Genomic DNA, 129,931 nt, shown 5'->3' with positions numbered 1-129,931 from the left:
CATTCAGGAAGAATTGGAGGCCTACTAAGTGTCAAGTATGGTGCCACAGGCTTCACTGACTTACCTCCTTTGACCTTTGCACTCACCCTAAGATGGGTATTGCTCAGCCTATTTTATGGAAGAGGAGTGATGTTCCAAGAGCTCTATCTCCCAAGTTGCATAACCCTTAGTGACAGTGCAGGATTCAAACCCAAGTCTGTCTAACCTCTTTCCACGGCCAAGGTCAACTTGAGTATGGATTGGAGGGGTGGACAGAGCGCAGTTGTGTACCCGGGAAAGCAGAGGCTGAAAGTGAAACTGAGTTCAAGCTGAGGGGCTCAGACACTGTGGGTGTCCTGCCTCCTTTCTGAGGCTCTGACACTGACTCCCCCATCCCTAACTCAGCGCATCGCCTCTCTGACCCAAAGTTCCCCAGCAAAACAGGGCCAGTACGGAGCAGAGTAATATGATGGTAGCAACGGGGCCTGAGATCTGCACGGTAATTTATCTTCTGAGTCTCAAAGCATCTTATGACCATTGCCTGTCCCAGGAAGTCTTAAAAGATAGGCCGAATGTAGGGCAACTGTCAATAATACTAGCTTGAGTTTCTGGAGGGCTCACTCCTCCTGGTACAGTGCTCAGAACCTCATGTGCACTTAAAACCTCAAAACAAAACAAATTTTCATGACAGAAGACTGAGGCTTAGAGAAAGTAACCTCCAAATGTCACACAACAAGAAAATATTTGAACTCAAGCCATTTATCTCAAAGCACTCAAACTTTTACTATCATGTCAGAGAAATAAATACTGGATGTGTGCTGAAGAAAAATTTAAAGACATACCAAGAGAATTTTAAGAAAAGAATTTGTCTCATTAAGGGGAGGGTGAGGCCAAGGAGGCATTTTCCCCTGGAGGGGAAACCAGCTGAACCAAAGGCAGCTCTGGGTGTGACGGAGCCACAAAACACACCTTCCACCACCACCACCTGTCCAGTGGGTCGAGGTTTTCCTTACATCAAGTTCTCAGCTGCAGTGGCTGCTCCACCTGGCTTGCCTGTGTGGGAATGCCTGGGGTACGTGAACCCCTGGGGGACACACCAAACCTTTCTAAGGGTTATCTGGGTACTAAATTCCATTTTAAGAGACCCACCTGCCATCCAAGATCCTGGTCTTAATCAACGTGGGCTACTATAACAGAGTATAATAGACTGAATGTCTTGTAAACAACCAACGTTTATTTCTCACAGTTCTGGAGGCTGAGAAGTCCACGATCAAGGTCCCAGGAGAGTCTGTGTCTGATGAGAGCCCACTTCCTGGTTCATGGATGGCCGTCTTCACACTGTGTGCTCACACAGACAAAGGGGTGGGGGAGCTCACTGGGGTCTCTTTGACAAGGGCACTGATCCTATTACCTAATTATCTCCCAAAAGCTCCACCTCCAAATACCATCTCATTGGGGGTTAGGATCTCAACATATGAATTTGGGGAGACACGAACATTCAGTCTGTAACAATCCTCCACTTCAATTTGAACTCTTTCCCAAGATAATCTGATTGTGAACTCTCCTGTTGGTCCAGGCATCTCCTTTCCAATAGCCACTTTCCCACTAAACAAAGATTCAGGATGGGTGAAAGGTTAACTTTCTTTTGTCCTGTGAGAGAGGAGCGCCTCTGAGGCACCAAACAAAGGATCACTAGAAATACTACTGTGTAGGTACTGAAAAAGCTGATGTGTCTAATAATGGCATAACAAATCCTTTCTCAGTCAAATGGTTTCCAATCTTTTGCTTTCAATTCAGTTGCAGGAGAACAGAACCAAGGTGCCAGCTAAGAGACACCTGATTAGTAAGCATCATTTTTGATCATTCATAAAGGGATTTTTTTTACATACAACTCAGAAGAAATTTTACATATTGAGTGGCATTACTTCAACAAAACTCCACCCATTCCCATTGACTTGTCTGTATAAACAGGGTTTCCCAGCACTTAAATATACAAATGTCTTTTTCTTACAATGAATACTATCCATGGTTATATGGGGAGAGTAGCCCCATTCACCTCATTAAGAGATGTATTTCCAACAAAATTACTTTTGAAATGGAAGAACTATCAAAACTTACACTATGTTTATGTTGTTTTGTTCACAAGCAATTACAAAATTTAAAATTTCTATTTATATACCTAATTTTGATGCACAGAAGTATGAAAGGGTCCTTTAAAATAATTTCAGGGATAATAACATTATATTGGGGTAAAATTCTGTGGGGAAGTTGGCTTAAGAAGAAAAGAGAAAAAAAGAAAAGAATGATACAAATTCTTGTCTCATTAGAAGAGCTGATTTCTTGTATTAAAATGGATCACGATAGGTCTCAGATTGCAATCATCACAGATCCCAATGGATTTCTTTCAAAGAGTGATATAATAGTTTTATTCTGAAATGTCAATACTGAAATTACACTTGAAATTACATCCAGTGCAGCTATTTAACTAGATGATGAAAAGTTTTAGATGTCAACTTAAAAATGTGGGGAAAGGTATGTAGTTTTCCAAGTTCGTCTGAAGGCCAGATGAACAGTAAGATCAGAAGACCATAGGCCTGAGTCACTGGACTCAACACATGAGTACCGGGGGGTAGATTTCAAAGGGTGAGTGTTGGGAGTCACCCCACCCCAGGGAGAGACTGGAGACCTGGCCTCACCCTGAATCCTCCCCTCGACTTCCCTTTGGGTGACATTCTGCGAAGCAGGTGGTTTTTCTCAAAGGCCCATTTCAGGGCCCTCTCTTGGCACCTGCACCCCTCCTTCCAGTGGGGTTGCCAAGCCTACACAAGTACCTTCTAAAGCAACAGGTCTCAAACTCACCTCCAGAGTCATGTCCACTGGAGGGTCTGTTAAACAATGCGATTTCTGGGCCCACCTTGTCAGACTCATGTCTGACTACCTCCAGAGCTAGGAAGTGAACTCAGGCCTGGTTTCCTTACTATGCAATTAAGCTACATGTGGAATTTTGCATTCCTAAACCCTTTATCTGATGCTCTGCACCTAGGCTGGAAATGACAGCTCCTGTGTGCTGTAGTGACCTACATGGCTCAGAACCTTCAGGCGAGAATGGGATGTTCCATTCTTGTGGGAAAGATTTTTCAAGCAGTGAAGTTTCTAAGTGGTCTATGGATTTTAGAGAACAGGGTTTCTTAGCCCTGAGTTGTTGGTGTTAAATAACACAGCCAGTTTTTAATGGTTCAAAGTAGTTACAGGAGTTAAGTGAGATAATAAACACAAAGTGCCTGAAGCATCATAAGGGCTCGATAAATAAATGACAGGTGCTCTTACTAGTGGTGGGAACATTGTTGGCATTAGTGTTATTCATCTAGATTTCCTGTGAAACCATCCTTTCTTTCTGCTGCATGGGCCGTAGCCAGTTAAAAGTTGAATGGTATTGATTTAAATCTCAGCCCAGGCCAGATTGCTCATGAAAGATGCACCCTCCAGGCTCCTGGTCTAGGACTCCCGGTGTCTAACGCTGCCGGGAGCACAGCTTCTTTTATCAGTGACCACGGCTCACCTTACCTAAGATTCCTGTCTTTGCTCTGTCAGGCTTCACTTCTGGACTCTGTTTTGTTTTTCACGCACAAATTGCCTAAAGGCTCCTTGAGGAAGAGAACTTTATTTTATCAAAAGTCAACCACTCATTTCAACCCTGCTGCACTGGATCGGGGCTACTTGTCCAGTGGGACACACACACAATGCCCAAAGACTCCCCAGGTTCCACTGGGTGCTTTGTTTCCTCGGTGCAACGCCCACACCTGGATCCCCCGCCTCGGCTCTTGTCCACACCCGAGGAAGCGTGGTAGCGTTCGGTGTCCTCGCTCAGCCTGTCTTGCGGGACAGGTTCCACCAGCTCCGGACTTTCTCTGAGTGTAGCACCCAGTTGGTTGATTAGTCGCATGTCTTGCTTTCAAATGCAATGACACTGAGATTAATAAAATTAAAATGTATTTATTTTGAGTGGTTTAATTGCTTTTAAATAAATTGCTTATTTTTCGATTGGCATCTCACAGGGGAAAAAAAAGAAGAATCCAGAACATCCCCACAAGAGCCCCTACATCCAGCGCTGACACGTGGGCAGCCTTTCAGGACTTCTTCCTGGACATTTGTTCTTTTGTCAAATCAAAATGAGGATCACCCTGTTGGCAGTATTGTAACTTGTTTTTTTCCACTTAGCAAGAATATACCACAAACATCTCACTCAAATGGATTTTGACACCGTGACTTTAAGTGACTGCTTGTCATTTATGAATTCAGTGTGCAGGGTTACTGAAGACCAGTGGCTCCTTGTCATTGTGATACTTTCTTCAGCACAACACAACAGTGAGTGGGTGAACAGTGGGTTGCAAAAGTGTGACAGACAGCTGTGTAGCTCCCTGGCCAGGACAGGAGGTTGCCTCATCCTGTCTCTCTAAGCAGGACGAGCTCTTTCTTGAAAGAAGCTACTAGAACAGGCCACAGATACTAAGTGCCCAGCAGCAGTCAGCTGGACAAATTTATCTTGTGGTTAATCTGCAGTTTCAAACGTTAAAAGACGCATTTTAACCCATTTGGGATCACACTACACTTGACTATGAATTCTTTTTAAACTGCCCTTACTCATAAACCAGGAACATCTTTTCCTGTCAATAAGTAAAACTTCACCCTCTCATTTTAAAAAATTATACAAAATCCATAGAATATTGATAACTGTTGAAGCACAGGAACAGGTACAGGGAGGTCTGCTGAACTGTTCTCTAATTGTGTGCCTGTTTGAAACTGCCCATAGTATTTTTTTAAAAGTAGACTACAGTGTGCTCTAACATTCCATCTTCAGTTTGCTGAGACCAAACCCCAGGGTTGGGGAGGTCGTGGTGAGCGGCCAGCTTGGAGCAGATGTCCAACTGGGAGGTTTAGGGCAGGGAAAGCTGCTGCAAGGTGGGCAAGAGCGGGCGGGGGAGGGGGAGGGGGTGTGCGGAGGGGAATGCGGTGAGGGGGAGGGGCGGTACGGAGGGGAATGCGGTGGGGGGGCGGGGGGGAAGCGGCTGTTCTGCCTCCTGCCTCTGGCTTAGGCTTTGGGTGCCTGGGCCTGTCATAGCACCTGGGCCCTATAGGAGGAGTTCCCTCTGTACCCGTTGGAGGCAGACCGTGGGTGCCCCAGGATGCTCCAGATGGGGGTGGGGTGGGGTGGAGAAGGTTTCCCCAGGGAGCATTTCCCACTTTCTCCTGCCCGAGGCACCCTTCTCCCCTCCCACACAGACACACTCCCCTGGTTGCAGAGTAACCCGGGGATGCAAGTGAGGGGTGCTTGCAAAGGAGACTGGGGCTGAGGAAGGGCCTGACAGTGAATTAAGCAAATATGCAACTGTTTTAGCCTCCAGGCCTTTCTGTGTGATTCCACTGAATTGATTTGACTCAGGACAGGCCAGCAAAGGTGAAAGGAATAAAGAGAATGGATCTTTTCCACAGAGAACCAAACCCGGCTCTACAGGCTTTTTGCATCTGTTTCTTTTCCTTCTTTTCTTTTTGTTTGTGTGGCATTTAAAAACCAAAATAATAAATTTCTAATATTTGGTCTAAAACCAAAGTTATTACTGTTAACAATTAAAAATTGGGGAATTTCACCTAAAAATGTGTATTTTGGGACTTGTTTAAGAGCATGTGGAAATCTGCCTGCAGACCCCTTGGCTGCAGTGCCTGCGAGGTCCCCCCACCCTCCTCCCCCTCCTGCCTGGCCCCAGGGGATGTGAGCACTGGGCTGTTGGTTATAGACCCACAGAGTGTAAGGTGATCATTGAGTCCAGAGGTTTCCAAATTGTGTGTCTCCCCTCATTAGTGGTTCTTGAAATCACTTTATTTTTAGTGAACTAGAGGAGAAGAGGGGAGAATTTAGGCTGTCAGAGGCAGCGAAAGTGCTGAGTAAGATGTGTGTCCTACAGGGAAATGCTGTCTTCCCCCCCTACACACACAGAAAAAGGCTTGAGAATTACTAAACTGGCCTAATCTTCTTATTTTACAGATGAAGAAACTAAGGACCAAAGAAGGCAAATGACTGGCCCAAAGTCACACAGTTAGCTAGAGAGCTAAGGAGGAGGATGCACTGTCCGTGAGCCCAGGCCACCCACCTTGCCACAGGTCAGGACCACCGAACTCAACCGTGGTCAAGTCAAGAACTGAAGCCAATACTCTTGATTTATTAGAAAGGAAGTGCCCAGTTCCCTTAGGACAATGTTTCCTCCAGGTAAGGGACCACCTGTACGTGAATCACCCTAGATGCAGTCCCAGCCTCAGCCACTTACTCACCTTAGACAAGTTATCTACCCTCTCTGAACCTGTTTCCCAGGTGTCTGACGGGGCCGGTGAGAGCACCAGCCTCCCAGAAATGCAGAGAAGTGCTCCCATATGACTTCTGACAAAACAGTAGGTACTATCACCTAGTAATTCCCAGCTATGAGCCAGTCACTGTGCTGGACCAGGGGGGACAGAGATGACCCAGCCAGTCCCCATCCTTAGGGAGCTCATAGTCTAACCACTGTCACACTGAGTCCTCCCTCTTCAGACCAAGACTGTAGCTCCTAATGAATGATTCAAATGTCCTGTGCTGTTTATATTTTTTCTCAGAACAAGAAGGTATTTGCACCAAAGGAAGGAGCCTCTGGCTGGCTGAGGGAATTCTCCCAGCCTGAAGATAATAAAATCCCCTCTGTTTCCTTACCTGTAAAATGGGCTTTCTCCATCCTCAGGGCGGAGAGGAAACAGTGCAGATATTTGGGCCGAGTGCAGAGGCCTGGAGAGCTCTCCAAGAACGTGAGACTGGCAGAGATGAGAAGTCCTGGGAGCAGCAGCTAGTGCTGGCTCCTTGGGAAAAGCCCTGGACCAACGGAGAGGGCATTGCGGTGGATGAAACCAACCAAGTGGAAACCCGGAGACCCCGCCCCGCCCCGCCCACCTGGTCAACGCCCACCCCCGACCTGTTTCTGCCTAGAAGGGAGAGGCTAACCTGAGATTTCCCTCCTCTGAAGGCTTCACCTTTCGCCTTTCTTTCCGACGTTGACTCCCAAGCTGAATGGACACGGTTCTCCTGTTGATTCCAGGCCCCAGGCAGCGGGAAAACCAGCACCTTTGCTGTAACAGCTGCAGGAAGGGCCACTGAGGGAAGCCAGGAGGTGCCTCCCAGATCTACCCTGGCACCAGCTTATAAGTCACCACTGTTCCCACTCCTGCGGGTGACTTCCACTACGAGGTGCCATGCAGGGAAAAGTCTCTGGATCATTCTTCCAAACAGGAGATGTGCCCCTCTCCTTTGGCAGGCTTTCTTAATTCATGCATTTAAGTTTGAATAAATGTAAAGTGATTATTTCAACTAATTGATGCAGATCACTTAACTCTGACACAGTCCTGTTCTAATTTCCTTTCAGCAGAGGAGACCTGGGCTGCCAACAGCGGCAGACCCAGTATCTTTGACCACTGGAGCAGATCATTTTTTAACACCATCTTCTAACATATAACAAAATTATTTTCATCAAGAATCATGGAATGAGGGGAGGGTATACCTCAGTGGTAGAGCTCATGCTTAGCATGCACGAAGTCCTGAGTTCAATCCCCAGCACCTCCATTAAATAAATAAATAAACAAACCTAATTACCTTCCACCTACCAAAAAAAAAAAAAAAAAAAAGGAGAAAAAAAAGAATCATAGAATGAAACAAATAATAAGAATGGCCAGAAAAGAAACACAGACCAGGAAGTTTTTCTCTTATTAAGCTTTGTATATCAAAGTATATATATTTGTGTACTCAATTTTTTATTCTTTATCAAATTATTACAGCAACAATGTATGATTTGCAATAGAGGGAAACACACACACACACACACACAACTCCAGTCCCCTAAGAAAACCACAGGTTTATTTCTCCATGGCTCAATTCCAACCTACATCCACATAAGCACATGTCTATATGGCTGTAATGACAGCAAATCTTCTATTTTATGTCTTCTTTTTGTTGCCTGCCATACTATAAGCATTTTCAACATAGCAATGGAATCTTTACAATTATGGGTCAAAGTGTCCACATAGAAGTGTTCTAAGTGAACAGTAACAGGGGATGGGGGTCAATAATGTAAATATAGCAACTCAGCATTTTTTTGTTTCAACAACTAAAGCAATGCATCACATTTCTCAGCAGCAGGAATATAAAATCATCCCTGTTAAATTTAAAATAAAACATAAATATTACATTACAGAAAGAAGTAATGGATTAAACACACTTTAATGACATTTATGTTTAGGCGGTTTTTTTTTTTCTTTTACAAAAGGGGGAAGAAAACATGAAGAAATGTTTCCAAATGAATGAATGAATGAACCAAAACATTTGTTTCATCCTTTGAATTGATTGTTTGGGGGGGGGGGGAGAAGAAGCAGAGAGTCTAATCTAGATCTTACATTCTGCTACTGTAAGTTCCTGTTCTGGTATACACACATATTATTTACTGTGGAGTACTGATCTTTCATTGAAAAATCCCCCATTCCTTGTATCTCTTACTGAGATCTTCTTGCGGGAATTGGCAGGTAGAAATGAGCTGTGAACTACGTGCTTAGTGCGCCACCTGGTGGACAAATTGTGTTGCACGCTCTCTCAAGAGAGAGCTGACCTGAAGTCACAGACGTCAGAAACCTCTTTAAATGTTCTGAAACAGGTTTATCCCTCACTACCAAATCCGTTTTCAGTGGTAGTGTCTGACCACCACTTTATGAACTTAAACCCATTTCTAACCTTCACCAGGGTTTTAATTTTAATTTGAAGGACCATGTGCCTGAGCAACAAGCTATCCAAATGAAGCAAGTAAGAATAGAGCTTGACATTAAAATTAAATAAATACATTGGAAAAACGATGTGGCTTGTGTCTGTGATAGTATAGGAGAGCCTTTTGGCATAGGGCAACAACCGACAAAACTTCAAGGAGAAATAGGTAAGTCGACAGTTGTACCTTGAAATATTACCCCACTCCTCTATGGCCAAGCAATATAATTGATAAGACTGGGCTATTAGCTACATTTAGCACTCCAAACCTAAAAAAAAAAAAAAAAAAGGAATACACATGCCTCTTTAGATATGCAACCTTTAAAAGGGTAAGCCATAAAGCCATAAGGAAGCCTCTACAAATTCCAAAGGATCCTTACCATTCAGACTGTATTCTCTGATGTCAAAGCAGTAGAATTAGACATGTGTAACAAAAGCAGAGGTTTTGTTTTTGTTTTTGTTTTAAATCTCAAGACAGGCAAAGTTCTGTGAAATATTTGGCGGGTGGAAATAAAAACCAGTTTTTTAAGAAAAGGTTTGGTGGTCTCTAAAGAATGAAAATATATAAAGTAGATAACAAGAGCCTACTGTAGAGCACAGGAAACTATGTTCAATAGCTTGTAATAACCTATGACGATAGAGAATATATATGTGTAACTGAATCACTATGCTGTACACCAGAAACTAACCCAACATTGTAAATCAACTAAACTTCAATAATTAAAAAAAAAAAAGAATGGAAATACAATCCTATGGCTTCCCAACTAGACAAGGGATAAATAGAAATTGTAAAAAATTGATAACATTTTTAATCCAAAAGAAGGTAAGAAAAGTTAAAGTGAAAAACAACAAAACTAATACAAAATAAGATAGTAGACATAAGTCTCAATGTATATATTAATATAAGGAAGATAAACATAATAAATTCAGATATTAAAAAGACTTATCAGATCCGATCAAAATACTACAAATCCAATAAAATGCGACACATGAGAGAGACCTACAACAAAACCAGAGAGAAAATTTGGATATAAGTCTCAAAACTTAATAAGAAAACAAACAACCTAATTTTTTAAATGGGCAATAGATTTGAACAGACACTTGGCCAGCGAAGACAAATAAGCACGTAAAAAGATGCTCAACATCACTGGTCAAAATGCACACCGCTCGTATGTCCTTTGACTGGTGAATGAATAAACAAACTGGTACATCCAAGTGATGGGACGCTTATTTGACAATAAAAAGGAAGAACTTACTGAGACACATAACAACATGAGTGAAAATCAAATGCGTTCTGCTAAGTAAAAGGAGTCAGATTCAAAAAGCTACATAATGTATGATTCTATTTACATGACATTCTGTAAAAGCAAAACTTGTATAGAGACAGAAAACAGATCAGTGGTTGCCAGGGGCTAGGGTTGGGGAGGGGTGGTTACAAAGGAATATAAAGGAATTTTGGAGGGTGATGGAACAGTCTTGACCATACTGGTGATTACATAATTGCATGAGTGTCAAAACTAAAAATGAAAAAAGGTGAATTTTACTGTATATAAAGTGTATGTTAATAAAGCTGACTAAAACAAACAAACACAACTATTGACAAGTCTCTAGTGAGATTGCTCAAGAAAAAGAGAAAGACACAAGTAAACAATTTTAGGAACTGAGAAATATAAAAGGGGGTGTGGTGACAATTTTTAAAAAATCAGAACACTGTATGCCAACAAATTTGGAAAGCATGTATTTAAATAGATAACTTTATAGAAAAAAATCACCAGTCATCTCAATAAAATGGAAAACCTAACTAAACCAAAAATCATTCAGGAAATTGCAATATGGTTTTACAGGTCAGTCGTATCCAACTGATAAGAAACCAATAAACTCTATACTCTATGGTTTCAGAAAATTAAAATGAGGGAAGCCACCTATTTCATTGTATGGGGTTAGTATAGCTCTGGTAGCAAACAAGGACAAGAAAGGAATTTTTTAGACCATTTTCACTAATGAATATACATCGACTGAAAAAAATGCTCAACGTCAGAGTTGTGGGTTAAGATTTATTGGGGGCAAATGAGGACTACAGCCCAGGAGACATCCTCTCAGATAGCTCTGAGGAACTGCCCTAAAGAGGTGGGGGAGGTCATATATATACAATTTTAGGGAAGAGGGGATACGTGCAGTTAAGCACACATTTTGGCAGAAGGTTGCTGCTAGTCACGAAGACCAGACATCTCTGTTAATAATTTTATTGCTTTTCTAGATATGAGTAGATGCAAGAAATTGGGCTCATAAAATCTTCTCCTGAAAATATCTAACCATCTGAAGACCTGTTCTGTCCGTTTTTCCAAGGGCCCAGAGTGCCTCATTCCTCATTTCCTCCCTGAATTCCTTTCAGAGTGTGTTGAGTGTCAGCGACCACAGTGGCTCGTGACTTCATTCTTGTAGAACCAGGTGGCAAGTGACAATTTTCAGTTGGCAGTTGATACATAAACAAAAAACCAGCAGTGCATTTTAAAACACGCACCCAAACACGGCTACAAGCTCTTATAATCAAGTTGGGTTTCACAAGGATATAAAGATGGCTTAATGGCAATCAATCTATCACACTTCAATACAATGCATTACAGTAACAGATCAAAGAAAAACAAGCTATCATCTTTTCCAGCAGAAAAAGCATTTGATAAAATTAAACACTCGTTCATTATTACCAACACTTCACAAGCTAGGAGTTAAAAGACACTAACTACGCTGATGCCCACAGCCACAGCCTATGAGGAAGTCACACCCACCACTTGTGTGTCCCACAAGGAAGCCAAGCCACCAGAAGCTGGAAGAGGCAAGGAAGGATTCTCCCCCTAGAGCCTTCAGAGGGAGAAATGCCTTGCTGACACCTTGGTTTTGGACTTCTAGCCCCAGGAGCTGTGAGAGAGTAAGCCATTTGGTTAGTGGTAACTTGTTACAGCAGCCCCGCTGTAGGAAACGAATACAGAGTCCCAGACTCATTGCCAGTAAACTCCTGCATACATTTCCTGCCACCCACCCCAAGCCTCCAGCCCCAAGAAGCTGCAAAACCCTGCTGCAAGCTTTCCAGTTTATCCCACCCGCCTGGCTTAAGCCTCGCCTCTCTGCCGGGCCCAGGACTCTGCCTCGTCTGACACTAGGTGGCGCCAGCAGGCTGAGCATCCTGGCTCCTTGGGCTCCAGGGGCGGCCAAGGGGACCGGGTATGGGGAGTCACCAGTGGGCTGAGCTCCCAAGGCCGAGACAAGGAACAGACATCAACTGCTTTAAGTTCCTCCCAAAGAAGTGTTTTTTGTTCTGTCAGAGAGAGGAAGTCAGAGCCTCTCCCTTGCAAACCATCCTTCCGAGCCTCAGAGTTTGAGTTGTCGTGGGGAGAAATCAGAGGAGTCAGGTTACTCCATCCGTCCCACCCCCGCCCGGCCCCCCTGGGTTCTGCCCTCCCAGGTGGGCTGTGCTCTGGTCCTTCCAGCTCCCCTACATCTTCCTGAGGGAGCCCAGCCACTTCTCTTTTCGCCCCAGAAGCAAATCCCTAGAACTGACTTTGGTTCTCCCCCTGAACAGGTGTGATGCACCCTACCCTGGGTCCCAGTCCCTGCGCCCCGCACTCCTGGACCCTCTGCCCTGCATGCTCTCTTCCCAATCAAAGCCCTTCCTGCCTTTCTCTGGCCTTCCTCTTTTTCTCCTTCTCACCATAGAGACGTTCAGTTGACCCTTGAACAACACGGGGGTTAAGGGTGCCCACGCCCAGCAGTAGAAAATCTCAGTATAAATTTACAACCTGCTCTCCACATCCCAGGTTCTGCATCTGTGGATTCAACCAACCTTAGATTGTGTAGCACTGTAATATTTACGACTGAAAAACACGTGTAAGTGGACCCATGCTGTTCAAGGGTCACTTGTACAGTCTTCTTGACCTTTCGGTTTCTCATTCCTCTCTGTACAGTTCAGTCAAGCACAGAGACCTCAGACCTCTTAACCTGAACGATCCTCCCAAACACGTGAGCAACAACTCTCTTGTTTCTTCCACACAAACTCAAGCCCACCTCTTGCTGGAATCATCCACAGGCTGCCCTTCCTGAGGGAAGGCTCTGCTCCAGGCCTCTCTACTCGGCTTGTGGGTGGCCATCTTCTCCCTGTGTCTCCACATCACCTGTTCTGGGTTCGTGTCCAAATTCCCTCTTATAAGGACACCAGTCATATAGGATTAGAACCCATCCTAATGACCCAAGTTTTAGCTTAATAACCTTTTGAAAGACATTTGCTTCAAATATGGTCACCATCTAAGGTACTAGGAGTTAGAACTTCAGCAATGCATTTTGAGGGTGTGGACACAATTCAGTTCATAACACCAAAGTTTCCAAGAAATAATTTTTATTTTCTCCAGGAAAGCCGATGGAAATAACAAGCAATGAATACTGTTTATTGTTCTTAAGCAAAGCTACTAGCTCTTCAGAGAGCACTGTGTCCCTTTCCAGAAGACAGATTACTAATTTGTAACAAGAGATCAGATACATTTGCAAAATTCTTTGTGGATGCTTTTTTCTGCACCTAGGTATTATGCATTTTGGTTTTTTAGATATAATTTAATTTATTGAACAGTTAATATATATTCACTTGCTGCAAAATTCAAAAGTACAAAAGGTATAGAAAATGACACTTCCTCCCATGTCACTCTGTCTCCCCAGAGGAACCCAATGCTGCTCGTATCTGGAATGATCTGTGCATAGAAAAGGATGCATATCGACACATTTTTAAAATCTTTTTGTGTGTACAAAATGATAGCAATCCAGCACCCTCTTCTGCACCTCACTTTTTTATACAACAGTATATTCTGCAGATTAGTCCAGAGCTATTTTATTCTTTTTTTCTATATCTATTTTATGTCCAGATGTATCATATGTATTTAACCAGCCCATGCTGATGATTATTTAGATTATTTTCAAATTTTGGGCTTCATTAGACAACTGCAATGTTTAGCTTGTAAACATTTGATATTTCATGTATTATGCAAGGGTATCTTTCAGAAAAATTCCTGAAGTAAATTTTGCAGGTCAAAGAATGCATTGTAACATTTTTAAAATTCAGAAAATGTTATTTAGAAACAATCACAAACTTACAGAGAGTTTCCTGAACCTTTGTGAGTATGCTGCCCGATCCTCTCCAAACATTTACACTTTAATGTATCTTTCCTATTAACAAGGACATGCCCCTGCATAACCTCAATACAACCAACAAAACAAGAAATTGACACGGATACACTGCCGCCACCTGATTCTCACACTCCATTCAAGTTTTGCCACTTGTCCCAGTAATGTCTTGGATGGCAAAAGGATCCAGCTCAGAATTGTGCCTTGCATCTCTCTGGAACAATTCCTCAGTCTTTCTTTGACTTGCATGGCCTTGGCATTTTGAGGACTACAGGCCAGTCATTTTGTAAAGTATCACTCAGTTTGGATTTGCCTCATATTTCATGATTAGATTTAGGTTGCATTTCAGTGGGCGTGTTACGGAAGTGATGCTGGCTCTCTCACTGCCTACTAACAGGTGGTACGTGAATTTGATTTGTCCCGCTTGATGAAATTTATGTCTCCCAGGCTTCTGTTTATCTATATGGACTCATGCTCTCCTGTTTTATTCAATGGATTATAATTCATTATCATCACCATTTATTTTGATGCTCATATTATTCCTGACTTGGGCAGTAGAAGCCCCTTCAAGCAGGAGTCCTTTGGGCATGTAGCCATCATTTTTTGAATACTTTCTTGCTTTCTGATACAACAAAATGTTCCAGACTCATCTAGTAACCTTCCGGCCTCCATTCTGAAATCAGCCATTTCTCCAAGGAGCCTTGGTTCCTTTTAGTGGAAAACAGTATTTAAAAGCCAAGCTCTGAACTCTAGGTGTGCTCACTGCTGTTGAAGTGTCACTGCTCCCAAACCCTCTGGGAAGAGCTAGGGAATATCAAGGTGTGTGTGTGTGTGTGTGTGTGTGGTACGTGCACACACGCATCACATCTCTTTTATTTTTGTATCTATTTATGTAGACCTAGACCATGAATTCCAATCTGACACTGCAGGGTTCGTTCTGTTTGTTCTGTTTTTCCCTTTCTGATTGTGTAACTCTTCCCCTACTTAATGGCATTAGAACTGAATTGTTCAGTGAGAGACGGGAAGAGAAACTGCATTGTAATTTGAAGGTTGTTGCCAAATCGCCCCCCACAGAGAATGTACCAATTTACACCCCCACTAGATATTTTTAAGCTTTTTCTTTTGCCAATCTGATAGGTGAAAAAATACTGCTTCTTATGTTTTAACATGTACAGCTCATCATAAGAGCCTGATTATTTTTGAATGTTTCTAATGAAAAGTAGAAAAACTTGACAAGAAAAGAGTCATTGTTGGATGTAAACAGTGTTCATTAATTTCTGCCTGAGGGAAACAATAAAAAAGGGCAAAAACACCTCTGAACGTTGGTGTTTTTGGCAGTCAGTCAGTTGGCTGACTGCTGCTGGCAGACACTTGGTTGCAGGCAGCGGGTGTCCCTTCTGTCGTCCATCCCGAAGAGCAAGTGAATTGGCCAGCCCTGTGCTGGAGACTCGAACGGGTCACGCACTCTCTGGAGACGCCCCCCGCAGGCTGGGGGCGGGAGCTGGCAGGTAGGGACCGGAAAGTCAGCGGTGCTTAGCGCTCTATTCTTGTAGGGAATCGACTCTGGGACAGGAAGTCCTGGACTTGTCCATGGGTGTCCTGAAATTTCCTTCTCTTGATTAGGATAATTAAAGGTCAGTCAACCCAGAGAGGAAAGGGATTTCAACTTTGGGCAGATCTCACTCCTGCTCTGATTACACAAGTATGCATTAGGCTGAAAGAGTATTTCCGACCTTTTCTATTAACCTGCAAAAATGGCAATTTCAGACAATTCATCATTTTATTTGCTGGTGCTTTTGTTCCTATAGGTCTCTATAGGCTGAAGTGTCCCTCTTCTTCACCCACCAACCACAGCTCCTTGTTGACTTACTCCCCTTCCTGCAGTATCAAAACACAGTTCAGCTTTCATGATGCAAAGCAAATGGCCCTTCCCCTGGGAATTTTTGCTCATCCCCCAGAGAAATTAACCCCTCCTCCCTCTTGGCTCCCCAGGTACCTTGCTGGTGCTCCATTAGATTCCTCTCTTTACATTCTGCCTTAAGGGTTGGTTTGTTGTTGGGTTTTTTGTTTGCTTGTTTGTTTGTTTTTGTTTTGTTTTGTTTTTTGTTTTTTTTAATTGATGTATGGTCAGTTTACAATGATGTGTCAGTTTCTGGTAGACAGCATGATGTTTCAGTCATAACCTATACACACATATATTCCTTTTCATGTTCTTTGTCATTATAGGTTATTAGATACTGAATAGAATTCCCTGTGCTATACAGTAGGTAGGTCCTTGCTGTTAATTTTATATATGGTAGTTAGTAACTATTTAATTTCTTTCTCCTCATTAGTCTGCAAAAAATTGGGTTTTATTCACTGCTTTGCCCTGGCCCCTACCCCCAACCTAGTACCAGGCTTCGTGTTAAGTAAGCCTTAAAAAAAAAATTTGTTGAATGAATTAGCAAATGAATGAATGAACAAATGATTAGACCAGGAATGAGAATGGCCATCCCATAGAAAGGCTACAGCACCAAAGTCCCTAGAAGTCTTTGGAGCCGGATATTTAACGGCTTCAAGAGACCACCCCAGAGGCCATAAAGCCCTCATGCTTTGTGTGTTTGGATGGAGCCGAAGTCCTTCCCTCACACACCCCAAGTCACCTGATGTTCAGCCCCAGTCAGCAGGCTTAACCTGCAAGCAGGCCGTCTGTGCTGGAGTCTGGACCACTTGCTCCCCTGTAAAGTTCTGCCGTGGGGAAGTCCACACTTGCCAAGCCCTCCGCGGTCTTCTGCCAAGTTGACAATCATCTGCCACCTCAGGCTCAGAAAGTTCAAGCTGCCCTAGATGGGCTGCTCAGGACATTCTTATGCCGTGAAATTTCCTTTTCTGAAGGCACTGGAGCATCATGGGAAATCTGAAATGCCAAACAGCTATTCACCTCTGGGCGTGGGATGGGATGGTCCCCATGCCCTGTGACACTCCTCCACCACCATGGAGCTTGGAGGAGCAACCCAGGCCTGCCTCAGGAATGTGTCATGGCTTGCCAGGGTTCGGATTAATCCCTTGCCTCAGAAATTTGTCTATCATATGTAATTTTATTTAGTTTAAAAGAGGAATTGCACTTTTGACTTTTCATCTCAAACGTGAACGTCTTGGACATCAAACTTCAACAGTTTTCAATATCTCTTTGTTATAAAGAGTAAATAAGCAAACTATATTTTAAAATCCAACTTCAGGAATAATGAAACAAATGTAAATCAAAATACCATTTTCTTTCAATTGGCATATTTTTCTAAATGATAATTCCCCATGCTGGTGAGGTTACCAATGAGAATATACTTTGGAATAACTTTCTTGGTGGGCAATTTGAGACACATCAAAAGCCTCTAAAAAGCCCTCAGACTTCGTTTCTGACCCAGCAATTCCATTTCTAGTAGTTTATCCGCCCCCCCTCAAAATTTAAAATGCTATCAAACCATTGGTTCTAAGAGTTTTTTTTTTTTAATTTTGACAATCTGAAAGTCCAAATTACCAATATGCTAGAAAACTATGCAACTCTTAAAAATGATGTCAATGAATTTTGAGAATGTGGCCAGTAGGAGACTGTATTATAGGTGATAATTAATATGTACTCATTTTCTTCCTGAATTTTCTGAAATGATTGTGTTACATGGCGTGTTTAAAGATATTTGTAAGTAGTCTGAGAAAGACCCACCCTGGAGATTGCTACTGCTTTTGTTGTTGTCTCGGGTTCTCAACTTTCCAAACTGGGAGGCGGGGGTTCAGCAGCAGGGCAAGAAATTCCTCTTCTCCCCTCCCATCCACCTTGGAACCCAAGGCAACCACTTCAAAGACAGCCCTTCCCCCAGCAGCTCTGCAGGTTTCTGTGGGCTGGTACCCTTGTCCCCCTCATCCATCATCAAGAGAAAGGCAGCAAGCCCGTGGTTGACCCGGTATTGACAAGACTCCTTTCCCCAGCATTCCTTACCTGATGGGACATGCTCCTGCCCCTGTTTTCCAGCGACAGAGGCGACTTACCTCTCACTGAAACAAGCAATCATTCTTTCCTTTCTATGTTTTTCTCTTGTGGAGGAACAACTACTGCTGCTTTGTGGACTTTTTTCTTATCACGTTCTGCACAGCTTAAATGCCTCCTCCCCTGACACCGTGATGGGCACCTCCCATCCTTTGAGATGAGAGTTTATTATCCCCGTGAACAGTGTGCCATTTCCCTGCCCTGGCATTAGTTCTTCCTCTACCTGAAGCTCACTGGTGAGAACAGAGACTGCAAGGCAGAAGGAAGGGGGCAAGGGCCTTGAGAGGCAAGCAGGGTCTGATGGGGTAGGAACAGGGCAGGGAGGGGATCCCTCCAGCAGGAGTATCTGGGGTTGAATTCAATCTTGGCCCCACCTTGGGCAACTGGTTCACTCTTTAGTCCTGTTTCATTCTACGTGGTCTGGAGCTCTGGGCAGGGGTGGCACCTGGCTCGGGGAGCCGCTGTGTGGGTTCCATGAGTTTACACACACCAAGCACTTAGAACCCTGCCTGGTTCACACCAGGGGTCAGCGATTATCACCATTACTTTTAAAAATTGGTAAAATACTCTTCACCTCTTGCAATTAGCAGCAGTGATGCCTGGGCAGACACTACTGAGGACTGGTGCTACTGAGGTTGAGACTAGGTGTTGGGCACAGAAACCCCTAGAATGTTTGCCCATGTGACATTATTAGAGAAACTCATCCTGACCATTCCCTCCATGGCAAATTTAAGGGTGGCCTGATTTTTTATCCCAAAGTGCTCTGTGCTCCTCTCTACTCACACCCTTCTCACCTGTTGTAACTGCTCAAGTGCAGTCAGCCTCTCCCACCTGGCAATGACCTCATCATCTCTACGTCCTCTGCCCTTACATCTTCAGATCTCCATCATTTCCCCTCCCCGAACTGTCTTCCACTTCCCCGTCTCAGGAATGGTGTTGCTGTTCACCTAGATGCTCAAACTGCCTTATTCCCCACGAGACCAACAACTTCTCACGTGGTCTTCAGGTGTGCGTTTTACCCCCAGAAATTCATTCTCCTTAAGAGACAGAGAGCTCCCCACCAACCAAAAATGCAGAGCTTACTAGGTCATACTATTACTTAAAACTGGTAAGGCACTTCCTATGGCCCTGATGAAGTCAGACCTCCCAGCTTTGCTGGCTAGGGCCTCCTACAATCTGGCCTCTGCCCACCTCCCTGGGCCCTTCCTGAGCCACTCTGCCTCAGCTCTGCCTGCAGCAGCCTTAGACTCCCTTCAGTTTCTCACACTGAATGTGCTTTTCTGCTGCCTTCCCACCCACACATACATCACATCCTGCCCCTCAGCCGCACTGTTCCAATCCTTCACATCTCAGCTCATGCGGCATGTCGTCCAAAAGGTGTTTCTGACTGCCCCCCAGTGTAACTTCCCTGATCGTAACCATCACTGCCCACTACTGTAACCGTCCACCTTCCTGGGTTATCAGAGGTTCCACGCAGGACTCAGTCTTGCTCACTGCTGAATTCCACTAAATCCCAGCTTGAGCAGTGGTTGGTACACTGAGAGAACTAAAAAAAGAAAAGTGATAAATTTCCACTTGTTTGTGGTCTCTTTTTTACACCACAGACCACCTCCGCGTCCTGTCTCCTCTCGCCAGGCCCCTCTCCCCCCAGAGCCAGTGCTCTGCCTTCATGAGCTCCTGCCCACGTGGCTCTTTTTGATCTGGGGTTTCTGCAAACACCTTCTGGAAGGATCACATCTCTCACAACCGCCTTCATAAGAACTTTTTATTATTATTATTTAGAAATGCAGTTATATACATAGAACAATTAAAATTAAATTAAACTTTGTACAAATATTAAAATACTATCTTCACACCCACCGCAATGTACAGGATACCAAAAAAATATATATATAAAATAAAATAAAGCAAACCCAAACTGAGTGACATCCTGCAGAGTCAATGATGCATATGTCATTTTCAACCATCGCAAAGGATTCCATAGTGGTGCGGTAAGAAGCCAGGGCAGGACGTGGTGCGCTACCACGCAACCCTTGTCCCTCTCTCCTCCCTGTTTGGCAATCTGAGTGCTTTGCCCCCTGCGCTCCCCCGACCCTGCCCCCCGCTGCCAAGCAGAGGGCTCAACCTTGGGGTTCAAAATTCTACTAGATTTTCAACTGCAGATTAAGAGGAGTTGCTTGCCAGGAAAGTTGAACCTGCCTTTCCCTCTCCAGGGAACCAGCTACTTTACCACTCAGTCCACACACCTGCGGAACAAAATCCTCTCTGAGCCCCTCACAGGACACCAGTAACAACAGGACCTATGCTGAGAGCCAGGAGCCCCAGCAGGCTCCAAGAGAGATGCTCCCAGGCCCTGTCCTCAGCAAGCACATCTGGAATTAAGCTGTAAAGCCTGTGTCCCTTCTCTCTTGGGCCCTTTATTCTCAAGGAAGGGGGAAAAACTGGGCAAGGACCTAGAAACGTTTGCAGCATATTCCACTCTCTATGTAAGGGTGTCCCCGGAAATGGAAGTGGCGCTGTGTGGGAAGCAGTGGTTTGGGAGCTCCGTGGAAATCAGGAGGGGAAAGGCCTAGGACAACGGCCTCCTGTGCCACCACTAACTTAGCAGGAAAAGTATACCCTTGTCTCGCCGTCCAGCTTCTCCACAGACTTTTACATCTGGGGGAGGGGAGAGGAGGACAGGATGAATGGGGATGACAACATTAGTTAAGTTCTGTCTGCAAATGGAGTGTTAGTAGGATGTACATGGAAATGCCTTATATAATCAAAAGAACTCACAAAGTGGCCAGGACTCGGCCCATTTCCCGGTTCACACCCAGTGAAGTGGGAACACAGCACATAAAATTCAGAAATGGCAAAAGATAGAGCCTACCTGCTGAACTAAGGCATTGAAAGGGATGGAAATTTTAACTAACTTTCACCTGGCCCTTGAAAGTCATTGGAATGTGACTGCAAACTGCCAGGCTATAAAACCTGCATTGAATCAGCTCATGTGTGCAAAGAAGAAAAAAAAAAAAACCCTTTTAAAAGTCCTTTGGTGCTGACTGTTCTCCTGGACAAGCTCTCTGCGGGACTCCGCTTGAGGTGAGCCCGGGAGGCCAGGCTGCGGGCGGGTTTTCCCACATGCTCCAGCCCCCCTGGCGGCCTCCTTCCCAACTGGTGCCCCAACACCACCTTGTCTCTCAGCGGGGCCCACCCCAAGGCAGCTGTGGAGTTCCTAATCCTTTCCCAGCGACAAAGCCCAGACTGCAGGAAGAGCAGCACACTGCTGATGCCTACGGACCTGCTCTGGGGAAAAGAGAACTGCGGGAACTGTCACACTGCCAGCAGCAGCGCGAGACTGCCGCTGCACCCACGGCCCAGGGCCTCCGGGAGGGTGGGCTCATCGAAGCCAGGGAACCGGGGGCGAGGGGCAAAGCGCCTCATTTCTCTCCTTTCTACCAGGCAGGCAAGTCTGGGCTTGTGATCCAGAAGGTGGGCAAGGTGGAAGGCAGCTTCAGAAGGCAGGCTTTCCATTTTTTCAAGGGCCATGCCAATCACCTCTGTGGCTAGATAAACCCAGAACAAAAAGTGCAATCTCTTGGGGGGAAAACCCAGAGTAATTATATTAAAAAGGGTAAGATCTCCCATTTAAAAAAATATTCTAGACTAGAATTCCGCTTTTGGAAGATTGGGAAGTGAAAGCTGCAGGCTCAGCAGTGAGATTTTGATGTGTCCCTCCCCCATCCCCACCCCCAACCTGTCCCTCTTTTTGGAGATAGACAAGGGCACCCTGCTAGCGGAGCAGAGCCAGTGTGAGGTGAAGCAGCTGGGGTCATGGGGACATGCCCTCCAGACGGGCCCAGTGCTGGCGGCCGTATCTCCGGAGGCCAAGGATGGCCCCTGTTCCGTCCCATCTCCCTAGGAGACTTCCGCGCCCTCGTCCTGGCACCTTGGCCAACCTTTTCTGTACTGATGCACGCGGGCCAGGGCTCCTGGGTGGGGAGGAGAGAGCCGCCTGGCAGGCTCGGCCCTTACCTGAGAGGAAGGAAGACTGGACAGGCGGCAAGAGGCCGGGGATGAGCGGGGAGTAAAGTGCGTGTGTAAGAGTGGAGGCAGGAGGCCGAGAGAAGGCCGCTCACTCCCTCGTCTCTGAGCCTGGAACTACCCTGTTAGGTCAGGAACTGAAAACATCCTGGGCTCTTAATTATTTTCACCACCCCAAACAGAGGCTCGGGAGGTGCAGAGGTGCAGAGCTTCGAAAACAAAGACAAGCACTCCTGGATGCCACATCTTTAGGGGAGGGGGCAGCTCGGCTGAGCTCTGCCGCCCCAGCCCGGTCAGCACTGGATACGTGGCTGGAGGAGCATCTGGAGCGCAGAACCCACCAGGGCCTTCGACATCAGGGCCCCGGAGCCAGGCCACTTCCAAACTGTCCCTACCAGCAAGGTGGGGGTGCGAGTGGACTGTCTCTCAGGCCAAGCAGGGGAGAGGAGGGGCAGGGGCAGGGCAGCAGAGGAGAAGCAGCAGCGCAGCGAGCAGAGCGGCGGCAGGAGCTTCCGGGGCACAGGAACTAAGGCACGTGACTGCGGTGAGGAGGACCCTCAGGACCCAGGCTGGCGCTGCCGGCAGCTGCCTGGGCACTCGGTATGTGCCTTTCAGGCTCCCTTCCAACACCACGAGCCCAGAATGGGGCAACTGGCCCCAACTGCCAGGGAGCAGGCAGGCATTCCCTGGCATCTCAGCAACTCTCTTATCCCAGAGGTGATTTGCCTCAGGCCCCTGGGCAGGAAGGAAGCTGGAGCTGCCCAGGATCAGACCCAGGAGGCAGCACACAACTTCCCCTTATGCTCCAGGGAAACAGAAAAAACCCAGGCCAGGGAGGCTGGATGCTGGAATAGGAAGTGAGAACTTGCATATTAGGAAGACAATCATTATCAGCCGCCTTCCTTCCCTCCCTCGGGATCTTCCAGTTGCTTCTCGGAAACTCAACAGGGCCAGGAGACGGCACTTCTGAGCCAGACAGTTGGGTGCTGGGACGGCTTTGGCATGATTTTCCATAGCCTCCATCCTCGGCCAAGGCAATGTACCACCGGTGTCGACAAGGGCAGGCCCAGGGAGCCACACTCTTGCCCCAGTTCGAGCCACTGCTCCTGCTAAGGACAGCGGTGTCAGCCCTCAAAGGAAACAGGCCAGACCCAGGCCCGGCCCCCTGGGTGGCAGGGGGCAGCAGTGCAGCCACAAAGGTTTTTAGGACAGCAACAAGCCTGCCTGAAGGAAGCTGGACGCGGTGGGAGGAAGGCACAAGTAAACACAGCGGCTCTCAGGCCCACGTGGGCTGGTGGGGCTGCCACCACAGAGCTGGCTGGAGGGAACCCCGAGGGCTCAGGGGAAGGAAGGGTTCAATCCAGCACATTCAGATCTGTCCCCGACACAGATGGGAAGGCTGGGCCAGGCAAAAATCCAGCTCCTCCAGCTGTCCAGCAGGCAGACGGAGAGAATCTTCCTTGAGTTTCCAGCGAGGTGGGCCTGCAGGCCCTCGGAGATATGGAGATACACAGATACACAGGTGGCAGCCCAGGTGTCCAGGGAGGGCGGCTGGAGGACACGGTGCTCAAATCCACAGGGAGAGGGAAGAAGGGCAGAGAGGAGAGAAGCCAGTGGCAGCCCTCACGCTTCTTTCAGCAGTGGGATATCTGCAGGCAGAGAAGGAAGGGAAGTGTGGGTGTCTCTGCAGTACACTGGACCCCATCGCAGGGGGCCCCAGGTTTAAGGACATAAAATGCCCCACTCAGACACTTCTAGGTTGTCTGAATCCCTCACCTCTTTTCTAGGCCTTCCTGTCTCGGGTCTCCCTCTGCTCTGTGACAAAATCTGAATATTCGGTCTGGCATTCAAACCCCTCATGTTCCTACCACCTTGAACCCTCTTCTCTGTTCTAACTCTGCTGCTTTAGTTGCTTCTCTTTCTATCCTTAATCTCACCCTATGACGCTACTGAGCACTGGTAAGTCTCACCTCCTCCTTAAAGCCATCGTCCAGCTGACACTGAGTAAATCACTCCCCTCTCTGGGTCTGTCTTCTCACATGTCAAGCGGGTTAGACTGACACCTTAAGGTCCTGATTTCCTTTGGTCCTGTCAGCCCAGACAGCTCAGGCCTGGCCTGCAATGACTGGTAACCTGTGTTTCTAGGGTTCTACACCCCTCATCCTGACATGGACCCTATCATTCAGAAGCCCCACCTTCCCAAATGACAATCCATGCAGGCAAAGAATGTGTTTCAAATTTCTTTCCATCAACCCTAAAACTTAATCCAGCCCCTGGCACAAGATGGGCTCTGGAAAATGCTTGTTCAATACATGGAACAAAGCAAGGGAGCAAGGAGGGGAAGGAAAAAGAGCTGGCACCATTCTGGCTCCTAAGGAAGGACAAGGGCTGAGGTTTGTGTCAATATGTGCAGGCACAATATACAGCTGGCTGCCCACAGGCGCAATGGCTTCTACCTTTAAACCCGGGTCAGCTATTTAACAGCCACTTCCTAGCTCTATATCCCACCAAGAAAAAAGGAGGCACGCTGCTGATAATCAGGGAAACCCTAAACCTGACCTGCATTTAAGACTTTCTAACTTCTCTGCTTTCAGATATTCTAAACCTTAAGACAGTAACTGTGTCCAGACTCCCAGGAAGCAGAAAGTTTGCTCTAAGGCTCTTTTAGGAAGGTTGGTAAGTACAGAAGTCCTTACCTTCTGAAGGGAAACATCTAGGTTTAGTCTGCATCCTGAACGACACTGGGATGTTATGTGAAGATATTTCCTAAAGTGACAGAACCAATCCTAATGTTCAACTCTCCAGGCTCTGGTTAAGGCAGAGGTGACAGGAGGTACCATTTCATTCTGTGGCTGATTTGCCACAAGGGCCTGGAGTCACCTGGGAGGCAGCAAGGCACCATGGGGTGATAATGCAGGCTTGGGAGCAGATCCATCTGGCTTCAAATCCCAGCTCAACCACTTACCCATGGGCAAGTGACTTAGCCTCTCTGAGGCTCAGCTTCCTCGTCTGTAAAATGGGGCTACTACCCACTTCTCAGGATCACTGTGAGGTATGACTGATGTAGTGCAAGAAGACCAACTAGCACAGGAGCTGGCACACTAGTGTTTAAAATGAAGTGGCTGTATGCTCTGGAAGAGACAGGCTCCAGTTTTCTCTGTAATATGACCCCACACCTCCTTGTCATTCCAGTCTTTTCAGGAACATAAAAATTACAACAAGAGGACAGCCCCCACTCCCACCTCCAACCAGCTGTCTACCCTTTGATTTAGCATAGCCCCGAGGCCATGAATAGTTTCTTGGAGACTCCAAACCCATCAAAATTCACAGACAACAGTGAAAAGTCTCCATATACAGAGCCCAAAGCCCTACCTGGAGCTCTGAGGGTAAAATCCTATTTTGTAGGATAATCCCCCGGGTATTACCTTTCTTTGCCCCTGAATATACCAATTATTAGAGAGGCTCACAGTCCTTCCTCACTCCCCGCAAGGACCCCAAGCAGATAATAAACACAGGATCAGCACAGACCACCTACCATCCGTGTAGTCCTCCGATGTGAGGGATAAAAGGCTCTGAATGTCACTGTTCTCTGAATCAGGGGCTTCTTTGTGTGCCACTCGGCTGCTCCCTGAGCCGGCCACCCAGGAAGAGGTGGCTGCCTGATGCACCATCACAGTCTCTGAGCCCCGAGAGCCCCAGGCTTCACACAGTCCAGACTGGCCCGGGGCCTCCTCCTCTCCACCTGCAGTGGAGCATGCCCCCTGGTCCTGCAGCTGCTGCTCCCTTGGCCCGTTCCTCCCACTGGGCCCAGACCCTTCTGCCAGCACAATCTGTACTCGGGGGTCAGCGGGCGGCACGCAGTGACCGGAGCTGCCGTACACAGCCTCCTCGTACGATGGAAGTGCAACCTGGACTCCGTCCACCATGATGGAGACCTGGTCCCCAGAGACACCCTGGTCACGCCTGCATCCGTAGGTGGGAATGGCAAAGGGAAATGACAAAGTGAGAATCAGAACAAACACACAAGTAGATACCACAGTACTAACAGCACCAACTATTTCTGAACACTCACTATGTGCCGAGCAGCGCATGAAGTGCTTTACACAGTGTCGTCCCACTAAATCCTCACCTGAGTCCTTTCAGGCAGAGATTCACCCAGAATGCAGATCAGGCTCAGAGAAATAATAAACTAAGTTGCCCAGTCACAGAGCTGGTAAGGGAGAAAGGCAGGATGTGAATCCATTCCACTTGCTTCCAGAGATGGTGTTCTTAACCCCTGGGTTCACAGGTACCCAGCCCTCTGGTCCCGTGCAAAACCTAGGAACCTCGAGATGGAGAAATGAAGCCGTTCATCCAGCACAGCGCCGACAGGAACGTGAGAGAATGATGGCTGCACACACCTGTGAACACACCGCTGCCTGCACCCTTCAGGGCCTACCCTGCATGGTGTGTTAATTACAGCTCCATAAAGCTGTCTTTAAAAAAGGAAAAGGAAAAGCAGCACTGTGGTCTTGAAATGGACACTGGACTCAAAAACTGAAGAATTTTGTTTTTTGGACTCAGCTACTTTGCTTGCCTTTTATTTATCTATTTTTAACTTTGTGAACTTAAATTTATATATGATTATAACAAAAATATTAGAAAACACATAGAAGAATGTACAGCTGATTTACCCCAAAGGTAACACTGGTGCATAATCCCTGCCTCAGTCAAGAAACAGAACACGGCCGGCACCCTCGACACCCTGGACTTCCTGTTTCCTCACCACCAAGAGTGACTGCTACCCCAGCTTTCATGAAAATCACTCCCCTGACTTTTATTTTAATAATTTTACTGCCTAAACATGAATCCCTCAACACCAGTTTAGTTTTGCATATTTCTGATCTTTATATGAATGGGATAGACAATGTGTGTGTGTGTGTGTGTGTGTGTGTGTGTGTGTGTGTGTGTGTGTGTGTATACACATATGTGTGTCTGGCTTCGCATTTTACTCAACATTATGTTTGTGGGATTTATTCATGCAAACACTTTTTCTGGATCTATTTTATACATGCACCTTTTTTTCTAAACCATTTTGAAAGTAAGTTTTTTCTTGCTAAAACGACAGTAGATATTAGCACACACCTCCCAAGAACCTCCTCTCCTATGTAACTACAACAGTATTCCATCCGGAAGTAACACTGGTGTAATACTGTAATACAAGTGTTCCCAACTCCCTGAAATGAGTCTCCTTCAGCTGCTGTCTGGTTTGTCTTCACCCAGGACCCAGTTATGGATCATGCATTGCTTTTAGCTGTCCTGTCTCTTTCATCTCCTTTAATCTAGAACAGTCTAGTGTTGTTTTCCTTCACGACACTGCATTTTAAATCAAGTCTGGAACAGCTGTCTCCTAGAATGTCCCTTGATCTGGGCCAGTGTAATTGTATCCCTGGGATTAGAGTCAGGTCAATCTGCCTAGATCCCTGAACACCACAGCATCGTCCGTGATGTAGTGTCCTCTTCTGTGCGCCAGACCAGGAGACACACTAGGTCTATGGCTGGACCATATTATTATTGCTAGACTGTTTTATGCGCTGTAAGTTTCCTCATCTGTACTTGCACATAAAAATCTGTGCTACCTACTTCAAATGGCTTACAAATAGTGAGGATGACAGAAGTGGCACTCATAAAAGTGCTAGAGGTTTCTGGAAGGAAGGGAAACTTTGATGGCAGGGTGGCATCAAAAGCAGGGTGCATTTTGGCATGTGCTTAACTTGGGTTATTCAAAACAAATTTTTTTGTTAAAAATGTAATAATACATGTACAAAATTTAAACAGGCTCTATGATGGAAACCAAATCTCCCTTCCACTCAAGTCATGCAAAATCAGTTACCTTTAACACACTGACTAGTTGACTATAAGGAGAAAATACTCCTTAACCTGGACGAAGTGATGAGTAGATTAGCTTGACTTGATGGGGAAATAGCCAATTCTTTCAAATAAACAGTCCCTTCCAAATCCTCTTCATTCTACTAATTGTTTAATGACTTTTAAAAATAGCTGCTAAATAAAACAAAATAAAAAGAAGAAAACCACACATGCAGTGCACAGAGATGCAGCTCAGCCTGGCCCCCTGTCTGTGCATTCCAAGCCAGGAGCATTTTGCTTAAAGCAGTTTAGTCTGTTCCTCTGTGCCTGTGAGTGAGGACAGTGACTGAGGAGGGGCTGTGAGTGAATGTGAACTGTCCTCAGAGGGAACCAGGAGGTGCCAGGACAACCCAAGCAAGTGTGGAGGCCACGTCAGCCTGGGGTCCCTGAGGGACCCACTTAGGGCCAGCTCCCCACCACTGGCTACCCCCATCCCCAACCTCACCTACCCAAACTGGGATGCTTTGTGGCTAATGCACAGCCCTGGAAAAGGGAAAATGACAAAGGCAGGGAAGAAAACCACATCCTCAGTTTCTGGTATGGTAGGCACAGTGCAGTGGCTGCCAATACTAGCTGCACAATATTAGAACCATCTGGGGAACTTTCTAAAAAACACTAATGCCAGGCTCCCACTCCAAACCAAATAAATCATAACATCTTGGGATGGAGGCCCAGGTGTTAATGTTTGTTTTAACTCCTGGCAGGTGCCTCATGTGCATCCAGGAGTGGGGACCAGGGAGACAGGGCAGTGGCCTGCAAACACCAGCCTGCATCAGAATCACCTGGAGGGCTTGTGAAACCATGGTGCTAGGCCTTAGCCCCAGAGTTTCTCATTCTGTCAGTCTGAGGTGGGGCCTGAAAATATGCATTCCTAACAAGTTACCAGGTGATGCTGATACTGCTGGAACCACACTGTGAGAACCACTGAGGGAGGGGAAGTAACATGGCTCCAGAGTTGGACAGATGGGGGTTTAAATCTCAGCTCTGTCAATATCTAGAGGCATGACCTTGAGTTAATGACTGGACCTCCCTGAGCCTCCCTTTCCTAATCTGCAATGATCCTGTGAGGATTAAGATAATGTATGCACAGCAAAAGCACAGTGCCAGGCACATGCAGAAGTTTAACACGTGGCAGGGCCCTCCCTCTTCCTGAGCCACACAGACCAGCAGGGGCTGGCAGGCCCACCCTCTGCCAGTCAGAGGCCAGCCCCTCGCAGAGGCACCTGCCGCCCACCACCGCCGGGCTCACCTGCTGTGATGGAAAGACTTCAGCTTTGGCTGCAGCAGCACAAACAGCACCACGAGGAGGAGAATGAGTGCCACAGAGCTGGCAGTGGAAGCCACGATGGACAGCGTGGGGACCCCGAGTGACGTGTGGGCATCTTTGTCTGTGGAAACAAACCATCATCAGAAGTGTTTTGTGCCCAAACACGTGGATTGTGAACCTCACAGCTGACCTTGCCAAGGGCCCCTACAGGGTGTCATGCAGGGACATGCCACGTACATGCCATGTTTTCCACGTCATGGTGCAGAGCAGCTTTTACATTGTTTCTGAATCTAAAATTCCCTTCACTCTGGACCTTGAGGACCATCTAACACCTAAATGCACTTACCCCTAGAGAGCTTACCTTTATAAACTCCTTCTGATCCTGTTCTCAGTAGCAGGTTGGAGGACATCAACCCTTTAAGTGCACACACCATTCCACCATGTGAAGTCCCGCCCAAGCTTTTCCCCATGTGGTAGGAAAACTGGTAAGAACTAGGCGGTAATAACCCCCTGTTCTAAGATCCTGTAGCTTTCAGTGCAAATCTCAGGCCGGTCCCCACGCTTCTCTGGGGTGTCACGGTCTTAAAGCTCGAGTGAAAAGCACAAGGATGGCTTTGTGACACACACTTTCCTATAGGCAGCTGGGTTTCCTGTCATGCATGACAGGATGGGGGAGAGGTCTTCTGTCCAGCTGGACTGTAGCTCCATAACAAAACAGTCCATTCCCATTCAAGGAAAAAGAATATAAAAGAGACCCTACAGAAGGTGCTCGCTTTGTGCTCAAGAGTTGGCAGAACAGGGTCAAAGGTCACCAGCACTTGTTTAGGCAAACAAGAGATCTGGAGCATCAAAGGGACCTTACACAGCACAGCAGATGCCTCAGTGGCTCAGCTGAAACGCAGCGGGACACGCACCAGCAACCCAAATGCCTTTCACTAAGATGTGAAATCCCAAAGGAAGGGAGGCTGCAGGGCATCCGAGGGGCTACACTGCCCCACAGCACAGGTGCTCCAGGGGGAGCGGGTGCCACTTCCGGGAGTTAAAAGAAAGCAGAAGCCCAGCAGCATCCCCTTCTCATCTGCCATACTGACCCTCGTTGAGACGACAGCTGATGTCCATGGCTGGTTTCCACTCGCCATTCTTACACGTCAGGTATTTGTAATCACCCTTCAACATGTAGCCTTCAGCACACAGGTACTCGATGACGCTGCCGGAGTACAGGGGGTCTCTGCAGGGCCGGGGGTGGCAGACGTAGCCACCATTCTCTGGCTCCGGGGGCAGGGAACACACTGCAAAGACAGAGGGAGAGCAGTGGTACCATGGTGAGGCTTTCCAGCAGGAGTCCTGTCAGTGACAGAGAAGGGCATTTCTGAAGGCCTCAGCAGGAAACACGAGGAGCAAAGAGCCAGCCCTTGGGAAAGGCTGCTGGCCAAAGTCTGGAAATTCAGGTTGCCAATGACGGAGGGAGGCGCCCTGGCAACAGGGCAAGCTTGGCTGCCTGCGACACTTCCCCTTGCCCTCCCCACCACGCCTTAAGGGAGCTGCGTCCATCGCTGAATGGTGGACCCTGGCAGAGCCGACCTTACGGGGATCTAGCACGTAATACGGTTTTAATAAAGCCCTCTGAATACACAATGAGTCAGGAATACACAATGAATCAGAGCGAAAGGTGGTAAAACACCGATAACCTGCGCAGGGGAAATGTTAGCCTTGTTTCCAATATCAATGCCAGAAAGGACTCCTTCATATAATAAAAATGTACCTCGTTGGCCTTTCCTGGGAGGCTTCCTTGGCCCCCCCGGCACCACCCATTTCCTGCCTAGAGTGGTCAGCGGCACCCCTCCTCTCTATCCCACAGTAAATCCTACACTTTTCATTCAGGTAGGATTGTGCAGTTTTTTTTTTTAACTGAAGTATAGTTGATTTACAATGCTGTGTTAGTTTCAGGTATACAGTGTAGTGATTCAATTATACGTATACATTTTTTCATTATAGCTTATTACAAGCTATTGAATATAGCTCCCTGTGCTATAAAGTAGGTCCTTGTTGTGTATCTGTTACATATACAGTAGTCTGTATCTGCAGGACTGTTTACTTTTAAAAGCACCTTCACCTCCTATCTTATTTATTTGTTCTGACAACCCTATGAGGTAGTTATTCTGACTCCCCTTTGAAGATGAGGTCACTGGTCCACAAAAGTTAAACGATGCTTAGCCAAGTGTAAAGCAGAGTCAAGAGCAGGCCTGGAAGCAAAGCCAGGTCTTTTGATTCTGAAACCTGTGCTCTTCCCACCACCACACCCTGCTTCCACACCAGGAGGGAGCAGGCCTTTAAGGAGTGTGCATATCAAGGCTACCGCCCCTTCACGCAGGTCAGCCAGGGAGACCGTAAGCAGCACCCAAGCGGGAACTCTGGTGTAGATAAGCTGCAGTAATTGATCAGAGGGCTGGAAGGCCTGCGCAGCCTATGGAGAAGGGCGGCCTCTGACTCCAAGGTCTCCCCTTCTGAGCCTGGACAGACACCGCAGAACTGAGTCTCCAGGCAGTGGATTGTGGGGTGTGCCTAGCAAAACAGGAGGGGACGGTGAGGACACTAAGGGATTGTTTGGAAGGCTGGGCTTGGGGAGAAGACATGCTGGCAGGCGGCTAGGCACCCACAACCTCCAACTTCCCAAAAGCCTTGCTAATGCAAGAAAGATGAAAGCCTCCAAAGGAATTGGATTTTGCTGACAAATACCCTGTCTCCATGCTGACGATCACAGCGACATGAGTATGAGAATGAGAACTGTTGGGTTTCTTTTTTTCACCTCCTCTAACAGACTAAGAGTGTCTGAGATAAGGTGCTTTCCCTTCACAGGACGCCCACCACCCTCTCACCGAATACCACTTCCCTTCAACCTACAAACTGAAGCAAGCTGACTGCCAGCCAGGCTGCAGGGTGGATACCAAGTTGAAAAAGAGACAATGGGTCCCCGTCCTCGGGTTGCTTATCACTGAGATCAGGAGGAAACATTCCATTTTTAAAGAGCTATTAAAAAGCTGGGATCCAGAGAAGTCTGGGCAGCTTCTCTGAAATAAGTAGATGAGCCAAACTAGCCGCCTCCGTCCCCTCTAGCGACACACGTTCTCCAGACTCCTCCCAAGCCACCCACCTTGCCCGAAGTCTTGAACAGGAGGGAGATACAGGCATCACACCCCTTCTGGTGCCTCTTTAAACTCTGGCCAAGTAGTTCAAAGAGCTGGCCAGCTGGATTTCCAATGAAACCTCAGCACACTGCTTTACCCTTCACATCTTCCCTCTTTTGTTCAGGGTGACAAGCCTGCCATAGATCCCCCTGGCTCTCCTTGGACTGTGTCTGATTGGTTCATTTCCTTGGCATAATGAATACTGAGTAACTGGGGCAGCTCCTGAAAGCAGGCAGGACCCACTCACTTGGGTCCAGTCTGCTGGAAAACAGTCCCAAGGGAAGGGCTGCTGATTCTAAAGTCACTCCTGCTCTTCTGAGTACTTCTGCTCATAAAGCCCACATCTACACAAAATTTCTGAGCGGGGTCCCTGAACATCATCTGGCACTCATTTTGTAAGTGCAAAGAGTGAAGTCCACAAGAAGTGACTTACAATTCAATTTCATCTCAACTAATACTTACTGATCACTGTGTAGGGGACATTGCGCTATGCTCTGAAAAAGGATAAAAAGATAAGCACTTCAGGTACCTGTAGCCACAGATTTAATCTAATACATGTCAACGAATGGGATTAGTGCCACAGAGAGGGAGCTCAGAGCAGGAGAGATCAACCTCGTGGGGGGAGGCTAGGAAAGGCTCCTGGAGGAAGCAGCATTTCCAGCGGGGCTTGATGAAAGGTGGTGGTGGTTTGAAGCTAATGCACCAAAGTAGGAGAGGGCAGGTTAGGTCCAGAGAACATCAAGTAGCCCAGCTTAAACTTGGATGCATAAGATAATTCAGCTAATAATAATAATAATAATAAAGTATGTCAACAGTAGAGGAACCCTAGCAGGGTGAAATAAACTGGACAAAAGTTCTTTCGTCTATAAGGATCATACAAAGGAAATAAACTAGAGAACCTCAAGTTCAGCAGCACAAAGGGACTGCCCTACATCCAAGGAAGAAGTAAGGAGGCCTTAGAAAGAAAAGTCAAAAAAAGGCAAGGTCATTTTAAGACACCAAGAACATTAGGAAATAATATGGCCCTTTCACCCAATCAAAGAGCAGAGTGGGAGAGCCTTGGCAAAGGGCAGGTGTTTGAGAGGACCCTATCAGTGACGCCTGGGGTTAACAGGAAAGGGAAGAACATGAGGAAGAGAAAATAAATCATTCAGTGGCTTCCAGAAGCCACTGTTCTGGGCAGCAGGCTGACTTAATCTGCACATCGGCTGCATGCTCTGACAACCCCAGGTCCACAGACGGAGTCTCAAGCTCTGTTCTGAGCCCCAAGAAGACGATGAACTCATCTGATTTGGCAAAGCTGCATAATTTTAAAGAGAAGGAGAAAGCCAGAAGACAGAAATTTTACAGAAAAAAGTCAATTAAGTCTCCTTCCTTAGTTTCATTCTCTGCTTTCCATCATCTCTTAAGCCACTTAGGCCTCCAGTAAGCACAGGAAGCAGCAAGGTAATTCTTCAGGGGGCCAGCAGGGCGCCTGGCACACAGCAGTCACCAAGTGAGACCGACCAGCTGGGATGGTGCAGGTAGAGAAGCAGTGATCTGGCTGATACTTCTGCCTCAGAGTTCCTGCCCTAAAACCGTTAGCAGAAGCCAACAGGAACCCCCCATCCACCCTTCTAAAGTGCATTTTGCTTTTCTCATTCTGGGGACTAGACTTTTAGGAGGAAGGGGCAAATTAAAGAAAACAAACTTTCACAAGATTCCATAACAAGCAAATCACAACAAGCTCCAGGAAAGGCCCAGGGGTCAAAGTGTTCAGTTTAACAGACTGAACAAATACTTGAGCCCCTTAAAAACAAGGTATAGGGAGCAGGGAGTGTAGAGATCAGCAGAAGGGGAAGCAGACATGCAAATCCCTAGTGTATTTTAAAAGACTCAGCAAGAAAGGTTTCTGTCTGCTGTCAGTTATCAAGAAAACACTTGTCCCAAACACAGTGACCGAGGGTTTAAGAAATCTGTGCCAGTGTTCACTCACAGATTTGAAATGATGTCATTTTACACTAAACCAGGGCAGTAGCATTTAGAACACAACTGGGCACAGAGAAATCGGTGCTTAATGAAGGTGCTGAAAGAAAGGATGGTCAGAGAAAAGCTCTCCCGGGAATTCAATGGAAAAGGAAGTGGTTCCCCCCAAACCCACCACACCAACACAGAAGCTGTAATCACCAGGGACACAAGTGAGGCAGTATCATACATGTCCCTATGTGGTTGTAACTCCAGCAAACAATTAGAATATGCCTCTCCACATAAGATGCTCTAGGGGGGCCAGAAAAGTACACATGACAGGACCATGCCCTCAAAAACGCTTACAATCTAGACAGACACGCACACAGCCAACTCTAATGTAAATGAAAAAAGGAAGTGTTCAAAAGTGAGATCTTCTATTAGCCTGGGGTGTCCTAGGCAGGGACATGTTTCCTACTCATCCGAGAACTGCTGGCAACCAGAGGAAGCTGAGAGCCCAGGCAAAGAGAAACAGGATCAAAAGAATACAAAGGGGAGGAAGGAATGGATGGAAAGCACATATCCAGCACAACACGGTCCAACAGAAACATAATGTGGCCAGGTTTTCTGTAGCCACGTTAAAAAAGTAAAACCAGCCAAATTAATTTTAATAATGTATTTTATTTAACCAATGTATGCAAAACACATTTTGATATCTCAACATGTAATCAATATAAAGATTTATTAATGAGATACTTTCTATTCTTTTCTGCATAGTAAGTCTACACTTCCAGCACATCTCAGGTCAGACTGTCCGCATTTCAAGTTTTCAGCAGTCACCTGGGGCTAGTGGCCATTGTACTGGGCAGCAAAGACGCTTGATGGAGAAGAGTCTGTGTCTGAGAGTCAGAGGAGGAGTCTGAAAACACTGGAAAGGGCTCAGAACTGCACGACTGGGCGTGACAGCAGATGTGGAAAGAAGAAACCATGAGCCCTGGGGGGTGGCGGGGAGGGGGGTCCCTGCAGGCAGTTTTTTAAAGCACTGTTTGTGTTCTGGTTCTTAAAAGCCTTTCTTGATATATGAAGGTCCAATTTCTAGTTCTAGCCCTCAGTGGTTTGTTAAGGAGCAGAGAGAGCCAGAGAAAAAGCAAAGTGAAAACAGAAGAAAAAAAAAAGGCATTCGAATGTGCAGATTTCTTTTTGGACACAAGACAAGGAAAATAATAATTACTGCAAACAGCGTCATTACATGTGCCAGGCACTCTTCTGAGCTCTCTCTTTACATGAAACAGGTAACTATATTTTCTGCATTTTATAGATGAGAATGAGCTGAGTAATTTGCCCCAAATCACACAGTTGTCAGTGAGTCCACAGGCACTCTGGCTTCTCAGGTGCAGGGTTGAGCACCAAGCCAAGGAGCTGAGGAGGGCAGGACACCAGGTTCTGTTCTGCAGCTCATCCGCAGATGCACCAGGCCTGGGACTTTTGGAACATCTAGCTACTCCATATGTGAAAGGAAAGTCATCCTACAGTGCGAACTCACTAGTCCAAAGGGGAAGTGCTTCTCTTCAAGAAAGCCTCCCAAGAAAGTTGGGACTGGGCATTCCAGACAAACGCAAGGAGGGTGGGGTATCACATCTGACTACCGTCTAAGGGATTCTTCTGAAGCCTCCTTTAGAAATCTCAGTAATAACATTTCCTCTTTATTGACCATCTACTATGTGCCAAATTCTAGTCTAAGCACTTTACTTGTTTAACACATTTAAGCTTCACAAAAAACCCTGTAAGAAACAGAATATTATAACATTATACAGATGAACAAATTGAGTGAGAGAAGTTAAGAAACTTGCTCAAGGTCACCAAGAGGGTAAGAGGGAGAGTCTGGACTTGAACCAAGGAAGACTGGTTTCCCATTCCATGGCAGCTTCCCCTCCCACACCCACATTTTGGAAAGGGAGGCACAGGCAGGGGAGCCCAGTGACAAAGACAATCTGGGTACCGCCTGTGGACACTGGTCTCTCTGGGCCTCAGTTTCAGTACATGAAGGCACTGAACAGGATGACCTCTGAGGTCTCTTGTGACATTTGTAGATTTGTGTATATTTGGGTAGATGACTGGCCTCACCACCTTCTGAAATTCCTTCATAAAAGTCCTATGGCCACTGTGGTTTTGAACTGAGCACAGGGAGAAGCTTAAGAAGTGCCCTGTCTGTGCAGAAGCTCCTGCACCCATCACCAAGGCAGATTCCTACCTCAAGCACATGGTGGGAGCAGAGAACGAGGCAGGTGTTCAATTGCTCAAGAGATATTCCGGGGCAGCTCTGTCCATGGCTTTCCCTGGCTTTCTGCCTTCCTGACCCCTGACTCAAATAGTCAAAAGTTTAAAACAGGCTGTAGCAGGAGGGAAGAGATGATTTCTCATGCCATTTGCAACCTTCCTCTCCTCTAGGACAAACCTTCCCAGCAGTCAGACAGGAAGCCCATTGTCCAGCCAAGATCCCTTTTCTCATGAGAACTTCCCACACGCCGGGGGGAGGGCCAGCCTGCAGTAGCTCAAGCCTTCCCCAGGGTGTGGGGCTGGAGCTGGGGGTGGGAGGGACAGCAGAAGAAGCCACCACGGCTTACACCCTACAGCACCTCTAAGGCCACCCCTCCTCCTCCCAAGAGAGGCCCAGCCCAAGCCCAGCCTGGGGAGACTAGCAGCTCATAAGTAGGTCTGGCTTCAGAGCCTGTCCCTCTTGTTTTAAGCCTGGGTCCCTCACTTCCTCGACCTCACAGGAGAGCGGACATGCCAGCCAGCAGCTTCAGAGCCAACAAGACAGAAGAACATTTTCTTTACTGAACCCCGCCCCAAACATGAAAACTCTTGTCACCTGGAAGCAGCCATCAAAGTCCCTAGTCATTCCGAAAGAGGTGCTCTCTCTCTTCTGCCTGGAAACCTTGACCTGAAAGGACACGGGCTCAGCTGGAACCCCACCCATCTTTCAAGATTCTGTTCCAAGGTGGCGTGCTCCAGGAAACCAGCCTAAATAGAACTGCCAGGGAGACTCAGGCAGCACAGGGTAGAGCTGAGCAGCACGGGCCAACACTGAGAGCACTGAGGTGGGTGCTGCTCTGACAGTCCCCCCTGTGTGGGCTGGGGCAGATCTTCCCACTCCTCAGTTCCCTCATCTGTAAAATGGGGGAACGAAGGCCTCTACCTCACAAGGCGTGCTGCACAGACCCATCACAAATACGCAGCTAAAGTACCTGGTAATGGGTCTGTCACACACTAAGTGTTCAATAACAGCAGCTTTATTACTTCTCCCCCGTTTCCATAACATCTTCACGTCTCTCTACAAAACATCACCATACTGTTGTCTCTGCAACTATTTCCTCACGGGTCAGTCCTTCCCTAACCTCTCCACCCACCCACCCGATCTGTAGGCCAAGCATTTGTTCTGCTCATTCTTGCCTCCCCACATCTTGGCATACAATCTGGCAGAGAGTAGATCCTTAGCAGAAAAATGACTTGACTTGCAAAATTTTGCCCACATTTCAAGGCAGTCTTGTTTTTAAATGCAAAGGGTCACATGGCGTGGTTTCTGATTTGAGATGAGTCAAGAACAGACAACAGCAAACAGCCTTCCTCTGCATGGTACAGCTCGCGTTCTCTAACTGGCACCTACCCATGGAGGTGCACTCCTGACTGAACAGGATCAGGGCTAAGAGGGGTCAGAGCATGCCCTGGGGTGTCAGATGGATGAATCTAAGTTTGACCCAGCAGACCACTTTGCAACCTTGTCAACGGCTTGAACTCCTCTGAGCCTTACTCTTCAACAGCCAATACCAGCCTCCAAGAAGTGTTTGAGACAATGGATACAACTGTGAACCTGAAAGTGTCTTGCACCACGCCTGGCACATATCAGGCACTGACACATTTTTCACATCCCAAACGAAATTCTTACCTCTAATACCTAGAATGGGGTTGGGCCAAAGACTCTGGCAAAGGAAAGAAAAAGGACTGCTTCAGAAATGTCTGGATATTTAGAGCAGGGACAGGCAGAGAACAGAGCAAGATGAGCACTTTGGAGGGGTCCTGCTTTGCTCCCCTCCTTGCTCCAGCTCAGTAATATGCCAGTCTCTTTCCCCACTTCCCTTTTCAGAAGAGCCCGGGTTGCTCTTGGCTGGCAAGGGGCCTCCATCTGGCCTGTTACCCCTTTACCTCCTCTTGTTCCTGCAGCTTGGGCACTCAGGGGAACATGCTGCCAGCTGGAGCTGCACCCCCACCGCACCCTGCACCGCATGACTGCTAGGAGGACAGACAGGAGGACAACACTCCTTCATCCTCCTGCTCCAGGCCTGAGCCACGCGATATCTAAAGCCCCCAAACAGTGCAGTGCCCTACAGAGCAGTGCCCACAACTGTCCACCACCCCTACCTCCAGGATGGTGGGCTGCCAGTAGACCCAGGGAGCCAGGCCATTCCATATGCATTAACAAATGATACTATGTTCCCTTGAGAGTGGTAGTTAAGGGTTAAAGGGTTAAGAGAAAGCAGATGTTTATTTTTCCTCATCAGCAACAGCTTCCCGGGTCTCACCTCCTTTATCCTATCATCTCACGAAGTTGCACATGTGTCTGCTCTTGCCCTCAGAATGCCCCACCTCGAGGAGGGTGCAGGCTGGTTCTCTGGAGGAAGACTCCAGTCAGTCGCTTAAGGCACTGTACAACCTCAGAAGGGTAACTGATGAGTCAGTGATAATTAACTTAGAAGTCTATCTTGGAGTTTAAAATAGGGTTGGACTCTTGAGTACAAAGCTCAGAGTTGTGGTTTCATTTTCAATTCTACCATCTAATGGAAATGCCTTATACGAAGTCCAGTGCCAGACACACACTGTAGGCCTTCAAGAAACACAAATTCAAATTTAAAACAAATTTAAACATCTCTGTTGTCCAACAGGGTAGAAGCGATAAACAGAATTAACACATATCACCAGTCACTACGCTGGACTTTAAAGTGGCCATCCTATTCAACTCTCCCGCTCTATGAGGAAGGTGGTGTAACAGTTAGTTCAGATAAAGGAAGTGAGACTGAACAATTCAGAAATGGCTTGAGATTACACAGCTACCCAGCAGTAGAGTCTGGATTCAAACTCTGGCTTGCCTTTCTCTATATTACAGGGAAGCTCCCTGACTACAGATGCCAGTGGAAAAATATCCCCCAAGACCTACAAAAGTATAGCGTGGGGGTGGGGTCCGTCTGACAGAAGTTGCAGTAATTCCTGTTTGGAGAAGAATGTGGACTGGTGAGTTTACTTGAGCCTAGAGGACTCAGCTCATATCTCAAGTGGGGCCTCATTTTTCCAGAGAAGTGGGGAAAAAGGCAAGACAGTTTCCTTCACTAATCTCTGAGCACTGCAAACAATGGAGCTATTTAAGGAGCATAGATCCTAAAGCTTCAAGTGGGAGAGGGTTAAGGGGCATTTTCAGCTGGGAACACAAGCCTTCCTCCCAAGAGGGATATGTGAAAGGAAGGCTGCCACTCAATGCTGGACAGGGATGCGAGCTAGAATCCGACAGGGGCTGCCGTGCTGCCAGCTGCCCGGAAGACTCAGGGTCACTGGGGCATCTCTGCCAAGTACCACCAGTGAGTCAGGCAGCATTTCCCTCATGGCAGGTGCTCAACAGGCCACCGCAACTTCTGAGGCCTACGTAACTGCAACAGATGAAAGGAAGCAATCGGTAAACTCCAGCCACAGACAGTGGGAAAAACCAGCTGAGGTGGCAGAAATCAGCTGGGGTGATGGTCCCAAACCAGCAACCACCACAGTTCTTTGAAAAACACTCACCAGTAATTGAGGGGTAAAGGCCCGAATGATCTCTTCTGAAGAAAGGATGTGACTGGGCCTCCTTGTGACAAGGCGCAAATAAGAGACCACGAGCTAAGGCAGGCCATGAAGTGAGCCCCGCACATTCTGTGTTGGCTTGTGTCAAGCCTGACCCTACCCCAAGACTAGGAGAGATAAAAGGGAAAAGAAAAGGTTTTTTTGTTTGTTTGCAGGGTGTGGTGGGGGTGGGCATGGGGAGTAAAGCGGCTGGGGCTAGGGACTTGCCGTACCCACTCTGAACAAGTGTAAGGCTCCCTGTGACACAGGGGCAGGTGGAGTCAGATGTCACAGTGTCCACTCATCTGGAGAGCCCTCCTCCTCTGTCCAGCAGGGAATGGGATTCTCTTCTTCAAACACTTCCTCTGTATCACCCTGTCTCACAAGGCCACCCCAGGAAAAGGGAGTTTGACACGCCTTCTTGGTCTCCTCTGCCCCTCAGACAAGGGGGACTCAGCATCGTGGGCTATCCTCAGCTGAGCAAGGACAGAGAGGAGTCAAATCTGCCCGGAAGCTTTTTTTTTCTTCCCTATTTTCAACTTAGGTGTCTTCCTAAAGTTCTGGACCAGCTGGAGCCAGAGTACTCCAAGCAGATCAGTTTCCTCCTCCCAGGTAGCAGGGAAGACAGGAAAGCCTCTCACCTCCTGTGAATCCACTCAAACCAGCTGTGAAGTCCAAAGCAGGGCTCCCAGCCCTCAAGGTACTTTCTCACAAGTCTGGGACTTGCCTCCCCTTTGATTTTCGCCTGAGTATTTACCAGCCTGGCTCTGACATACTGCTGAGACTCCTTGATCATTAAACAGAGTGACCTCAAAACCAATGAATGAAGCTTCAGGGCTTGAGTCTCAACCATGCTTTTATTTGCCACACTGAGGACCACACTCCAGCCACCTCCCCTGGGCTCTCTTGGTCTTTGGACCCCTGACCTTGGCAAGCCACTTCTGACTGGCCAATCAAGATTCCTGGTCAGATGTTGCCTGTAGCAGCATCACCCATTCTTCACGTCAGTAGATAAACATGTCAAAATGTCACATGGGTGAACAGAAAATATCCTTTAATCTTTTGCCTTCCAAAGAATAGGTTTAATTACTTTCACCCTGAAGAGAACTAAAAAACATTTACAAGTGTTGATTCTTATTCTCTCTGGATTTCACTTTCCTAATAGGAATGCCTTCACTAGTGTAACAAATAAATATCGATAGATGAGCACCTACCAGTCCGTCAGGCTAGAAATTCAAGAGCAAGTTAATACTTGGTTCTATCCCAGAGGAGACATCAGACTCACTGGGGAAATAGATATAGTAACATCTACTCTGTTTATCTCCCAGAGTTCACGTAAGGATTACACTGATCCATTCATTCTTTCGACAAGTTTTTACTAGGCACCAAAGCACTGCAGCAGGGAACAGGGGAAGGTGGGTGGGAGCTGCTGTCTAGTGAATAACCACAATAGACATGTGTTAGAAATCAATGTGGGCTGCAAGAGGAGGTGCCGATGAAGGGTTAATCCAAGGAGTAAGAGATCAGAAAGGAAGAAAGAAATGGCATTAGAACTCCAGCATCAGGGGGAAACAGGACTGTGACCACTGGGTGAAAGATGGTGACTATGGGATAAAATGGTGACTATGGGACCGTGCCTGGGATGAAGGAAAGCGGGAAGACCATGCGAAGGGCAGATGCGGGCATGGACAAAGGCAGAGAAGCAAGAAGAGGTGGTATGTGTACGGAAAGCAGCAAATGATTCCAGGTTTAGCAGCAGGGAGCTGGAAATGCAGAAAATCACGCTGGTGCCAGAGCAGGGAGGGCCCTGAATATAAGGCTAAGGAATGAAAATATCCTGGGTTCCTCTTCCATAAAATGAGATTTTTAAGGACACTTCCAGTCCTAAAATGCAAAGTCATGTTACTAATAATAAAATGAAAGTCTGCTCTACAGTACTTACTAATCCAGCTGAAGAAGACAGCCATCTAAATCTCCCTGCCTACTCTGGAAACTTTTTTAATGGAGTTGGGTGTGCTGGTGTGGTGGAGTGGAGACAGGAGAAGAACAGAAGCGGAAACCATGTGTGTTTTCCAGTGCAGAGGCACCTTGCTTAAGTTTGCCTGGGGGTGGGGGCAGGAAAAACTGGAGGGACTTAGCTAAGAAAAGGAGTACAAAGACGTCTCGAGGTCAATTTCTTTTCCAGGGTTCCCTCACGTGGCAGCAGATGGCCTATCCCTGGAGGACTGGATCTAAGAAAGCAGCTGCTCCCAGGTCCTGGTCTAACAGCTGGGGCCACAGGACCTCTCGCACAAGCTGAATGCCAGAGATCAATGGGTTCCATTGTGCCTGCACACATAAGCTCTCGTGTCCAGGCTCATGCCCTATGCATAGGCCTGGAACAGAGGACTGGGAAAAATAACACCACACACTTTGAAAGACTGCACTTGCAAATTAATGGAAAGATACAGTATTATAAAGTCTAACTCCATTTAAATTACCTTGACTTTTCTAGGAAACTATTGAGATGCTAATTATTTAAGAGAGAAAGGACTTGTCCATGAGAGGGTTAAGGAGGGAGGGGCAGAGGGTCAGATCATAATCAGAGGAAACCCCTAACTGACTCTGACCCTCCTCGTCTTCCTGCTCAATACTCAGAGGAGTCTGGCTCCACCATGTCAACCAAAAAGCAGGCTAGATGTTTCATGTACTGGAAAAGGGGATAAAAATCCACAAAACGATGTGTGTGTACACAGAGGAGCGTAAGTGTATGATTACATAATTAGGCACATTAAAGTATTTATACTGCTGAGACTAAAAGCCCCTACTCAAAGGCATTCCACCAAAGTTGAAAGGGGAAAAAGAAAATAGAAAATAAAGCATCTAATTGCAATCTTCCACAAAGCCAGACATCCCCAGCTGGTGCCACAGCTGAATTCTCTTAATTAACATGTTGTAATGGCAAGTATGAAAAACACTGTATGCTTATCAAGTCCATGCTGTGGCCAGCCAGGCATGGGAGAAGGCTGCAACACTTATAATTAAAGAGATTTTACTCTTTCCATTATAATGATATTCTGGTATGGGATGTCGGTTATTTTTTCTTAAAAACTTAGTTGCTTAAAGTACACACATAATAAAACTCTGTATCCTCAAAGGTAGGGACTGAGACTGAAGTATATAAAAAGTTCACAGTCCAAGAGCTGGTTTATTTTTTGATGGTTGGTTTTCTCTTACCTCCCCGAACCTGGGGCTCTCCCTCTTAGAGAAGGCTAGCAGTGTTTGAGCAGTCTAGCCTTTTAAATAAATAAAGCCCACCTGACAGCTTAAAATCATAGCTTATATGTATCTAAATGAAAAAAATATGACAGAAGCTGGCAAATAAATGAGTACAATGCAGTTGGAAAGGCACTGATACACCAAGAGGGTGGGTTAATGTGGACTGTGTTCCAAAGGACAGACTCACAGTCCTGGAAGGGCCTTGCACACTTCAAAGAGACTTTTGTTTCTGCACAACTCTCAGTCACACCGGAACCTGGTTATAGATAGTCCACCCCCATGTCCCTGAAAAGAACCCCCGCAGTCAAGTAATACGTGTACGTACTATAAGGAAGTCAAACAAGAAAGCCAAACAAGATCGTAAAATGCCTAATTATACTCTGCCTTTTACACTCTTGGACAACATAATTTGGGCTTTTATCACACTGTTCTTTAACTGTGCTTTTTTCTCTTCACAGCTGAGAAGGGGTGTTGACTTACTGTCGGGCGAGCGTTCAGCCGACACTGATTCCCTCCTTCTGGCATGCTCCCTGAGTTTCAAAATCTCTTCCTCAATTATATCAACTTTAGAAGAACTACCCTTCTTATAACTACCAGCAGCAATGTCACTTTCCCATTTTCAACTCATCCTTAGAGAATAAGCGTCCAACTCAAGGTACTGCCGCAGCACGCGTGGCTGCACGGGCGGAGTCGGGGCCGCGGCTCAGAGCCTGCTGCAGGCTGGCAGGCGGCCACACCTCAGACCCACCGCCCCAGAGGTTCTTTCTCAGCTGCTGCACAAAAGTCCAAATTCACTACCTAAAGGTGATCGGGTGTCGATTTACAATGTACCAGAGAACAGGCTGTTCCTAAAACAAATGTTTTAAAGCTGACAGCTCAGCACCACTTCAGAACCACCTCACAAGGTATCAAATCTGGATCCCTTGCCTCTCCCTCCCCTAGCCCCAAAGGCCTTGAATCATTCTGGTGAACCCAGAGAAAACAGATTCTTAGATAGGCCCAGAGACAAACAAGGAATGTGTCTAAGAATCACTGGCACTTAGCAACACACACCTGCATTTCACACAGAAGCTGTGAGTGCAGCCAGGGCTCAGGGGTCTGCATGGCACCAAGGCAAGTCAAGCTAGTCAGCACCTGCCACAGGCCTGTTACTCAGGATGACAGCTCATCCTGGGTTTCCCCAGCCTCTTTGCCGGGTTGCTGGAAAAGCCTTATCACACATACGATTGGGATCCTGAGTCTTCGCAGATGCCTCCAGCCAGACCTTGCAGTGGAATAACGTTAGCAGAACAATAGCTCCTTCCCCCACCAGGAACAACTCGGCCTACGGAAAACAGAATCCACGCGCCTCATATACTCCACGCAAGTGGGTGAGCAAGCCTCTGGGGCTGGTCCATCTGTACTCGCGGCCCTTGTGCAAAACCAAATGAAACCATACACGCCAAGATGGCACAGAAGAGCAACAGATCCTGCCCTTTGGGCCTGCTGCTTTCTCTCCTACCCAACCCCCTCAGTCTTCCCAGCTAGCCTCGCCTCTCAGAGGGACAGAGAAAAACAAATGCAAAGACGACTGGTCCTCCTGCAAATGTGGGCAGGGCCACTGAAAGTCAAACCTTGTTTTAGGGACCAATGTGTTACTCAACTATAACAGTGATTACTCAGAACGGATTAGCAGTTTATCTACCAGCAATTCAGAGTATTCAAACAGGCTTCTTAATTTTCACAGAGGAAGAAAGCACCGGTCTTTAAAGGCAGTAACATGAGATAAAAGCCGAAGACTCAAGACTCCAGGCTAAGTGTCCTCCCCACCCTTCCCCGCCTCCTGCACAAGGGCCCCAAACCCCTCTGTGGAGAGAGCCAGGCCGGCAGCGGAGCCTCAGCCTGGCCTACACTCCAGCCTGGAAACAGCTGGGATGATCCCCAAAGAGGAACTGCTCACTTCCCAGGGCTGCAAACTTGACGTCCGCCCTGGCCAAGCTGTGGATCTGCGTCCCAGAGTTTGGGGTGGGTCAGCTGGGAGTGGCAGGCTCGACCCAGGCCCAGCAGCTGGTATCAAAACTGTCATTCGTTTTCTGACTTAGGCAAACTGGGCAGTACCTCCCTTGGCAATCATTTGCTTTTCTTTCCTTCTACTGGAAATTAATAGATCTCACACTAAGTACAACATGTTCATGCTTGTTTGTCCTCACTGATACAACCTCTCAACAAAAATTCATTTTCTCAATTTCCATTTTTCACGAAGAGCAGCAATAGATAGTTTATTAAGAACACTTGCTGACTGAGCCTCTTTGATTTTACTTATAACCCAAAATTACCCAAGTCCCTGATCTGAAACTGTTAAGGGGATGCAGGGCACAGGGGAAGGTAATGGTGCTCAGCATTGGCAAGGGTTTCAGAAACAGCACTCTTACTCCTGATTAGGCATGAGGTGACTCGTGTCACCTAGACCTGAGCAATAATCCCTGGCCAATCACATCCTAAAATGACCAGCTAGAGGGGTGGAAACTGCTGCTCCTTATGCCTGGCTCCACTGGGCCCACCAGGGTACACGACCTCCACACCAGGCCTGGTCAAAGAGTAATTCAGGCTGGCACCCAATAGCTGGGCCTACTCAGCCAGCATCAACATTATGGCTTGAGTTACTGTGCTCTGCCATGGGGAGCTGCAGAGGGCCAGAGGCCATAGGCACTGTAGGACCGTGCTCATCCAAGGCAAAAGAACCTTCTACCAGGCTGTCCTTCCCTCCCAGAACCCAACAGCACGACTTCCTTCCAAGAAACTGGGTGGAGCTCGGGCTTCTCCTACTGCCCCTCTGGAGGTACACACTAACCTACCCTGGTCAGTAAATCTTCCCCCAAATCACACTCTTCCTAATGACGCTCTCTTCTCAGAATCTACCTATTTCTTTCTAAAAGTCTAAATGTTTCTGCTGGATACACAAAGCTCTCCACAATTTGGTCTGTTCCACTTCTCCAACATTGAGCCCCACTAGACTATGCCCACTGGCCTCACCCACCCACGGTCATGGCTCAGATCAGCCTTCTGGCTCTTCTCAGCTCCTTCTTCCCCTCTCAGTACCCTCCGCTTTCCCTCCAGCAACTCAAACCCTACCCCTATGCAAGGCCTGATCTCAGTGCTCTCTTCCACAGGCACTTCCTTCCTCTGAACTAAAGGGCCCATGGCTACACAATCTAGCACACAGCGACATACCATTTTATTGGTCGTTGCCACATGTGAGCTGGTCCTGCCTCTCCAGAATACCGTGAGCATCTCAAAAGAAAAGAGACCTCACCTTCACCAGCCTGGGCACACTGAAGGCACTGGACAAATACCTGACGGAGCCTGTGTCCACAAGGTCTGACACCTCTCACAACACGGACTGACTAAATGCTTAGAAAGACCCCAGCTCTTGCTTCTCAGGGAGTCTCTCCTCCCCACACCCCACTCCTGGACCCAGTCCTGGCAAACTTTGAGGCTTCTGCCTGCAGACAGCCCACATTCCAGCTTGCATCAAAGCATCAAACAAAGGATTTCACAACACCGCCCCCCCTTCAGGCTCTTCAAGGCTCTTCAAGGGCACCCTGTTTAAACAAGAGGTGTGGTATATTTTTGGGAAATGATGAAGCAATTTCCCATAAGAGAAAAGAAAAAATTCCCCATTGCAAAAAGGCTTCTTGGAAAACAAATAGAACCGTTTCCCTTGCCAGCGCAGAGAGAAAGGATCTGACATCCAGGCTCCTTATCCTTGACAAAGAAGCCTGCTGTGCAGGAACAGTGGAGACAAGAGGAGGCAAATCCTTATGGCCAGATGCAGAACGCAGCAGTTTTCAGAGTTGGGGGCCCAACCTAACGCTTCACGTGATGCTGCCCACGATGCCACTGGGAGCTCCCCCTTCTTCTCTTCCTCCTACATGCCTGAAACAACAGATGTGACCCTAGAAAGCTGGGTGCCAACGCAGTACTTCACATACAGCAGGAACACTTGCTACTTAAAAACAACTGCATAGTGACTCCTTTGGTGGATGATAAAATCCTTTTGCAATAACCACACTTTTTTTTTAATTGGGGTGTGTGTGGTAATTTTGTATTTCACACATTAGGTTTGATTACAAGGACTGCTTTCTCACATATTCCTGTGAGAGTGCCTGCATTTCAGGGGTGGGGCATGGGCAAACTAGGGTAGAAAGAGAAAATTCTTATCATTTTGCTTGATCTGCAAGGCTCATCTAACTACTCCTATTTCACCTTTAAAACTACTACTAATCAAACAGTACAGCAACATTAGAGCACTCTTCAAATAAGAAATGCATCACCCACAAAGGAAACCTCTCAGGTTGGTGTCCATATAAAGACCCAAGGTTTCCACAGCTAGTAACCAGCATTCATTAGTGTGTTCAGACCTCACCTCTTTGGCATAAACCCCTTCTCCCTGAACTTGAGAATTCGTGCCCACCTAGCCTGTTTGCATGGGCCAGACGGCAGTGTGCAACAGATCAAATCCTAGCTTTGCCCTCATCAGCAACATGAGCCAAGGAACAAATCTTCCTCTTTTGCAGTCTTACCTTCCCCACCTACCTAGAAGGAATGAAAGGGCCATAAACAAGCTGCCAAAGAAAGTCAGCTCTTTCAGACACAATAACAATGTGAAGAAGGCTCCTGTGAGCTTACAGTCTCTGACTTGAATCCCCACTACAGAGCCTTCCCCTTCTTAGGTCCCCACCCCAATCTCTTTCTTTCCAGCAAGAGCCCCCTTTCTCTGTACCCATGTGGATTCCTGCTACAAAGCTCTTTTGGAAAATAAAAGTTAACCTAATTTACATCTCTAACAGATTTCTAGGGTTTGTGAAATTTTATTTTTTAGGCTGCTGAAGGAAAGGCAGAAGGTTGGGTGTGGCTAAATAGGAAAAACGGCACCATTCAGAATTCTTCCCCTGTGCAGGGGGCCTTTCTGCTGGCAGCATTAATGCATACATGCAACTCATGCAACACTTTTTAAATATGCCAGGCAATTTACAATACATGTCTATTTATTATTTTTCAAAGTGAGCAATAACTTAACTGGTGGCAGGGAAAGTGAGGAACTAGGTGCTTTCAATAGTCTGTTCAGGGCATTCCCTCCCTGCAGGCAAGATATGCTGGAAGACAATTTATCAGGATGTCTACATCAGCTCCTTAACCACAAAAAAAGAAATCCCCTTCTCTCGAAGCTACTAAAGAACTGGGAAGTAAAATGACAGGAATCAATCCTGTAAACAGAACTTATGGGGAAGGAACTCGTGGGGGAGGGATGGAGACATAGCAGCTGTCCCCCAACAAAGCCACAAGTGAAACAAAGACTAACAGAAATTAACTCCGAGTCTTCATTTTAATTGGAAAGGCTGAGGCAGTGGGGAGACAAAGATGAAAAAGGAATCACCTTCTCAGAATTCTTACTTGTTGAGTTTTGTGGGGTCAGAGAGTCAAACAGGATCTCCCCTAACAGACAGGTGGGGAGCAACAACACCTGAGATGGAGGGGACAGCATAAGCGAGACACTGGGGGCACATCTGATGGTGTGCTGTGGGAATGATAAAATGGCAAGTGAGGTTCCAGGACAGAGAACAGGCTAGGGAAGTGGCTGGAGAGAAAGCACAGATGAGGGCTATGTTGCTAAGGAGTACAGACCTCAGTAGCAGCCTTACAGCAAGTCCTGAGTTTGTTTAAGGGAAGAAGTGGCATGCTAAGTCTGAGATTTCAGGAGTTATTCTGGCAGCAGGGTGGAAGACAGATTTGAGGGGACGGAGGTAGGGGAGACTTTGGAGACAGAGAAGCCAATGATGAAACCAACACCCCAAAACTAAGGGATATGTCATTTCTTAATAGGGTATTGAGTAACTTGGTAACTTTTCTAATCCCATTTGGTACCAAAATACAGACAGAAATTGTAAGATTCACCAAGATTGCCAAATTCTACGGAAGACATAGGATTCCCTTTTCTAGGCTCTCAATGTATACGACCCTGATTCCCAGACCAGTTTCCACCCATCCACTGACTGACCCTCACTCCCAACACTTTCAAGCTAAGATACTAAACAGCATCTGTAATAACGCTTTGCTTATGAGTCAGAGGAACATGCAGTAACTCTGAGCACGGACTTTGTTTCAAAGGTACTCAGCCTCAATGGCCCTACCACCTGCCTTCAATTCAAGACAGCAGTCAGACTGACCCAGCTGCTGTCACAGTCAGCTTAACTCACATCATTTACCATCACTCCTCCATTCCTCCTTAGTCTATCCTCAACACTTAGTCCTCAGGAGTGGGTCCTCTATGGTGTCAAAACCCAGAACCCCAATCCCTAATAACTTCTGCAACATGGAGGGGGTTGTAGGCCATCCTCACCACCTACAACAGCAGGTTAAATAGTGTCTGCCTCTAGAATGGAATAAATGAAACCTATACCCTTGATTTCTTCTCTTCAGGAAAGAGAACTGAAGGGCTGGGAGACTTTGATATTAAACTTTTAAAGAATGCAGATCGCTGGGCTGCACTCCAGACAGACTGAATGGTTCTTTGTGGGCAGGGGTTTGTGAATCTGATTTTAAAAGCACAGTAAAGCTGGAAAAGCATCACCCCAGAGGATGTTAGTTTTCTAAATCTGATGAAGAAATCAAACCTCACCACCTTCTCTGTGTCCCAGAGTCTCAAGTGGCCAAGTATCAAACTCCTTTCCAGCTCTCCCTTGTTTTGGACCCTGCCTTCTCACCAGGCCCAGTGTAATTTGCAGCTCTCTGGAAGACTTCCTGGATGATGTCAGGGTTAATTCTCTTCTAACAGCACTCAGTACCTGAACCACTCAAGAGAAATGAAGATATACTCTGTCTTATCTTTCCCACCAATTAGACTGTGAGGGCCTCAGTTTCTGGCAGAGAGCCCAGGGCATACATAATAGCTTCTTAACATTTAAGTGGTTGAAATAATGCTAAAGACAACGGAATGGGAAAGTCGGTGTTAAAAAACACATACATACACAAAATGTAGTACAGAAAGTATTTGATTTGCAACGGGAGGACCTGGATTCAAGTCCAACTTTATCCTTCACTGGCTGTGATAAGGTACTGTGAGGACACCAATGTGACATGATACACAGGAAAGTGCTTTCAACCTTGTCAACTGCCAACAGTAGTAAGCTGTTACAGCTACTGCTGCTGATTATTTTCTTTGATCTCAAAAGGTGGCTCATATTATTTCTTCCTCTTTAGAGCCAAGAAAGAAAAACATGAAATAGGTATTGCAACCATAAAAACACAGAGAAAGAAAGCCTCAGAGACTACAATTCCCAAGGTCTGTGGGAGTCACTGCCCTGCTGGAACCTCACCTCCTCAGGCCTCTGTACTTCCACCAGGGCAGGGAGGAGGCACCAGGGAAACCCTTAGTAACTAGACAGTGCCTGGCACACCCAGAAGGTCTATAAATGTTGAGTGATGAAAAGCTTGCATATACTACCTGGGACAAGGAGCATTCTCACGGGGACCCCTTCCCACCTGCATATCAAGAACTATGCAGAGTTTTATAGGAGCAAGGTGAGTGAGACTGAGGCAACAGTCTCAGCTTCTGGAAGTACTATCAAAGCTAGTCGTTAAAATCATCCTCAAACTGCTCTTTAGAGTAAATGAAAAAGCAGTGTGCAGAATCCAGCTGTCTTTGATTAAAGCAGGCCAGTGGGGGGAAATGAAAAACAGAGTCAGGATTTCTAATTACTGCTAACATGAGGGTGTTCAGAAGGGAGGAAATTAATGGAATCATCAAAAGGCTGATGATTTCACTTAAAATGAATTAAATCAACCTCAATCTTCCCCTGTTTCAAGGAAGACCTCGGGCTAGTCAGTGGTTGAGCTGCCTGAAAGCCACCCAGGCAGGATCAGAGCGGCAAAGTGACAGTTAGCCGAGGCTGGAAAATCTCTCGTTCGCCCTTCAGACGGAGGCTGGAGAGATAGGGCCAGACAATGTTTCTGAAGCAGGATGTGCTAATTTTCTCCCTTAGCCGGCCAATGCAAACAGCAGGAAATAAAGGCTGTAAATAGGGTCAAATTCAATCTGAAGAACAGTAAGATCCCCTAGGATGGGGGAAACATTATGTAACTCACAGCTAAGAAGGGAGAAATTGAAGGAAAGGAAAAGAGGCACGTAGATACATCCCTCTATTCTATCCATCAGCAAATACTTTCACACGCCTGCCATGAGCACTGTGCCAGGCAGTGGGGAACGTAGGCTAACAATTCTGAGCACCTGGAAATGAGAACTGATCAGATGGCCTGGGAAATACTGCAGTGGAGTGTGATCAGGACACGACATGGATGCTAAGTCATTCCTCTCTGGACAGTTTGATGGAAGCAGCACAACTGCAGAGGCTGAAGACTCTCTAGAAAGAAAAGTTATTCTAATTCCCAAGCTCCTCTGGTCTCACTATCAGCAAGTCAGTCTCTGGATAGGATTCTGGTTCAGTACTGGTTATCAGCAGAAGTTCTCACACACACAAAAAAGTAAATTAAAAACAAGTAACAAGCAAGCAGAAGTTCCTGGCCCTGCGGAGGAAGCCATCAGAGGAGGCACTAAAGAATCTCAGGTATCTGAACTCAAAGGGCCCTGGAGAGCTAGTCCAGGCCTTACCTCACCCCTGAGCAAAGTAAGGGGTCTTCAGCTACTGCTCGTTAGAGGCAGTGAGACATTAGGGACTCCAGGTCAGGGCCCTAATCCTCATACTACAGACCCCAAGGTGGGGAAAGACTTTCTAAAATGCAGGCTTTTCAGAGCTCGGTGCTGCATAACAGGGCAGAATAAGAAATGGAGGGAGGAGATGCCCAAGGTGACCCACCAGGGGCTCACCAGGTCTGGCTACTCCCCCTGCCGGATAGTGGGCAAGGACCAGAGCCAGACTGGTGAAGGTATGAGACCTGCCAGCGCCCTATTTCTGAACTACCTCTCTCTCCAGTGGGTTCATGACCTCTCCATCCCACTGTCCCCACCTTACCAAATTTGCTCTGGGAAGGTCAAATGAGATGTTCACCCCAAGTTTTGGTGGTTCCCAAAATGTGGTCCCCAGATCACCAGCAGTAGCCTGTAAGAACTTAGTAGAAATATAAATTTACAGGCCTCAACCCAGACCTGATGAATCAGAAGCTCTGGAGGTGGAGCCCAGCAATCCGGACCCTCCAGGGGATTCTAATGTGCACTCAAATCTGAAACCCAACGGTGCATATAACATAAGGTTCAGCCTGCTGGTCCCCTCACAAGTGGGTGACTGTTAACTGGCACAGCTGAATGACCTGATCTTCAAGCTGAGGAGCCCACAGAGCTACCACTGGAGGAAGGAGGAGCTTCCCAACTCAGCATATTCTTCTGCTTCCAGGGTTCAAGACCTTATACAAGAAGGTACACAAACCGTCCTTGAAGCTGTGACCAGAGGCAGGAAAGCATGGGCTTGGAGAGAAAGGTCCTGATGACCCTGGAGGGCCTTCCCTAGTAATGAAAACAAAACAGAACCCCCCTTCGCCAGCTCTGGACTGGTGAGAGCAGACTTCAGAAGGGACAGCAGTGGGCCAACGGGCCCAGGCCTCTCCCTGACTGGACAGCTGATGAGAGGCTGATCCGCCTGGACGCCATCCCCGTGCAGGCTGCAGCACTTGCTGGGCAGTGAAACCAGCCTGGGCCAGACACCCAGGGAGGCTCCTGACTCCACCTCCACGGGGCTTTACCAGGGCGCCAGCAGAATACAAGCACCTTCTGTGGGTGTCCGACACGTCCTGGGACACATCAGGGTGGTGAGTGGGTCCCAATGGTGTGTGCCAGGAAGGCCGCACTGCACTGTGGCGCAGAATCCGGAGCCTCAGGTGCTGCCAATCACCGCCTAAACAGAACAGAGTTCTGCGCGATTCGCCTTCTGCTTCTCTAGCTTATACCAGGCCCTCATTTCCTCCAGGGACTCTGTGGCTTCCCAGAGGAAAATGGATGTCAGATTTCTAGGCCTCTCAAAATCCCGACTACAACAATCTGTCTGACGTGGCTATGTCAGTGAAAAAAAAATTTTAATGATCCCTCACTTCCTCCTCTCACCTTCTTTGTTTCCAGGAATGATGCATTCTCACAGTGGAGGTCTAAGCTTTAGACTCCAAATTCAAGATTTGGTGCTTTTTTGAAACTTTGGTTTGATCTCTTATACAAAGGGGGGCAATCAAAATAAATGCCAGCCTCCAGCCCAGGGACGGTTAGTGTTAACCAAGTGCTCTGACCAATTCAGAAAAGAGACGCTCTCTTTAGAAAAGAGCACTATAATTATCCTTTCCATTGGAATAGACTTCAATTGCTCGCCCAGAACTTTTACATATATCCTCTCATCTAGTCCTATTATTCACAATCTTAATTATTCCTGTAGAGTCAGGGTCTCCCATCACTGGTAACAGGATTTCTGAACGCCAGCTAGAGGGACCGCAAAGATTCTCAAGTGCCCAACAAGCAGCAGCGTGGAGTATGAGTTCCTCTGCTGAAAGCCTCTTTCGAGAAACTTGAGACACATCTCTGCTGAAAGCCACAGTGGTTCTCTGCATCCCAAACACATCAAATCACAGACAGTCCTCACCTCAACACCTCCAATTATGCTGGCCCGCTCCTAGATGATGAGTCCTGGAACACGCCCAGGTGCCAGCTGCTCCTCCTCTCTTCTCCTTTCCCCAACAATGAGGAACCGCCCACACCCTCCAGCCTCCCCGGCTGAATTCCTGACACAGAGATCCACATGGGACCCTGTGCTATGCGTCAGACTGGCCGAAATAAGTCATCCTTGTCTGACACGCCTCCCACGGGCTGGCTGGGCTGGGGCAGAGGATGAGGAGCCTGTCCTGAGTGACCCCTAGAGGGGCAGCCTCACTTACCCAGTCACTTTCTGTTCCCATGGACAACTAGGAGCCCATTCTTCTCATCCCCAGCTTCACCACAACTCGTACCAAATTCAACACCCTCCTCCAGCTCTCCTCATTTCCCTGTTTAGACTCAGTCAACCCTTAATCCATTAACTGGTGTTTGTTTTTTCTTTACCCCTTTGATCCTTAACATCGAGTCTGTTCCTCCTCCTCCTCTCCCTCTTCCACAACTCTGACAACTCAGCTAGAACTCAGCTAGGAAAGGCCTCCACCAGCAGCATCTCACCCCTTCAGGTACTTCCCCCAAACTGTGCTTCTGGTGATGCTCGGCCCAATCTATGAACTCCCAGGCTAAGGCTAGACTTTTTCTTTTTTGAAACCCCAGCTTCCAAACATACTCCACCAAAGTTAGAGAAGCCCACTCATTCATCCACCAGGGTAAGAGGCAAACCAGTATGGAGGATAGAGTATATTGGACTTCCAAAGGTTCAACAGGAGTGACGTGGCAAGTTCCAGAGGAAAGAAGAGCCAAGGCGAGCACAGCAGACATGATACTCTCTCCCTCTGCTCCCTCCAGGCTGCCCCAACGTGCTGGCCAAGGACCACACAGCAACAGTGAGGATCAACCCTATATGGTAAGTACGTTCTCCAAATTTCACATATATGAAAACTGAGGGACACTGACTTTGAGAAACTTGCTCAAAGTTACATAACATGTTAGTGGCAGACCTAGGATTCAACCTAGGTCTGTCTGGCCCACGACACTGCATTCTTAACTCTGCCATCTTGTCTCCCCTACTTGCTTCAGTTCTTGGTGTGGACTTCCTTCCCTTGGAGAAGGCTTCCATGATCATCCCAATCTGAGTCAGGAGCCCCTCCTGTGTGTATTTCAGTGTAGTGCAATGACTTCCCTGATCACAGCAAGCATCACACAGAGCTGGAGCTGGCACAGTCGTAGCACTCAGCTCAGCAAGTAACCGGGTAAATCAGAGTGCCAAACCATCACCTCTGCCTTCCTCCCAGTGTAGAGTACTGCTCCTGGCCGCAGCTGCCCTCCTGTCACAGCCTTACTGTGAGGACCAGGCCACATGTGGTAACTTCCAACAAGAGCCAGTCCAGTGCCTGGCCCCAGAAAGCCCTCCATGGCATTAACCATCTCCTGCTGTCCTCCCTGCCTGCCTTATACCAACACACACTTGCTAAACGAGTTGATGCTGCTTATGAAAATACCAAAACCCAATCTGTCCCATAGCAGCCCTGGCAACCCTGGTCGGTAGGGTTTGAAACAGGTCTACAGGGTTTGTGTATTGTGATCTGCAGAACAAAGGGTTCAGGTTCTCGCAAAGCTGCAATTCCCAGAAGTCTTAACAAGCTGTCCAATCCCTTCAAATAATCAAAGACAGTTACGATGCTAGGAACTGGAAGCCTGTTCATAGGAAAACCTCTCTAATAGCCTCCCAACAGAGAGGACAGACTGGGAGCTCTGCTAATTCCATTCAACAAATATACAGCCTACTCTCCCTCCTTCAGACCCTATTAATTCTAGCGATGAGGGGATGGGTGGTGTCTACGAGGAGGTGACTTTGAATTTGATCTTGAAGGATGAAGTGAAGTATGGGAGGGAGGGAGGGAGGAGAGGCGGCAAGATTCCAGCCACAGGAATCTAGCCACCAGAAGAAGAGCATGAGGATAGGTTTGAAGGTGCTAATGTTCACAAGAATAAGGAGTCCCCTTAACCTTGACTTTAGGACAGAGGTAGAGGAAGCTGTGGGTGGGGAAGGGAAGCCAAACCCACGCAAGCTGCCTTTCCCCAGCCTCTCCAATGTCGGGAAGTTTTGCGAGCCAGCGTGGTTTTCACATGCATTCTTCCACATGACCTTCACTCCCCACAGGTAATGAAAGCCCACCTCTCCTCCCTCCTCACCACCTAAGGGGACCCACACTGGGCTCAAAGATCCTCACCCAGGCTGAAAGTTAGTACCTCCTTTCACAGCATTACAGTGAGGACCACTCTGCAATGAACTCTCCTGTGCAGCCTGCCCAGTCCCCACTCCCTTCCCCTGAGAAAAGCCCCACCACCTGCATCCCCTGAGGCATGAAGACACTTTCACATCCTTCTGGACCCCTATGGGGAACCATAAATCAGCGGGGAGCCCCACAGGCTGCCGCTGCTCAGGGCATGGACTTGTCCTGCTTATCCTCACACAAAGGCCGGGCCATGACTCTGCACAATCCTGCTGGGAGTGAGCCCCACCCCAACACCCTCCCCAGGATGTGCTTGCTAAGTTCACCTGGGATGATCATTGGCCTGGTTACAACAAAGTGTAAAGGGCTTTGTCCCTGACTTAAAGGAGCTATGTGCAAATCCACAGCAAACAAGAACAAAAAACATGAACTAGGATCAGAGGCACGTGCACAGAAGACCTCAAAAATCAGAGACTGAAGGGGTCCCCTGTATGAGGGTGTAACAGCCTCCTGACATCAACAGCCAGCTGCATGGGCCATTCATCAGCAATTCTGAGCAACCATACATGGTTATCAAGAGCTTTGGGGGGGCTGCACTGGCTCAAGGTACATGGGGTCCTCTGCAATCTAGCCTCCAAAGTAATGCGATCAACTGAGAAGCAGAAACATTCAAGGTTTATCTCCTGTCGGCCCCTGCACCTTGCTGTGTTGAGATCAGTGCTCGGTAAATACTGACAGATGGCTCCCCATGCCCACTCAGCGCTTGTCTGGAGTGTGACAATCCCAACGACATTCTCTTGTGCCTCCCACCACTGCCAGAGTCAACAAGGCCGAGCTGTCAGAACTCAAGCCAGTGACAATAAACGCACAGGTCCCGCCCTCTCCCAGGGAGACGTGTCCCCTGTATGTGAAGAACCGATCCTCAGGCCCTTTGTATTTCATGAAGTGCCGCTTGTTACTCAGAATAACAAAGGCTACAGCAGAATTATTTTATAGCTCTGCGTGTACTTGGCCATAACTTCCTGAAACACATTTCCCCTCCTGGGTTGAAACACCTAAAATACTTTTGTGAATTTGAAAAGAAAAAAAGTTTTGCAAAGAAGAAACCGTGAAGAGAATCTGTTTATCTTCCCTGCACTACTTCCCAGAATTCTGAATGATTAAACAGTTGTACTTTTAAAACATCTGGCTACTGGCACAGCTAACAAGTTAAAAAAGTTAAACAAAGGAAAACCTCATCCCTGGGGAAGCTGGTGAATCTAGGTAGGAAGAGGCTCTCACAAGAAGAAATGCTGTCAAACGTAGTTAAGAAATGTTGGAGGAGGCAAAGGGACTACCAAGAGGAGAGATGAGAAGAGAGTTCTGATTTTTTAATTCTAATGCTGTGTTCTCTTGGATGTGTTTAGGAATCTGTTAAAATGTAATCCTTCAATCACTCGCTAGGCTGATGAAATGAAATGTCTTTAGAAGAACAGACCCTTGGCATTCTCAAATTTATAAGGTTTCAAAAGTAATTCTGAAAGTTCCTGACAAATAGCAGCTTTGAGGAGCCCTGGCTCTGCAACGCCAACAAGGGAAGGGCTCACTGTGTGAGGACCGAGCTGACTCCTCAGCACCGACATCGCAGAGGGCCATCACCGCTCTCTCTTACTTGTCTTCATGTGCTTCCACGAATTTGAGAATTAGGGACTTACAACTATGAATAACTCATGCAGCACATATCTAATTCTACTCAGTATGTACGGATTTGAATCCAAGACACATGGAAGAAATAAGGAGCACTTCCAACCTGAGCTACTCAGCTGTGGTGTCAGAAGCACGGTATCAACTGGTGCTAGAATCTGCTCTCCAAGCCTGGGAATTACTTCCTTGTCCGCCAGTCAATATCCTAGGTGCTTTACATGTACTACCTTATTTAATCCTCACAACAATCTTAGGAACTATGATTATCTACTGTCTCCCTTATTCTAGAAAAATATCGACAATGAGTTCAGGAAAGTTATCCAAGGTAATACAGGGAGCTAGGAGTTGAGGAGTATTCACCCTCAGCTGCCAGTGAATTCAGATTTCGTGCTTGGTTGACTTCAGGTGAGGCAGGTGAGAAGGGCTGGCAAAACCAGCAGCCAGCACCCCTCTCATTCACACTGCACCATGGAAAAGTTGTCTCTAAACAATGCTGTCCCTCTGGGTCACAAAGCTAAACACAAGGTGAGCCAAGGTTACTCCTGATCTGGCCACAGTCCAGGCAGCCAGGTACACCAGCACCAGCCACCTGGAGATTGGGAGGGCCACTCTTGGGGTGACGCAGAAGAAAGGAATCTCCCAGTGGGTAAGAGGTGGTGGAGGAATTCATCCGCAGACCTACCTAGAATAATTAAAGACTCTGAGTGTTAACCCCAATTTCTTGGTTCTTGTTGTTTTTTTTTTTTATTAGCACCCTGTAACCCTCTTTTGCAGAAATATTTGGGCAGGTAAGGGTAACCTCTAAGCATGCGATTAAGGCTAGTGTGGCCGAGTGGCTTTGTATGGTAGGTGGAATCTGTGTTTAATGAGGGCTTAAACCCAGATGAGAGCCACTGAAGTGTTCAGTCTGGGGGATTCCTGGCTTCTTTTATTCAAAAGTTACAGTGCAAAGTTTGCACCATGTGTTGGCAATGTTCTAAACATGACACAACAATCAGCCTGCAGAGGGTAATTTCTCAATGCCTTTTCATGACGCCAGGGTTCAGCAAGCTCTATAATGACCCACCCAGCCTCCTACCACAATACCCAAGTCTTTTTATAGTCACAGGTAATTACACCATGGAGAGATTACATCACTTTGTCAGCAGGGTTTGCAGCTGACAGGAAGATGCTCTGCGGATGTTTTGGGAACTACAGCCTCATTTAGCAAACAATTTGCTGAGGTCCCCATTGTTCCTTTCCAAGAATAGACCTGCTTTGGCAAAATTTGTGCCTAAAGTGGGACCCAAACAACTAAGGACCGCTGTAGATGAGGAACAGAAACAACCACAGAGGTAAACACGGTAACCCAGAGATGACTCCTGCATCCTTTATCCAGGGAAGAAAACAGACGATGTCTTTCTTCCACTGTCAAAATAATCCTCTGAAGGTCGATTCAAGTGCTGCAATAGAGCAAGACAAGAAACAGGCCTCAGAGAAGCCTGCCACTCAGCACAGGTAGTAACCTTCTCAGCAGAGCATGGGCAACAGAGTCAGACAGACTGGGCACAAATCCCAGCCAGTTTCACCACCTACAACTGTCTGTCTCTGAGCAAGTGATCTAACCTCCCTCTACCCCAGTTTCTCTTTCGTAAAACAGTTACATGACCGTCTAGCTCACAGGCATTCTGAGAGCTTTAAATGTGATGGTAATGCAGAGCCTGACACACAAATGATGCTCTATATACATCATTTCCCCACCTGGCCTCTCTTCCCAGCTCACTTATGTTACTTGACTCCAAGTCCCTTCAGAGATGGTGAGGTGAGCCAGGGCCACCTGCCAACATCTCTTTGCCACAGCAGTCTTAAGGGTCAAACCCGTATCACCTCCCTGAGAGCCTAGTCCTCAACATGTTCCTTCTTCAATGAACACTAACTGCCTGGCTTTCTTATTCTGAGTTTCACATAGAAACGCAGGTGGCTGCCCCCCTCGCTTTAGGTGCTTGTATAATGTTTAACGTGGTCGTCGAGTGTCATGGCAACATCTTAAGGGGGAAAAAGTCAGAAACAAGTAAAATACTAAGTTTTTTCAGTAATTACGCTCAGAACAGGGAGAGAATGAAAATCAAAAGCTTTTTATAGGAGTCAGCAAGGCAGTTGGGCTGAGATCATCAAACTATGTAAACACGGAAGGCAAAAGGGTTTTGGAAGTAATCAATCTTTCCTCAGCTGGGCAAGTTTGACACTGCCTCCTGATCCCTTATCCCTAAGCCCAAAAGTGACTCTGCAACCCCAGTTTTGTTTTAAAGGCAGCAGAGGATGTCATCTGCATGAAGTCTCCTGCCCAGCATGACTCAACAGTAGGTCACATACCATCCCTGTTGTTATTATTACACTGCGCATTTTATATGTCAAGTGCCCTCCAATATTTTTATTAGTCTACTCAACACCGACCTAACATCCTTGAGGATCTAGTTTCTGTTTTATAAGAGACACAGAGAGGTCAAGTGATTTACCTAAGGTCATACATACAGCAAGTCTCTTAAGATGACAGGTTAAGAGATCTGGGAGAGGCTGCTACACAGTTGGGAGCCTAACTCCTCTCTAGCCCAAGAAAGGAGCGTTGGGTAGTATGAGCATAGATCTTCTCTTTAATCTGGTCTTCCCCTGCATGGCACGGTGTGTCCAGGTGTGAACAGTGAGACAAGCTTCCTTTTGCTACTCCTGAAAAGGGAACTCTGAATAGTTCTCTCCATCTCTGCTGAAAGAATGACCAAGGGGGAGCTAACCCCAATGGCTCCTTCTCTGTTACAACTCCAAATCCCAAGCTGTAGATAAGAGCAACCAGGATGGAAAATCAAACCCCGAACATGACATACATAATTTTACCTAGAACTCTACCCCAGAACTCTCAAGTGCCTCTTCATACGTGATTTCTTTCTTCTAAACATGAGCGATCAGGACCATGCCTAGGGGCGACTGTGATATTTATGACCAGAGACTATGCGGACAAACTGTCATCCAGAGGATGCACACTTACCTACATCCAGTGGGATTCTCACAGTCATGAATGTGCGAGGACACACAAGCACATCTACCACAGCCCACTGGGTAATAAGCACCTCATTTTAAAATGCCTCTGGAATGGGTGTTCATGGGCAGCCACAGGAGCAGATAAGAAATGCAGGAAGAGGAAGAGAGACTTTTCCTGACCTGAACTGTCTTTCCTCGACTTCAGAGTATCTGAGAGTCTTGGTTTCTTGGCAAGCTTGCTTGGCATGCTGCTCATGGCAGGCACGGCCACACAGGTGTGCTCTGGATTTCAGGCCAAGGTTTGGGCGCCTCCTTCCCCCAGAAGCCACTCCAGAGAGGGAAAAACATCACAACTTGGTGCACTAGATCTAAGCAATAGTAAAACCCCTTCCCCTGCTTGCACCCTGCTCTGTGCCAGTACATATGTTTTATGGGGAGTAAAAAACACGGGGCAGGGTGGAAGGGTGGTAGGGAAGGAAGGAATCTTTGCAGATGGGGGAGGGAAAGAAAACAACAGAGCCAACTTTCCCACCCTGGTTTGAGCCCACACTACAGACACACATTTTTCCATACTGGAGAATAATAATTCCTTTATCCAGCCAGTCTGGACCCATCAGTCCCTGATAATTGATTTCAGACATGGATGGAAAGTTGGGAAGGTGTGGGTAGCTGGAAAATGGGGTGGGGAATGGGAGGAGGAAGGGGGGAAGCCCATCAAAGAGAGAGTGGGGGTAGGAGGGATGGCTTAATGAAGCTAAAGAGGCTAAATACTTCAGACACCGAAGGCAGGTGCTCCGCCCTAACAGTGCCATGCAACAGCTTCCCCACTGGAGCCCTGGAAGAGGACGGTGGTGGTAGTGCACCAGGAACTGGGTGAGGTTCTGGTCCTGGCACCACCATTAGCTGGCCTTAAGACCCTGGGCAAGCGTACCACCTCTGAAGTCCATCCTAGCTCTGCCTGGTCCTTCCTTCCTTCCTACTCTGACAGCCATTTCATTCATATGCATTCTTATTGAGCACAGTTTGCTCTGAGCTGGGGGTAAGGTGGCAAACATCCTCTAAAAAGGGGCAAATATTTTAAAGTTTGGGAGCCACACAGTCTATGTCACAATTATTCAACTCTGCCTTATAGCACAAAAGGAGCCATATTTAATACATACGTTAATGAATACTGCTAAGTTCCAATACAACTTTATTTATGGAAACTAAAATATGAGTTTCATATAATTTTTACATATGAAATATTATTGTTTTGCCATTTAAAAACTAAAAAAAATTCTTAGCTTGCAGGTCGCACAAAAGCAGAGAGCAGGTAGGATCTCGCCTATAGACCATAGTCTGCCAACTTCTGCTCTAAAGATATAGCAGTGAGCAAGACAGGGTGTCTATGTTCCACGGTTCTGTGACGGCCACTTCTCAAGGCCTCCCCTGTCTTTGGAGTGGCCCTATGAATACAGGCCCTGCTTTGTCTGTTGCATTGGTGTAGCTCTGGCCCTCTTTTCCTTTGAGACCTCATATAACCATGATGTCCACACCAGTGGTTGTGGGGTTCTAACCACTAGTGTTCCTTTTGGTTCTGCCAGGGCTCCTCATAGTCAAGGAAAGGTTATGGGAAAGGTTTGGGTTAAATGTCAGAATGGAGTGAAGGAGAAGCAGCAGCAGAAGAAATCTGTCTATAGGTGGTGGGGAAGGCTATCATGGAACAAAAAAATCAGTAATTGTTTCTCCCAGTAATTCAGAAGGGAAAAAAAAAAAAAGGTTATATGAAATTGCACCATTATCTGCATAAGTGGGTGGTGGGATAAAAAGAGAATGAAGGAATAGCACAGAGCTATGGGAGCTCTACAAACCTCACCACCCCAACCCCAGCTCCAAGCCCCTCTCCAGAATCTAGCTGAGATGCTGCTGTAGGAACACCGTCCAAAGAAAACTGTCATATACATGTATGTAATGAAGTCTGGTAGGGGCACCGTTACTGGTGAACTCATCTTAATTGAATGAGACCCCTACCACTACTTACAGAGGCAGATTCTGTAGCATCACCCAAAGGTCTACAGTACACATGCAAGCATGCGCTTTCTAAAAAGAACACCAGGTCTAAAGGACCACATGAAAAGAACCTAGAAGCATCTTCAGAGCATTATTGAAGGCAGCAAGGGCCATACAAACTAACAGAGGCAAACTGCTGCATTTCTAGTCCTGTTAGGGCTCATCCAGCTCACGACATTCAAACAGAAAGTGCTTAGAATCATGAAAGTACAGAGTGATGAAGCTAGATGTGACTCTAAAGGTGATCCAGGTTAACCCCTTCACTTGACAGATGAAGAAGCTGAGCCACAGCATGGTTAAGTGACTTGTCCAAGATCACAGAGTTCGTAGTGTCAGTGACCAGGTCTTGCTTTCTCTAAATTACAATACTTCAACTCTGTACTCACGCTGAGAAAAAGAACAGAAAGACGAGAAACCAACAATGAAGAGCTAATGATCATTAAGAGCTTACTGAGTTATGGCAATCTTCACTACCACCCTGAAGCAGGTACCATTATTATCCCATTCTGTAGCTGAGGGAACATTCTGGAGCTTACAGAGGAGAGACTTGCTCCAGGTCACAGAGTTAAGCAAGTAGCAGGACTGGGATCTGACCTGCACATCACACTGAATCCTACACCTCCGCCCTGCTGATGACTACAAGGGGAGAGGGGTGAGAATGTCACCATGTCATCCCCAGCAAGTTCCTACACACCCCTCCTCTGGCTGGCTCCATAGGCCCCTTGGTGCAACCCCCAGGGCTGGTTCCTTGCTATCCCACAGCACAAAAGGCCCCACCCTCTGCTCATCCCGTAACTGCCCAACAGATGGGAGAAGTAATGGAATTTGAGTCTTTTCTTCTCCTCATGGAAAAGGCAGACCAAGACTCACCTGAGGCAAGACCGACTCCAAGGAGAGTGCTGAGAATCACCAGCGGAAGAAACACTCCATGTCCCACGAAGGCCACGGCAAATGTTGAGGTGCTCTTTGGTGCTATCCTGCCATGGCACATCTTTTATCCGTCCAAGTTATTTTAAAAAGAAAAAATTTAAAAGCCAGAAGTAAGAATTCTAAAGTCAGCCCAGGGTAGATCCACCTATTAAAAAAAAAAACAAAACAAGGACATAAGTAGAGTGAAAACTTTAGCCATAAGTTAGTTACAGCAGGCACTTCAGTAAGAAAGCCATAATCACATACAAAGTTGAAAGAATTCTAGCAACTGCATTCCTGCTGCCAGAAGAGACAAGAATGTAAGTGGCTTTTCAGCTCCTCACGGTGGGGGAAAAGCCAAGGCCTGCAGCAAGCCGCCATCAGCGTCAGCATCCGGGAGCCAGAGCCTTGCGACAGGACAAGGAGACGAGCACCGGCTCACCTGGAGACGTCAGGTTTGGCAGAGCTTTCAGAAGCTGCCTGGCTCTGTCCGGCAGCGGCCTGCCTTGGAGGCTCCAGCAAAGAGGGGAGAGACAGCTGTTGACACAGAACTGCTACACTGAGTCTGAGTCTGCCTCTGCCTCTGCCACTGGACTGAGAGCAAGTTCGACTAACTGAGAAGAAAAAAATAAATAAAGAACACGTGTCTTGAAGGGAGAAACACACCGCCTAGAGAAGGAATGCAGCAGCAAGAGCCAAGGGCCCCTGGCTTGGCCTGCTCAACCACCAGAGGCTGGATGAGCCCCTGAGGATCTGGCTCTGACTCGACAGCCATGAATCTCAAAAATGGGCTAATTAATCAAGGCTCAGCCAACACACCTGTGACACCAGAGGCAACATCTGTTGGCTGTACTTGACAATGACTGAGCAGAGGGTGGGCTGTAATTGTTAATTGGCCCCACCACCCACTCTAGCTGGAAGACTTAAGAAGAACAGGAAATAATATCTTAAAAAAAAAAAATCAGGGATCAAGACTTTTCAGGATTTTTTTTCAGCTTGCCTTCAGGGAAGCAGAAGGGTTGATGATACATAATGATATGGGCCTATTATATTTTAATTAATTGATTTCATTTATCCTAGTTTATAACAGGTATTCCAAATAATAAGATTACACTTCCTTTTTAAATTCCATACACACCTCCTTCTCCAAAAAGGCTTTATGTAAATAGATAAGAGAGCCTGCCATCTACAACCCTAATAAAGAATGTCCCTGATATGAAAATGAACACATGTATGTATGTGCATGAGCGGGACATTGTGCTGTACATCAGAAACTGACACACTGTAATTGACTGTGCTTCAGTTAAAAAAGAAATGCCCCTGAGACTCGGCCAAAGATATTACCCAGACCTGACTTTAATCCATGTATGAAGTCTTGACTCAGGCCTGTGCATCCCTTCTAAGGAGAGTTACTGCAAACAGCAATACAAACTGTCTCAGTTCAACGAAAAGCAGCATGAGCCAGGGGTTCAAGAACAGAGCTAGCCACTGGGCCCTCATCCACTACTCCAAACAGTCATGCCTGTAGCAGTCTTCTGCCCCCACCTTTTACCCAGACTTCAACTTGAGCCTTTACAGCTGCAGAACAGATGGATCACTGAGAGGTCTAGGGGTGGAGTCTGTGAGTGACCCAAAACAGTACACAAAACTGTGTGTGCATACATGTGTGGAATGTGTAAACATTTATGTGGCTAAGAACGGTAGAGTCAGAATGCCAGAACTCAAATCTGTTTCCTCTATTATGACCTTGTGGCCAACTGACTCTCTTAGCCTCAGTTTTCTCATTTGAAAGGGGAGACAGTAACTGTACTGTCTTCATAGAGTTGATGTAAGGATTAGGATCATATAAAGTGCTCAACACAGTGCCCACAGTGCCTGGCACAGTGCAAGTCCCCAGTAAACACCAGTTGCTGTTGCTGTTATAATTTTCAGTAAGATCTGAGCATGGGGGGGACCGTGGAGGTCATCAGGTGTCACCTCCTCTTTTGACAGATGCCAAAACCAAGGTCCAAAGAGTTAAAGGATGTGCCCAGAGCCACCTGCCAGTTAGCAAATGGGCCCTCAGTGCTGCCATTGTACATGCAGCCACAGCAGGTAACCCGACCAGTCAGTCATCATCCCCTCAATGCAACAACCAGTGGATTGTTGAGAATGACACCTGCTTGTGCCACATCACAGCACGTGCACAACAAATACTTCTACAGTGAATGGACAAGGCCAGATCAGGCTGGTGTTTGGTGTTCTGTGCGCAAATGGAGGTAATCAGGAAAGACTACCCAGAGGAGGTGAAGCTAAACTGACTGCTAAAGGATGTGTCCAGTGGAGATACCAAAGACAAGTACCCACAGTGCAATGGAGCAATGGGAACAGAGCACTCCCAGCAGATGCTGGAGCACCCCTGGCAGGGGCTAGGCTAAGTTTAAGCTTTATCCTGAAAACCATGTGGAGCTTACTGAGATTATAAGCAGGGAAGTTACAACACCTAATTCACTTAGGAAGCTCACTCTGGCAAGGAGTTTAGAAGACTGGCGTGAGAAGGAGGTCACCAAGGGGTAAAGAATCTTACATTTAGTATTTTATAATTAACATAGAGCTCTTTGGAGGGCAGTGTGACAATCTCTGTCCCCAAAAATGCACCTGTTCTCTGACCTATCAATTCTACTTCTATAATCTGTACTCAGAAATCATGTATATGCATTGTTACACACGCAGGATATTCACTGCATTATTTTTAATGGCAAAAGACTGAGGGGGGGGACTAGTTAAACAAGTTGTCATATACCCATATAACAACACCATGCAGCTGTTTAAAAAGAATTGGGTGGTTCAGTCTGTACTAACATGGAATAACTTACAAAATTAGTACATGAAGAAAAGCACTTGTGTGTATGTATGTGTTTTTAAAGGATGGACACACATACACGTACACCCTTGTACACACTGAAAATCTCGCCCTGGAACTGATGTACAAGAAACTGGTCCCTACCAAGTACCTTCAGGGAGGGAAGCTGAGTGGCTAACAGTGAAGGAAACGTTTTTCTCGGTATGTATTCCCTTTTAACCACCTTGAGTGTTGCATCTAGTGTATGCATTACCTATTCAAACAGATAAAATACTGAATACAATTAATGTAACAAAGCCTTCCTGTAGACCATCTGTCTCCTCCCTCAACAAACTGATTGACACTCTAATAAACCTGATTGCTTCCTCTACCAGGAATACAGCCAGTTTCAGGGCTCAACACAAAGGTTACCTCCTGGAGGAATTCTTTTCTGACATGTCACATCATGCCCACTTCCAGTAGAACTAACCCCTTCCTTATTCCCAAAGTGTCCTGTGCACCCTGTTCTGACTGCACCTCTATCAGGTTATTACATCTGTTTACCTGTCTCACCTCACTAGGCTCAAAGTTCCTTGAAGGCGGGGACTGTGAATTCCTCAACTTGGAATCTTTAAAAGCTAGCACAGGGTTTGGCCCCTGACAGGCAGGCAGCAAATGTCTGTCAAACTCATGAATACCGTGGGGAGGAGCCAGTATGGAACTGGAGAGGAGATGCACACATATGAGCTCCTGTTTTGCTTTGTTTTAGAGAAAAAGCTGGTTCTTCCCTTGCTGCTTAAGCAGCTACCTGGGCTGAGGGACCAGGCGAAGCCTAAGACCTGATCAAGTGCAGAACAACTGGGGTGACAGAAGTGACGGCTTCACAATGAAAAGAGAAAGATGACTAGAGGGTAGTCAATACAATGTTTACATGCAAGGCTGAGCCAAGGGTTAGTGCTTCAAAAATAATACAGAGAAAATGAATCCCCACAATCCCGGGGTATCACCCAGAATGCGAAAACCCGGCTACTATGGAGAAAGAGTCAGGCTACATCTAATCATTTTAAGAAAGGACCTGCCTTTGACAGAGCTTAAAAAAACAAAATAAAACCTGGCCTTGAATTGTGGCCTTAGACTAAGTGAAAAGAAAAACATTTAGAACAAATTAAGACTAGATATTCATTATTATCCCTAGAGAAACACACAGGTGAAAATCTAATAAAAAAAAAAAAGATTTCATTTCACTTCAGTATTCTTTTGGTATGTTAGTGACCACTTACCCTTATTTAAAAAAAATTATGATTAATTAAAGACAGAAAGCAGAATAGTGGTTGTCAGGGGCTGGGGCAGGGGGAGGAACTGGGAATTACTGTTTAACGGGTATAGAGTTTCAGTTTTATGAGATGAAGAGTTATAGAGACGGATGGTGGTGATGGTTGCTCAAAATTATGAACGTACTTAATACCACTCTTAAAAATGGTTAAGATGGTCAATTTTATCTTACATGAATTTTACCACAATAAAAAATTTGGGGGAAAAATCATGATTAAAGAGGAACCTGGAACTAATAAGCCACACTTTCAAAGCCTGCACTCACCCATCCTCACAAGGCATTTAACATCTGAACTAGAGGTGATAAGAGAGGAGAGGGCCTGGGGTTACCAGCTGCCATCAACCAGCCAGCTGATCACGCAGGCTCTCTGGCTTCCATTTTTACATCTAAAAACTGCTCTAAGGTCTCTCTCAGCTGTAGAATTTTCCAGTGTCCAGGCTTCTCTTTGTATAATCCATCTCTTCCTCCAGCAGCCAAAACATGGGGTGAGGAGGAGTCATAGAAAATCTGCATTCACCCTTCAGATTTTCCTTCTTGGGACTAACGCTGCTGCCCCAATAGCCTGGGGTACAGGGGGAACCCCATGAGCTAGAATGCCAGCCCCTTAAGGTCAGGATCTGGCCTTTCTCACCTCTGTGAACCCAAAATCTCAAAAGCTGGGTGACTGGTCTCTGCCGAATGTGATGTCACAAACACTCATTTCCTGTTCTGAATGATCCTCCCAAGAGGAAGGACACTGCTCTTATGCAATGGCTCTGAACTTGGGGAAGAAACTTCCCTCATCTCTGCCTCCATTTCCTTATCTGTAAAATGGGGCTGTTGCTTGCTTTGACTATCTCACTAGCACCTAGTGAGGCTCAAAAGGGACAAGATATAAGGGACTTCTCTGTACACTGGTGATCTCAGGTCCTTCTATTTACAGTCTTAGCCTGTAAACCAAGACAGCAGAGGGCTCTCTGAGAAACTGCTCATAAAAATGACAATGATAAGTGTGACAGGCTTCTGGTGTTAAGGAGAACCTGTAACACGAGCTCAAAGTTCACAGTTTGCTTGCTTGTTGTTGCCATAGATGCTTCCAGATTAACCAAAGAGTCTGCTAAGATTAAAGGTGTACTTAGAGTCACCTTCAAAAATGACTCACAGCTTAGGGAGGCAGCAGCAGTCAGTGGGGCCAGCCACAAAACAGCCAGGGTACCCAGGCCCCTAGACAGCACAGGGCCCAGATCTCAGCACCCCGTGTGCCTGGTTGCTTTGGGGCCTATCCCTGTGGATGGAGACTGTCACAGTCCTGCTGGAAGGGGAGGGTCATGTCCCACTCTACTGAGCTCTCCTTGGTGGAGACAAAAGCATCCTGACTCAGGCAAGCTTGGCTCCCAGGTGCTCGGTGGGTTTCCCTACAGCTCTGTAAGCTCAGTGTCAGTTCACATGTAACATTCAGGACAGATTCTTTCCTAAACTATGGCTATCTCTCCGTTAGTTATGGGAGGGAGCTGAACAGGTAAAACCAACATAAATCCTTTCCTTGCCTCAGACTAGACCGGAGAGGGGATGGCAGTGGTGGAGCCTCTTAGAGTAAGAGTTTGTTCCTTTGCTTAACTATCTTCACCAACCCCAATACTGCCATGTGATGGGGGAAGACAACAGTTCAAGAAGTTTGAACAGAATTTAACCATTACATTTCAGATTGTAAAGACAGGAAGTGCTAACTCTGTGAAGTCCAAAGTTCCTCAGAGGGTGTGGTAAGAGAAAGGAACACATGCTGGGAGGCCCTCCCTTACCTCCCTCCCTTTCTCCCTGCCCTGTCTCCCCTCTTCTCTCCCACTCACCCTGAAATGGCTGGGCCACAGCAGCAAAAGGTATCTAAATGTTTATCAGATCTTAAAGCCTCCCACTCTTCCCCTACAAAATGACAAAATTACACTACTTCTAGATGTCTTCAGGTTACTTTTTTCCTCCCTGGGGGTAAATGGCTCCTTCCAATCTTGCCAACTCTATCTTCGCCTTTCCTTCGTGCCACTAACATCTGAGAACTTCAGCAGGCACAAAGCTGTCTACTGGACTTTGAGATCCTTGAGAGCCAAAATGTTACTTTATCCATTTCCTTTTAACCTTCAGCTCCAAAGCCCAAAGGACACAAACATCAAACTCTTGTTAAAATTTACCTCCTACAAATCACAAAAATAACCCTTTTTAATAATAAGCTTTTCTCAGAAACCACCTAAGCCAGGGTAGGGTACAAGTTAAAGGTTTTCTGAACTGCTCTAACATTCCTTGTCTTCTTGTCTTGCTTCCCGAGAACTGCTGACTACAACCTCCTGTTGTCACACTTGCCCCCACCCTATTCCTCAGGCTCCAGACAGAAGGAACGCCAGCAGACGCACTACCACCCTATCCCTAAACCTTCTCTTTAATAGTTTCCAACATCTCTCTTCTAGGACCTAGCAGCAGCAGGATTGCAGCACGGACCTGAATGCAGGAGACAGCCCCAAGGCTCAGCTCCACCCACCAACAAGGGATGGGCCCCAGGCAAGTCAATCATTCTTCCTGGCCATCAAGGGGTGGGCCCCATGATCCCCGAACGGCTGTTCAGTTCTAAGGAATCTGGAATGTCTTCTAGGGAAAAGGAGGAGACCAGAAGTATTTCCTCTGAAAACATAAATCAACAGAAGTTCTGACTAGAAGGAAGTAATGTTAAATCCATCCTCTTCATTTAGCATAAGCAGTTGTGTCCCCCTGCATCTCCAGAGACCTATCCCAGCATCCATCTCCCTCTGCATTGCAGGAAACTCAGGAGACTCCACTTTTCCATTTAGAGCTTGATCAATCCATCAGCATATTTGTATAGGCCATTCGTACACAGTGTTCCTAAAACGCTTTCCAAAAATAACAAACATCTAACAAAAGAAACTCCAGCCTCCGCACACACACATACAAGGATCACTACAGAGCTGCAGGGGCCCAGAAAGAAACTGAAAATGCAAGAGAGAAGGACAGAAGAGAACAGAACAAGACAGACTCAAGACAGAATAGAAAAAAAGGAGAGAGAAGGCAGTGTGCCCGTGAGCAGGAACTTGGCTCAGGCCATAAATTTCCGACCCTGAAGGCAGGAAACCACTTCTACTCTAGCCCCAGCTTCACCAGTGGCAGATGGGCTGAACTAGGCCACTTCGCCTCCCCAGGCCCCTCTCCCCTCATCAGTGAGACGAAACAGTTTAACAAATCTCAGGAAGGCTGGACCCACAGAAAGATTCTGGCAGACAGGCCGAAATCTCTGGTCTGCTTGGATATTATTAGTTGTGTGGTCTAGGGTCATGTTCACATAGTTCCCATCTATAAAATGGGCAAGTAATACCCACCTCACTGAGCTGTCCTGAGGTAGAAATGAGAGCAACGTGAAGGATCAGGACAGGGTCTGGAACACTGGACCCTCAAATTAGTGCTGGCCAAGGCCCCTTCTTGCTCTAACAAGCTGTAACTGTGCCCTCACTAGACTCCCAAAGAGCACCGTTTCACTTGGGCTGGAAACATATGCCCTGAGACCAGGCTCAAAACACAAATTTAGTTTAGATGAAAGAGGAGCCAACAGGTTAAAAAGTAAACCTCCAAAGGTCTCTCCCATGAGGGTCTAAAAATACGTATTTTTAAGGAACTTAACATTCCCTTCCCTCAAATTAAATAGTAATGTATGTGACTATATTGAAGTGCTATCTGTGTCTAGGGGGACGTAGGAGGTTTTCAAGCTTCAATATATTGCAGAAAAGGATAACGGCAGAGAGCTCACATGTCTGAGATATTGATACACAGGCACATATATATACACACATAAACACATGTACTTATTACCTCATTATACAGGTGCCATTACCTCCATTTTCCAGATAATGGAATCGAAGGAGCCTAGAAGTCTTTCCTCCTCCTGCTTTCCTACTGCAAAGCACTCCTTGCTCTTTTTTTCCAAATACAAGGTCAAGCTGATTTGTATCTCCTCTGGGAAAACTCATCAATGGAGTCCACAAGCATGAAGGCTCTTCTGAACTCACAGCATCGCTGTCTGGAAGACTGGGGGAACCAACCATATCCTTCCCCAGGGCCCACTCACAGTTACTTAACTGCTGTATGCTGCATTTACTGCAGGTAGTAAATTCCTGCACAGACCACCAACTCTGCCCCTTTCTGTGCCCCAGAGTACTCAACAATTACTTGTTCACCGAAGGGGAAAAAAGATAAACCCAAAAGACATAATTTGTGTAGGAAATACAAGATGGCAAAGTAGCAGCATATATAAAACAGGAGGGGAAAAGGGTATATAAATCCTGAAGTTTTGCCACGTAGCACAACAGATGCTTGGCAGAAGTGGCTGTAATTGGTTCCGAGACCCCAGATACATCCATGTGTCATCACACCCCTCTGCTTGGTTCCCATCAGGGCTAAGTGGAGCAGGCTTCAATACTCATTTGGCAAATAAAAGTCTGGGAAGCTGATTTGCTAAATCTGGTATCTTAGGGCTCAGTGTTTGCAGGGACTATACTGCAGTTCAGCAAATATTTACTGGCTGTTTTCAGTATAAGGCTTGGATGATCACAGAGATGAAGTGGGGCATAGTTCTCACTCTCAAGGAATTCACAATCTGTGTTGAGACGAATTATGTTTTCTATATAACACTATGAAACTGTCACTAGGTTTTTTTGTCTTTTTTTTTAATTTAAAAAAAGTGCTATGAGAACCCAAAGGAGATAAGAACAAAGACTTCTGGTTGGGAGTAGGGGGAGGTGAAAGAGAAAGCTTTGAGATGGACCTTGAAGAGCAGGCACAGATTTAGTGAGCTCTTGGGACAGTTCTGCATGCATAGCGGTAATTATAAAGAAGGAAAAAGAAATAGAAGAACAATCCACCAAAAGGATGGCAGAGAGAGAGAGGAAAATAAATAGTGACAATTTTGTCTGCCAAGACCCACTGAATGCTGCTGTCTGGTAACAAATAAATATCTGTCCATATACCTTCACTCAAGGGGACATTTAGGTGCTAGATTTTGGTTTTCCAAGTATGTACTCATAGCTGTGCAGGAAACACCTCCTCCAGGTCAAAAATAGCAAACCTAAGAGAACTGGCTGAAGCAGTTGTGTTTACTTTTTACCATCTCTTTGGATCGCTTTCCAAAATGCTCCCGAGTGGGACGGTATAAACAGGTCTGTGTCACTTCCTGGTTCTCAGGCCTTCTGCTACATTCCCAGTCAGTCTGGGAAGGCTGCCTATTTAAAAATAAACTGTAAAAACTCACCAGAAGCCCTTACTCTAAACCACTCTTTTCTCTACTTCATTCAATTTCACTGAAATTAAAATGGGTTGAGCAAGAAATGAGACAAAAATGACCAGAGAATGAATTCTCAGGTGAAAACAAAAATATTGGCTCGTTGAGTTCAAGGTCAGAAGATTTGGATCCTACTCATGTTCTGCCTATAACTGGAAAACTTGACCTTGAGTAAGCAAGATGCTTCATCTCTCTGAATAATAGCTGCTTCAGCATCCTCTTAACCCCAATGGAGTTACCCAATCTTTCTGGACCTCAGTTTCTTCATCTACACAATAGCACTAATGATAGCTACCCCATAGGGCTATTGTAAGGATCATATGGGAAATACACATGAAGCACTCAGCATAGTGCCTGGCACTCAGTAAGCTGTCAAAAATGGTAGGTGTTACAGTTATCACCATCTAGTATTATTACTGTCATCATCATCAGAAAATGCAAGGGTGAGCTAGACAACCACTACCTGAAGAACTTCTCTGGCTCCAAAATCTTATGATTCTTTAAGTCACTTTCTCTGTTTCTTTTTAATTTCTTTCCTTTTCTATTTTTTCTTTTTTTTAAAGAGGGCTAGATGGAAAGGGAGAGAGATCAACTTAGAGAAGCATGACAGTTACAAACACAACCTCAATGTTTATGTTGGAAACACTAGAATACAATTAAGGAAATCTATCAGTGAGTTAAAGGGGGCTTGTTACCCTCCCCAGTGGAAAAGTCTTACTCATTACTTGCATTAAAGCCATAGCACGTGGCAAGTTCACCCATAACATGCTGCCTCTACTCTTCCTATGCGTGAAAGACAATGCCCTCCAGGGCCAGGCACAACTCGACTTCACTCACCTCATCCTTAACCGTGAGCAGCTCCTTAGAGAGCCCTAAAACATAGCACGTGGCCAATCCACCCACTTCTAATAATGACTAATCTCTCCACAAAGTATTTCTGTTTTAAACAAAAAAGTGACTTCCCCTTAATATAATTTCGATGTGGTCAAAAATCAAATGCCCTTCCCCAAAACAGTGTAATCAGAGGTGTTTGACCAAAGTGCTAAACTGTAATTAAATTCAGATAAAAGTAATAAACTTTTTCTTTTATCCATTCAGTGTCCATGATGTGCCAAAGGCTGTAGAAGATGCCAAAAACTAATAGGGTGGGACAAGGAAGAACAATAAAGATGATGCCTGGGTTTTTGGCCTGGGACTGGGTGAATAGTAGAAACTACTACAGGAGGAAAAGAACACAGGTGGACAAGTAGGTTTTGGTCAAGAATGTAATGAATGTAGTTCAGGTTACTCCTGGATGGGCTGAGTTGTAGGTACTTGAAGGATACCCAGGTAGAAAGGACTAGCAAGCAAATTAGAAATGGGTATGAAACTCTGCAGAGTGCTCTGAACTTGGGATGTAACCCTGGAGTTATCAGCCTGTAAGTGATGGCTGAAATCATGCAATAGATGAGCTCACCTAGGTAAGGGAGTTGAATGAGAAGAGAGTCAAGACAGAGTCCTGGCGAAAACAGTAACTTGTAGAGAGGCATATCAAGGAAGGAGAGACCATGAAAGACTCTAAAAAGCACAAGGAAACCAGGAGCCTGTGCACCACAGTTGCCAAGGGAGGGACAGAGTGATTTAAGGAGAATGTAAGGGGGTGTGGCAGATGGAGCAAAGGTCCAGTTAATGAAGACTCAAAAAACACCCACTGGATCTGGCCACTAGGCTATCACCGGTTTACACATTAAGTAGTTTTATTAGAGTGGTGAAGGGAGGTCATACTGACTTCAACATGAATTCAAAGTGAGAAAGTAGACGCAATAAGGGCAAAACTATTCAGGGGGTGGCAGGATGAGGTCAGAAAAGAAGGGAGAAGATAGACTGGACGATAGATAGAGGGATTTTGTATATCATGAGTTGTACCTTCTCAGTTAACTCAAGCCAGAACTGCCCAGATAGCTCAGAGATACCCCCACCCCGCTTCCCTCGCCACTCCTAAACCCCAGTGGAGAGGCTTTCTGAATTGACACTCCCATACACTATGGTTGCCCAAAGCTAGGGAGACACTGCGGATGCATAGTTAGGACCTGTCTGCTTCCTCAGTGTTCAGCAACAACAAAAGCCTCCCCACCCATCACCCCTCTTCCAAAACTGCTACCTCTTCTGTAGGATTCACAAGTGAGAAGAAACAGTCAACTTAGCGGCAGGGCCAGAGAAGTTGCCTTTCCTAGCGTCTCTCAGGCCTTAAGATTCTCCATAAACACAGCCTCAGTTTCTGCCATTTCCCTCCTTTCTACTCAAGTATCACCTGAGCATTTTCCCCTGAGTTTCAGGTTTGGGATTCTAGGAGCACGAGCATGTTTTTCATCTCCAACTATTAGAGCTTAACAGCCACAAGGAGGTAGGTATACAATTAGACCAAACAGGACACTGTCTTCCGGCTCTAAATGTTCTCCATCTTGTGTAAGTTCCAAGAAGCCTCCTAATTTATAACCAAACCATGACTCTTCCTGTCCTCCTCCTCACAAATTACCCAAACTTCCCGTAAGTTGTCAAGGCTGGGCTGTGAGGCCTTAAGCAAAAATGAGAAGCAGGAACTTGCCTACTGTTCCTTCCCCTTTGCTTAGCCCCACACCCCTGCTCCTACCTATGCCCTTATATGAACCTCTAATTGTACACAGTCCCTCCACCAAGACCTGCATGATCTAGTTCTAGCTCCGATCATACTTTCAGTTCTCCATGTGGGTTTCTAAATCAGGACCAGGGAAGAAAGGAACCTGATTAATTCACAAGAAGGAATATTCCCTTATATCTCTAAATACAGACTCAAAAGTAATCTCAAATTAGTCAAAATTCAGGCAGAGGTATCAAAGAACTTGAAGTCCGGGTATCATCCTAGAAGATGTTGAGACGGATTACAGTAGATGAGAAAGAAATATCATAAATTAATAAGGCAATCTGTTGTCTCTGTCAAAACAAAGCATCTGGACTCACTTCCAACATACATCTTTCATAAGGAACTTACTGACTTCATTCAATAAGTATAATGGGCACTTATTTATACTAGATCCCATGAAAGGTACAAAGATGGGAGAAAGCTCATGCCCTTGAAGAGTTTACAACCTACTGGGGAAGTTAAGACACATACACAAATAATTACAATGAGGTAGAAAAGTGAAGACATGTGAGAGGTACATAGCCAAAGTGTCAAAGACAAAACAAGGAAGTAAGCTGGAGCCAGAAGAGGTAAATGAAGCAGTTAATTACAGGATCAATCACAACATGGGTCTGAGAGTCATACAAAAGGGAGTTCAAATCCTGACTCTGCCACTTGCTTCTTAAGGATGCTAGGTGTACTGCTTTACCCACTGTGAGCCTCTGTTTTGTCATATATAAAATTGGGGCAGCAATACCTGTTTCACAGAATTGTGAAGAGTCCATGATCCACACATTTTTGAAGAGTTTAATACAGTATTTGGCAGAGAGTAAGTAAGACTAGGCAGGAAGGAAGGGCCACTGCACATAGAAATTCAGTGCTCCTCCTCTCCCCCCACAGGGCTGTCTAATTCATGAATAGGCAGCTGAGCACCTGCTATCTGCTCATCACTGTTGCCTATTAGTTCAATTAGTTACCCAGGTTCAATGAGACAGTGGTCAGCAGGTATAGGAAAAGAGGCTCAAAGGGTATATACACCCGTATGTTCATGCCAGGATAAAACCTGGAAGCACACACCCAGTCTTCTGCTAGAAAGTATAGCATTAGAATATAATAAGATTACAGAATATACTATGTACAGCATGATACTACATCACGCTATTCATTTGGACATGGTAGGTGTTCACTACACATTTAGCAAACTGACATGACCTGAACCTGGTTAAATTCCCAATAGAATGTCTCAGTGGATCAATTTTTTCAACAAGCAAATAGGGAGGAAAAAGATATCCAATGTTAAAAATTGGTCTGAGGGATGTAGAAGTCATGGAGTAACAGGGACTAGGTTTAGTCTCTTTCCGTAACAACTAGAAAACAGATAAAATAAATGAAATAATGGTTTTCAGACATTCAACAATATGCAACACAGGGCAGTGATTCCTGAGAAAAGAAAAAGAAATGGAGCAAGCCCCACTTGTGCCCCAGTTAACTCCCTAAGGAGTCTCTAGACCACAGAGTGGGGAAGAAAGAACCTGAAAGTTCAACAGTTTCACTGAGTTGAATAGACAGAGTTGGGAATCTAGGGATGCCAAGGTATCTAGAACATGCAGGGAAAAGTAACTGAAAGGAGGGAGCTGCAAAGAGAAAAAACTCCAAAGAGCTGCAGAAGCTGACGACTGATCTGTGCATGTTGAGGAAACTAGCAAGGCTGAGGAAAGAATCAGCTGAAAGAAACAGGCAGCATTAACTCCCAAAGCTCTCAGAGTCAGAAATTTGCATGTTCCCAGTAGCCAAAGTGGAAAAATCTCCTAGCCCATAGGGCACTGGAAAGAATCTTCAGTAGGGCTTGGCCTCTGCAACGGGGCCATCTTTGTCTTGGACTAAGGCTGTTCTGGACTCACTCTAGCAAAGCTGAAAAAGAAGCCTTGAAAGGACCAACCAATTCTAAGTATTAACTGAATTGCTTCTTAGAGCAAAGCACAAAAGTATTTAAAGGAACAGAAAAGTTCCAGCACCCAACAACATACAACTCATTATATCTAGCTTCAAAACAAAAATTAATAGGCATGTAAAGAGGCAGAAAAATATGACCACAACGAGGAGAATAATCAAATAGAAAAAGACTTAGAAATGACACAGATAACAGAATTAGTGGACAACAATGTTCAATCTCTATTACAAATATACTCTGTGTGTTCAAGAGAAAAGAAGGCATGAGCATGATGAGAGAAATGGAACTTCTAGAGAAAAAGATACAAATAGCTGAAATGAAAAATATATAGGATGGGATTAACAGATTAGATCCTGCAGAAGAAAAAATTAAATGAACTTGAAAATATAGCAACAGAAATTATCCAGAGTGATACAGAGTGTCAGTCAGTGGTGTGACAACATCAAGCAGCCTAACACATGTATAATAGGGGCAGGGAGAGAGCCCATGGGTAGGCACAAACTTTTTTTTTAAAATAATGGTTGAAAATTTTTCCAAATTTGATGAAAACTATAAACCCACAGATTCAAGAAGCTCATCAAACCCGAAGAAGAAGGAAAAAAACAAGGCACATCATAATCAAAATGATGAAATTAGCATTAAAGAGAAAAATATTAAAAGCAGCTATGAGGGGTAGGAGGAGAGACACTGCATTCAGAGGAACAAAGAATTACAGCAAGTTTATTGTTATAAACAATGCAACCAGGAGGCAATGGAGCATCATGTTTAAAATATTGGAAAAAAATCAGTCTGCCACTGGTTAAGGAAAAGTTGACAAAAACTATGAAGTTCCCATCACTAATGCTTTTTGTGCTCTATAGTAATATTATTCAGGGAAGCCTATGCTGAGCGCAAGACGGAAGCTCAGCAGCCTTATAAACATTTGTAAGTACAGTAACCTATGAAGAGTTAAGAGGAATAAAGACCCTTTCTTAGGCTCATACAGGGACATTTATCCATGTTTTATACCTATGTACTCAAAACATCATAGACTAGCTCTTACATAGTCACACTCCTTCTAACACACTGGAAAAAAAACAAGAAAGGTCTATCAGAGGATTCAACCCATAGGAGAAGAAAATCAAGTTAAGAAATAAAAAGTAAATCTCATTAAGGAATGATTAGCCTTACCAGTGTCAGGCTTGAGAAGGCCTCACTCCCTTCAAGTGTACTGGTTAATGCGTCTGACTGGTCTTTACAGATTCAGATAAAATGTTTTTTTCAGAATGGAAGAATGCTCTTGAAAAGTAGGTAAGGATAACTCAAGTGTGAATGAGAGTTACTCAATTCTTAGTTATGCAATCCAGCCCCGGGCAGCACAGTCTCCTCTTTCTTAAGTACCCTGGGCTGGCGGACCTTCATCCTTCCAAATCCAGCCTGGGGCTCCATCCTGGAGGGATCATTAAAACGGCAATTTATCTGTTTCATGCACTGGCTGGTCTGGGCTTCCCACTAAACTGTAAAGTAAACTATAAGGTCCCAGGAAGGCTGGGGCCCCATCTGTTTGGCTTTTTTTGTTTTCTTGCTGGGGTTTTTGGCAGGGGTAGCGGAATCCATCTGTTTTTTATGCTTTCTTTGTAACTCAGACCACCACACTTCCAAGAAACCCCAGTACAGGTGCCCAAGAGGGACCCTTCTTCCCAAAGTACTTTCCGCCTGACTAGTCGTTTCCAACTAAGGGCAATTTTACACCCCACCCCAGTCCCAGAGTATCTGGCAACGTCTGCAGGCATTTTTGATTGTCGTAACTTGGGGGGTGCTATTGGCATCTAGAGGGTAGAGGTCGGGGATGCCACTAAATATCCTACAATGCACAGGACAGCCTCCCAGAACAAAGAATTATTTGGCCCCAAAATGTCAACAGCGCCGCATCTGAGAACCCTGGCCTAAGTGGATCAGTGCTGAGCTGCAGCAGATGCCAGCCCATCTACCTTAGCTGTGCGTGTCCTGCAAATGCCCTCACACTACAGGACAGTCCTACCACCTGTCCCTGAACAATATTTTGATCCTCCCCTTGTCCCTAACTCAGGCTTACAGTCCCTCAGAAAGAGAAGCTTAAGAGTTCAGACATCTGGGTTTCCACCCCAGCTCAGCCACTAGCTATCTGGTACGGGACATGTCACACTTTTCTGGGCCCATTTCCTCCTCTGTAAAATAGAGGGGTTGGAAGAAATGATTTAAGAGTTCTTCCAGCTCTAAAATTCTACTTGAAATGCTAGCTTTGGCCTTATCATGAGCCAGAGAGAAAGGGGAAGAATCCAGTTTAGTCATGAGTATGCACATCCACCCTTGAAGAACAGAGGTTCCTAAAGTGTGGAGACTGAACCTGGCCAAAGGGCGCTCCAGAGAAGCCAGGAGCTCCGGTATGAGGGACCCAGGAAAGGGCTCTGCAAACAGTGGCTGCAAGTCCAGCCCAGGCCCTCAGGTTTAAAATATGAAAGTGCTTACTAGCCTTCCTCCTGCCTTTCCCAGGTCAATCTCATCCATCAATGTTAAGAGGAGGAGGGGGAGGCTAAGAGCTTGCTATTCAAAGTACGGGCCACTGAACAGCAGCACAGGCATTATTCGGGAGCTTATTAGAAATGCTGAATCTCAGCCTTCATCCTTGATTTACTAAATGAGAATCTATAACTCCTACGCCAGTTAAAATTTGTGAAGTCTTGGGGGTAGGGTATGCTGCCCTTGTATTCCCTGCTCTGTCACCTCTTCACTTGTAAAGATGACTCTCAAGACGGTCCACATCCTACCCAAATCCCACTTCCCTGCACAGCTTGTGGACATGTACACACACACCCCAGTTCAGAACCTCCAACCCAGACTCACCAAGAGTGATTGGGAGATGTTCCTTTCTCCTTGCCTCTTTCCTATATCCACACACAGCCAGAAAGAAGGCTAGAAGCACAGGCCGAATCAGAGATTTTCCCAGTGAGTGATTCAGCCCACCCCTGCAGTTCAAAGATTCCCCAGGAGGAGGGATGAAAAAAGGGGTGGTGAACCCAAAGGTACAACCTCTGAAGAGAAGAGGCTCTTCATTTGCATCTGAACAGAGACCAACGGGGGTCCAAAGTTTCATTTCCGAAGTTTTTTTTTGTTTTTTTGCCGTGGCTGCCGCTGCTGCTGCATCTTACTCTTACGTTACATAAAGATTCTTGGGGCATGGGCTAAAGGGCAAAGCACACACACAGTCAGCAAAAACACAGCAAGGGTTCTCCTAGGGGTGGGGGCAGCTGGAGCAAAACAGGACCTTGATGAAGGCCAGCAGAACAGAGTGCTGGAACAGAGGACAGAATGCGGGCAGAAGGGGGCTGGACACTGCTGAGCCGGGAGAGCGGCGAAGGAGATTAGGTTGCTGCTCACCCCTCACCCCACCTGCTGGCACCAGCAGCAGATGGCCCAGCCCCCGGCAGCTGGCAGAGCCAGCCATCTGCACCCATCTGCACATGCCTGCCTGCCCCACCCCCAGGGCTGAAGATGGGGAGGAGCAGGACAAAGTTCTGGCCCAACTTGGTGGAAGCATCACCTCGAAAGCACCCTGGGGACGGGTGGCAACGTCACCCAGTGCTCTGCCACCATGAGATGAACCTCAAAAACTATTCTAGCATTATCCAAGGTTCTCCTGCACCCACACGCGGCTCCTCAGAAAGAGTGCCTTGGTGAGGAAGGGGTGGGAGACACCCCAGAACAGCTCCCTGAGAGCGCTGGGGCTTGCTGGCCTAGAAGGGGTCATTTAATCATTCAACATTTACTGCGATATACCACATTCCAGGAACAGCACCAACCCACTGGGGATCCAATGGTGACAGCCAACATTCTCGACACTCACGAAGCTCACTGTAGGATCAGGAAGAATAAGGAAAGATACAGGGGTAAGGGCTGAGCACAGGACATTACGGCAGCACAGAGGAGGGCCTCTCCCACCGGTGAGGGGGCAAGCAGCAGTCTAAGCTGACACTGACTTTACAAAGGTGTCAGGCAGAGCGAGAAGAGGTGGGTAAAGGGAGGGCAGGGCACCCTAAGGAGACGGAACAGCACATGCAAGAGCCTGGAGGCAGAAGAGAACCAGCAAGTGCGGGTCATTCTGTCCCTACCTTTGCTGCCTCTAGTCACCTTCACCAGAAGCAGACTCCTGGGTCTGTCTTGGGATCCCAGCACAATGCAGCCCATGGGAACTCCAGGTCATCTTGTACTGCCTAATCTATCCCTGTTAAGAGGGAGAAACTGAGGCCTAGAAAGGGCTCATGACTTGCCCAGGGACACAGGGCTTGTTATGGCTGAACCAAAGCTCAGTTCTCCTAACTCTTCACTAAGTTAGGTTCCCCAAATATCTCCCAATCAGAATCTGACCAATGAACCCTCTCAGAGTGCCATCCTAGCACTGTTCTCCACTGTTTTCTGTCCATTCTGAGCCCCCAAGGAATGGATCACGTCCAGGCCTCTGCCAGATTAGGAAATCCAGCAGCATTAGCCTCCAGGAACTCCAATGCAGCCAGAGCAGCTCGTGAAAAAACAAGAGTGGCTACCTGCCTCTTCCAGAAAGAAGGCAAAAAGCATGCTCAGCAACACTCAAACTAGGTTGTAGTTTGGGGGGGGGGGGGGCAATGTTAGCAAAAATATGCCCCCTTGGAAACGAAGAAGGGTTGTTCTGAGAGCTGGAGGAAACTATCAGCCAACACAGAAACGGGAGGTGAGTCTAAGTTACTGCCAAACCAGACAGGCTTAATTCTTACCCTCTTCCCCAGGAAGCCCGCCCTCTCCTCTGGCTGGTCACACTAACCTAGCTGTGAGAAGCAGTCATCTCAGGGAAGCTGAAGACCTCTCTGTTGACCTAGCTTTGAGGGCCATCAGCCAGGAGGCCAGGCCACTGGAGCTTCAGGGCCCCAGCTGCCCTTACTGTCACCTCAGTATCTGCCTTCAATAGCACTTGCTCCATAAGAAAGTCCCCAAGCCTCCAGCCTGCAACCCACTCTGGATGAGTGTGCGTGCAGAGTGGCAGAAAGCATCATTAACTTTTCAAATGTCACCTTCTATAGAACCTAAACAGAAGGCACAGTTATTCAAGTGCAAAGCAGAATTCCTCTCCTTCTCATAACAAAACAAAGATGCATGTCCACAAGCCGGCTAGCTGGTTAAAACTGTGCTGAAAGAGGCTAAAGGGCACCGGGGTTAAGTCCATTTACTAACCTCATCTAGATGCCTGGCAAACCCCACCTCCGAGGCCTTGAAGCGTCAGTATAATGAAAGCACCCTAATGATCAGAAGTCTTTCCTGACCTCAGTGTCCTCAGATGCTGCCTTTGACCCCACACTCAAGCGCAGTCACCATAGGCTGGTCCTGGCCTTCAAGGCCAACACCAGCCCAGGACCCTAGACACAGATATTCAGGGCCAGAAAGCAGCCTGCCAGAAAAACTGCCTTACTCAAGGGCTGAAAAGCAATGTTTGGTCTAGTGCAACAAAGGGACCATAATGGGCACCTTGTGTCCCAAACTCCTTCACATCTGCCACAAGGAACCTCTGGATGGAGGGGTGTTGGGGTGGGGACTGCAGCCGGACTTCCTTCTCTTCCACCCAAACAACAACAACCCTTTAGAACTTGCCCTCTGAAAGGCAAATGCAGTTGCGATTTCCAAACCTCACTGTTTGAGAGAACTTCTTGTTTTCTCTCTCTGCTTTTTAAAACAGATGAATGCTCCCCTAGGGGAAAAGCAGCTGTAAATACAGAAGAGGGCAGAAAAAGACCCTGCTAAGAGTTCCAGAGAAACCATTATACTATTGTAAAAAGACTTCTCAAAAGAAGCAACACACCCCATTCCAAATATAAAACACACAACTTCCTTCAAAGTACTTCTCTCAAGTGTAACCTCTGGACAGATGGTTTCTCTACACTCCACAGCTGCTTCCTCCTCTACTAACACTAAGACCCTGACACATAAAGTGAGTTAGTGATTCTCCTTTGGGGGCCTCAAAAGAACTAGTTCACAACTCAACCAGTGGACCTGCCTCTGAGCGTCTATTATTATCATCACCATGACCATCACCATCTTCATAATCATCACAGGGCTAAACTTCATTACCAAACTGCTACAGACATTTAAGCAAACGTAAGCCCTTATGTTTTTAGGCAGACTGAGGCCACAGTATTTACTAGTTGAGAACAGAACGAGAAAGGGGTATAAATCTGAGACAGGCAGCCTGGCTTCTGCACTTTTCACTTTCCAAACAGAATAGCAGTTTTCAAAGGCTCAGGATTCTGGGAAATCACCCACTGGCTTATTATACCCCGCCATCACAAGTAATGAGGCTGCCACCCCAAAACCCATTTGCCAAAAATAAAAGATCTAAAGAAGCGTTTCAGAGAAAGTTTGTGAGAAGAAAATTCAAGCTGGTTTTACTTTCATACAAGCTACAATTAAATGGCTTTGCCTTTGCAACCACACTTCCTACCTAGAATTCCAGTAAGTTTAGATGTGCCTCTTAGATTTAAACTGGATTACAGGGAACTTAGCTGGCTGAAACTGGCCCCAGCCCACAGACGTTACTAACCTGTTCTAACAGTCTTAGGTGGATCTGAGAAGTAAAAGGGGGCGGGGGAGGGAGGGCAGGGAGTCAGCACAACACTTAAAATTTTGCCCAAGTCAGAACAGGAAGACACTGCTTTTCATTTCATGCAAGATTCTATTATTGGAAGGAAAAATGCAATATAAGCCATAAACCCCAACAGTGATAAAGGGGAAAAAAATGTTTGTATTTACAGAATATATTTAAATCCCTAAACTTCCCAGAGGAATCAATACAAATAAATCAAATCATGTCTGCTCACCATTGCCCTGAATTGTCTGTTCCCTTAAGCTACAAGCTCCCCTATGGTCAGGTACGTTTCACAACCTCCTTTTGAGAGGATTTGCCACACATGCATCTGGCCTCCCCACAATTCCCCAAGAGCAATGGCCACCTTCAAGGATGAACACATCTTCCATGTGAAGCGGGGTTTCAAGAGAATCTCAGACAGGAACAAACTCTTCGGGGACAAGCCTGATCCTTCCTAACCTTTCCATTTTCTCTCAGGTTTTGGTTTCCAGAGTCCTAAAATCCCTTGATGGTCTTTCAGCCTCCAACCCCTGCTCTGCTCCAGGCCATCCAAAATCCTGCTAGGAACCACACTCTCGAGTACGGTCAGATCACCGTTCACCTTTGTCCACTCTGGGTATCATCATCTCCAACAGTACTCTATATGTGGCTTGCAAAACGCACAGAAAGCACAGGTCCCAGCCCACCAGGAACTTCCAATGGAGTTTGAGAGGTTGTGTGTTCTGACAGCAAAAAAATCAAGGCACACAATAAGGCAAGAGTATTTATCTCAGCATTTCATATGGATGCAATAAAATGCAAAACCATGATGTACATTTTAGAAAATAAGGAAGAATAATCAGCTACTACTTGTGAGTTATGGACAAAATAATGAAGAAAAAAAAAAAAAAAGACAGCAATGCATCCAAACCAAGATAATTAAAGAGGGCCTTAAAAAGGAAGGACGGGAGATCTGACCTAAAAGCCCTGAATGCTGAATAAGTTTTGCAGAAAGAAAGAGGGAATTTCTGGGCTTAAGTCAACATGACCAATTGGGAGGCTGGGGGTGGGGAAAGAAGAGGAAGAGGAGCCAAGAATCAGTAAAGAACAGGAAAAAATCCACTTGAGATCCTTCGGGGCAAGGGACAATTCTTATGGTTTTCCTGGTATCTATCACATAGCAGACTCTGGTTATTCCACAAAGTATTAAGTATTCAACTGAATATTTACAATAAGGCCAGACTGTACAGCCATGAAAAACAAGCAGAAAAATTCAGCTTTGGATCAGTAGGCTGTGGGGAGCCAATGAATGTTCTTGAGCAGGAAACATGACCTAATCCAATTCAACACACATTTACTTAAGGCCTGCCTGAGAGGCACCAGAATACTTGGTCCTCGCCCTCAAGGAGCACCGCCACCACAGGAAGGGATGGTAGTATGACCTCCCACACACATAAGGCTGCATTCTCTTACCTAGTCTCACCTGAGATAAGAACAATGTCCACGGGACATGCACCTGGCAAGAGAGACTAAAGCAGCCTGGGAGGCCAGACAGGATTGATAAGGTCTGGGCCAGGGTGGTGGTGACAGAAACCTCCAGAAGAAAGAACTGGCAGGAGCTTGTTACTGACTAGACAGGAGGGGCTCAGAAGAGGCCCTGACACAAAGTCAGAGAGCAGGAAGACTCGGGTTTCAATTCCCAGATGGTGACATTCTTCAGGCCTCACTTCGGCTCACAGACAGCCTACTGCTAAGGTCAGTCAGCTCTGCCATTCTGCCCATTTCTGGGAACAAGGGATACACAGTCCATCCTTCCCATCTGCCTACAGTTTTTTAATGCTAGTTGCGATTTCCTGTAATTCCCCTTTGCAAGGGGGTGAAGGAGATCGATGAGGAGCTGACAATTCCTTTGTCTATCACAACACTAACAAATACATCTCAGTAGTTCTGCACTAAAGTTTTACTGGCAGCTCTTATTCTGGGAAGAGAAGAAAAGGGGGAGGAAGCATTACATTTTAAAAGCCTTGAGGTGGTGTTCTTACCCAATGAGTTTTGCTTCTAGGCAGAGCCTCTCCAGCTGCATTTAGCAAAAGCAGAGGCAAAAGAGAACTACCAACCCTGAGAGCCAGTACCAGTTCCTACTGAGAAGAGTGGCCCAAGATCCCACCCCAGTCGGCTAAGTGAAAAAGCGAGCACACGATCAGGAGGGCACAATCAACATGAACCAGGCTGAAAACTCTTGAGCACGCAGTGTTAATGGAAACAAGCAGCTGGCCTTTTCCAGTAACTGCTCTGAAGAGGAGAGGACACTTGAGGACCTGCTAAGTACTTGTCCCAAAGTAGAGCTGCCCAGTGTAAGGCCCTAAGCCACAGCAGGGGAAGCCTGGCTCCCAGAAATGTGGCCCCTCCTCTGAATCTTGCCACCCTGCCGGCCACTCCGCCATCCCTGACCATCCTAGACAGAAGTAGCACAATAACAGGTCAACAGTGGTGATCTCTGGCAGGGAAATCACAGGTCATGTTCTCCCTCCATGACAGCAAGTAACCTGTATTTCCAAATCGCTGGAAACAAGTAGAACTCACGATTCCTTAAATTTTCTGAAAACAAGTAACTTGATGGAGGAAATGAATTTGATATGTGTACCATGACAGTGGAAAAGTGCAATTCAGCCTTCTTAAATAAGAATGGTGATGGTGGGGAGAATGCAGATTGAATGAAGAACAGTGGGTTAAAACAACTTGGTGGGTTCTCCAACATTTTCTAAACAAGTACTTCCCTCCCACCTGCCTGATCCTGGCTGCCTGGGAACAGTCACATCCTTCACAGCAGGGGCTCAGAGAACTAAATCTGGGATGCGACCTGAGACTATGTTGTTGCAGAGCACTGTCCCAGTGCTCTGTACTGGCTTCCTATGGATGGCAAAGGGTCTTTTATAAGCTGGGGCTTGGCTGTGTCAACGGGAGAGGGATGTTTTGTTATCCCGCAGGACTCTACTCTGGAACTGGGGTGGTCATACTCCCAGTAACATGAAACCTCAGGAAAACAAAAATAACAACATCATTAATATTACCCGGAACTTGACTGCCTAATCATTGTGCATGAATCTAAGCATTTTCCATGTAATAACTGATTTAATCCTCACAAAAGTCTTAAAAGGTAGATAACTATTACTATCTCCATTTTTAGACAAGGCACAGAGAGGTTAAATAACTTGCCCAAGGTCACAAAGATAGCAATTCATGAGAGCAAGATTACAAACTAAGCAGTCTGACCCTAAAGCATATAATCTTGGTAGAGGTTCAAAGCAATCCCATGTTAGATAATGTAATTCATTTTAAATATTAAAATCATTTTGGATGTATTATGGAATAAGAGGCAAAATTCCCACTCACTATAAAAAGAAAACAGGAAGCTTTGAAGATTGTTCACATTGCTGCTTGCAGCTCTGCACCCTCTTGAGTGAGCTTAGACTTGGCTTCCCAGCTCTACTTCAGAACCTAGGCAGAGTGAAGACTGACTCTAGGGCCCCAACAAGGGGATTCCTAAGGTATAGGGTGGATCAGGTGGTTCTAAAGCACAGTATGAGAAACACCGCTTCAGGGTATTCTAGGAACTTCTGAAGCCACTGCAGGATTTGAGAACTAGGTCATTAGATGTTGATGGCTAATTCCCCTGAACTGCTAAAGAGACAGATAATCACTTTCAGTCATAGGCACCGCATGCTAAGAAAGCTGTTGACAGAATGGAGTGGAGGGAAACAGGAGTTCAGAGACTTTAACTCTCAAAGCTCTCTTTGCAGATGTGCACCTGATGAAGAGATCTGCCCCCCATCTTCCATATCTGAAATAACCCGGCTAGAAGATGCCCCCCAAAATGAGCTTGATTCCTCTGAAAAATAACTGCCAAAGAAGGATACACTGCATATTAATGACCAAATTCAGATAGCCTTAATAGAAACTTCAACAGAAAAAGGCTGAGAGGGTTTCTTTTAATGTGTATTTTTTAAAAGTTCCAACACAAAGCACGTTGCCTGGGCCTTTGCAACCATTTGTAAATTACATAAAGATCCACTCGCTTTAAGGTTTTGCCTCTTTGTGTTTTAGTTAGAGTCAGTAAGTGTCCATCCACATATGTGAGTTCACCAATTCTGTCCTTCCTCTTTGGCTTAAATTATCTATTTCAATTGCATTACTATCCAAGATAGATGGCTCCAAGTTCGGAAACAGTTTCGGTAATTTGATTACGTTGTGCAGAAACGCTAATGCTTTCTTGGGCACCAGGCTGACCTTGCCCTGCTCCCTTCTGGTCTCCTGGCTGCTGCCTCCCCTTGAGGTGGGACCCCCCCCCCATTCTCCGACTTCTGCAGGGTCTTTACAGAGGCTGCACGGTATAGCCAAGAGTTCAGATTGCCCATTCTACTGCTACTTACCAGCTGTGCCATTCTAGAAAGGTGTTTTTATCCTTTTTTGGCATCAATCTTCACAACTATAAAATGAGTATAATATAAGCAGCCTACTTCAAAGTCGCTGTGAAGATTAAATAAACTAATATATATAAAATGCTTAGAACTGTGCCTGGCACACAGAAAGCACTCAATACATGTTATCTTTTATTATGACTCCACCTTGTAGTGTTAAGAAGGTTTTGCATGAATTTAGAGTTTTATACTTTTGAAGCAGTCTCATTATTACTACAATAAGCCCATACAAAAACCACTTAAGTTAGATAGGACTGAAAGTTTATGGACACGTCCTGCTATAAGGGAAAGGAACTAACCTGACCTGTTACTCCTGAGCTGTTTGCTTATCAGCCACCATCACTGGGTCAGAAATCTGTCTCCATCATCTCTGTAGACCACTCCCACACACATGCCAACAGGTCTCAATAAACCAATGCTGAGCTGGACTGAAGGTTTACAGCAAGGGCTGGTGAGGCTATAAACAGAGCGACCCCAGCCTATGGCAAGGAGCTGGGGAAAAAGTCAGAGTCATCATTCTAGGGAATTTTTGGCTACTCTGAACATAGAGACAAAAGGACTAACTTCCCCAGTCCTGACTCCTGACTCCAAGAAAGGAAAAGGAGCATCACTGCAGGAGACAGAGCAGCCAGAGGTCACTTAGAGGGAAATGCCAGGACTGTCCCTGCAGAACCTCTGAGGCAGCAGGGAACCAGGATAATATAGCAGGGCATTACCCAGCCCCTCCTGCTGGGCCAAATGCGGATGCATAAATGCAGTGTTTCAAAGGCAGATAATGCTGCCTTCACTAACTGAAACGGGAGTTGTCTTTCAGTAGAGCACAAGAGAGCACAGGCCAGTTGATAAATACCAGGGATTAAAAGGCTTCATGTGGGGCCCACCTGCCACCTGCCTGAAACAGATGCTACCCGGTCCCTCAGACCCCAAACTCCATGGAGCTTCCTTCAGGGAAGAGCTTCCATCATCCAACATTACACCCCGTCCAGGTGACACCATAACCCTTTTTTTTTTCCATTTCAGATTATTTTTGCTAACCAAACTCTCTTTCCTACACCCTTCACCCAGAACCATCCACTCCCTAGCGCCCCTCCACAACAGCTGCCCTCACCCTGTCCTCTTCTCTCCAGGCATTTGTTTTCTGTCTCTCACCATCTCATCCTCCACCCCAGCTTCCTAACCCACATATATTTCATCTGCCATGAAAAAAATACAGGCTTTGGAATCACTCCAACCTTGGTTCTAGCTCCACATAGTAAATTACAGTAGCGAGCTTTTGAGAGCATGGCTTTCTGATCTGTGAAGGGAAGCCTAGGTGCAGCACCCAGCACGGCGTCGGGCACAGAGCGTGCACCCCTGCTTCCCACCTGGTCCCTCTCCCCAGGAGTTCTCTTCTTTCTTTTCTGGGCTCTGTGACTCTAATACAGTCACTCTTTCCAGGTATTATACCTGCTAACTCCAAAGGTCTCAACTCAAAGGAGTGACTTGAATGATGAACATTTTAGTCATCAATGTTACCTGTGTAGGAGGCACTCTTCTGGGTGCATAGCCCCAACTACAACCCTCAAATTGCACTAAAGAGAGGACTGCTCACCTTGTATCTCCTCACCACAAATGACCCATCTGCTGAGGACAGTAACCAGAGGGGATGGGAGGACAGAGTTGGGAGTCACTTCTGGCCAGAACCAAGAGCTAAATAAAGGCCTCTGCGCAGCAAGGGTAGCACTTTCACACTCAACTAAAACCCCAAAAGGAAGATTCCCATAATTCCACAGTTACATCTAAATTTTTTAAATTAATTCTGACAGCAAGAACATCTGCCAGTTTTGCTAGAAACACCATCTGGTTCATTTCTGATAAGACCCAGGCACAACTTCACACAGGCCAGGAAATGCCCACCATTTGGTTCTCAAAAGGTGGCATCCTTGATGACAGCTCCACAGCAGTGTGCCACTCCTCTCTCCCTGGAGCCCTAAAGCTGCTCCTGCCAGATCATGATTAGGCCTGAAGTAAACCCAGAGCTCGGTTCTTCTATAAGGATCTCCTCCAACACTGCCAGGTATCACCCTTATAAACAGAATTAATGTAAGCAAGTCTATCTTCAAAAACCAGATAAATGCCAGAGACATGATAAACAGCCTGAACAACTTGTGTTTCAGAAGGGCTTTCATAAAGTGGGTGGGAGGGCGGCTTCTCCACCGAAGAGTTTCATTTTGTGATTAGCTAAGAGTAAGAGGGTCCTTGCCATGAGGTCGTTAAGATCCTTCAAGGATCTTCCTTTTGTCAAGTCAACAGAAGGCACTTGGATGCACCTCCCGGAGGCCTTCAGGTCACCATTACTAAGGAAAAGAAAGCAAGCTGGGGGTCAGTGCAGACTTGTCTAGAGGTGCAATGACTTGTTTGGTGTTAATTACTGAAAAGTGGTACCTCAATAGCAGGCCCCTTAAATTCTTCAGATTCTGATGGGGAATTAATCATAAAATGTGAACCCAACACCAAACCAAGGATATACTCCAAAGGAAAATGGACTACAAGGTTTGCCAGCAGCCAGTAAATGCAAACTTGGAAAAGGGTACATGTGAAGCAGAAAAACTGGATAAAAACTATCAAGTGCAACCATCTGTAGAAACATGCACACTCCTTCCAATCCACTAGGCAAACTTGGATTGGTAAAACTTTAAACACTGCATTGCCTGTATTTTTCCCCAACTGTAAGTATATCGTGACCCCTGTGAAGAAGGGGCCAAGGCACATGTAGTAAAGTCTGATCAAGAGGGAAATGACAAGGCCAGGCTGAGACTTGTTCTGTACAAACCCAAGGGGAGAAACTGGGGCACAGTTACCTCTGGCCCCACAACTGAGTCTGAGGATGAGACTCCCTTACTCTCTGCAAACAATACTGGGCAGAAATCACTCAGGGTTCTTTCCTCTCAGAAATGGGAATATACAGAATTGGAGCCCAACAGCAAAGTTCAAAACCTATTTCCCACCAAGTCTGGCTTCAACTCAATCCTCAGGTCCCACAGACAGGCGGACAGCAGAGGAGCAGGTGCAAGTCATGGGCAGCAACAAACGGGTGTGGAGAGAGGCCTCCCCTGGAGAAGTTGAGCATCCCCATATGGGCCTTGTCAAAGGAGATGAGGAGCAGACTGGGGCCAGGAGGCTGTCAGCGAGGACTCCAGCAGCAGGGTAGTTTCACACAGAAGGCCAGACTGCAGGAGCTGAGAAAACGGAAGCTACAACAGGTCAGTGGTCAGGACTCCACCACCTGCCAAGCCAGGGGGACGAGAAAGAAAAGCGAGAGGAAACAAGCCCCTCCCTTCTGTCATTCCGAACGCAGTCCATCTGCCCGGGAAAGCAGAGAAAGGATGTGCTCCTAAACTGGCCTCTCCTCCTCTAGGACAAACTGACCCTCGATAACCCCCACTGTCCAGACCAGCAGCGTGTTTCTCATCCACAGCCCTGGATGGCACTTTGTGTCTGTCCACCTGGGAGAGCTCCCTGGTTTGCGACCCAGCCAACAGGCCAGACGAGCATCAGCACCGTCATTTCTGCTAACTCAGCATTTGGCCTTAAGACAGGACACATGTCCTAGACCACCCTGTGCCTCACATTCTGTACCCATGAAGAGGACATCACTCCCACCTCACTTCCAGCATATAGCCAAGATGGTTAACAGCTGACGACAGATAATATGTCCTGAGCGCTTACTATGTGCCAGGCACCAAGCTAGCTGCTGTACACGTCTCCTCCAACCCCATGTGTGGTAGCTACCACTGTCAACGCCCATCTTCAGTTGAAGAACTGGGGCTTAACAGACTTACCCAAAGTAAACAGCCAGACGGGAAACCTAACACTACAAAGGCAAGGGTCAACCACTAATTAATATCACTTCTTCCCCAAATAAACTGCCATTTGAGTATCTTTTAGTTGTTAGACACTGTACCTAGTGTTTTTAAATATCCCACTTTGATTTTCATAACAATCTCATGAGGGGTAACTCTTCAACATAATTTTAATTATTTAAGATATACATGCCAACAGCTAACGTTCAAATGACACCAAAAGAAAGTTTAAGAAGTTATAATTTCCTATTACTCTTCATCACCCTAGGTAATCATTAATATTCTGGTAGCTATCTATCTAGAGATAGGTAGTGGCAATGTTATCTTCTCCATTTTACCAGTGATAAAACTGAAAGTCTGAGAGTTCACACAGCTGGTAAGTGGCCGAGCTGCGATGGATAGCAGGGTGAGTCTGATTCCGAGGCCTGCTATCCTCCACTGCCTCCCACTCAGTACCCACTCCTCCAATCAATCATCCATTTTCATTCACCATAGGAAAGGGAAACTATGCCTGGCCCACAGCCAGTCTTACTCCTCCACTTTCCCAACCAAATGGAAAAAACAGACACAGCTTTCTGGGCACACTCTGCCCCAGGAACATTAGCACTGCTTTATGTTTTTCAAATCTAAGCTGTTCTGGGTGGGGCAGGACCTTCACCTCTAACCTCCTCACTGCCCGCACAAGCTCATCTTCTGCCTCTGAAAGGGCAGGACAGTGGGGAAGAGGGAGTTAAGCCTCACCTACAGGAGACCCTGGGTCTCTGTGTCAGCAAAAAAGGAAGGAGCCCTTAGGAGTTCTGAAGCAAAGACAGTCCCCCTTTGGAAACAGCATGGAAGCATCTCAGGGAGGCCCTGGACTCACACTTGGTACCTAGAGTCAGAACACACCTGCAAAAAGACAGAACAAGATTGCAACAATGCCTGACACAGAATAAGACTGCAGAGCCCTCAAAATACCCATCACAGAGTCCTTAGAACCCAAGGAACTTAGAATTTTTGCTCTGGCTTATCCACCCCTTCAAATGGACCCTCTAATAACCCAAAAACTGCATTGGTTTCTAGATACCAGGGCTTGCCCCTGTTGCTTTCCTCTTCCTCCAAAAATAAAAGCCTCTCAGACTATATGGAAATGCTTTTTCCTTAGTTAGGAGATGAAGGTCGCCCTTTCAACTTACGTACATTTTCATATCTTTGTCCCATCAGTACACAAAGACGTACTGACATACTGACCTTGAGAGCACCTATGCTGAGATGCGGGTGAGGAATGAGGGAATGGGTTGTTATATTGCTTTCCATTACAAGTTAAAATCTGCAATTTCAGGAGTTTTTGTATTTCCCAGCATGAGATACCAATATTTGATTCAACGTGAGCCCCAGCTGACTCAGTGCCACTACATACAAGCACAGTGAATGCTAAATGTCTCCTGGTTACCAAAGGCCTTGACTTTCTCATTTGTAAAATAGGACTGAAACCTTACTCACAGTACTATCTAATTTCTTATGTGAAAGCACTTTGTGAAATGAGGAAATCTTTATTGCTATTAACATGAAAGCCCAACCTGAAAAAAGGAAACAAAGAGGAAACTTAAACTAGCCCTTCTCTCCTCAAGGGGCTTGAAATCTATGATGAGAAAACACTAACCAAAACACTGGAGAACAATTCAAAACCTTTGCTGGGCTGCATGTTGCAAAGAATCCCAGTGGGAAAATGATTATACGGGAAACAGCCTTCAATACTTGTTCAATTAATAAATGAGTTCAGATGAGCTGTTTGAAAAATACCTGCTTGTTACCATCCACAGAAAGTTTTACCAACACCAAAGGCTCTGAAATCTGTTCATTTGCTATTGCTCACATACATCCCAAGAAAAGCAGTCAGCATTTGCAGAGAGCAGCCCTTCTTTTAAAGATGTGATTTCTCAAAAGCATGCACAGACCTTTAAAGAAGATGATCCACACAATTATATTTTATAATTTCAGAAGTAAAAGAACTGCCCCTAAAAGAGCTCAGTTCTGGAGAACAAACAGAAACAAGCCATCCTGTGTTAACTACTTCCTTTCCTGCAACAAGATTCACAGTAGACATGTTTTATAATACTATGTATATATATGTATATATATAAATACTAAAACATTTTGGACAACAGCCAACACCTTCTCTTTCTCCTCCTCCCACCTCCATGGTTCCTCAGCTGTATTTCTTTTCCTGCCACCCATCAGAGTGAACTTCGTGCTAACAACCTTTTATCACCTTGTTTATATTTGTTTTTCACTCAAACCAGGCCTCCCTCCAAATGTCCTCTTTAGAATTTCATCAATAATACCACTCTTTCATTCCTTGTCATCAAGGCTCATGGCCTCAGTCACCTTGCCCTCTCACCCTTTTTGCTTTAACCCTCTATACCTAGTCAATCACTTACCAACTACTCAATTAATCCAGGAGCTGAGTACAAAGAAGTGGATGAGACAGTCACTGACCTCAGGGAACTTCCAATCTCAGCCTAGAACCTGAGCCTACGTAGAGATGGCTTCCCACAGAGGTTAAGACATACGAGGATGTGTGTTTACTGGGGGCCTTATTTTTGCCAGTGGTGTACCAGGTCCTTTACTGTCCCTAGCAAGTTATAAAGCCACAGATACACCAGGAAAAGATACACCACAAATTAACATATCTAAAATTGAGGTTTGGGGGAGGGTATAGCTCAAGTGGTAAAGCGCATGCTGGGCATGCATGAGGTCCTGTGTTCAGTCCCCAGTACCACCACTAAAAGCAAATAAATGAACCTAATTACACACACACACACACACACAAAGAAACTACTAAAATTGAGGCTTGAAGGAAATTCACACCACTGATCCTATTTCCCTTCTCCCAATTTCTGTTGACCCACATCTCATTCTCTCTTAACTAAAAGAAAAAAAAAGATATTTCAGGGTCAGAAAACATTCCCACATTAAAAATTGATTGATTACGCAAAGCCAGAAAACAGGAATCCTCAGATGAGACGAAACTCCTAGACCTAGCTCACTCTGCAGAGAAAGGCAACTTGCTCTCCTGCTAGAGAAGTCAGGAGGAATTCTCCAAGGATATTTTTCAAGCCTTCCTCCCTTCCAGGGAGACTGCTGGTCTGGAGCACAAGTGTCCCTGAAAAAACCAGAGCCACTCCTTCAGAAAAGCCAAGCTGAAAGCCAGCTTTGCACAACAGATTCCTCCATGGCTGCTCTCAAATTAAATAACCCATGGGTATGCCCCCAGACTGTTGACTTCACGAGGGCAAGTGTTGTGTCCATTTTGTTCTTTGTTCACAACTGTTACCTAGGACTGAACAACCACCGGCATTCACTAAATACCTGCCAAATAAATGACTTGATTTACTTCCTTCCTTTCAGTTTCTGCAGCAACCATCTACTCACCTCCCACCAGCCCAATGTCACAGCCCAACCAGATTTTCAGCTCACAGATTATAATGACTTGAAGGTGCGTGTAAAGGGGAAAATAAGATGGACCGATGAAATCTGAAATCTTATGAAACCCAGAGCCTGTTTTTCTTGCCATCCTGTTGTGTAACAAATAAAATCCCCACAGGACTGAAATGAGGTAGATGGCCTCCCCATGGCAGAGTTTCTACCTGGGGGTGAATGAGAAGCAAGGATTGATAAAGGTGTGGACTGGCCAATACCATTTGTTAATTCTCTAGAAATGTCCTGAGCATGCCAACTGAAAGCAGCACCCACTGAACGCAAACTGCTCACTGAATTCCCGGGATGGAGAAAGCAAGCATATATGACCTCAACCCAAGAAGTCTGTTTCCTTCCTGGCTGGTTAGAGACACAGAGATGTGTGTTCACACTGCATTTGGATGTGTGGCTGATCCCACATAAAATAAACCTGAGGAAATCAGAACCACAGTTGTGAAGGGCTTTGGTCTGCTAACGGGGTGAAAGGGAGGGGCTGTCAGCCCTCCCTGACAGCATGTTCCCACACAGTGGGCAACTGACTACATCTAGGATGCCACCAGCACCTGCCACTGGCCCACCTGGGCAAGCAGGACCCATGGGGAAAATGTTCAGAGAACACATCCCATCGGCCTGGAGACAGACGGTGTTTTCTAAATTGCAAGGAAGCACAGCACAGAGATAAGAGTTAAACAAGCTCAACCTCAGAATAACTCCTGTTTTAAAACCAGTTCTTCCTCAGAAAAACTGAATTTAAAGACTCTTTCTCCTTCATAATTTCACTATTAGACTCAAAACCACAATCACAGAAGGGATATGAATTTGTTCCTAACGAAATGAACCACATACCCTTCTGGGCTCCAATCTCCTTTCCTGGAACAGGGCCAGAGGAGAAGTTGATCACACGAGGATAGAAAAAGCACTAGATGCAGAATCTGGAGCCCTGGCTTCTCTGCTGGCCCTGTCGCCACTCAGGGAAATCAGCTCTGAGCAAACAACCATTTCCCATTTTTCCATTCTATAAAGTGAGGAGGTAAAATGAGCCCATCCCCGAGGGCCCATTCTTCCAACTCTAGCATCTCATAAGCTCCCTCTTTCACATACGTGGTCGCTGTGTAAGCAGCTTTGGTAATACCTGGATGCTATAATCAAGCATTCAGATCTTCAGATCAGAGTCTTGTCTCCTCACTCAGCCTTTCAAGACTCCTAGGACTTGGGAACCGTAAATAGTGGCAGGGAAGTTATGGCTGAATTCACACACATTTACACATGGTGGGGAGCTTCTGGAAAGAGTGGTCCTTGGGCTTGCCTCCAGGTACAGGAACCTAAAACAGGTACAAGAGAAGATAGTTCCAGTTCCTAGTTTTTGTCAGGCTTGTTGGACAAAGGGCATGTGCTCTGTAGAGGTAGAACCATATTGAAACCTCTGATGAAAAATTACATGGCTGGCAAATACACACTCTCAAGCGCTTTTGGTGGGGATCTAGGAGAAAGAAAAGCAAGACCAGTTATTGATCATGAATGCCAGGAGTTCAATGAGGACAAGAGTGAAAGGAGGCATTGCACTATTTCAGTAATATGGCTGCTATGATGTAAAACCACCCAGGGGTAGATACTGTAGAGGAAATGATACGCCCAGCAGCACCATCTGTTCCTCTTTGTGTCTGGCGTGATCTATATTTTTAACCTCGGGTGCAACTAAGGTCCACCAGTAAGAGCCTGTAAGAGCTGTTCTAAAGAGCATTCTTTCTCAGACCTAGGTTTAAACCACACTCGCAGCCCCTCCCCCTCCCCCTCCCCGGCTGGCTCTCTATCCAGTAAGCATTCCACTCCCCTGTCTAGCAGTAGCCTCCAAGCAGATGTATAGAACTCCCACAAGGAATTTTTCATAAGGAAAAGGAACTTCTGAGTACTTATAAATTACACTTGGTAAGGAAGGCTCTGTGGAGTTCCTGGTAATGTTCTCTCTAAAAGACACGATGCAATTTAGAACTGAGGCTTCACTGAAAACCCTCTTTTTTTTTTTTTAAGTAGCAGTACCTGTGCACTAAATTTAGGCACTATTCCATCTGTCAACCCTCACTACTATTTAAAGTTCTGCACCAAAGATTTGGAAACAATACTATCAGAAAGTTCAAACTTCATAAACACATGATTTGTTTTTTTTTTCTTTTTCTTTTCGTAGCATTTTTTCTTAATTCAGGGCAATATCTTCAACACCATAGGACCAAGAGATTTGGCTACATTTTTCTTGCCCAAACTACATAACCCAGTAGAACGTGAATTCTGAAGTAGAAATATGGACTCAGCTTTTAAAATATCTCCCTGAGAAATAAAAACGTATGTCTACACGAAACCCATGGGTGCACAGTAACATTATTCATAATAACCAAAAAACAGAACCCAAACGTTCATCAGCTGATGGATGGATAAATAAAATATGGTATATCTAAACATATTATTCAGCAATAAAGCTGAATGAAGTACTGATATTTGCTACAACATGGGTAAATCTCAACATTATGCTAAGTGAAAGAAGCCAATCACTAAAGACCACATATTGTATAAGTGATTCCATTCATACGAAATGTCCAAATAGGTAAACTATAGAGAGGGGATTAGTGATGCCCATGGGCTAGGGGGATCATAGAAGAATCAGGAGTGACTACTAATAGTTTCTTTCTGGAGTGATGAAAATGTTCTAAGATTAGATTAGACTGTGGTGATGGCTGGACAACTCTGTAAATATACTAAAATCCATTGAACTGTACACTTTAAATGGGTAAACTTTATAACATACAAATGATGTCTCAATAAAGCTGTTTAGAAAAACATGTAATATGACAAAATAAAACCACCCCCCCAAAACTCCTTGAGCAAACTTGGAAATAATCTAGATGTATGAGAGGGTATTTAAATTACAACTGACGGAATACCGTAAAGTCACTAAAAATAATTTTAAAAGCTCTATGTCATTATAGGAAGTGTTTATGTTATAATGTTAAATGAAAAAAAAATACAAAATTGAATGTACAGGGATTACCAACTAAAAAGAAAAAGAATACATGGAAATGATGTTTGTGTTAGGATGGTAGAATCAAAGCGACTTTTCCCCACTCTATTTTCCAAGCTTTCTGTAATCTTGTACCAGTGTATTGACAACAACAAAAAAACCCTCAGTCTTCTCAGTTTGCTTTCATTATAACTTAAAATGCAAAATAAGCAAAACCATCTTGTTCTCTTTTTCAAGTTCCCTTTTTTAAACTTCCATCCACTTAGTTTATTAAGATCAACTTAGAACAACCCAAAGAAGGAAGAATGGGATAAACACTCCTCCTATCCCATTCCAAGAAGCCAGTTTCATTTTCCTGGCTTTTTCAGAAGCCAAAACCTAGTCTAGCCAAAATTTCAGCAAGGAGAGTCTACACATAGGGCAATTCACACTCTACTTTTAAACTGTGGGTGAAGGCAAGTCACTGCTGGCAGGAGGCTGGATCTGGAAAGATCAGAATTTCCCCCTCCTTAAAAAGGGATAGAAAGAAAGGCGAGGCTGGGAAAAAGTCCCTATTTGTTATGTCTTCTCTGAGGTTTTATGTCCAATCTCCAACTACAGGAAGAAAGAACCCTGAGTCATTTAATTGTTCACCACAGAAGATCCTCTTTGAGTAATAAAGAATTGTCAGCACCACCTCTGCTGTCTGCAAACTGACTGGGAACCTATTACTATCATCAGTCATCAGGAGTCCCAGGCTAAGTTTCCCCTAATCAAGCAACAGGGGTCTGCCAAAAAAAAAAAAAAAAAAAAGGCTAATACTTGCATATGTGTCGGGGGGGCGGTGGGGAAGTACGTTTAAGGGCACACTGCTATCAGGTAATCTAAAGGATCTACTAACACTGGCGACAGTAACAGGGAACTACATCTGTTTCTGCTTGAGAAAAATGCTTCAATAATATCCTGTTTCTGGAGTACTGCATAAATTCTTGGCATGCAGCCTTCAGATGCTTCAAGGGTGGCTATTTTCCTTTTCTGAGATGTAAGAGCCAGGGAGGGAGAAGACATCACAGGCAACACCAGCATCTGTGAAACCCGTTCAGTTCTCACTACAGTCGCTGCATTTTCTGCTGTTGCTATTATCAGTACCTTCACAGAGACTCAACTGTCCCCTAACCCTGCCGGCAGCACAGGTGGCCTTTCATAGCTGCAGTGACCCAGCTCGGCACCAGGGCAAGGTCTACCAATAGAGTGGAGACTTCCACGATCAGGCAAGAGCCAGAGGATGAGAGAGCAAACAGAGGAATCCTGCTGGTTTCTAGGCCAAAGAACTAAAAGGGGAAGAAAAAGGACACCATCACAGACACAAGTGAGCACAAGAAAAAGGAAACACCCACAGGCGCCTGATAGGCTCTGCCACTAAAACCTAACCCTTCAAAGAGGTGCCTCTTTCCCCAGCACCTCTATTTTTTCAGATAAAGGTTTTACACGGAGACACTTGAAACTACAGCCTTCTAAGGGAACAATGGTTGTTGCCTTGAATACAATCCAGGGCAGGAGTGAACAGATCTTGATACTCAATGTTATCTTGAAATTGCTTCACTGATCTCAGATCCACAGCTGTTAGCAGCTTCAAATATCCATCACAAACCCCCAGCCCCAACTTCAAGCTGCCTCCTTCATTCTCACCAATAGGGAAACAGCCTTACCACACTACAGGCATTATTACTTGCTGCTCCAATTTCCAAGCTTCCTGAAATATGGCAATATAACTTAAGAATATTAATTTTTTTAGCAGGGAGAGGGTATATAGCTCAGTGGTAGTAAAGTGCATGCTTAGCATTCATGAGGTCCTGGGTTCAATCCCCAGTGCCTCCATTAAAATTAATTAATTAATCAATTAATTAATTAATTAATTAATTAAAAACCTAATTACCACCTCCAAAGTTAAGTACATATAAAGAATATTACTTTTTCAAAAAGCCATTCTATTAAATGAAATCTCATCATGGTAGGAAATGTGGCTGGCCCCCAGATTGAAGCCATCTTTAGAAGAAACCAGGAGAAAAAGTCTCTATTATCATACAAGCATTTGTCCCAATGCTTACCCTTAACCCAAGTGTCCCAATCCTCAACATTCAAGTGTGTACCACAGCAATATTTGCTTTCAAAGTTAAAAAAAAAAAAAAAAAAAGGCACCGGGCTTCTTCCTCGATTTGTTCCTTCACATCTTGCTCCTACTGCCTGAAGGAATGCCCTCTACACAAGACTTCCCTGCTGTCTAGGTAGACAGAAGAGGGAAAATGCATCTGCTTGTCAGCTAGGAGATCGCATGTCAATTCAGGAGCTCAGTAAGATGCTTCATACATGGCAATTACACAAGTGGGGAGAGTGGATCTGCGGACATTCAGGCCTCCAAGGGGGCATCGCATCCCTGCTGCTGCCTCTCAGAGCGAATTGGGAGCATGTTTGCTCTCTGGCCTCCCTTCTCTGCCTGCAAGCGGCTCTCTGCTAGAGACATTCTCCCCAGTCACCTATTTTGGTTCAGAAATGAGGAAGAGTATGTCACTCATTAATTTTTTTAAAGACACTGTAATTCTCTGAGGCCACAGATAGATACCAGTAGTTATCTCCTGGTTGTCAGGAGAACTCAGGATATCAAAAAGGAGTACAAGGAAAAGATTTAAAACATAAGGCAAGTTTTCTTTTCTAGAGGATGGAAAAGCATGGAGGGAGTGAAACAACGCCAAGGCAATAAATTTGAAATAATTTCTTACTTTTAAAAAGCCAGGTGAATTGTTCCCTTTAAAGGGTACGTGTGTGTCTGTGTGGAGGGGGAGGGTAGCTATAGGAATTGCTGCCCCGGCAACAGCAAGAAAGGAAATCCCCTGCCAGGAGATGCACCATTACATAAGAGCACAAGTTCAACCAACACATGACTGAGACCTGCCAGGAAGCCAAAGTGCTAAAGTCTCTTCATCTGCCAGCTGCGTCTCTAACACCTCATTCTACCTTCCTTCCTCTTCTATCTGCCCAAATTCTAAGTTTTGAGAAGGCAGGCCTCAACAAATACACTGAACTCTGCCACTTGACAATGGGTTTGCTCTCAGGGTTTAAACGTTGCAGGGCAGAGCAGGGCCCTACTCTGAGCTCCGAGGGGCCTGTCCCTGTCAAGCTGTACCTGAGGATTTGTTTCATATGTCTTTTCTACTACAGCATCCAAAAAGTCACTCTGTGGACAGAGGTCCTATCTATCAAACCTCATTGCCAGCATCGCCCTCTAACACATTGGGCAAAAGTTCCTTAAGCACCAAACAACCACCAATGAAAATTAACAATATAAATCAAAATAAATTGACTTAAAGACTGTGAACTTCATGAGAATATGGCTGGGCTCTGTCTTACTGATTGCCATAACCCCAATACCTAACACATGGCCTGGCATACATTCTGTATCACATACTTACCACTACTGAATAAAAGGATGAATGCACAAATGTTGTGCAAAGGTACCATAAATGTGTCCCCTAGGGAAAGAGATAAGAACACACATTATCTGAGAAACAGCCTGAAGAAGTAGGTTCTAGAAAGACTCCCATTTCAATTTCACCAAAAACGGTAAGTAAACTAGAAATCAACAGTATAATCTAGTAGTTATGAGTGTGGGCTCTCTCATGAGCTATCTTTGTGACCTTGGGCTACTTATTTAATTTGTTTGGCTTTGGTCCCATCTGAAAAAAATGGTAATAATGACAATATATCATGAAAGTTTATTGTTTATTAAATGAGATCAAGAAAGTAAAGCTCTTGGGACAAAGGTCAGTTCACAGTACCTCCTCAGGAACTTCTCTACTGCTATTACTTTTGTCTTGGTAAATACCTCCTTTTTTTTTTTTAAGGTGTAATTTTTTTTTAACATTTTTTATTGATTTAAAAATACCTCCTTTACTGAGGCGAAAGCAGACAAACTCCCCCATCCGACTCTGTAAAAATTTTCATTTCTGGCTGAATATGCATCTATCTAAAAATGTAAAGCCCCAAAAAATCAAAACTCAATGCCAAGCACATGTCTCTACTAGCCTCCACTCAACAGCAATAATTTGGGTGTGGAATTCCCGAAACAGCAAAGGTGTGTGTATGAATTCACACCATTCATACGTATATTTTAAATTAGAACAGTGAAAACAGCAAGAACTAAATCAACCAGTGCAAAGGATGGAAAGACATACTTGCCATCTCTGTAGACGGAGAAAGGGAGTTTAAATGAATTGAGTAGTTTTACTGCACTCCTGTACCGAGCACACACTAGCCCAGTTAGCAAGAGCAACAGAGCCCAGCGAGAAGCCTGCCACTGAGGGGCCAGTCGATGGAAACAGCAGCATCAGGCCTCTTAGCCAAGACGTGAACTTCCCTCGTATCAGCCAAAGCCTTGTTTTTGACGCTTTTCTTCTGGGTCTTACGGTCCCCCTAAACCGACCTCGTTACAGGTAACTTTTTCCACTTCAGCAGCCCCACGGTCACAACCCTGTAGGAGGGTCAGACCTACATCAATCTTTGGAGTCTCCAAAAACCAGAAGCAAAAAGAAAAAAATCTACATACACAAACAGGAAGTGGTTTCGGTGCGTCTCAGCCCGGATAATAAGAAAAGTTTTTGAGATTAAAATCCAGAACTGGCGCAAGGGTCTCCAAAAAGCTCCGGTGCTCGCACACCCGGGCTCCAAGGTGTCCTCGGAAGTCAACAGTCGCCAAGTCAATCCTGCCCCCTACGCAGGACCCGCAACCTATGTCGGCTTGAGGGGGAAATGGTAACTAATAAAGAAAGACAGCTTCTGCCTACCTTCTCTCCAGAGACCTGTAAAGTGTGGCTTCCACCCTGCTCTCCCGGCGGGAGCGCGACCCCGCACGCCCGGCGAGGCCCAGGTGGCGCGCCCCGATCCCGGCCACCACGCTCCCGGCCGCAAACCGGCCGTCTGGTCCTCCTCCCGGCCCCGGCACAGCCCACCCCGCCGCCCTCCCAGCCCACGCTGGCGCAGGACTCGCCGCCGGGCGTCGGGGTGACAGCGGGGCCGGCGCGGGGAGCGCGGAGAGAAGTCGTCGCCAGGCGGCCAGCCCCGGCTCCCCAGCGTCCCTGTCCGGCGGTGCGCGCCGGCCCCGCGCCCCTGACAGCCGGCCGGGCGCGCCAGTGACACAATGCCCGGCCCCGCCGCCCCCCGGCCGCTGTGACAACTCACCCGGGGAACAGCGCGGCGACCTCCGGGAGGGAGGCGCTCGCTGTTTCCGCGGCGCCGGGATCAGCTCCGCCGCCTGCGCGCGCCCGCAGCCCTCTTGGGTCTAGGCGAGACCCTGCGTACCCTTGTCTGGCTGGCGCTGGCCGGCGCTGCGGGAGGAGGAGGCGGGAGGCAGGGAACGAGGCTGTCGCCGGCTTAGGAGAATGGAAAGCGACGGCGTCGGCGGCAGCAGTGCCCGCGTCACTAGCCCAGCTGTACCGCGCGGGCGGGGGAGGCCCGCGGAAGGGGAGGGGAAGGGGCGGTCGAGGGGCGGGGCCAGGCGCGCACGCAACAAGCGCCGGCGTCGCGCCGCCGGGACCGCCCCGCTGGGAGGCCCTGCCGGTCGACGGCTGCCAGAACGCACGCGCCGCCTGCCCGCCTGCACGCCCCGCGGGAGGAGAGATGGGGTGGGGGGGCCCTTAAAGGGACAGTCACACCAATTGTGCTGCGTACGGACTCAGACTGCGACGCCTTTGCGGTGCGCTCTCTAGTTGTTTTACTACTATTATTAGTACTATCATTTGGATTTTTTGGATATTATTTGGATAATGGGATTACTGTTATTTGCAAAGAATTGGTTTGCTCTCCAGTTGACAAGACGGTTTCATTCATGTTGCCTTCTTAGCACCTGAATCGTTCCCAGGCCTGTCGCTGAAGCTGGTCATTATCTCCATTAAGCAGTACTTCTCTAACTATGGTGCGAAGCCTGTCGACCTCAAAATTACCCCCCGGGGTAAATGCAGATTTGAGGTCCCCTGTCGAGCCATTCTGATTCAAAAAAGTTAGGATTGGGCTCTAGAATCTATTTTAACAAGCATTCCAAAGTTATTTCTCAGCATACTGAAAGCACGCGACGGACCTCAAGGTTCAGAAAACTGAAGTTCAGAGTAAGGACTGGCAGAGTCTGGGCTAGAAGCCCGACACACTTCTAACTTTATTTACCATCCTGAGCCTTTCCTCCTGGGGCTATTTTTCCAACATATGCTATGTAAGCAGTGTGTGTACTTTATAGCTACAGCGATTGGTGGTCTCACTGGGGCCCTAGGAGATAAGCCCTCTCTATGTGTTTATAGGGCTTTTAACCCCTTGATGACAATGGTTGTGACTTTTTTTTATCTTTGTGCCCCAGGACCTTGAACAGTGCCTGTCTCAGAGGCACTCAATAAACACTGAGGCGTTCCTATTGGAGAATCAGTACCAGAGTCTGTGCTTGGACTCAGAGACTTCAGCCTCAGCTGCAGCTTGGGTGGAGCAGGCTCTCGTCACAGGTGCCCTTTGGACAAGGGCCTCTCATCTAGTTTAGTTCTAGTAGATTCTCTGAAAAAGTGCTGTGAATTAACGGGTCATATTTTTGAGGTAGCTCAAACAAAGCAAGCAGAGTCCCCTTGCCTCCCCACACCCCACCACACACACACACCCATCCCCAAAAGAAGCCTCCTTTCTGGGACCCACAAAACCTATGGCTGCTGCTTCCTTTTCCATAAGCCTGCCTTACTCTGCCTTCTTTCCTCCTTGAGTTTCGTTAGAGAAAACCAACAGGCCCAAAATGGTGTCCCTGATGATAAAGCCCATGACACCAAACCCGGATATAATACCTAACCTAATTGCAGTTTTGACCTTCACCATAAATGTAATCTTAACCAGTTTGGAATTTTCTGGTCAGCACCAATGAGGTGCTGTCACATAGTAATCACATGGGCCCTCTCCATTCCACAATTTACACCATGAAACCCTCGCCAGTTCTCTCCCCCAAAAAGAAGATGTTCATATTCAGGCCTAAAACAAATCCTTTCTTTTCTTTTGCTAATAGCTCCCTTGCCCCACCCTTCTTCCTACAAAAACCTTCCATTTTGTGCAACCTCTCTGAGTCCCCTTCTAGTTGGTAGACGGGATGCTACCTTGATACCTGAATTGTTGAATAAAGTCAGTTAGATCTTCATATGTACTTGGTTGAATTTCCTGGGTCCCAACTCATGGAGAAGATGGACACCCTCCCTTCCTGCTCATTTCCCTCCTCTACTGGGGCTGCACTACCCAGACCACTAAGAGGGTTGAATAGCAAACATCAGATTTGCCTGGACCTGCCACAGACCCCAGCAACCCTGTATGGTCTGCAGGAACACCCCAGGCAGGCCTAAGGCCCAGGAAGGAAACAAATGGAAGGAGGCAAGGGGAGGGGCAGGGGAGGAGTTAGAGATGACAGAAGAGGGAGCAGATCATCCTGGAAGGCAGCTGAGTGTAAAGGAAGATGGCTTAGGCCCAGCATCGGAGCCCCTGGTTTTGCACTGCAGTCAGTTGGGCCACTAACCCCTCAGTGACCTCACACAAGACCTCCACCTCTCACATTGTAAAAGGGCTTCTGAGAACCTATGCATATCTGTTACTCACCACCTAAAACTCCTCCCCTGGACCTCCCAGTGTCCACAGAACAAACTCAGACTTGGAGCAGGTCTTGGACTGCATCTGGTTAAGGGCATCAACCCTCTTTGCACTCAGAAATCTGCATGTAACTTATAGTCAACCCACCTTGTACAGAGTTGCTCTGTACCCACGGTTCCACATTCCTGAATTCAATCAACTGGGAATCGTGTAGTACTGTAGTATTTACTGGAAAAAAAATCTCATGTAAGTGGACCTGCGCAGTTCAAACTCATGTTGTTCAAAGGTCAGTTATACTTGATTTCTCTGTTGCCATCATTATTACATATAACAGCAGGAATGACAGCTACTACTTATTAAGCACCTACTGTGTGCCGGGTATTTGGTAGGGACTTTATACATGTAACCATGAATTTTGACAACACCCCCAAATGAAAACATTTTACATCTGAGGAAACAGTCTCAAAGATTTTTGTGACATCAAAAACTTCATAGTTTCAATTTAAAAAAATACACCGTAAACCAAAACCAAAACCAGAATTCATTCCTGTTTTTTCCAAAAGTCACACTTTTTCAAATAAATCATGTGAAAATCATGTGTAAATTATTCTGTCCCCAATAAAAACAGCAAATAAATGGTCCTTACACATTTATTGATCTTTTGTAGAGCACTTGCACACCAGCTCATGTTATCCACACAACCTCCCCATAAAGTGAGACATTGTTATCCTCCAGTTACACCCGCAAGGAAGTTGAGGCAACGAGCAGACTTCTGGTTTGCCTAACCTGAGAGGGGAATTAGCGTGGGGTTTCCTGTTTCGATTCAAGATTCCTTGGGCAGCCTCCAAAGCCCTGTGAAAGTAAACATGTAAACCCACTTGAATCCAGGGGAGGTGGTGGCATTCAAACCACCGTCACCACAGAAAGTCAGAGTCCCAGATGGGTGGGCCAGGCAGGGCTGGGTCTGCAGAGCTCAGGGGTGGTTCCCACTTTTGGGGAGGAAGACCCTGAGCTTAGGTGGTTGTCTGGTGAGGCCAGAAGGGCCTCAGGCTACCACTGCCCGCTCCTCGAGCGTGTCAGGAACCTGTGAGAGTCAGGCTTGGTGGCCCAGTCCCTGTTGGCCCCTGATCTCAAAGGGCTTTGCAGAGCTCAGAGCAGGAACTATGATTCCGTGCACACCCCAGCCCCAAACCCAGCTCTGGAAAACGTGCACCTGAGGCGATGTGCACCTGACGCTGCCCAGTCAGCAGGTATGCGCGTGATAGGGTGACCCAGCCCCTCCTGCTTTTCTGAAGCACTGACATGTCCTTGATGACATTTTTATCTCTGGCACAGACCAGGTAAGCAGGGTAAAAGTATCAGCCCCATTTTACACTCAAGATAAGCCAAGGTAGCAAAGAGTGCCTCTACCTGCTGTGTCATCAGACGGTAACTGCCCAGATCCCCCTTCCACAGGCACCTGCCAGACTGATTTCTGCTTCTCCTCCCTGGCCTTTGCCCGAGGGCTGGGCAGTGACTCTAGGAGGCAGCCAGCCAGGAAGGACCAAGGCACTGGGGGTAGTGGTGGCCTGAGGCCATTCTGGACACAGTCCACAATCCCCACCCACACTGCTCCCAGTCATTCAACACCCCTTCCCTTTCTTCGATTGGTTCTGCTATCTCTGACTGCAGGTGGATGAGGAATGGAGTGGCCCCTCCTTCAGGCTGTCCGGGGAGGCGGAGGCAGAGGCGGGGCTGTGAAGCTCTGGCAGTCACTGCCCATTCACTAAGTACACCCTACTGTCTGCTGGGCAGTGTGCTAACAGCTTTATGTACATGATCTCATTTAATCTTTGCAGCAGTCTGTCAACTTGGTATGAATATCATTATCTCCATTTTGTGGAATGAGGAAATTGAGGATGAGAGGTTAAAGATAAGGCTAAGGTCACAGTTACTGAGTAGCAGGGCCAGGCCTGCTTACCTCTCAGGGAATGCAACTGCAGTTTGCAATGCAAAAGCCAGATGTGATTTTTAACGGGGAGATCAGAGCTGATTACCTGCAGTGTTGTGCTGGAGCTTGCTCATGCTGCGGCTCAAGAACCAACTGTAAATTTCCAAGATTTTTGTGAGCCAGTTGTTAAACACAGACCTCATTAAAAATTAAATTATATATGTAAGATGAAATAAATTATAAGTTTTGGGGAATGTAAATTTTTGATACAGCCATTAGAGAAGACAGTATGGAGGTTTCTCAAATGACTAACAAGATGGCTATTGAGTTGTTCAGTCCTGTACTTTTAGCTAAACTTATCTTATGACGAACGAGCCTCCCTCCCTGTGCATTCTTTTCTTAGAATAACTTAATCCTTTTTTACCCTAGAGGTCTTGAAAGAAGGTCATGGACTGAACTTCAGGAAAATGGGCAGACCCTCCTAAGTTCCTCCATAAAACAGCAAGTTGGTATCAAGATGAAGAGAATGTAACACCCTGTAAAATGCCCTGATTGTTTTCACCTTTTCTGTTCCATCCAGTTTTTCTGTAAAACTTCAAGACCCCAACCCCAAGATGGATTCACAGTTTCCAAGGCATTAGCCCGCTTTGAGTTCCCTTTGCCCAGCAAAGCAATGAAGCTACTCTCTTCTTTGCTCCCCAAACTCTGCCTCTGAGTTTGAATTCACTTTCTGGGGTGCAGAGGCTGATTTTTCGGTAACAGAACTACCATATGACCCAACAATTTATCTGGGCATTTATCTGAAAAAAAAATGAAAACACTAATTCGAAAAGATACATGCACCTCAATTTTCATAGCAGCATTATTTACAATAGCCAAGATATGGAAGCAACCTAAGTGTCTGTCAACAGGTGAATGGATAAAGAAGATGTGGTATTTACATACAATGAATTACTTCGCAACCATAGAAAATAATGAAATTTCTCCATTTGCAACAACATGGATGGATTTAGAGGGTATTATGTTTAATGAAATAAGTCAGACAGAGAAAGACAAATACTATATGATATCACTTATATGTAGAATCTAAAAAATAAAATTAACTAGTGAATATAACAAAAAAAGAAACAGACTCACGGATATAGAGAACAAACTAGTAAGTACTAGTGGGGAAAGGGAAGGGGAGGGGCAAAATAGGGGTAGGGGACTAAGAGATACAAATTGCTATGTATAAAATAAATAAGTTATAAGGATATATTGTCAAGTGCAGGGAATATATAAGGATATATTGTCAAGTGCAGGGAATATTTTATAATAACTATAAATGGAATATAACCTTTTAAAATTACGAATCATTTTTTGTACACTGGAAACTTACATATAATATAGTACATCAGCTATACTTCAATTAAAAAAATGCTGCTTACTCTACAGTAAAAAAGTTATAAGTTTTAAAGTAATAAATACTTAAAATGTATCACTTCATAATTTTCCTAAATTGTACTATTATCTATGCTTTCAAGCTTTTTATGTCTATTATGCACGTATGGCAGAAATACCATATAATATTGTGCTACTTAGCATCTCTTCGCAACTCCAGGTTCAATGACATCTCATTGATACCCTGAAATTAGACACAGTGGAAGTATTTACACCATGAAAATTAGCAAACACTACAAATCAGTCCCCATTCCCAGAAGAAGCTGTTAAACATTTACCAGCATGTATGTCTGCAGAAGCCACCATAAAGTAACAGTGAACCCAGCAGAGGTGGTCCAGGGTTAGGTACACTCACCAGGAAAGCCAGTAAATCAGTGAGGGCAGGGAACATGTGGGATACCCCTAGAAGACAGCCAGAGCCCAGAGATTCTCCATTTAACAGGGAACATGGGTGAAAAAATTGGATGCTCCAAACCGGTGTTGGTTCCATTGTCTCCTCCGTGGTGCACTACAAAGATTTCTTTTAATGCCCCCTGGTAGACTTGTATCCCCAGTTACCAAGGGAGAAGTGGCAGGGGCCTGAGAGGAAGGCTGTCTGGAAGATGGGGCGCTTGGTCCTTTGTGAATGCCTGACCTCTAGTGGTGGAAATGAGAATGCAGGCCTCTGTTGTCTAGCTTTACTGCAGGATTCTCCAATCTCTCCCTCCGCTGAACACAGCCACAGCACAGCACTCCCCAGCAAGGAGCACAGGACAACAGGGACAATCCTTGTGGGACAGACAGATGGGCCCTGGAAAGAGTACCTGCTTCAAACCAGAGGGTCTCAACTATACCTCAGAACCTATGCCTCCTTTAGGTAGCGAGTATTTCGTATTACCCCCTTACTACTATGAAATGACGTATGTTCACCAAAAGACATCTATCAAAAGAATGTTGATACTGAATCACTGAATTTGTGCTAAGGACTAGCTTGTTCCAGGATCCACCCTCAAGTTGCCACCAGGCTGAGTGGCGAGATGAGGATGTCCACATACAATGACAACACAACGCGGTAAGTGTTAACACAGACCAGCAGCAGTAAGTTGTCTGAAACTTTAGCCTCCTGCAGAGGGATTCGGTCAGCCTTGTGGTTTATCTGTTTGTTTTAATTTTTTATTTGGTTACCAGTATTTGAAAATGAGATTTCACATAAAAAGCAAGGCTTTCTACTTCCCTTTAAAAACCCAAAGCTTTGTAAACACTGGGCCTGCATTTGTTTGGATGGGCGGGAGCTCTGCATTTGGCTACAGTCTCCACCTGGCCTTCACTACTTTCCCTATCCGGAGGACCCTGGAGCTTGGGGCCACTGTCACAGATCTGTCCGCTGGTGGCTGTGGGGGCCCTGAGGAAAACAGAAAGCCTCCAGCATGAGCTGGTGAGTGAGCCTTGAACTCTCAGCAAGAGACAAATAAAGGGGGAAAGGACATTTCACGGAGGAAGTGACGTCTTCAAAGGCTGTGCTCTGAAAGCCCGGGCCTGTGCCTGAGGACCAGTCGCAAGGGCAGGAAGGCACGTGGCAGAGTCCTTGGACTCTGCAGCAGAGAGAAGCCTGAAACCGGCTAGGAGCCAGGCCAGAGCCTGGAAGTTCCCAGGTCTGAGATCAGCCTGCTGTCTGTCTCCGTATAACTTGCTCGACAGAGGTACAAGTTCAAAATCAGACTGAGAGGCAGGGCTGAGGTGCTCTCAGATGCTGCACATGGCGTCCTAGCGTCTGAGCCTGCCTGTCACATGCCTGGGGGTTGGGGCTTGGGAGATGAACCAGAGCATGAAAAAAGTGGCAGGAACAGCCTGGTCCCTGGGGTCCCTGCACAGTCCCTAACCTGGCAGGACTGACCGGTCAGAGAAAGCTCCTCCCACGTGTCTAAAATACATCATTAGAGATTGCGGTCCCCTAGCTCAGTGCGTCTCCAACTTTGATGTGCACACCTATCACGTGGGGATCTTGTTAAAATGCAGATTCTGATTGAGCAGGTCTGGGGTGGAGCCCAAGGCTTTGCATTTCAGTCAGCCCATCAGGGTTCCTGTTCTGCTAGCCCAAAACCACACCTGGAGACTCTAGACGGGGGTTTCTCAACTATACCGCTACTGATGTCATGGACTGGATAACTCCGTGTGGGGAGCTGTCCTGTACACTGTAGGGTGGTGAGCAGCATCACTGGCCTCCAGCCACTAGATGCCGGCAGCAGCCCCTTAGTTGTGACAACAAAAAATGTCTCCAGATGCTGCCACATATCCCCTGAGGGCAGGGCCAAATCGCCCTTGGTTGAGAACCACTGCTCTGGAGTCTGGAGAAAGTCTTACATTATATGTCAATGGGCTTCGCTAGAAGCCAGAGAGCCTTTAAGGTACTGAGGAGAGCAGGCTGCATAATTTGTGGGGCCCAGTGCAAAATTAAAATGTGCAAGCCCTTGTTTATAGAGCAGGAAAAATGTGCCACTAAAGGTACTAGGATATAAAGGTTTTGACTTTAGAAATATTTTTATTACTTATAAAATCTATTGGGGTAATAGTGATACATGAGTAACAACATAAACTCACAAATTGTAAACAAATATATTTTTGGTGTCAAATTTTATATAATGCAATATATAATAATACTTCATTGATGTTAGATCTTGATTGACCATAAGAATTTTCTGGCTTGCTTTTCTGTAAATTTATTTATTAGGTCATCAAACTTCATAATTTTAGCAACTTTATTTTCAGTCAGTATCACCAAGAGTGATGTTTGTTGCTCCTGGCAAATGTACGATCGCAAATAATGTTCAATGATTTTTTATTTTGAGAAAGTGTTTTCTGCTGATACAACCATTACTGAAGCTGTTAAGAGTATTTTATGGACTGTGCATACATTTCTGATACATGATTTCAAAATTTAAATTTTAGCACATTTAGAGCTGATGATTCTCATGGAACAATCTTTCTATGCAGTTTTAATTCTTCATACAAATCAGTTTCATGCAAGTCTAAGTTTGATTTTAAATGTAAATTTTCCCAATGGCCTTTTAATGTTTCCTCCGACATTTCTTGTAACTTTGGGAGGTCGTACAAGAAACTGAAATTGGCTTCATCTTTTGTATATAATTTAAAACACCTATTTATGCATTCTTTCATTGTGTTTTCAATTACAAGAAAAATTAATTTTGAAATTGTCTTGCTTGTTAATAATTGGTTTAATTCAAGCTTCATATAAATGTAGTGTCTTTTCCATTCGATGAGACAATTAGATTTAAATCTAATTTCTCTTTCTAAGCCTGTGAATATTTGCAGTTGTTTTCGAAACTGAAGGCTCTAAATTCCTTGAAAAATTCTAATACTTTCCTGATATGCTCTATTATAATGTGTATATATATTGTAATATATTTTATTTTGTAATAATTTACTGACAAAGTTTACTGCCTGAAGGCCAGCAGTTCCAGCCTGGGAGCTCAGATCCAAGACTTATATATGTATTTTTAAATTGAAGTATAGTCAGTTACAATGTGCCAATTTCCCAAGAGTTATTTTTTGTGCAGGCACTGCAGGGATGGGGTCCAGGGACACAAGCAGGCCTCCCAGTGGGAGACCTAGTGCTGCCTTCCTGTAGAGCCCCTCCAGCTCTCCTGTGGTTGCTGCTGCTGCCGCCACTGCCACTGCCACCAGTCTGGGCCCAGTGATGCCCCAGACTGTACCAGGCATGCGTGTGTGTGTGGGGCCACTAGGCCCACTGCTTTGTGTTCCTGTCTGCCCACCTGGTGTCTTGTCTCATGTTTGCTCCATTGATTCATTGAATTTTACTTGCAAAACACCTACTTTTCTATTTCAAAGATTAAATTATTAAGAATTTCAAGATGGAGACAGAAGAAGAGCATTAAACCAAGGCAGGCTGAATGTTCCTTCTGAGCGCAGGACCTTGTATAACTACACAGTGAAGCCTACCCTGCACTGGGTAGTGACAGGCAGTGGATGAAACAGGGCTTAGGAAGAGCAGTTACCAGAAGAATCCATAGGCCTCTTAAAGGCAACAGGAGGGTATCCGGATAGAAGAGCTAGAAGACCCTGAGGGCAAAGGAGGTGTTGATTTTAGAATCTACACATAGGCAGCCCCTGCCCAGGTCCATGCAGGCAAGGCATGGAGGCAAGGACAGGGGTCCCTGGGAGAAAACATGTCCATGGGGACTGCTGGTTCCCACTGTTACTTAGGGGGTGACCCTCCATGTTCAAGGCCACCTTCCTCTGACCTCTAATTCCCTGCTCTTTCTCCCTTTGCTGCTCTCCCTCAGATTCCTTTTCCTGACTTCACTCCAACTTTTTCCCTCCTCTTCCTTTTCCGACCCGCCCTCTTTTGCAAATGTGTCTGGGGGCAGTCCCAGATCTTCCTTGGTGGTAAGAAATACTTCCAAAGAAAGATTAATTTCAGGGGAGCTAGAAACATGAAAACATCCTCCCAAGGGCCAAAAATAAATGGAAAAAATATGACAAAGGGAAACCGGCCTCAAAATGTAAATACCTTTTGAAGGCTTCAGTGAAATCCAAGCTGCCAGCCACTCAACAGCTTGCAAGGGATGTCACCACAGCTGCTGCAGGAACTGCCCAAGAACAAGCAGAGGTTCTGGGCTGAGAAGGACAATCACAGCAGAGAGAATCTGCTTGGCTAACAGAACATCCCAGGCCCAGCATTGTCAGTGACGCTCCGGGGCCGCCGCTTCTAATAAGTTACACGCGTGCACAAGGGCTCAATAAAAGAGCATGTTCACACTCACAACAAGCCTGTGAAGCAGGAATTAATACTCTGCTTTAGTGATGGGAATGGGAGCCCAGAAAAGCCAAGTAACAAGCTCAAAATCACCCAGCCAGTAATTGTCAGGCGGGATTCAAACCTCGGTTTGCCTGAATCCAAATCCAATGTTCTTCCCTGCACACTAGGGTATAATATGTCTTTGTCCCAAAGCTGCCCTTAAGATCAGCACAGTCAGCAAAGTCTACCTTTCACCACCTCTTTTTAGGCCTCCTGGCCTCCCCTTTTTGCTCTCTTCTTTGACCTGACTCAGCTACCCAGGGCTTCCAACTGGCCACGGTGGAATTTCAGGCGTGGTAACGTGCCGTGGAGAGAGATGTCCTCCGGTTGGCATGCCTCTCTGGTCCCTCCTTTATATATTCCAAAGGGCAAGATCAGCTCTGTCTGAGTGGCTGGGCTCTGTGTACAAAAAGCATGGTTTATGGACACAGTGCCTACGTGATTTCTACCGTTTCTCATAGGCTGACTCCTTTGCCAATTTCAGGCATTAAGTTGTTCCCATTTTCCAAGTGGGAAGGCTGAAGAGGGAAGAATACCCTTCAAGTACCATGTGGGCGAGGTGTCAGGGAGGTGCTCACAGCAACGGCTGTTTTGTGCCCTTTCTTTCTGTCTGAAATGACTCACCGTGATTCCAGTCTCTTGAGGCACTGAGCGGGGCTCCCCTGGGGACCCCTGACAGCTGACCCTTCCTCAGCCTCTCCATTGGAACAGTGTCCCCAGGTCTTTGTTCGACAGTTTTGTGCGCTGGCCAAACCCCCATCCAAGCCGCTGCCTGCCCAGCTCTCTGAATGCTGGCAGTCCACAGGCAACATCTGCTCCAGAGGCTTAATCCTGCATTTGGAAGGTTTCCCTTCTGAAATCTCTGGCCTGGCACCACTCCCAGCCCCAGTCAGCAAAGAGCTGCCGTGTTGATGTGGCTTTTCCAGAAATGGCTTTCCATGGTTAAGGGAGCGGCTTTGATCTCCATGGAGCTGGGAAGGGCTGGGGGATGGAGGACGAAGGCACGGAGATGAGAACACAAGAAGGCCTGCACACACTTGCTCAGGACCTTCCATCCAGCACCTGGAGGCGCTGTACAACCCCGAGGAGTTGACAGATATGACTTACACAGTCACAATTCAACTTTGAAAGTAACCCTCGGGCAGAAATAGTTGTCAGTTCTAGCAGTATCTTGTGGAATCTGGAGTTAAGGAGTCTCTAAATGCACCTTTTTATCTTTTGGAGTTAAGGGATGTCTATGAATACACCTTTTCATCCAGTTATAGGGCATTTCAATATTTTGTAATCATATTAACAAAGACACGCTATCTACAGTACCGCTCTCTGGGTTTCCCAGCCCACAGATCATTCCAAAGTATTGCTCTATAATTCGTCTTGGAAGAGGACAAGGCTTCTGTGACAAGTGATGACACAGATGCTCAGAAACAAGAAGTAATTTGACAGAAGTCACAGCAATTTTGCAGAGGAAACCACATCGTTAACCATCCAATGACTTCCAGGCCGCAACACACAATTTGATTAACTCAAGGTCCCAAGAATCCTATGTTCTCTCTGGCCTCAGAGCCCTGCAGCAGGTCCCCTAGACCCCTCTTCCCAGTCCTCCTGCCCTTTCCCAGTGGGCCCCTCTGTAGCCTTCCTGGAAGCAATGAGTGTTCACTTTGTGAACCACCTCTCAGTCTTCCCTCAACCATAGAAGTCCTATAGCCTACCTCAGGCGCTGTGTCCTCTGATTCTAGCCCTCCAGATGACCAGTACTCCCCAGAGCCACTCAAAGCCAAGGCTCTCAGGAACCCCCACCCTCAACCCATTCCAACCCTTGTAAGACTGGCTCTCCCAGGACCTGTTGGGTTCAGGAACAGGAATAGGTAAAAGCCCATCACCACTGACTGGTCATTTTCTGCAAATCCTCCAAATGGCCAAGGACCCCTTCCTGGGCTCTCATTCACACCCATAGAGGCCTCGTCCCTCTCTCCCTGAAGCTGGCATCATTCGTTGGAAAACTGAACACCAACAAGATTCCTGAGTGCTGCTTTCCCACGGCAGGAACTTGGGCTCTAATGGAAGCTGAGGAGATGCCTGCTCACTCCTTCCTGCTGGGCTGGGCCCTTATCATCATCAGAACACCTCCAAGAGTACCACACCTCTTGTGCTCTTATGAACTTTGATGACACTTATAAGTCTCCAGACATTTTATTAGTCCATTGCTTCAGTTAGTATTACCTTTAATAGATATCAGACTGGTTTAAACACACTCAAAATGGCTGCTGTAGCTCCAGTCATCCCATCCATATTCAGGCAGTAAGAAGAAGAGCCAGGAGAAAAGGGGGTGATTTCCTGGAAGTCCGACCCAGCCACTTCCAATTACATCTCACTGTCCGCTTTTATTTGCAAGGAAGGCTGGAAAGCAGTATTTTAGCTGGGCACATTTCTATCCCTAATAAAATCATTCTGGATTCTGTATTAAGCAAGATAATAAGATTGCAATAAGCAATCTATGCCCTACCATTTTCATACCTTATCTTTCTTGTCACTCTTGGACTAGTTATGTTTTGGAAGTCAGAATTCCTTGGATTTTTATAAAGGGGATATGGAACGTATAGTGCATATTATATAATACCCCTGCTGGGGTCTGGTACAGCACTATGTATCCCACATATTAATGTTTCCATGGTGAAATGTTTGAGCAGTCACATTAAGTGTGATAAATAAAACTATGAATGACCTCACGTCAGCTCAGGTCAGATTTCATCACCTAACCGGTTTTGATTGCCAAACTTAGGGGAAAGTCCAACTTTTAGAACTTCTGGGATTTTGCAATTGTGTGTGAGGAATTGTAGCCCTGTATCCTTATTTTACTTAGGAAGAAGGCAAGGCTCTTCTTCCTCAGAGGAGTTGAGTAATTCACTCAAGGTCACACAGCTATAAGTGCTGGAGCCAAAACCTGAAATACGGGTTCTCTAATTCCATGGCAAGCGAAAACGTCTCTAAGATATTACATGAATAGGGCAAAATGTGCTCGGAGCATACCAATTTTAGTTTTCTAAAAAAATGTGGGTTATATCTGATGCTCATACTCATTATCTCTGGAAACACACACAGGAAAGCAATTTTGGTGCCACTGAGTGGGAACCTGGGAGACTAGAGTCTCAGGAAGACCTCCTTCTCAACTGTACACTCTTTCTTATCATCTGAATTTTTTTTTACCACTTGTATGTTTTCCTATCTAAAAATAAAAGTTTTAATATTAAAAAAAAGTAAAAAACAAAGTTCACATCCTTTATCCCCATCCCACTTCTGTGACTCTATCCAGATGAACCAACTGGAAATGTAGACCCAATGATCAACACAAGATGACCATTTACAATAGTGAAACGTTACAAATAAACAATGTCTAACAGAGCTTTTTTTCATTATCTTTTTTTTTAACTGAAGTATAGTCAGTTTACAACATCATGTTAATTTCTAGAGTACAGCATACATATATATATTCCTTTTCACATTCTTTTTCATTATAAACTATTACAAGGTAACAGGGCAGCATTTAAATAAACAATGGCATTTGATTTAGACAACTGATGTTTACATAAAACATCTGATGCCGCCGTGTAGTGGTGATGACATAAGGTTAAACAAAAGAAGGGTGGTGTTTATTTATCAAACACTACGTAACTTTGGTATGTCCCGGCACTCTTTTTGGTGTTTACAAGTATTAGCTAATTTATACCTCAAACAACTCGATGTGGTAGATACTAATATTATTCTCATTTTACAAATGAGGTAACAGGGATAAGAGCTGGAGTGACTTGCTTACAGTCAGACAGCGAACAAGGGACAGAGCCAAGATTCAAGCCCAGGCCAAGGGCTCTGACCACTCTGCTTCACAGTTTCTTCAAACATGTGTACACACACACAAGCATCAACAAATTGTGAATATGCACAGTATGATTTAACTACATTTTAAAGCCTGGAAAAAGTGTGAGAAAGAATGTGACAGGGGAGAGGGGAATAGCTCAGTGGTGCAGCGTGCACTGAATATGCATGAAGTCCCGGGTTCAATCCCCAGTAACTCCATTTAAAGAAAAAAAAAAAAGAATGTGCCAAATACTGTCAGTGATTACCTCTGGATAACAGAATTAAAAGTGGCTTTTCTCCTTCTTCTTTATACTTTTTTTCTACTTTGGGGAATGTCTGCACAGATTCATTTTATCAGCAGGAAAAAAAGAAAGAAAGAAAAAAAAATCTGATTTTTTAAAACTCCTTCCGACAGACCTTTTTTCTGGAAGCAGCTCTCAGGCCTCCCAAATCATCTCCCCCTGGGATAAATGGCTTTTCTGGCCCATCCTGCTTACCGCCCTGGTGTGATCACCCTCCAGGTAACACAATCTGTCTGTGGTGTCCAGAGCACGCACGGATCCCCAGGCAGAGTCTGACCAGCACAGAGAGCAGAGGGTCTGTCCCACGACTCCACCCCAGACCCTACTATCATCAGAGCAACTCAAGATTATGTTGGTTCCACCAGCTCGACTGAGGCTCTAGCCTCTCTCACCCCAGCCCAGTTTAGGCATGTGTTCTGTGCTCAGGCAGCTGCTGTTCTGGGCTTGGTTACAGGACTCTACTATGTCCTAACCAATTCATTGCTACTCAGTTCAGAATCACAGCTTAGAACCCAGGAGAGTCTGGTACTCTGTTTCTCAAAGGTGCCAGACCTGCTCCTGCCTAGAGGCCTTCCCCCGATCCTTCCCACCTTGGCTCCTTTTTGCACAGAAGTCACTTCCTAAGAGACACCTGCCCTGACCAGTCAGCCTAAAGTGCCCTGTCCTATTGTCTTGTTTTATTTTTTATAGCATGTCTGTGAAATCATCTTTTTAATTTGCTTACTTCTTTATTTCCCTTCTCCCCACTAGGATGCCAGCTCCAGGAGAGTGGGATCTTGTCTGCCATATCTATCTCCCACATCACCTGGCATGTGGAAGGATCTCGATAAATATCTGTTGAATGGATGGATGGATGGATGGATGGATGAATGGAGTTTGCCAGTGCTGATGTGAGCTTTAGACGGTTTTCCAAGCCCATCTCACCACTTGCCAGCTGTGTGACCTTTTGGGCATTTTGCTTAACCTCTCTGCATCTCCTTCCTCATCTGTCAACTGGGGATGGTAATAATCCCACTTCTCTGGGACTATGACCAACAACTAAAAAGTAAAACTTATGTGACAGAGTGGTAAGTGCCTGACATATAAATCTAGTCACAATTATTTTTATTCTCTCTCTGCCCAGATTAGTGCCATCGTTGATCACCCTCTCTACATCCAAGTCATGGATAAAACCCCTGAACAGCATTCCGGACAGCAGTGCCAGTAGAGATGGCACAAGAAGGCTGGAATCTGATGGGGAACACACCTTCCCATCCCATCCACAAAGGGTGGCCAAGGTCTTGCTTTGATTGCCAGTGTTGCTCTGATCTGCCAACCTAGTCAAGAAAAGAAAATAAAAGCAGCCTGGCTCCATTCTTGGTGATCCTTCTTTTGCTTTTGAGGCTCATAGATCATTTGTTGGCTGACCTAGCCAGGGCTGATATCAAGTTCACTTTTTGCCCTGGGCTGGGCTGGGCTGTGTTGCCTGGCAACAGAACACCTGTGTGTCCTCACCTGATCCCCGGGGGTGCCCAGAGCCCTGGTCTCTGGCAGTGTCAAAGCAGGAAGGACAGACTCTGGGGGTTGCCAGGTTGCTCTGGTGGGGAGAAGTTAAGGGAGGCTGTGATGGGGGGTGCGGGGGAAAAGAGAGAGAGAGAGAAGAAAGACTGCCTTGCAGGGCAGAGGCTGTGCTCAGGGTTCTGGAGGCAGCACTGGACAGAAAGTGGTTGAGATGTTCTGTTCTTTTTTAATTTTTATTTATTTATTTTTAGGTGGGGAGAGAGATAACTAGGTTTATTTGTTTATTGAGGAGGTACTGGGGATTGAACCCAGGACCTCGTGCATGCTAAGCATGTGCTTTACAACTTGCGCTACACCCTCCCCTGTGAAATCTGTTCTTTGAAGACAGTGCCTCTGATGCATCCTTGAGTAGAAGGTAAGTGTTCCTTGAACAGACACGTTCCTCAGCTGTCATCTTAGGGAGACTTTCTTGGTGAGGAGACTCTAGTTCTTGCAGCCACTTGAGAAGAGAGTCAGAGGGGCTGGGCTAGCAGGTCTGGGAGGTGAGGCTTGGGTAGGGCTTTGTGTCAGGGAGCTCTGGGTAGGGCACCCACATGGAGCGCCCCACAGCGGATGGGGAGAGTGGGTGAGCCAGGAGTGGAAGGATGGAAGGGCTCTCTTCTCCCCACACACTTGGCCTGGCTCAGTCCCATTTATGTTTTACATCTCCATTTCCATGTCATTTCCTCCAGGAAGCCCCCCCCCAGACACCCCTTGTTGTTCCTTCTCCGGCCTACACTTTTTATTCACAGCCCTTGTCCCTTCTTGCAACTGGCACCTGTCTCTTCCTCCACCCCAGCCACAAACACCGCAAGCTCTCTTGAGGGCGGCGGCCACGCCTGTCTGCTCACCGCCTGCTCAGCACCTTGCTCTGTGCCCATACATGGGAGGATCTCAAGAACATGCAGTGTCGTTATTGGACCCATGTCCTTCACAACCTTCCTAACTGCTTGGCACTAAGGCCCTCCCTGTTCCCTGTGTCAAGACTTGATTATGGACCCTCTAGGATCCCCCTAGACTGGATTAGATCCCATTCATATTAATAACACGCAAACCACATCTGAATCCAACTTGTCCCAAACAGTATTCTTGGAGAGTTTATTCTCTACTCCCTCCCTTTATTCTCTGCTCCACGCTTCTAAGATTCCAGAATACCTGTGTCTGAACTCTGGCAATTGAAGGAGACCCTATAAAATTATCATTAGCATAGCATATTTGGAATTTCTAAAGACTTGGCAGTTGCAGGTAGGGAAATCTCATTGAACAACACTGCTATGTTCTTGAGATCCTCCAGTGTACGGGCACAGGGCTAGGTGCTGAGCCGGTGGTGAGCAGACAGGCATGGCCACCACCCTCAGAGAGCTTGCGGTGTTTGTGGCTGGGGTGGAGGAAGAGACAGGTGCCACTGAACACATTGAAAAAAGTACTATTTGATGGTTAGTGTGTTTTGGTAGAAAGAACAAAAGCTTTGTTATCATACAGATCTGGGTTTGGATTTCAACAGTGCCAGTTTCTAATTTCATGACTTTGGGAAAGCTACTTTGCTACATTAAACTCCAATTTCTTCATCTGTTGAAAGGGGGCTTATAATAGCTAGCTACTATTATGACTAAATGAGAATTAAATAAGATAATATATAGCACAAATTCATCACTTTCAGTGATCATGTACAAGATGTCTAATAAATATTTGTCCTGATGCTAAAAAGATAAAAAAAAAAAAAAGAACAAGGAATGTGAGATGAAGGAGTAAATGAAGGGAAGAAGGGACAAATAGAAGAGGAGGACACTGTGCAGAGGCCCTGGTGCCTGGCTCTTTTGCCGTGGCTCGCCTGGCCTCCCTGGTCGGATGCAGAGGGCCTGGGTGGCAGGCTGACCTTCCATTTCCTGTGCCTGGGTGGGGGAAGCCTGCGTTTCCCAAAGCTCCCTGTTGTCATTGTTCTACCTACACAATGAATAACAGCCATTCTCCCCCAAGGATGAAGTCATTTCCCTGGAATCAACGTCAAATCCACAGGAAGGAAACTAGCGTTTATTGCACACCTACTACGTGCCAAGCAATTGGGTATCTTAGTTGATTTCACAATAGCTCTGCAAAGCAAAGCTTTTACAGATAGTACAACAGAGGCTCAGAGAGGTTAAATAATCTTTCACGTTCATTAAAAAAAAAGAGCTGAAATTTGGACAGGGGGGTGTGTGTGTGTATGCGCGTGTGTGTGGTCCCAAAGCCCATACTGAGCCTTGGTGGGGGACAGTGTCGTGGTGAGACAGGCTCCATTCCCAGTGCTGCTGGGAGCGCCCGTGGCTGCCTCCTCACCTGCCTCTCAAAAACCGAAGGCGATGCTGGCAATGCCCAAAAAGGAGGGAAGAGGGGGAGAGTATCAACAGAGAAATGAGGCCAACTGTATGGCGTGTTCATTTATTCCTCAAACCTTTACTGAATACCTATGTCAGGCACAGGGGCTTGGGGACAAAATGCCATAAATTCATAGAGGTCATTATCTAGTGCGTGAACTGAATAAGAAAATCAGACATTATAGTTGAGCAAAATGGATGTTATTAGAGCATTCATTCTATATTTTTGAAGTATAATATATCTAATAAATGTTTATAAATAATGTTATAATAAAATATAAAATAAATGTTATAATAAAATGTTTAAAAATATATATTGTAGCTCAATTCAAATGCAGTGCTCAGGGTGTGGTGAAATCACAGTAGAAGGGGGCCCATCCCAGACTGAAGGGCCAATCAGGCAAGGCGTCACTGAGGAGGTGATATCTGAGCTGAGCTTTGCTAGACAAGAAGGAATTCGTGAGGCAAATGAGCACAAAATAAATATTGCTGGCGAACGGCAGAGGCAGAGAGAGAGAGATGCAGAAAGATGAGACAGCATGGCCTGCTTAGAGCATGTAGGTACAAGTCAATTGAGGCCAAAATGAGGAAAACATTTTCTTCAAATTCCCTTATAAAAATTGTCCCTCCGGTGTATTCAACGCTCTGGGCTTTAGGGGTTGGGTGTGGTGTTTCAGGCCTGGTTTCTTTCTTTAGAGGGCAGCACCAGACCCAGAGCAGCTTAGCAGAGGAGAGGCGCCACCTGGAGGCCAGAGTGTGACGTGAGCATTGAGTTCCCGCCTCAAAATTTGCCTTGGGTAAACGAAATAATCCTGCCTTCTATTCAGCCCTATCCAAGAGCTGAACATCAGGGAAACCTTCTGCTCTCCAGGAACAAAAAACAGGCAAAATACGTAGAGGGCAATGTTTCCAAGTGGATCAGAGGAATCGAAATCCAAGTTAGGGACATGATTTATAGGCATGAAGAAAATCAACTAAAAGGAAGCTTGGATTTGCTCATCATTTCATCCAAATTTAACAACAATAATAATGATTTTCCATCTGTTGAGTGCTTACCATGTGCCAGCCACACGGGTACATTGTTCTACGTGCTAAACATATCTCATCCCATTTAGTTCTCAGCAACAACCTTATAAGGGAGATATTACTACACCTATTTTATAGTGATCATGCAGCCAGGACACGGACAAGCTGGGAAATGAACCCAGATTTGTGGACTCAGAAGCTCACACTCTCAACCATTGGGTTAGACACCTGATGGATATGGCATTAAACAGGTCCAAAGAGAAACTCATCACCTTTGCCCAAAACTTGTTCCTCTTCCTCCTCCATTCTCCATCTCAGCAAATAGCATTATCCTCTCCCGCATCCAGTTACCTAAGTCACAATCCTGAGAGTTTCGACCCCACACCTAATCACTCACCAATTTATGATTCCCTCTCATAAATATCTTTAACATCTTATTCTCTCTGTGCTCACTGCTCTGTCTTAGTCCAGGCCAGGGCCACCTCTTGCCTGACTAGATGCTCTCCCACAGTCCGTCTCCCTCCCAGCACTTGTGTGATTGATTTATAATCCTCTCCCCACATTAGAGACTTCATGACGATAGGGCTCCTCCACCATAATCCTAGTGCTGGGCACAGAGTAGGTACTCAATATTTGAATGACTGAAGATAGGCTGGAATCATTATTCCCATTTCATCAATGTTATGGGCTGAGCTGAGTGCCCCCAAAACTCAAATGTCACAGTCCCAACCCCCAGGACCTCAGAATGTGACTGGAAACAGGGCCTCTAAAGAGGGAATTAAAGTGGTGTCATTAGGGGAAGCCCTAATCTAACATGATTGGCGTCCTCACAAGAAGAGGAGATTAGTCCACAGAAAACACAGAGGGACGACCATGTGAGGACACAGCAAGAAGGTGGCCATCTGCAGGCTGAGGACAGAGACCTCAGAAGAAACCAGATCTGCTGATACCATGATCTTGGTCTTCAAGCCTCCAGAACTGTGAGACAATCAGTTTCTGTTGTTTAAGCCCCCCAGTCTTGGTGGTCTGTTATAGCAGCTCAAGAAAACTAATACAGTCAAAAAAGGGAAATCAGACTCAGAGAGGTTGAAGGACTTACCCAATGCTGGATAGTAAATAGTAATAACTAATGAAGAATGCGTTCATTAGTAATGTGTTCATCACGTGATCACTCTTTGATGTTGTTCACCAACTCTTGTAACTGATTGAGCTCTTCTATTACTCAGCTTCTTGGATGTTTGGGTATTGTTACTTCAACTGGCACACATGGCAAGGACCGTCTTACCCTTCTCAGTATCCCCAGACTTCCTAGCTAAGCTTGGTGCTTTTTAATAGTACGTTTTCAAGGCATTATTTTGTTGTTCTTGTGTGAATGACTGCCACATTCGGATGGGTAAAGAGGAGCTTGATGGCAGATTCCTGACCCTCAAGAGAAACATACAAAAAAAGGGAGGGGCCATCATCTCCAGTAATGGAACATGACTCATCTCTGAATCTCCAAATACAAACATCAGGATGTCTGAGCTAAGACGTTATGAAGGGCAATGGTGCCCAATGTTTGCTGTTAGAATCTCCATTTTTTCAAAAAGGAGTGTGTGTGTGTGTGTGTGTGTGTGTGTGTGTGTGTGTGTGTGTGTTGCCAGATAGTGGGGAGCAGGCCTATGGAGAACAGGAGCTATGATTGCAGACTAGCCCCTTTGAAAACAGAAGGGGTCTAAAGCACTGAGCAGGAAGGTGGCTTCGTGCCAGAGACAGGAGACCCAGCAAGAGAGGCAGAGGCTGGAAACAAGTCTGGCTCCTAAGCAACAGCCCACTCTTTTGAGTACACCCAAACATTTCACAGTCAGGATGCCCATGGGGCCCCCAGTGCATGGCCGTACTCAGGACTGAGGACACTTCTCCAGTATCACACAAAATGGAATGAGGTGTGGTCCTTCTATACGTGAGGAAACCCCATTAAATTAATTGTGAGATTCCCTCTGGATGTCCTTGCTGCTGTACCTCCACAGGTTAGTGCCGGTTGGTCTCTCCTGTCCCACAGGTCAGTTCTCAAACATGAGCATCACCTTCTTGAGATACTTAAACCTAAAGATTCATCCAAGTGACCTAATGGCTCAGAATATTTTGACAAGGCCAGTTCCATGGTACATACAGCGGGCAAAATAGCACCAACTAGACCCCAGTCCCTCTCGCTGATGCATTCGGCAGGACGGACTGCTGTGTCCCAGGCTCTAAGCAGTTATGAGCAGCGACACACATGGATCTGTCTTCTCACAGTTTGTAAGTCCCTGCATCTACACACCAAGCTGCAACCAAGCACATGGGCTTTGGGTGATTGTTTATCTACAGGTACTTTTTTTCCTTCCTATTTTCTGTATTTTCTAATTTCTCACTCTGATGAACATACATTATTTCAACAAGGCATGAAATAAACCACTTTATGTTTAACAAATACTACCTTTACCAGCTGGTTTGTGTCATAAATTTCTTCTTAAGGCTTTAGTCTCAAGAACTGGGAGTGGTTACGCTTTATACTGCGTGTTTCTCTGGGTCTAATCAGAAATCACAGAATAATTTAAACAGAGGAAGCTTAATATAAAGAGGCATTAAGCTATGAAAAGAGAGTAAATATAAAGACAGAAAGAGAACTCTCAAGAGTTCAGTAAGGCTGAAGGAGAGTATTCAAGGAAGGACAACTTGGAGGGGGAGCCCCTTCATCAAGGCTGGGGTTCAGACCTCCTTGGAAAAGATGTGGTTGCAGCCCACTGGGTTGCAGAGAACTTCACAGGAAACCATCTTCAAGGGCACAGGTGCACAGAGGCTGGTAAGAGGGATTGAGAGTGACCTAACAGGCACAAGGCTTGGAGCATATGGTGTCTGCCTCGGGAAGGCACAGGAAGGCAGTGCCCAGGCCTGGGCCAGGGCTGCCAGGTCGCCAAGGGACAGCTCTGAGCATGCAGCAGGCATAGGGTGCACAGGAGAGTCCCACACACCTGCACTGCTCGCTATGAAGCAGGAGGAAGAAAAAGCAAAAAGCACAGCACACAGAAACCAGGCAGAGAAGCCCCCTTCCTTCTGCAACGTCCCTGCGGGGCCCTCTATTGGCAAACCTTAGCATGGTGCTCACTGTCAAGCAGGAAATGATTACAGACCGTTACCCCAGAGCAAGCACTGACGGGTGGATTTGGAGGTGCAAGGCAATAGATTGATAACTGGGACAAGCTGTTAGCAGTCATTAGAACAGAGGTTGACCAGCTTTTTCTGTCAAGAGTCCGATGGTAAATATTGGAAGCTTTGTGAGTCATACAGTCTCTGTCAAAACTGTTCAAGTCTGCCATGTTGGGGGAGAAGTAGAAAGGACAATAAGGAAACAAATAGGCATGGCTCGTTCCAATAAAATTTGATTTACAAAAGTAGCCAGTGGATTTGACCCACAGATCATAGTTTACCAACTCTAGAACTTTAGAGTGAATCCTCTCCGTTCTGTGGATGGGATTACATTGAGAAGAAGGGGGGTGAATACAGTGCACAGAGCTGAGGTGGGCGGTGGAGGCTGAGAAAAAGGAATTGAAATGAAGATCATGTCTACACTGTATTTTTTAAATCCAAACTAAAACGAGTGCCTTGGACTGAGTGTCTGTGTTCCCTCCAAATTTATATGTTGAAACCCTACCCTCCAACGTGATGGTGTTTGGAGATGCGGCCTTTGGGAGGTACTTAGGTTATGAGGACAGAGCCCTAATGATGGGATTAGTGTCTTTATAAGAAAATACAGGAGAGAGCCCACTCTCCACCATGTGAAGATGCATCAACATGGCCATCTGGAAACCAGGAAGTGGGTCCTTTCTAGACACAAGATCTGCCTGATCTTCCCAGTCTCCAGAACTATGAGAAATAAATGTTTGTTGTTTAAACTACCCAGTCTATGGTAATTTGTTACAGCAGCCCAAACTGACTAACAGTGAGTTATTATATTAAAGAATCCAACAGGTACGTAATAAATTATTATCTCTAAGGGTCTGTGCAAGGCAAGATAACAGTCCACATAGTGCCCTCTTCTTTTCATGAAGCTGAGGTTCAAAGAGGTTAAGAAACTAGCCTCAAATCATACAGTCCGGCTGGGCCAGAATTTGAACAATTAATCTATCTAACTCTTAAGCCCACCACTCCACTACCCGACTCATAATGGGCAAGTGGGTGTTCCCAAACTGGGCTGCTGTCTTTACTGGGTACCAGAATAAAGTTGGATTTACAACTCTTGATTTTTGGCAGGCTGGGACTCCCAACCCAGAGGAACTCAGTGCTCATCCTGTGTGAAACCCAACTCCTGAAATGTCCAAGGCACCTAAAGACAATAGGAGAGAGACATCTGACTGTTCAATAGCGCCCCACCGATTGCCAAGTTGGTTCTGCTGAACTGGCTGGCTAGGTCACTGTCCTATTTTAGGGCCCCCTTCCCATGCCCTCTGCTTTCACGACCTTCCCAGATGAAGAATGATTTCTTAACCAAGGGTGGAACATTTGTTGGGCTTTCCCTTAAAATCTTGCGGACACTACAGATGTGTTCTTATTGATGTTCATCACACCTATTAGATGAGCTTTATCAAAATAAAGAGTAACTATTTTATCACTGTTTATTGAAATGCACTGGTCTAGGTACTTTGCATATAGTCCTTCCAGTTCTATATGCAATTGGGTAGCAATTTGCATAGGTAGCTATTATTGTCTCTATTTAATGACAAAGATGACATTTACATAGCAGACATTATTAATCCTTGAGGTAGGCAATTCAGTGGGATCCTGTGTAAAGAGGGGAAAACCAAGGTAAAGAGGTTTGAAGAGGTTGACTTGCCCCACTTATCTCCATCTGAATCCACAGCTCTCCAGATGTTCAACTTGGTGTGGAAACACAAACTATGGGGCCCACCTCAGGATCAGACAGAGCCACATCCAAAGCCCAGCCCCACCTCTTACTGGCCATCTGACCAACTGCTCCTTTTCTCTATTGAGAGCAGCTCATGGCATCTCTGCATGTCTTGTAAAGATTTTTATTCTGGACTACTTTACAGGTAGTACAGGTTTGCTAGCAGCCTCCTTTAAAGGTTAGAGTCTCCTAAGCTTAGGGTCATTCAGCTGTAACACAAACTGATTATATGTACAATGTCTGTCTGAGCCCACCTCTCCATTGCCCCACGGGACAACAAAAACAGAAACCTCATGCTGCTTACTGTACCATGAGCAACAAAGTCCTTTGTTTTTGATCCAAGAGTTTCATGTCTTCCGCCAGCATCCATGAAACAGTGGCAGGTTAACTTGTTAGCATGAAAGTAGGATAAAATCTTAAGCCCTTCACAGACACTCTCATCCAAATGTCAAAAGACATCTCACTTTCTCACCTCCCATTGCACCTCAACCTCCTGTGGTTTGGCATCGGCTCCCAGGACTATTACAGAAGCTATGTTTGTTGATGTCACCAAAGTCCCACTCACTGCCAGTTTCAGTATGCATCCGATTCAGGCAAAAATTTTCTGGACTTCTGCAGCCTTACCAGTAGGCACATGCTCTCCTTCTGGAGTGTTCCACCATTACATTCCACAAGACCACACTTTGCTGTCTGTCCTTACTGGGCCCTTTCATGGACTCCTTTTCCCTTAGCAG

At 46.0% G+C, this 129,931-nt stretch overlaps 1 protein-coding gene and 1 long non-coding RNA gene across 5 annotated transcripts; both read right to left on the bottom strand.

The window, feature by feature from the left end:
• Window positions 1-19,732: 19,732 nt before the first annotated feature.
• Window positions 19,733-104,863, bottom strand: SUSD6 (sushi domain containing 6). 4 transcript variants are annotated; one of them, XM_031453936.2, is made up of 6 exons: window positions 104,600-104,863; window positions 63,906-64,110; window positions 30,273-30,470; window positions 29,164-29,302; window positions 25,543-25,970; window positions 19,733-23,656 (listed from the first exon to the last, which is right to left on the bottom strand). In XM_031453936.2, exons 2-6 carry the CDS (start codon window positions 64,024-64,026, stop codon window positions 23,631-23,633), a joined length of 912 nt encoding a protein of 303 aa, XP_031309796.1. In that variant the 5' UTR covers window positions 64,027-64,110; window positions 104,600-104,863; the 3' UTR covers window positions 19,733-23,630. The 4 variants fall into 4 exon arrangements, with proteins under 4 accessions (XP_031309796.1, XP_064342135.1, XP_031309799.1 ...); XM_064486065.1 differs by having other exon boundaries at window positions 104,720-104,861; XM_031453939.2 differs by lacking the exon at window positions 104,600-104,863 and adding an exon at window positions 104,206-104,354.
• Window positions 104,864-107,157: 2,294 nt separating this feature from the next.
• On the bottom strand, window positions 107,158-108,480 carry LOC135321411 (uncharacterized). Its single transcript, XR_010381157.1, has 3 exons — window positions 108,425-108,480; window positions 107,661-107,866; window positions 107,158-107,242 (listed from the first exon to the last, which is right to left on the bottom strand). It is a non-coding gene; the product is annotated as an uncharacterized LOC135321411 (long non-coding RNA).
• Between the last annotated feature and the right edge of the window lie 21,451 nt (window positions 108,481-129,931).

This window comes from Camelus dromedarius, chromosome 5 (assembly GCF_036321535.1).
Source record: "Camelus dromedarius isolate mCamDro1 chromosome 5, mCamDro1.pat, whole genome shotgun sequence".
Lineage (NCBI taxonomy): Eukaryota > Metazoa > Chordata > Mammalia > Artiodactyla > Camelidae > Camelus > Camelus dromedarius.
The sequence above is the reverse complement of the archived record's forward strand: the minus strand, read 5'-3'. Positions and strand labels throughout refer to the sequence as shown.

Coding starts and splice junctions, on each gene's coding strand:
- SUSD6 (XM_031453936.2), bottom strand. CDS start 64,026: ATGTGCCATGGCAGGATAGCACCAAAGAGCACCTCAACATTTGCCGTG. Junction 30,471..63,905: donor TGGAGTCGGTCTTGCCTCAG/GTGAGTCTTGGT, acceptor CTGTCTTTGCAG/TGTGTTCCCTGCCCCCGGAG. Junction 25,971..29,163: donor AAGTCTTTCCATCACAGCAG/GTGAGCCCGGCG, acceptor CTACGGATGCAG/GCGTGACCAGGGTGTCTCTG.